This window comes from Diadema antillarum, unplaced genomic scaffold, assembly GCF_040938485.1.
Source record: "Diadema antillarum isolate AM-2024a unplaced genomic scaffold, OU_Dant_1.0 seq00001745_RagTag, whole genome shotgun sequence".
NCBI lineage: Eukaryota > Metazoa > Echinodermata > Echinoidea > Diadematoida > Diadematidae > Diadema > Diadema antillarum.
Window position 1 is genome coordinate 349,570 of NW_027272428.1, and position 122,567 is coordinate 472,136.

The 122,567-nt window shown below is 38.8% G+C and overlaps 2 protein-coding genes and 1 long non-coding RNA gene across 3 annotated transcripts; 1 reads left to right on the top strand and 2 right to left on the bottom strand.

The window, feature by feature from the left end:
* Positions 1-32,575: 32,575 nt before the first annotated feature.
* On the top strand, positions 32,576-65,156 carry LOC139711992 (DNA damage-regulated autophagy modulator protein 2-like). Its single transcript, XM_071623836.1, has 6 exons — positions 32,576-32,715; positions 54,672-54,739; positions 55,458-55,600; positions 59,851-60,028; positions 63,678-63,769; positions 64,773-65,156. Exons 1-6 carry the CDS (start codon positions 32,576-32,578, stop codon positions 65,154-65,156), a joined length of 1,005 nt encoding a protein of 334 aa, XP_071479937.1.
* Positions 65,157-72,724: 7,568 nt separating this feature from the next.
* On the bottom strand, positions 72,725-121,633 carry LOC139711993 (gamma-aminobutyric acid type B receptor subunit 2-like; the record flags this gene model as incomplete). Its single annotated transcript, XM_071623837.1, has 15 exons — positions 72,725-72,892; positions 73,195-73,387; positions 74,216-74,361; positions 78,578-78,703; positions 83,201-83,317; positions 84,918-85,050; positions 86,095-86,251; positions 89,156-89,242; positions 91,469-91,532; positions 92,389-92,622; positions 94,434-94,631; positions 97,646-97,711; positions 99,176-99,277; positions 117,228-117,398; positions 121,496-121,633. Coding segments are annotated over 15 exons (2,100 nt in total), but the record flags the coding sequence as incomplete, so codon positions are not given.
* Positions 110,940-114,009, bottom strand: LOC139711994 (uncharacterized). Its single transcript, XR_011709548.1, has 3 exons — positions 113,863-114,009; positions 111,439-111,536; positions 110,940-110,994 (listed from the first exon to the last, which is right to left on the bottom strand). It is a non-coding gene; the product is annotated as an uncharacterized lncRNA (long non-coding RNA).
* Positions 121,634-122,567: the final 934 nt, after the last annotated feature.

The following is a 122,567-nucleotide window of genomic DNA, read 5'->3' on the forward strand; positions in this document are numbered from 1 at the left end:
GGATACATACGTATGTAATATCTTCCATTATAAAGTGCCAAAATGCAGATAAGCTTGTATGTTTCTACTTCTGGCATGTCTGGAGTATAAAGTGGACTATAAAGTCCTTTACATTACATTGTCAAGTTGTTGTATACATTAAATGATTTAAATATTTTGTTATTTGTTTCGCAAAAGTTAAAGAACAAGAGAAGAAATGTGTTCAAGATTTCAACAACTGGCAGTAACATAGGAATGGATCATTATAAGTAGCATTCTTAACCATAAGGAAATACGTGGCTTTCTCATAACTTTACGTCTTTATGTTACATTGAGGTTGACCTCTACTTTGCTTAATGCTAATGAGGTAGGCCTTATGAGTGAAAACCAGGTTGAATGTATGATGTGTCTAGAGTCTATAACTCCCCCCCCAAAAAAAAAAAAAATAAAAAAATAAAAAAATAAAAAAATCTTTACGTGGCGCATTATTTCGTAATGCCATGTCGTAACAGTATGTCCGGGGGCGGCCCCTCCCGCACCATTTGACTTTAAGGGTGTCCAGAGTGACTTTGCTGTCTTGTCTCTTTATGCACACTTCATTGTATGTAATGTAAAGTTACCTCTGTGACATGCAGCTTTCCGTTTCTGATTGCCTCATAATGACATGCCATTCAGATCTTCCGGGGGAAAATATCATAACGCTGCAGATCGAAGAGCAGAAAACAGGAGACGGGGTTAACCTTCTGATCACCTGCCACGTTGAATCACGTGACCAGCCCAGACCTCCAATCGCCGAATATGAGATCTCCGTTGATGGTGAAACGATTTCGTCTTCAAGTATCCCCCCTGCGATTCTGCAATCTCGTCCTAACAAGTGCATCAACATCTTGTGTGAAGGAAGGAACAGACATGGCTCAACGAACTCTCGGGATTTATACTGTTTCAGAGGTAAAGTCTTGATGTCTTGTTCTTTTTTTGTCACATACTCCTAATACGACTCAAAAGTCAAAATTCATCAGTTCTATAGTATAGGATTCTGAAAAAAAGAGGTCTGAGCCTAAGAGTCTGTTATGAGAATTTCCCATTACAGGGGAAGTGTTTGTTCTAAAATATGACTTTATGCTATGTAGTCGGTCTTATCACGGAACACTAATGAACCTGGCTAATTGTCTCTGTGGGCTTTCGCCCTTGGTGTATGCATCAACAAATTTTTGGTTTCTCTCTCTCTTCTCTCTCTCTTCCACTTTTCCCTGTATGTTGTTTCTTTTTTTTTCACACTTTTGCTTTCTTTTTTCTCTATTCCCCGCTTCCCCAGTTTCCCGCACTCTTTGTAGTTGTAAGTTTTCACCCCATTTTCCCCCTTTCCCTCAGAGGTATCCACATGTTATAAGCTTAGTCTTTTGAGTGGGTACCTCCACTTTTTTTTTCTCCTCAGTGTGTATATATAGAGTGTATGTATCTTTATTTTACTGATCATGTAGACAAGAATATGTTGTTAATCCTGTCTGGTTATATATATTTACAACGAGTCGCATGTCAAGTTCATGATATTGTTTCTTATACATTCTGTTGAAGAAAGAAAGTGAAAATAAAGTTTGAATTTGAATTTGAACATAATATTCCATACAACCTGGAGGAATGGCACATAACACTAAATCGATATCTTGTTTGTGTCTTGTTTTCTTCACTTTCTGATTGTGTTATTATTTTTTTTTTTCATTTTCATTTTCAAATGACATACATGGTTATCCTCCAACGATGACCTATTCTGGTTTATAGATGACATAATCGATATTCAGTTCAGCGAGCGCGTGGGAGAGAACAACTGGAAAATCTACACAGTGGTCTGTCATATCGACGAGGAGTACCAGCCGACACCAGGTATCCAAACCTTCCTCATCACAGCCGATAACGTCACTCTCTCATCCTCCCGCTCGCCGTCGACTGCCTTCACCCCTCGGGCCGACGGGGACACCGAAGTCACCTGTACGGGATGGAACGATTTTGGCACCACCACTGCAACCAAGACCTTCTACCTGCCAGGTAACTTTGTTATAAAACTGAAAGCATGTTTAAGAATAGAATCAATCCCAGCTGACATTTGGACGTTTTCTGAACGTTCTTGAAACGTTCCAAATTTTTGGACGTTTTGTCAAAACATTTTCAGAACGTCTTTTTGTGGAAGGTTTTCGACGCATTTAACACGTTTCAAATGGACGTTATAAAAACGTTTTTTAAACCTTTAAAAACAATAAAAAAAAAAACCTCTTGGAATTTTTAAGGACTTGCAGAAAACTTTCCGGCCTTTAGAGACGTAAGTAAAACCTTTTAAGAATATTCCAAACGTTCTGTGGACGTTCTGCGGACGTCCAGAAAACCTTTGAAAACCGTCCAGAAAAAATATGTTTTAAGAATGTCTTAAAAGTCTTATGACCCGTTCCAGAACGTTTAGAGAACATTTTATATCTATCTAGAACGTCCAGAAAACCTTTTAAGAAAGTCTAATGTTTAATTTTATTGGGTATTTAAAAAATATATAGTTATGAGATTATACAAGCACAATCTGGGAGTAATGTACCCTAATCCTATTCCTATATAATCCTATCCCAACCTGTTCCAAACGTCCTACCACCTATACCTATACTACACTCTAATTGCCAATTATAGAATGGGTAGCGAGAATCCTGCGATCTGATTGGTCGAGAGCTATGTGTTCATTTTTACTGGCCGCATGAAATATATGCTGAGTCACAGTGGTAAACATGTTATCGCGCACTTAGCAAGAGTACGCGTACTTGTAACAAAGGTTCGCGCACTAAAGCAAGCGTTCGCGCACTAAAGCAAGCGTTCGCGCACTCAGCTTGGCCATGCATCCAGTAAAAACTTATGCATGGCTGGCCATGCATCCAGTAAAAACGGTAAGTACGGGTATGCATGCCCTTTACGGAAAGCCAAAAGGAAATGCATCCAGTAATTTTGTCATCGGGTAACACGATAGAAAACTGGGTTTTTGACAAGAAAATTACCCATTCTATAAATCAAATGACGCACATGTCTTTTCGTGCGTCAGTCGGAATATAGTGTGCATGCGGTAACTATGGAATTTAGCCTAAACCCACTCGGCTTCGCCTCGTGGGTTAAGCATTCCATAGTTACCTTATGCACACAATTCCGACTGACGCACTCAGACCTGTGCGTCATTTGTATATTGATAAATCTGTATCACATTATTTTATATACCAGCAAAATGTTGTAATGCATGAAGACATGGTTAGTAAAATTAGATCACACACACCTTTAGATAGGAATTTTAACATATGAAAATACCTCTTCATATCACAATTTGAAATTGTGAATAACTGAACAATAACGTAGGTAAGTTTATTTTTAAGACAGAAAGTTTGAACCCAGCATAAACCTTTAGATTTCAATGTCTTTATCTATTTCCACTAGTTTTCAAATCTTATATTTTCTTATTTGAATATTCATAAATAGGCATGAATATGCATGATAAAGAAACAAATGACGAGCACGTAGCGGACCAAATAAAAACGTATTTAACGTTCATTAAAGACAAAGTCGACGTAGCAGACCTGATGAAAACATTTTGTGGACGCTTATAAAGGGCAAAGACGTAGCAGACATAATAACAACGTTTTGTAACGTCCATTGACGTTTTTAAAACGTTCCATGAGTTCAGCATAACAGGTAAAAACAGCCCACTAGTGTCACATACAGGGGGCTCATGTGTCGGCCTTGTGGGCCTTGTTTGCTTAGTAGTCGAACTCACGGGGTGGATGACTCGTGGGCTGTAAAACTCGTGGACTGTATGACTCGTGAGCTGTATACCCGTGGGCTGTATGATTCGTGGGCATCGAATTCGTGACGTGCTCACAAAGCTTTTACAGATTTCCTTCCACCTTAAGCATAACCTGTTTACTTTGTGCTGTTACCTGTGATGTACCATTAACAGGAGACCTATGTCATACTCTTACTTTACTCTGCATGGAGAGCGGAATAATAATCGTCCGATGCATTACCCATCGAAGAATTGTTTTTGAGAGAATCTACCCCATAGAAACAATAGGTGTAGGCCCTTACTTTGTGCAATTACTGTAATTTTGATCACCTTTCTATTCTGTAAACTTCTCAAATCTTCACTTCCGTTTGGACCTTTTTGAATGGTTTCATCATCATTTTAACAGTCTCAATATGGATAAATTTAATTTGAAAGTATTTTCTATAAAGTAGATTCTTATCTTCACAGTTTAATAAAATGATGAATTTTACATTATACATTGTATATCAATAGGGGCCTACCTGAACCATACAGACCCTGCCATTGATACTCTGCAGTAACGCGCAGTAAAACACACGTAGAAAGCGATATGTGATGGTTTGAATAAGCTGTTTAATTCGATTTGATAACATCGTGTAATCATTCTATTTCGATTAAGAGCTTCCATTGGAAGGTGTAATAAACATCAAGTTTCACCATCAGTCGGATCCTGACGTCGAGCCTGGTCTTATCATTGAGTGTCACGTGACTCCTCACCACCAATCATCTCCACCCATCACAATGTATGAGATAACCGTTGATGGCGTCGAACTCTCCAGATCGTCTTCACCTCAAACTCGTATTTCTCCTCTTCCCCGCTGGTGTGTGGACGTGTCGTGTAAAGGAAGCAACGGACTCGGAAATACAACAACAGCGTCCATCTACTGTCCAAAACGTAAATCATTCTCATCTACTGTATGCTTTGATTGTGTGTGAGTGTATGTGTACGTGTGTTTATTTCAAGTGTTGTCTATGTTGAAGTTAAACTTCTGTGCATTTAGTGGTGTTTGTGTGTGCAGAAGAGAGCATTGTGTCCATGAAGTAAGATGACAGGAGTGATTGCTACAGTATGAATCTTGCATTTGAAAGGCCATTCCTCAATCTTCTCTGCTTTTAGGAATTCGTCAGGAAAGGTATGGAAATTAGTGGTGACGTTGATATACTTCTCATGTTCTAGTGCAGCTATTGGCTAAAGAATTTTGATGATACAAATATCTCATAAAACCCTCACTTGATTGATTTCCATGGATAGATGCACCTGCAGAAGACGCCCTGTCAATCAGACTTCAGGAACAACAGGACGCCAACCATTCAGAAGGAAACCTTTTGGTCACGTGTCAACTGAAACCACGTGATCAGCCTTATCCTCCTATCCACACATTCATCATAAAGGTAGACCAGGAGATAGTTTCGTCGTCAGAAGTCCCTTCCTTTATCATAGAACCTCGTCCAGACAAGTGTGCTCACGTGACTTGCCTCGGTCAAAATGGAGTGGGCTCTACAGCGGTTGAAAAGACCTACTGCCCCACGGTTGATGGTAAGCACCGAAAGAGTCTTGTGCAGGAAATCATTATCATTTGATGAAAATATGAAGGGATCTAACACTGGAACATCATTCTGTATCACCACTGCATCTGCTTTACTTCTCTGGCTTGGGGAATACGTTTGGGTATTATTATTATAATTATTATAGCAGACGGTTGCATCGAAACTAAAATGCAGTTTTAACGATTAAGCTAATGGATGCCGTGAAAAAAAACCATGAGTAAAGTAGGTGTGTAAAAACAGATGGGTAAAAAGTACATGTGAACTTGTGAACTTGAAATAATCTATGCCAACATCAACAACAAACGTTTTGGATTAACAATGAAAGAGTCTACGCAGGTTTTGATATTCTTGGTCTACGGAAAATGGCTCCATTAAACTTACTTTAAAATGAAACAAACAGAGAATTTAAAAAGGTGCTTTTTGATAATTACAATTCACGTACATCCACTGATATATTACTGAAATAATTTCTCATCACTATAATTTCCCCCATTTCAGTTCCGACAAGTCTACATGAAGTCATCTCCATCGTGACGCATGATCGAGAGAGTGAAAATAAACTGACGATCACGTGTCATACTGACCCGGAAGACATTTTCGACACGTTCGAAATCGTAATCGACGGTGAGGTGCTGTCTTCGTCATGGCATCCTACCGTCGTACTGACACCTCGTCCTCACAAGTGCGTAAATGTCATGTGTAACGGAAGCAACGTACACAGCTGGAGTACTTCACTTGATCTGATATGTCCAGAAGGTAACGGGATTTGGTTTAAGAATTTACCTTTAATGCAAAATGTAGCATATTAGCCATTATCCACGTAGTATGCTCTATATCACTAACAACATCAACTCTATATTGTTTGGAATGGAGATCTCCACAAATATGACTCTAATTTACCCAAATACTGTAACATGAATTCAAGTTCTATAGTATCGCCGCTACTAGGGAGAGGAAGGAAGAGAAGTCCTTGCAAGCTTTTTTTAAGCTTCGCAGGCTCTGAAGTGACTTTTAAGAGTTTTCTCTAGGCTTCATGTGTGTGTATCAAGTCTGATGCTATCCCCGTCGCATCGGCAGTGAACATCGGAATTTTCTTTGGTTAAAAAAAAAAAAGACCAAGAAATGCATTTCAAGTCATTTGAACCAATCGCATTTCAGTGACTTGTTTGGTTGTATTCCGTAATTTTATTTCATTACTATTTTCGTCTACTTTATTTCAATATTGATTTCATTTGTTTCGTTATATCTTTATTTCAGACAATGTAATTGACATTAAAGTTGCTGAACATTGGGGAGATGAAAATGACGTCGTGTTTGCAGTGTCATGTGACGTGCCTAGAGAATATCAACCACAGCCAGGCGTCCACTCATTCGCCATCACAGTGAATAATGTCACGTGGTCAACGCATGGCTCCACACCAATCTCTGTCAAGCAGTCACCCGATAGCTGCACCACTATCACATGTGAAGGAGTGAACGAGTATGGCTCGACTACGACCTGGAAGACGTTTTGCCCTACAGGTGAGATCGCCTGTAATGCCTGTAACGCACCTCCCGTTTATAACAGTATATGGCTGTTGCTTTGGCTTATATGTTTGGCTGTCGCTTTGGCTTGTTTGTGTCGCCCCGAATAAGTTTTCACTCCAGACATGCTGGGCTTCACTCTCAAGAGAGTATTCACTTGTCTCTGTCGTTTGTTCCTGTTTTGTTTTCTTGCTTCGTTTCTTTCTTTTTTCTTTGGTGTTTTAACGGTTTGGTAACAATACAAAAGTAAAATGAAATAATACGGATTAGAAGTACCCTTCCAGTCATATTTCACATCCCTGCACCGTTATAAATCATTGTGACCTGTCTTCATCTTGGTATCAGTGAGCCCAGCTAGAGATCTCGTAGTGGTCATGTCGCACAGACATAGATGAAGTGAGTGAGGCAGAGATATACACACGATTTGCTATATTCCACTGCTGTCGGAATCCAACAAAACCCTAAGATTCACGTTCATTTGAAGTTTCTGTACAATTGTGTCCAATCCAACAAATCTCTTAGACTCCTTTTGTGGATGGTAAACCTAAACCGGTAATTAATTTGTGATCGTATTTTGCATGTAGTGTTTTAAATAAGGTTTAGCCGGCATTTCAAATCAACACCAGCCTCTGCTATATCCCAACAGATAAGTTTTGTCCAGAGATGGAAACTGTAGAAGGAGTGTTACGCCAGGAATCCACCACTGCTGCACTGTTAACGATTGCCTTCATCTTGTCAGTGGCGGTGTGCGTTGCTGCAGTCATCAGGCGAAACAACTGTCTACTCCTACCGAGGTGAAGTATATATATATATATATATATATATATATTGAAAGAAATTAGACTAAAGGCGGAGGTTACTCTCGATCTTGTTCTCCATTTTAACAAGATCGAGAACAATATCGAGAGCAACGTCTGCCTCAAATCTAATTTCTTTCGATATATTCTACCCACAATGAGGCACCGCGTACGTTTGGGAAAGGAACAATCTCTCTCACGAAACATTTATGTGTGTGTACATATACATAATATATATAGTGCGAGTGATAGTTCCCTTCCCAAACGTACGCGGTGCCTCATTGTGGGTAGCATATACTGAAAGAAATTGGACTGAGGCGGGCGTTGCTCTCGATCTTGAGTCTCCCTTTTATTCAGTCGAGCTTTCGTCCTGTAATTAGGCCTTCATCAGGACCTGGGACGTGTATACTATGGCGTGATGTCCTGCATCACAGTACCGTGTGTTCATCTTCGTTGGGCTATGACATGTGTCCTGTGACAGGACACATAACCCATAAGGCACGATTGGAGATGTAATAGCAGCATTAGGAAACCTTGCTGATAATAAAAAAAAAAAAAGAAAAAAATGTCATTGATAACGCTAAGGTTATATCAAAGCATTTTATACGTCGTTTTTTTTTTAATCTCTGAAATCCGATCTGATTTATTACAAGTGATTGAAACATTGCTTCTGCATCGACGTAAAGAAGCACAGAATTAATTTGTATTTTAGCAGTTACGTAGCCTTGACAGAAATTCATCGGCATACATACTGGGACTGGATTCAAACCAGCAACCTCCTGATCACCGGACAGGCGTCTTGTCCACCAGACTACCGAGCTTTTGCTCGACAGCAAGTGTTGGTTCTAATCCTTATAGCATGCAGCAGGTACCGCGTGATTATTCAAATTCATGAAATTAATTCGATGCTTCCGTCAATGTGAGAACATTTTTCAATAAGTATGATCTAATTTACCTTTCTGTACTAAATCCCAACCAGGCTGAAGGTACCTGAAGATGTAACACAGCGAATGCAGCCCCCATCCACCTCAACGAACCCTGGAAACCCCTGATTATGGACAAGCACAGTGACAAGGATATATACCACACTTCATGGCCTAGACTAGCTATACACCTGTTTGGTTTGGGTGCTGTTTTTTATGCTGACGTTTACTTCAGCCATGACTGAGGAACTTCGGTATATCCTATCAATGATTGATTTATGCACTGATATAGGAACGCACCTGACTCATCGCATGGAAACCAGTTGACTAGTCTTTTCTTATTTTGGACCCCCCCCCCCCTCAGTTATCTTAGGCGACAGAAGTTACAGGGATTTAAAACCTCCCTATGGTCCATCAATGTCCGTAGAGCTAAGAGGGGCGCTTGAGAGTGTCGGAGTTGGAATTATGATAATACATGTAGTGCCAGTCAGGCTTCGGTGCGGACCAGCAAAGCATCCTCTACCGATTAAAACTACTCAGAGATTTTGATAGCACTCAATCACATCTAGCAGTATCGTCACAATTATCAGCAGGCGGGTACAGTGATTTGTAAATAAGTAAACTAGTAGTTCAGTATCTTGTCGGTATACAATAGCACCATCTTTTAGATTTGAAGTTGTAAAGGTATATCATTCAGTACTTACTGTTGCTGGAGAATTGCTGTCCGCTGAAATTTTCAGTCTTAAGGATTAGAATTAATGGAATGTACATCCACTGGATGCAAAGCGTCATGGAATGTTCATGACACGATGAATGATCTTAATCACTTGCACACAGCATCCTCGCAGAAAAAAAAAGTGATTACACATTATTTAGACAGATATGAAAAAAGAGACGAGACTAAATGTTAACGAGAAGACAATTTATGGAGATTTAAAGGAATCAAATGAAATATTTGTCTCAATAATTTAAGTAGTTACTCACAATTAAACTCATTGATAGCAATTTGAAATCGTTTCCGTGATCATTTAAACTCACATTCTACTTTTACTGTGCAATTCTGATTTATTTTGTGCCGTCGAAAAAAAGCCCCGCCATTTAAGGTGACTTCAGAAGCACAGTAAAATAATACACATATTTTCTGTTCGTTGTGCCGAAAATACCGAGTCAATTTATGTTTAAAGTGGTAAACTACATGCTATCCCACCATCTCATTCATTGTGCTAATAAAAATATTTTTTCTCTCACTATAAATACGCTTGAAAGTACTAATTTGTATATAAATTAGTTCAAAGCTCAGAAAATAACCTTTTAATAGATACAAGTAAGCAAACAATACCAGGATATTACCTCATTAAAGTTTTCGCAGTTTCATGTGTTATGTGCCTCATAAAGGAGTATCTGTTTTGTAGATGAGAGATAGGACAATAAAACATACAACACTAAAGGCAGTGTAACGTATATTTCACGTATGTGAATTATTTGGAAATATTAGGATTACATTTCAACATTCTAATGTTTGAATAATTTACACAAACGGCAAACTTGATGACTAGCTGGGAAACCACATGATGTGAGAGACATTCTGATACTGATTAACCCTTTCTATGCCAAAGAATCAAATGTGCACAAATTTCACACATAAACCTAAAATAAATGTGGCATACAGAGGGTTAAATTACATTTACTCCTTGGTGCGAGCGACATTGTGAATACCAAATTAATTTACATTTACTCTTTGGTTTCAGAGACATTCTGAATACCTATTCAATTCACATTTACTCTTTGGTTTCAGAGACATTCTGAATACCTATTCAATTCACATTTACTCCTTGATATGAGCATGGACCTAGGTCCATGATATGAGAGACATTCTGAATACCAATTTAGTTCACATTTTCTCTTTGGTTTCAGAGACATTTTGAATATCAATTTAATTCACATTTAGTCCTTGGTTTCAGAGACATTCTGAATACCAATTCAATTCACATTTACTCTTTGGTTTCAGTGACATTCTGAATACCAATTTAATTCACATTTACACCTTGATATGAGAGACATTCTGAATACCAATCTAATTCACATTTACTCTTTGGTTTCAGAGACATTCTGAATACCAATTCAATTCACATTTACTCTTTGGTTTCAGAGACATTCTGAATACCAATTCAATTCACATTTACACCTTGATATGAGAGACATTCTGGATACCAATCTAATTCACATTTACTCTTTGGTTTCAGAGACATTCTGAATACCAATTTAATTCACATCTATATACTCCTTGGTGTGAGAGACATTCTGAATACCAATATATTTCACATTTACTCTTTGGTGTGAGAGACCTACTAAATACAATCTAATTCACATTTACACCTTGGTGTGAGAGACATTCAGAGTACTAATTGAATTCTCATCTACTTTTTTATTTGCTGTTAGAAGCAAGTATTTTCGCCAGTTTTGATATTTATGCAGGTCTTCATAATGCCATGATCTTCTTTAACATTAAAACGTTACAGAGCCGCATGTCTTCCACAGGAAAATTACTAGCTATCCTTTGAATTGCGTGTGTGTGTGCGTGTTTGTGCGCGCGTGTGTGTGTGTGTATGTGTGTTGTATCATCGTTGGAAATAATTAGCCTGTTTTGTGACGCTCCTTCATCATTTCCAAACATATTATAACATACAATCGACACACAAATCAACCTATTTTGGGATTAGGTTGCTGGACAACTGGCAGGCAGCTGTTTTAAAAGGTTTGTTCATTGGGTCCAAAAGCAGAAATTGTTGACCACATCGTCATGATAGTAGACAACATAGTCTGTAGTAGAACACTAGGGAGGTGTTGGAGAAGGAGAAAAAAACAACAACAACAACAAATCTCCTTTGTACTCATGTTCCGTGCCGCGGAGAAGTTATGGGCTCTATCACCAGACTGATCACAGGTGTTGATAAATTGTCTTGACAAAAGCCAACGATTCTGTTTCAGTATGTACTAGGCATCACTCATCTATTACAGTATGGTCAGCGAGCGGCAGCTGTTCGCCGTCCCGTTCAACATTTCAGCAACAATTCTTGGTGTTCAGAGAATAGGACACACGAACAGAAATCAGTAGAAAGTGTACATCTTTACGTTTAAATGCTAAATGCCAAATGCGCATTAGACGATAACTTTATAATCCGAAAGGTTTAACATCGAAGTGCTAATCCTGGGAAACAAAATTATGGACGCAAATGGACATAATGGATGAATTTCCAAACATGTTAATGAGATTCTGATATTCTTTTTTTTCTTATTCCCGAGGTCGATAGTACAAGAAGAAGAAATGGAAGGATTTGTTCCGTACCATGATTACCACCAAGTTCCATAAAGGAGTTCAACATTTTCTCTAAAATACAGCTTAAAATGGTTAACATCAATCACGTCCTGTGGTCTCGATATGGTCTCTATGAAAGAACGGCTTGTAGCATGGAGCATCAAAGCCAGAGAAATGCTAAGCGTTTAATTGTCATTCTGAAGAGAATACACACAAATTTGCATAAATTTCGAAGAGATTCCGCTCTTTCTTTTAACACCTCCCTGGTAACAAGAAGGGGTTAAAGAAGCAGTAAAAACTAGAATCTTTCCTTTGTAGCCATGCTCCGTGCCACAGAAAAGTTATGCTGCCTATCAGAGGTGATGATAGCAATTAATCACTTTTGACAATAAAAGAGAGCACTTTTGTTGAAGTATGCGTCATTCATAAATCAGAACAAACCTAGCCAGCATCAGTTCGCTGTTCCTTTCAATATTTTCAGCTGCAGCAATTTAGTGTGCAAAGAATAGTACACGCAAATAGAAACTAGCAAAACAAAACAGAAAACCAAAACACACACACAAAGAGAAGATAGTCATACAATACAATGAGAAACTCTGAAAAAAACTTGACCCTGCAAATATCATGACATCAGCTAGGTTAGCATGAAACGTATTTTTGATTATACTCAGCCAATGAAGCTTCGAGATTTGCTACAGGCAACCGCCTTTCCACGCCTTTATTCCGACGTTTCTTCCCAAACGTACTATACACATTGGTCGACAACTACAACTGGCCAGCACCCCGTCAAAACTGCGCCATCTGTTGACGGGTGATGAGAGAATGATACGTCTAAAGGGCTCACACCCATAAATATTTCCCCATAGGGATGTGTGTTAACAATCAAATTTCAAACAATTCTGTAAAATAGCTGGGAGAAATGAGGTGTTTCAGCTTCACTTACCTGGATAAGGTAGATATACCCTTTCATCCATCAAATTCTCAGGGTGGATAATTCAGTTCAAATTCTGTCCAGGGGTCCGCAAAGCCAGACTACGAGTTCTTGTCACTCCAAAAATCACCCATTTTCCGTACACGTACCCAATGAAATATAGTCCCCTCAAATTCCACCAGAAAAGCTTTCATCTTCCAACCAAAATGCAATTTGTAGAGGAATTTATACTCAATATCTACAGCTATTCAGTTTTTTTGCCAAACTACATCATTGATTTTTAATCAATTTTTTTCTTAATTTATTTTGGTATCTTTGGTACGAATTTGTGAAGGGGTCTGGGACATTCCATTGTATTTACGGGTGTGAGCCCTAAATATGACTATGTCGCCTGAAAAAAAAAGGTAAATGAGATTACAAATCACAATCAACCTCCAAAATGTTTGCTTCCTCAGTCTTGAAAAGTACGTGCAATAGCAAAGAAAATTGTCATATACATTACAAGTGCACATGCATTATTCTTAATTTAAGATAGCTATTATCTTCTTTGTATGTATTTTTTTTTTAGATTCTTCAAGGCGCCGCCCTCCTTTTATACATTCAACCAAAAAAGTAAGTTTCCCCCTAGCAATTTTTGGATACATCTCAAAAAGTATTTTACCGATTTTCATAATTCCAACGGGAATGGATAGGGAATTTTATTACTGATAACATGAATGGCATATCATTGCCGGCAGATATCATTATTGGTGTGAATAAAGAGTGAGTTATTCCCCTTTATGGATAGTGTCCGATCGTGCTGCTGCTGCTACTACTGAAGAGGACGGGCAGACGGCCATTGCGAGGACAGCATCTCTCCGTTGGGGATGGGCAGTGAGTGGTCTACTGGGAAAGATTGTACCCGCAATCGAGACAGCAGTGGGCAAGTTTGGGTTTACGCTATGATGATTTTCACCTTTATGCAAAGTGATATCAGTATAGAGTAGCTAACTGTTGAAGCAACTGATATTTACCGAGTGGACTTTTTGGATTGATGGGTATCTGCAGGCAATTGAAACTGGAGTTGAACAATTTTAGAAAGTTGTCAAATGGTTAAAGGTTCAATCGATAGTAATGGTATAGCACTAACCATTAGATTTTACAGACCTTGCGCATGTTTTCGTGTGTGTGTTTTTTTTTGTCGAGACATGCTTCAATTTTATGGATTAGAAGTTGCTGAATGTGTATATGCTCAATATCTCCTGGATCTGTAATCTCCAGTACAGCAGTCTAAGCAGCACATTATAGTTAAAGCAATTTACATACCAGGCGTCATCTCAGAGTTGTGACACGATTTCGTTAATTGTAATGGAAACATTACGACGATCCGGTATGATGTAGTCAAGCGCATGTCTGAAATGTTTTTTTTTCTTGTATTAGGTGACTGGCGGTCGTCGACGCCACCATGCCCGAGGGCAGCTATCGAGATACCCGTCGCATCACGGAGTGTGCAGCCAAATAGACAACTACACGCAGATAAAGGAGTATAGCTAATCTGTATAAATAACCATATGGGAAGGCAATCTCGCTGCCCTACCAGAGGTCAACGAAAGTACTTTTAGCCGGGACCTTACACATCTAAAACACAGCATCAAATCAGATGCTGTCTTGGAATAAAAGCGATTTTTTTTTTTTTTTAAATAAAATGTGGCAGACTTAATATCACGAATGGAAGAAATTCAATTAAAGCAACTTTATTTGACAGTGATAGTGACTGGATAACAGAATATTTACATTTTTCTTGGTGTTTTCTCTTTTTTTTTACTTTTGGGAAATTTCTGCAAAGCACAGGAAGACGAAAAAAACTAAATGAAACCCTTTTAACGTTTTCATTTGTTTTCCATTAGCAGGTGACTGATAAAAAAAGAAGAGAATTAAACATAGTCAAAAATGAAACTATAAATCAAACATTTAAACATTTTGTCACTCCTCGGTCTATTTGAGTGTTAGCTTTAACACTTTTAATGTAAAATATAACACTGTAGGCGTTTTCTCATCAGCGCGATAAATATCCAAGCTCGAGATATTTTTCGAGATTGCGAATTAGCGCGCTATTTCATTTCTTATTCACATCAGCCCGAAGAGAATTAGCCCGACATTTTTTTCGAGCTTATTCGACAGCTGAGCAGGTCAAACAGCATCAGTTATGTGTGCAATTTCAAAAATTCCTCATGATTTGTGTGCAGTTTGCCTCGATCGATTGGGACACACACGCTAGGCATGATGGGATGCATCACGCTAATTTCTTTAAGGCCCCCTCACACCTGAGCGAGTTGCCTTAAATATTACTTGCTATGGCTGGCGAAAGGCATTTTTTTTTGAAAAATCGTTTTCAATGGTAATTGATAGTAAATCATAATTACCCTTCGTGTTTGGGTTCGTACACCTTCTGAACTAACAGTTGCGATTAATCAAATTCGCACGGGATTTTTTAACATGTTTAAAATTTCCCGACGAATTGAAAAATCGTCTGTCATTTGCTTGAATTTGTATCTCTTATTTAGTCTGCGGTAATCGTTCGTTTATCGTTCGTGTGCTATTGTCACGCATAGTCCCTCATCGCTCTTTTGCCAAGGTGGACCCATCTCGAAAGAACCCTAAACGAAGCAACACGATGACTAGATATGACTTGCGCATAAAAACGAAGATACTATGACAAACGTATTTTCGCTTGCCATCTTCTATGCGAAGGGAAACCAAGATTGACTTTTACTAAATTTGAATAGCGATGCATACACGAAGGCAAGTCTAAGAGATACTATGACAAACTATGAATTGCGAAGTGATACGAATACGAGCGAATGACCTGACGAAAAAATTGGCGAATGCTGAGCTGCTCTCTGTGACCAGCCACTCACCACGCCACTCGTATATAAACATTCCACCCGAAAGTTTCTAAGTTTCTTCAGAAAAATGGAAGATGCAGCCCGCCTCAGAGTCCAGTATTTACTGGCAATGGCTCAGAATGAAGTTATACATCAGCAGCTGAACCTACACCAGTTCATCAGAGGCCGCTTCAGATGGAGATGAGGCTTCAGACGACGTCTTATCTGGAGAAGGACGTGGCTGAACCCTGCCAGAAGAAGGGCTTTTGGAATCTACCACCAGCTGTTGGTTGAGCTCCGAAGAGAAGACCCTTCGACTTTCAAGAAATTTTTCTGCATGCCCCCTGAACTCTACAATGAAATCCTGGAGAGGGTCAGAGGAAGAATCAGGAGGCAGTACACCTGGTACAGGGAGCCGCTGGAAGAAGGTCTCAAGTTGGCAGCTACTCTTCGTCATCTTGTGTCTGGCACCAAGTACTCCGACATGCAGTATGGGTGGAGGGTGCCTGAAAACACCCTATCTGTAGTGGTCAGGGAAGTGTGTCAGGCTATATGTGACGAGTATGCAGATGAAGTCATTACAGCCCCTTCAACCCCTGATGAATAGAGACAACTTGCTGGTGGATTCTCCAAGCGGTGGAATTTTCCCCACTGTGTGGCAGCTATTGATGGCAAGCATGTGGCCATCAGAAAGCCTCCTCTGTCTGGCTCGCTATACTACAACTACAAGGGCTTTTTTAGTATAATCCTGTTGGCTATAGTGGACAGTGACTACAAATTTGTCTGGTGCGATGTTGGTGGTTGGTATCATACAATAGGGGAAAGGGGGTAGGTCGAGTCAATTTAGGGGTACGTCAGATTTGTTATCACCTCACCTCCATTGTTACTGTTTCAATATTTATTTTTTGCTAAAATGATAGCAATTGGGGCAATTCATCTCAGTTTTTGCTTGATACCCTTTTTCTTCTTCAAAAACGTGCTTTAAGAATAATTAATAATGTTGGATATTTATTTCACACAAATGATCTTTTGTGTAGAAGCAAAAATCTGAAATCGATTGATTTGTTTCATTACAATGTTGGTATTTTTTATGTATAAATTTTCAATTGATGAGCTTCCTGACATTTTTGCACATATGTTTATAAGAAATAACTCTCTTCCTACCCTACCAAACTCGTCATCGTGATGACTATCACCTTCCACGTACTCACAATTTTTGCGAAAAAAAAAACACATTAATGTTTACAGTGCCAAAATACTGGAATCTGTCGACTGTGGTTATGAGCATTCCGAGGTTGTGGATTTCTTCCCGGTTGATGCAGTCTTTCGTGCGTTCCCTCTGCCTTTGCCTCTTCCTTTCATGTTGCGTGGATGATTTCACTTGCCGCACTGAAATTTGGACGGACCTGGTCGCTTTTATACTCCCCGAGGAGCGCAAACACGTACGAGAACGCCTGATCTATTCTTTTGTCTTTGTTTCCAATCGCACGCCATATCAAGCCATCGCTCATTGTTCGTTCGTCTTATCGGGTCATATCAACCCTTCGCTCGTCTTCGGCCGCAATTTACTCAAAGAAGTGAACCGAAAAATCGTTATCCTTCGCATGTCATACTTATCTTTCGCTTACCATTCGTTAATCATATTTGACTTTAGTTTATAATCGGATGATTTGAAGGCAATCTTATTTGAAATCGTTGAATTCGCGCGCATTTCGTGCGTTTTTCCCATTCGTCCCCCTTCGTCTCCCTACATTCGCTCAGGTGTGAGGGGGCTTTTAGGCGTTTTCACATTATCAAATAGCGCGCTAGTTCGCGAATTATCCCGCTTTTTCAGAAATTTCCCGAGTTGTACTCGAGAAGTTTTCTCGATCAGAGCGATACAATTAGCGCGCTAATTTGTGTTCACATTATCAGATAGCGGGCTATTTCGTGATCGGGTCAATTTCCCAAGTTAGAAAATAGCGCGCTATTCGAAACATTGGGCTGATGTGAAAACGCCTATTGAATAAAGGTTCGTGGAGTCGGAATATTAAACATGTTGGATTTACTGTTTCATTATTAAGAACTTAGAGTTTACAGAACAACTGTAGAGCTGGGTGTGTGCGGGGGTTGAAAGTAGGTGTGCAGAGCCAGCATGAACCAACACTTTACACTTTTATCTCCTGGTGTCTCCTTGGATGTGTTGACATCTAACAAAATGAAATGGCATATACAACATTTTCAATGTCACTCCTAGAACCTTTAATGTTAAATTTAACATTTCGAGTGTTGAACTTAGCATTACTGTTTAACAGTTACATTACAACTTAACATTGACAGAGTGTGCCAGACCCAGCTAGGGGCGTGGTGTGACAAAGAGTGTGCCAGACCCAGCCAGGGGCGTGGTGTGACAAAAAGTGTGCCAAACCCAGCTAGGAGCGTGTTGTGACAAAGAGTGTGCCAGACCCAGGTAGGGGCGTGGTGTGACAAAAAGTGTGCCAGACCTAGCTAGGAGCGTGGTGTGACAAAGAGTGTGCCAGACCCAGGTAGGGGCGTGGTGTGACATAGAGTGTGCCAGACCCAGGTAGGAGCGTGGTGTGACAAAGAGTGTGCCAGAGCCAGCTAGGGGCGTGGTGTGACAAAGAGTGTGCCAGACCCAGCTAGGGGCGTGGTGTGACAAAGAGTGTGCCAGACCCAGCTAGGGGCGTGGTGTGACAAAGAGTGTGCCAGACCCAGCTAGGGGCGTGGTGTGACAAAGAGTGTGCCAGACCCAGCGAGGGGCGTGGTGTGACAAAAAGTGTGCCAAACCCAGCTAGGGGCGTGGTGCGACAAAGAGTGTGCCAGACCCAGCTAGGGGTGTGGTGTGACAAAAAGTGTGCCGGACCCAGCTAGGGGCGTGGTGTGACAAAGACTGTGCCAGACCCAGGTAGGGGCGTGGTGTGACAAAGAGTGTGCCAGACCCAGGTAGGGGCGTGGTGTGACAAAGAGTGTGCCAGACCAAGGTAGGAGCGTGGTGTGACAAAGAGTGTGCCAGACCCAGCTAGGGGCGTGGTGTGACAAAGAGTGTGCCAGACCCAGGTAGGGGCGTGGTGTGACAAAGAGTGTGCCAGACCCAGGTAGGGGCGTGGTGTGACAAAAAGTGTGCCAGACCCAGGTAAGGGCGTGGTGTGACAAAGAGTGTGCCGGACCCAGCTAGGGGCGTGGTGTGACAAAGAGTGTGCCAGATCCAGCAAGGGGCGTGGTGTGACAAAGAGTGTGCCAGACCCAGCTAGGGTCGTGGTGTGACAAAGAGTGTGCCAGACCAAGCCAGGGGCGTGGTGTGACAAAAAGTGTGCCAGAACCAGCAAGGGGCGTGGTGCGACAAAGAGTGTGCCAGACCCAGCTAGGGGCGTGGTGTGACAAAAAAGTGTGCAGGACCCAGCTAGGGGCGTGGTGTGACAAAGAGTGTGCCAGACCCAGCTAGGGGCGTGGTGTGACAAAGAGTGTGCCATACCCAGGTAGGGGCGTGGTGTGACAAAAAGTGTGCCAGACCCAGGTATAGTAGGAGCGTTGTGTGACAAAGAGTGTGCCAGACCCAGCTAGGGGCGTGGTGTGACAAAGAGTGTGCCAGACCCAGGTAGGGGCGTGGTGTGACAAAGAGTGTGCCAGACCCAGCTAGGGGCGTGGTGTGACAAAGAGTGTGCCAGACCCAGCTAGGGGCGTGGTGTGACAAAGAGTGTGCCAGACCCAGGTAGGGGCGTGGTGTGACAAAGAGTGTGCCAGACCCAGCCAGGGGCGTGGTGTAACAAAGATTGTGCCAGACCCAGCTAGGGGCGTGGAGTGACAAAGAGTGTGCCAGACCCAGCTAGGGGCGAGGTGTGAAAAAGAGTGTGCCAGACCCAGCCAGGGGCGTGGAGTGACAAAGAGTGTGCCAGAACGAGGTAGGAGCGTGGTGTGACAAAGAGTGTGCCAGACCCAGCTAGGGGCGTGGTATGACAGAGAGTGTGCCAGACCCAGCCAGGGGCGTGGTGTGACAAAAAGTGTGCCAGACCCAGCCAGGGGCGTGGTGTGACAAAGAGTGTGCCAGACCCAGCTAGGGGCGTGGTGTGACAAAGAGTGTGCCACACCCAGCTAGGGGAGAGGTGTGACAAAGAGTGTGCCAGACCCAGCTAGGGGCGTGATGTGACAAAGAGTGTGCCAGACACAGCTAGGGGCGTGGTGTGACAAAGAGTGTGCCAGACCCAGCTAGGGGCGTGGTGTGACAAAGAGTGTGCCAGACCCAGCTAGGGGCGTGGTGTGACAAAAAGTGTGCCAGACCCAGCTAGGTGCGTGGTGCGACAAAGAGTGTGCCAGACCCAGCTAGGGGCGTGGTGTGACAAAAAGTGTGCCAGACCCAGGTAGGGGCGTGGTGTGACAAAGAGTGTGCCAGACCCAGCTAGGGGCGAGGTGTGACAAAGAGTGTGCCAGACCCAGGTAGGAGCGTGGTGTGACAAAGAGTGTGCCAGACCCAGCTAGGGGCGTGGTGTGACAAAGAGTGTGCCAGACCCAGGTAGGGGCGTGGTGTGACAGAGAGTGTGCCAGACCCAGGTAGGGGCGTGGTGTGACAAAGTGTGCCAGACCCAGGTAGGGGCGTGGTGTGACAAAGAGTGTGCCACACCCAGTTAGGGGCGTGGTGTGACAAAGAGTGTGCCAGATCCAGCCAGGGGCGTGGTGTGACAAAGAGTGTGCCAGACCCAGCTAGGGGCGTGGTGTGACAAAGAGTGTGCCAGACCCAGCTAGGGGCGTGGTGTGACAAAGAGTGTGCCAGACCAAGCCAGGGGCGTGGTGTGACAAAAAGTGTGCCAGACCCAGCTAGGGGCGTGGTGTGACAAAGAGTGTGCCAGACCCAGCTAGGGGCGTGGTGTGACAAAGAGTGTGCCATACCCAGGTAGGGGCGTGGTGTGACAAAGAGTGTGCCAGACCCAGGTATAGTAGGAGCGTTGTATGACAAAGAGTGTGCCAGACCCAGCTAGGGGCGTGGTGTGACAAAGAGTGTGCCAGACCAAGACCCAGCTAGGGGCGTGGTGTGACAAAGAGTGTGCCAGACCCAGCTAGGGGCGTGATGTGACAAAGAGTGTGCCAGACCCAGCTAGGGGCGTGGTGTGACAAAGAGTGTGCCAGACCCAGCTAGGGGCGTGGTGCGACAAAGAGTGTGCCAGACCCAGGTAGGGGCGTGGTGTGACAAAGAATGTGCCAGACCCAGCTAGGGGCGTGGTGTGACAAAGAGTGTGCCAGACCCAGGGGGCACCATCCCCCAACTGTTGGACGATATCGAAGACCTGGGGGGGGGGGGCGTGGTGTGACCCCCAAATGTTACACGATATCGAAGACCCAGGGAGCGTGGTGTGACACCACCCCCACCCCAACTGTTGCACAATATCGAAACCCCTTAGGGTGTTGTGTAACACCCCCCCCCCCACTGTTGCACGATATCAAAGACCGTGGGGTTGTGGTGTGACACAACCCCCCAAATGTTGCACGATATCGAAGACCCAAGGGGTGCTGTGTGACCCCCCAACTGTTGCACGACATTGAAGACCCAGGGGGTGCGGTGTGACATCCCCCAACTGTTGCAGAATATCGAAGATCCAGGGGGTTTGGTGTGCTCCCCCCCCCCCGAACTATGGCACATGATCGAAGACCCAGGTGGTGTGGTGTCACCCCCTCCCCATCCACTATTGCGCATTATTCACCCCCCCCCCCCCCGTTCTTGGAAAATATCAAAGACCTAGGGGTTGAGTGTGACCACCCCCTCCCTCAGCTCTTGCAGAATATCGAAGACCCAGTGGGTATGTCTGACAGTGCTTACATCACACATTGCTTGTTTTCATTTGTACAAATTTTTGTTTATGTGTACGTGATTATTCATTTTGTTTGTTTTCAAATATATATCTGGATATGTGTGTATGTTGATCGGTCAGTCTGCGTCGTCATACATGGGTCTGTACGAGAGAGAGGGAGAGAGATAGAGAGAGAGAGAGGGAGAGGGAGAGGGGGGGGGAAGATTGTTGTGCGTTAACGGTTATCATGGAAGTGTCACATAAACAATATTTGTAAAGTAATTGCACGTAACATAGGCATAATGAATACATTGAAATATTATCTTCCTTCTTCGGCTTTGATTACGCTTTATTCAAGTTTGGTATTGCCGTACTTGAATTACGGAATTCTTGCTTGGGGGAATACATATTCGACATTGTTAGATAAACTTTTTCTTCTGCAAAGAAAGGCGCTCAGAATCGTTTTTAACCTTCATATCCGAGCACATACTGACAAGCTTTTCCTTGAGCACAAAATTCTGAAAATAAAAGAGTTGTATTTGTTTCAACTTGGTCAATTTATGTTTAATTACAACTGCAATCATCTACCCAAAATATTTTATTCTTTATTTCACCGTAACAGCCACGTACATAATTATCCCACGAGACAATCTAAAGAATTTCATCTTCCCTTAGTTAGAACTGTACACACTCAAAATACATTTGTTTATACCGGACCCAGATTTTGGAATAGCTTAGATAATGATCTAAAAGAATCTGTGAAGTTAATTACATTTAAGTATAAACTCAAAAAATATTTGTTTTCTAAATATACCAGTTAATTCTGTTCAATGAAAAAACCCGTCATGTTTCACTTTTCCTTGAGATTTTGAAGTGTGTCCACAGACCTTTTCCATCCCTCTCCTTTTCCTTCTCTATTCTTCCCTGCTCCTTTTTCCTCGTTCTTCGTTGTCCAGTATCTGTCTGAGTGCATTTCCTCAAATTCTGTTATTTCTGTGTATTGCGTTATTGTTGTTGTCGTCGTTATGTTTTTTTTTTTTTGTGGCCGATTGCATATCTTCCTTTCCGTTCAATTTTCCTGGCACACTTGGCCCCATAGTGTCTGTGCCACAAATGTGATATGTTATATTGTTTATACGTTTGCATCCTAAAATCCTAGTAAGTATTGTTCATTATAGTATCAACATCATTATATCAATGAGTAAAATGTACAATAGTATATAGAAGAATTTAAAATGAATATTTTTCATTGGTATAACAAATTGGTGCTGTTGTTGTTTTGTTCCAGTGTTCCACGTTTTACAAGCGTGGCTTTTTTAGTGGAACACTGTTTTCCATCATTGTGATTATTTACTATTTTTGTTGCCATGACAAAGTGTATTGTTTCTTTTTTACGACATCATTCGTGTATAATATACTTTATATCGTATTGAAAAAATCCTTTATCAGACGAGTGTAAGAGAAATGAAAAGAAAATGTATCACTTTGGATTATGTCAACTTTTTCTTTTCTTTTCTTTGTGATGATGGAAATAAATAAACTATTGAATTGAATTGAATTGAACGGTCGTTTGGGTTTGTGTATCAAAAGCCCTTTTTACACTTGTGTTTCTTAACCCCGTACTTTCTCTGACCCAGGACTATTGTTAGTCCCATACCAATTTTTTTCAGCTCTTTACACTCGCCAATTAGTCCCGTACTAAGCTCTTGTCCGGGGCTAAGGAGAAAATTGACCTTTTTACACTCGCATTTCTTAGTCCGGTACTTTCCAAACCACATGAATATTCATGATTACGCTGTGTACTGTACGTGTACACGCACGCACCGGCAGCACTTGATTACCTCGTTTCTGATTGGTCAGTGGGGGTGGGACTTCGTCTCTGTCGCTTAGCCCATGATTATTAATTTGTTTCGTTCTATTTACACTCGCTTGCTTGGCGCCGCAATTGCGGGGTTAGCACCGTAATTGTGGTGCTAATCCTGCTATTTTGCAGGGCCAGATAGTACGGGGCTATCGGTGGGGCTAGCCCACTTTGGCAAAAACAAGTGTAAACAGAAAGTGGGCTAAGAAAAGTCCGGTACCAACGGTGGGGCTAAGGGGGGGGGGGGGGACTAAGCGGGACTAAGCAAAAATTTGCAAGTGTAAAAAGCCCTATATTGATCCAGTCATTCCTCCCTCCTCTCCTATATATATACCCTCACTCTCTTTCCCCACCTCGCCCCACACCCCCCCCCCCCCCCCCCCCCATCCTCCCTTGTGTCTGTGTGTGTTCATCTACTGCTCTACGGTCCCGCAGTCCGGTCATGAGTAACCCGCCTCTTCCCCAAGTATTGCCGAGCCGTAATAGAGAAGATCTGATAGGTTATTAGAAGCTTCCTGTAGACGCGAGTCTGGGATATTTCTTTCAACGGTAGCAAGGTATACGTCACACTTTCAGGCGGTCGATTTAGTCGAGGGCTGCACTCTATTGCGCCCTCCGCGGAGTCTTTGCCTTTAACTCCTAAAGTATATAGAATAACACTGCAAGCCCGAGTGTCTACTTCATCTTGGGCCACGCACCGGTATTTCAAGCCTCGCAAAGCCGACAGCACATATCACGTACCCTTAAAGATGTTATACCCAACCAGTAGATTTACAGTGCGTCTAATTATCCCGTCAACGAGCTATGATCAGGGAGTCTCACCTCCCTGCTATGAGCGACAACATCGCATGCAATAACGGATAACATCGTGGGATGGACTACCACTTTGTGGATATATAAAGCTTTACTTGGACGACTATAAAACCACGACAAACGTGCAAAAGGAGTAACTATTCTGTTACCGCAAACTGCTCCCTGAAGTTTAAAAACTTTCATCAGATGTTTTCCTAGACTACACGCAACAAGGTAAGTAAACAAATGCTATGTTTAGTTACCTGTTCCTACATGATTATATGCGGATTATGTGGGATAGATTAGAGTGATATCGAAGGAACTTTGGAAACTCCTTTTTTTTTGCCATCATAAGTATTGTGATTTCATCATTGTCCATCAGGGTTTAATTATCCCTTTGCCAATCAACTTCGTCATCGCCTTTATCATTATCATCTTCATCATCGTCATCATCTTTTTTTTTTCTTTGTCTGTTGTATTTTTTCTTTTCTCCTACCTCCCAAGTGTAAGATGGATATATTTCTGTGAAGCGCCGTGATACATGTTCACTCATTGTAAGAGCGCTATATAAATACCAATATTGTATTGTATTGTATCACCATAGAACTTAAGTTATCACTGTTTCTGTACGTGATTCATTCTTATTCGTCTCGTCGTCACTTTCCTCCTGTCTTTTTTTGCTAGTCAGTACTCATCTAGAATAATCATCATTACATTCCTCCTTCATGCTGCCCTTTATTGGAATTCTACACAGAATATGATGTGTGAAACATAAATATGGAAGAATAAATTATGAAGATAACATGACATGTTGGAACTACAACTGCAGCTACTAACAAAACCGAGGATCATGATTACTTTGTGTTACTGTTGTATGACGATCATTATTCTCACTTTTGCTGCCATCATGTAATCACCATCGTCATCGTTACGGTCATGTTAATTAACTCTTTCAATTTGTCATCATCGTGTTTATTAGCAAGGAAATTGATATTTCAATCACAAAAATTACCAAGGCATGAGTTACCATGCGTTATTTCACCGTCAGACTTCGACAAATGAAAGAAACGTAAAAAGTGCTAGAATGAGTGGGAAGGGACGAAACTTTACTACGGGTTGCCTGCAACTTTGACGTACATATTTCTTAATTCCTTACTGGATATCATAACGTTGAAACAACTACCTTTCATCATTAGTATTGAGACGCATTGAGCAAAACAGTTCATTCTTCCTTTTGACATGATTGACAGACCCAAGTATGGACTTCGAAATCCATGGTTCTCTTGGTATTTTCTTGTAATTCCAATCTGGATCGTCTTGATGAAGGTATATAAACATTGCAATTAGTTATTAGATATTCATTAAAAAACATCTAAGGACAAATTTACATTCCTTTGATTATAAACGGAAGACCAATCAACTGGCCTCCATCCCTCCATAAAGCTATCAGTTTTTCGCTGTTGTTTCATATATGTTGGCAGTTTGACCTGAAAGTTTGACATTTATCCTATTCCATCACCAAAAAGATGTCATCGTCAAGGGATGAAGCTTTAGGGAAATGTTTGAGGCTGAAGAGGGCTCAATTCGCGGATTACCTCAATACCTGAGCTTCCTTGCCATGAATGCACAACTGCTGACATCATTCCACGCGTCCAAATACGCCGAGTTCGCTGGCAAAGAACAGAAGCAATATTCGGTGTTGAGCAAAGCTGATTATACCCGACTTTAAGGGTGATTAGCAATACCGGGTTGAATTTTCCAAGGGTTTTTTTTTTCTCTCTCTCTCTCTTGGGTTATCCACCTCAGATGAGGTGTGAAATCAAGAATGAGAGGTGAGATATTTGCCACGTGACTCACTGGAGGTTTCATCAGCTGAATCATGGATCATTTTTCAGACCATGCAGTGCGTTTCCTCGTCGATCCTGTCTTTTGTCATCGTTGTTATATTTGTAATAATAATGGTATAATTGATGATGATGATTTCGAGTTAATTATTAGAAATAATATAATGATAAAAGTGATATCGGTAAAAACAAAGTGACAGTGAGATACACGACTTCATTGAAGTTCTGTAACCTTTTAACATAGCTGAGACAAATCTTCATCAGGATAGGAATTTGAATTAGGATTAGGATTAGAATTATCATCAGGATTAGTACATTGGCATAGCGATAATCCTGTGTTCTGCCTGGACTAAGCATCTTTCACAATCCTTCAAGTCTCATGTTGTGTAAAACTTATACTCATAAAAACCAACAACAGCCGACCGTTAAAGTGTGAGTCAGCTTGATATATACCTGCACACTCTTTCCAGAGGTGTAACAAAGTGTAATACCAGCAAAGTTTTTCTCAAGGGATTCTTGCTACGTAGAAAAGCAGACTATGAAGGGAGCTGCCATTAAATTTTACGACCATTCAAGTAAGAATTTCATGAATTTGGTTTTGCTTCATAATTTATGCACAAAAGCACGAACAATAAACCTTCACTCTCAATTGAAGGGAAAAACGCCAGGTAAGAGCAGAAGACAGAAGATCATAACTGAACGCCAGTCTGAACGTCAAAGAAGACGGAGATAAAGATATAGATAGACAAATGTAAATAAAGATATATGTAACTATCGTATTCCTTCAGAATAATGCTAAGATAATGTTATCTTTAAGGGTAATGCTGTGCTTTAGAAGAAGAAAAAAAAAGTAACAAAAATGCTTTTGAAAGTTGAAGCGTTGAGGCAATATCCGACAAACGTTACTCAACAGACATTGTTCATGCTATTCCGACCATTAGACGTAAAGAAATCATATTTTTTAAGGTATCAGCATCTTACAACATGAGCTTTGACTCATTTTCTATCTGTTTTTGGCGTTTGTCGTTGGAGATAATGATATGGTAAGACTGAAAATAAAGAGTCTGGATGAATTGGCACGGTGACACCTTGCATCAAAATAATGCATCCACGCACTTTATGAATCCATGTAAGTTCTGCCCAACTGTATATGCAATTTTGCCTTTATTGGAATTGAACAAGAGCGCGAGGGTTATTTTTGATGAGATATTGACTTAAATCGGCAACTCACAAAATGCCTCATTTCATGGTGACACGTCTGGCTCTCGAAATAGCTGTCTTGTTCATAGGACAACTACGTCACTCTTGTACTGTTTACAGTGTCTTCTCCGACATCATATCATCATCCTGGACATCGACGGAGGTTCTTTTCCTGCCTTGTTGACATTTGGCCAAACAGATGGCAGAATTGTCCAATCTAAATTTTTTAATGTTCACATTCTTGAATTCAATCTGTTAGAAACCTATGAAATTCTACAGAAATTTCTATTTATGCTTCGCGTATTCTCCCGTCCAGTCTTCACGCCCAATTTATTTAGGATACTAGGATTTTGAAGAGCAATTCCATCAACGATCTTCCCCCTTTAAAGACAGAGCGTATCTTTTCATTCCATCTCTTCACATCCAGCCGTCAGTCATCCGATGAGCTGCCCCTGGGAAAAACGTAAGGCAACAGTTTGTCTGAATCAAAACTTGCCAAAAACTGTTTTAGCGACTCCCGTTGTAATGCGACAGACACCTTGTCAACTGGTCACAAGATTCCTTGTTCTTGATCGTCTTTCTATCGTCTTATCACTGATCAATAAACAGCGTCACTCTTGTCAATATAATGGATAGAATCCTTCGGACTCTATTTCCATTGTTTTATTTTTACAAAACGTTCAGAATCCCTGGTCATACAGGATGTGTTGGATGGTGATAGCTTTCACACGTGATAACCCGACTAGGTTAAAATTGCGTCAGCACACGGTCATGACGTATTGCAATTTCTTTTTGTACATATATTTGTCTGTGGTATTGACCTCACACACCTCATGACGCTGTTGTATCCTCGCTACCTAATCTTAAAGGATAACTTAGCTCAGACTATCCAAAAAAAAAAGTGTGAGCTTGATTGTACACCTCAGGTATTAGATTATTGGTGAGAACACAATCAAACAAACAACAGCGTTTTTTTCTTTTTCTTTCGATCTTCGTCGTATTAATTATCAAATCTCTCTATACGACGTAAAGCTGTTTTGTTCAAAAGATTATAAACAGTTCTTGTTACAGTGCTTTATGTCATCGGCACGAACGAAAAACATTTCTGTGACACAATTTTCTTGACGGTGGTAACGTCGTTCTTCATCTTTGATAATGTAGATGTCCGGAGCTGTATGGTCATGAAAATAAATACTTGATTTCCATAAAACTAGCTCCACTGAGCTCTCGTATTCTTGTACCTTGAGATAAACACTTCATTTATCTTTTTAGTTCACCAACGTCCAAAACCACAGCAGGTTATGTCCCATTTCGGCGTTTCCTCAATTGCGGCGTGTTTTCGTCACGCCTCCTACGTCAGAGTTAACAAAAACAATTACAGTTACAATGCTACCAGCAAATTGCATAATCTTCTCGTGTTTCAAGACATTACGCTGACTCTCGTCAATATTTCATCCATTGTGCAGTGCACAACGGTTATATTGCCTTGAAGCCGTATACCATCATCTTATGCGCCATAATCATACAATATCAGACTTGTGTAGATTCGTTCTAAGTTTGTCATTGATTATGTATTCTCATAAAGAGAAGTTGTGTTCAGCTCCAATACATACAATTTTACTCAAATTAGCAACAAAAATAAGATATATCAATGATTTGTTTTTAACATAGATCATTTGCCGATATGTGTCTGGAGTTGTGTTTATCAGCCGCTTTAATCACTGTATTCAAATTTGATAATAATTATGTACGTGCCAACAAATTTCTTCGTTTTCTCTTCATGTAATCATCATGATTTAATCATTAAGGTGATCTTTGCGACTAACTCGACTTACCATGGAGACAGTATCGACAGGTTACGACTGATGCATTTAAACTCAGGCTATGTCCACTCCACCTGGTGACCAAGTAAAGTTCGCAGCTGTACCTGCATCCCTGTACTGGAATGCTTGTCATTCTTTATCTGGACTTTACGACCTCCCAAGTTTTATATCTTTACGTTTGTTAGAACCCCCTTTTCTATCTTTAGTAACCTACCTATAATGGACAGTGGCGGATCCAAGCGGGGCGCACCTGGCGGATTCGCGCGCCTCCTTTAATCTTATGAAGGCGCCTTCCCTTTACGGAATTCCTGGATGCGCCACTGAGACGTATGTTATTTTTATTTCTCCTGTGGTATGTATAGCTGCAAAAGTGACTTGTGGTATGATTTATCACAACCCCGCACACTCTTTTTTTTTTCTAGTTTCACATTGTTTGTAATGTATAGAGACCAACGTATGCACAATACAGATGATATATAATCTTATATGAAACTGTGTTTAATTGTGCAGAAGGATTTACTCATCGCACTCTTGCTGTTCCAAAGTAGCAAGATCACAACACAGGAATAACACCTATAAATTGAGGTCTTGGATCACGTTCAATTTCAACCACGCAATACGATAATATTGCGTTCGGTGGTACCTATAACCGTCACGATAATGATATGACCAAATCATGCGTTTTGGCGGTCAACCCACCTAAAGTTGTCAGCCTTGTGCGTGAAAGGTTACACATGACATCATTCCCGGGTCAGTCATCTTACGTGATGAATTTTATGCAGTAGTAAGTGAAGTAAAGCAGTATAAAGACCTGATGAGTAAGACGACCTGGTTCCAAACGTCGGTTCCAGTATACCCAAGTTTAGAACCAATTGCAGAAGTGTTCAAGTCACGTAGGAAGCCTTGGAGGTCAAAAAATAATAAATGCAGGAGAATTGGCATTGGTTGCGACGTTGGATTTGAGTCATGTCACTTTATAACAAGTCAACAAAATTTAGAACGGAAAAAGATGCGTGTCCACATGGAAAATGATAACTGTTCATACTATCATAATACAATGCAGTAGTAGCTCCATGATATGATTAAGTCTGCACTGTGTCTCACATACACTACAATGTTTTCTCAATCAATTAATTTGTGTCTTTTCCGTATTATCCTTGTCTTCTTCGTCAAAAAGACCAACTCTTTTTCAAACTTTTGCTGTCTGTCTCATTGTCATAAAGACCTACGTGTAATTGGCAACTAAGGAGGCACTTAAGGGACTCATAAAAAAATGACGACGCCTGACGCTGGACAAACTGCATATTATTTTCTCAGTGAAATTGACAAACTGGAGCACTTCAAAGTCTCAATCAAAACTCACATTTTTCACCAGACATTCAATTGCTCACTTTTTTGGAGGAGTCTGCGCCTTTAAATGTTTCTATAACAGATATATTTCGCTATACAAATGCTTTGGATCATCATCATCATCACCATCGTCACCATCATCCCCATCATCATCATCATTATTATCATCATCAAGGACAATCCGTAGGACTATAGACAAGAAGAATGAGGTTCCTTATAAAGTGCCTCACAAGGGATTCGAACAAGCATGCCCAGGATCCTTACGACTGAGAGTCCGTGGTCCTATCCATTAGAGACACCGTAATACCTGGCTTTGTTGAGGGTGGGATGAGGGGGGGGGGGGGGTGGAACGCAATTTGACAAGTTCACTTATGATTACCAGGGACACGAACGTATTGTCCCAGGGACTTATCTTGCGGAGTGCCGTCCCCGTCTCAGAGGATTATGTTGCGATTCCAAGATGTTTTTGTTTTACAAAGGAGCTTCTCTGAATCTCCTTATAATTCGGGTTGAAAAGAAATCCAAACCAAATAGCACTTAACTAACATTTTCAAACAATCTTCCACTGCAATATAAGATTGAGGTCCTATTATTATGCAGTTAACGTTGTAAAGATGTATTGATAACTACTCTGTCCTATAGCCATTAAAGCATCAGATGTCAACGACCTTTAAAGTGGTAGTCCTGCTAGCGTCAATGGTTCTGTTTTTATGATTCACAGCAGTGATATGTAGATTAGTATAGTAACTGACAAAAACATTATATAATGATGACAATGATAGTGACAATCATAATGATAACAGTATTGCTAATAATAACACTTTTGAAATATCATTCCTCTTTGTACCATTTTATTGGACAAGCATTAATAACAAAAGAATAATACCATATCCTAAACATGAAATTGTGTCTTAGCCTCCCATTACAGTTCTCTGCACAGAAAAGGCAAAAAATGTGTGGAAAGATAGTCTGACCAGCATTTAATTCCCGTCGGACCGAAAGGAGGTCAGTTTTCGGCAATAACAGTGAATAAGGAAAACAATCGCCCAGTCTGGATTGAGTATACAAAGTGTCCTGTGAGAGAATGAGAAATGACAAAAACAAATCAGTCCCTCTTGAAATATAACGATTTCTCTTTTCTTTTTTTTTTCTTTTTTTAATTGAAAGGTCATTTCCATCTTCTTATTTGAAATTGTCCAGGCCTTTGACTCCTCTTGAGAATTTGTTTCGAGTGCATTTAGAGAAACATCTTTGTCAGTAGACTTTTTATGTTTGAAAGGAAGAAATACTTTCGTGTCACATGGTGGCGAGAGATGATTTTTGCTTGCGAGTATCTAAAGCAATACTGAGGGTATATCTTCTCAAGAAATCGACCTTTTTTTTTCTTTTTAGTTTATGTCAATGATGAATCACCAAGGTTAGTCATATGGCAACACTTAAAGATATTGATACACGTTTAACAACCTTGGAAAAGTTGATGGCATATTAGATATGTGATGACAACGGAGCAATGTAGGGCATGTGATTTTGTTTTTCTTCTCACTCTCTCGTCACAGATCTCGGTGATAAACTGGTACAGACACAGAATACGTACAGTTGTAGACACAAGATTTCTGAGTTAGATGGTACCTACTTCTTACAGTAAGACACTATTAGAATTTATGACAACTTTTTTGTTTTGTTATTCAACTATTGGCTTCCGCAAGCAGTTCCTCGGGTAACTATCTTAATTTGTCTGACTTCATCAGTTAGTCGATTTAAGTAATCTCTGCTACTGGGAATGCTTCAACACGTGATACACAATCCTATGATTTGCACAGCGTATAATATAAAATTGATATACATTATATATTATCATAACTGTATTAGTATACTGATATCGAAACCAGTTGATTCGTTTTGGCCTCATTCTGTTTGTGCTCGACCATTTTCCTTCCTGTTAACTTCAGGTCAGTACTAAGTCGGTGTTCCAGAAGGTCGGACTTACGTTGGTGGGACAAAACAAAAATCATAATACCCACATAGCTTCTCGCGCTCTCCACTCTCCACTTCCGCCCACTTTCCCGCGCTGGTCGGCAGGGCGCGCTGGTGGACATCGACTCCCGGCATTCGTGATTTCAACATCGTACAGCTGGCAGTTATATCTTGGGGCAACATCCTCGCACTGCTGGGCGGCCGTGTTCTTGCTGCAACATCAGCGTCGTCGCCATGCCGTGTGGCATCCACCGCTACAACTACCTGGGCATCTTGCCCATTGCCATGCTTGCCCTCTCGATCACCATGCTGGTCAGTGCCTACATCGTGGCCGTCACCCGGGGCGACGTCGCTTTCCTCTTCCCGTACATCAGGTCAGACAATGCTTTCCACAACAAAACGTTGTTAACAGACCCTATCATATGACTATATAGGCTTATGTGTTCCTACAGTGCTTAATTAGACCCCTTATTTGTTTGTTTACTGTACATCATTTTAGTCTTACCTTAAACATTACTTTCCCGTGCTCATTCTCAACACATATTTCTATCTATCTATCTATCTATCTATCTATCTATACATCTATCTATCCTAAGAAATCATGGCGGGATCGGTGGTTTTCACATACTGGACCTTACTTGAATCAATTGCCTCAAGCTATATTGACTGTTTTAAAAGTGCCCTCAAAACTCATTTGTTTAAAACTGCTTTCTGGTAGATCGATAATAGTTATGTACATTGTTATTGCTTATTTGTCATTATTCTTGTTCTATTCTTTTACTAGTTCGATGCACATGTGAAAATTGTAATGGTTTTTGTATTCATTCTTTCCCGCTGACCCTGGCGCACATTTTAGTCAAGTGGAATTGGCCAATTAAAAGTACTCTGTATAGTAATTATTGTTATTATCAATATTATTACCAAATGAATATAGAATAAATTTGTTTATAAACCTATCTATCTCTTATTGTATATAGGATGCCTATCTATCTACCTATCTGTCAATATTATCTATCAATCCATCTAACCTTCATATTCTTCTTTTATGTACACATGATACGTGTAAGATAAACATATTTCAACACTTCACAAGGTCATCAGTATGTACTTATAAATTATTATAATGCTTATGCCTGCAATGTAGCAACGTATGATCTTGAGTTGTAGAAGTGCATGTATGTGCTAAAGTGTGCCCATTGTTTGAATCGTCAAAGTTATCTCTGCTAACCTTTACAAAGACAAGGGCACATTACATTATCTCCTTCCTCCATGGATCTAGTCAGACGTCGCGAAAAGATTGTGAGCCGCCTTCGCAAAGCAACAGCATGCGTGTCATGTGTCCGTTTGACCAACTTTTCCCCTTCATGTTCACTTTCTCCTTCACTATTGTAGACCCACGAATAGTTGTTCTATGTAGACGTTTGCCGCGTTGCGTCACCACACTTTTCCTATCTGACCTTTTACTGTTTACAATAATGTGTTCTTATTACCCGCGACCGGTGTACGAATAAGTTCATAAGATGTCGCCGTCACACAGGATATGCAACGCTTTCCTCGGGTGAAGTGCCCGGTCAGGTCTTGGGTGTTTTATCAGCAGACACCGTTCTGGTAGACCAAGGCCGTGCTGCGATCATGTAACTGAAGTCTTGCGCGAGGAAGGTGCTCCAAAAAGCAAGCAAGAAACCAGAAATGACGCGATTAATGTCTATTAGTTGTTATCGCAATGATGATGATGATAATAATAATAATGGCAATAATACTAATAATAACAATGATACTAATAAGAATGACAATAATGGTAATGATTTCAATTTTCAATTTAAAATGAGATTTTATTTTCAAAAGCACATTTTTGTTGATACAAGTTCAAGGGGAAAATTATAATAATAAATTGCGACAATAAATTTATAATGCTAATGATAATTATGCTAATTATGATAATTATCACAATAGAATGATAACAATAAAATGATGACAATAACAATTACCGCTCATTATTGTTAGTACTTGCATTATCAATATTATATGAATGTGAATATACGTCACAATTCTACATAAAAATGGGATAATCGTTTGTAAATGCAAATACCAGAGCTGGTGAACTGCTGTTTTTTTTTTTTCTGGTAACGTCATATTTTCGCATATCCTATACCTGCAGTTCAGTTAATTGTGTAGGTGTGACTTTCACCTGTGTAATCAGTTTGATCACGTGTTCATGGCAACCAAGCAACGTAAATAGTAATGACTAGCAAAAACGTATGTTATAAATACAGTGCAAACATACACACATTTTGTCGAGAGACCTTCACCTGCTTATTCGCTTGTACTTCTGGGGGGCAGTTCATGAAGCATTTTGTCCGACAAATTTGTCGGACAAATTTGCTCTTAGCCAATTAGATGCAAGGATTTCAATAGCTTTGAACAGTTTGTCCGAAGCAATATCTGACAAAACGCTTCATGAAATGTCCCCCAGATAGGTTGTAGGTATCAACTACGTTGTAGGTATCAATCTTGTTGCCCCGTAATAAGGCGTTGGTCAAGTAGGCCTATATCAGTGAAGAAATTCAAAACGAAAATCGGCCTTTAATATCCTTCGGTACACGGTTATTGAACTTTACGTTTATCGTAGAAGACTTAGGCCTATAGTCAGTTGCCAGTCGCATTAAAATGATGAGAGGTAGAACATTGACCTCAGAGGATACAGGAAGATCTGGACAAGGACTTTGCGTTTTTCCCAGGTACGTCTTGCTGTATGTTTGTCCCCTGGAATGGAAATAGCCCAGACACAATGTCCGGCTTAAGACAGGAAAACAAATAATGCACATGCATAGTTTAGATTCTAACCAACGTATTTCAGGGAAGAACAAACGAACAAACGAACAAACAAACAAACAAACAAACAAACAAACAAACAAACAGACGCCCAACTAGATAAGATACGGCCACAAAGTTGCTTCCAGCTTCAAGCTGTTTTTCAGTTACGATGCCAAATCTTCAATTACTATGCATAATTATGCCTTGCTCCTATAGGCAATGATACTTAAAGGTACATATAGAAACTGTACTTCACAAATATACAGCCGCTGACTACAAGCATTTGTTGAGAGTTCGAAAAAATGATAAAACTAAATTACGCTATTGTCAAGATGTCGCGGTTAAGATTAATTCATAATATAATAATTAGTCAAATTATTTTGTAACACGTTTTTCTTTTGCTGCTCTTACTGTTATTTTATAAGCACTAAATTTGAATCAACTTATCTTTTGGGGTGAGAATTGGACAATCGAAAGATATACTTGCAGCAATCATTGGACGAAAGTGAACAACAACAATAACAGCAACAATAACAACAATAATAATAACAACAACAACAAGAGCAACAATAAGAGCAACAGCAAGTCAGAGACTATTTTCACGTCCTCATTCGTTAAAGTTTGTTTGAATAATGAGCGTCTTTTTTTTTCACCGCTACCCAATGCCACTGTGTTTATATACAGTAGGTTTGCAAGGAAACTGATAGTCTGCTGTGAATCAAAGACCATGAAGACTGTCATATCAAAATGACATAAAGAATCTTTCCTCATCTTTTTTTTTTTGCCAACGTTCTTGTATCACAATGATAATGATATTATCAGCAGTCTATCAATTGATGTCTTTTTTTAAACTACAAATTGTAATAATGATTAGATATGACAATGGCAGTTGAAGCGACAATGATTTTATTTCCCAAACATCCCCCTCTTAGACATGCAAGGAATTCACATGCAGTCGAGTGATTCATGAGGAAATTGTTTTATGAAACAGACTTAAAAAAGAACAGCAGAAAATCTTTACCAATCATCAAATACAGGTGAAGACAAGAACTGAACAGAAATATGCATGATGAAATATAAATCTATGAAATAAAAACAACATTCTCTCTGGAACTCATTTCCTTTGAAACTGAGAATGGAGACCTCATTCTTTCTGTTCAAGAGGGAACTCAAAACCTTTTTGTTTCAGTAACTGTGTACTTTTTTTCAATTGGGATCTTTTCCTTAATGAAGCAATGTGAGAGGAGGTCTTACCTTCCTGCGCCAGGAGTGCCACTGTGTGACAGACACGGCGCATTACAAGACTCCATTATTATCAATATCAGGAGTCCAAGCTACTGCATATCCAATACAATTAGAGAAATGTCAATGATATTGTGCAACAGTTACTATTTAGATTCCTATAGTAGGTATAGTCTTGGCAATACCTCCTTGGTCTTGACGTCTCATGGTTCATGCCACTGCTGCACTTTACACCAAAGACGCTTAACTAATAAGACACGAAAGTGCGCGCTAATCCTGTACAAAACAAATGGACAGCGCGCGGTCCTCATGCGTATTACGCACATCACCTGAGACGCGCTGTCTTGACACTTGATAAACAACAGCAGCGGCTTAATGGACAGCGCGTCTCAGGTGATGGGCGTCTTTGCCTGAGACGCGCTGTCTTTGAAGATGTTGTTGTTTATTAAGCGTCTTTGATTGTGAGATCATGTTGTTGCCAAATTTTTACCTCCACGAAATAATCCTTATCACTTTAAAATCCCGCTCTTCAAAATAATACCCTTAATCGAAAAAAAGCTACGACTATAATTTTTAAATCTTTTTAAGATAATGAAGATACCACTACCTTTGGAAATGAATGATGTTCCTAGGTGTACTGAGTTTGTACTTAGCTCTCTTTTGTATCGTCATGTAGGGTAGCCATTTTGTGTCCATTGTTATCGCGCGCCTTCGTATCTTGTTATCTCTACTATCTTTGCCTTACACCAAGGAGAAGCGCGTTTTTTAAATTACGCGCGAGGACGCATTGATCCGCTTTTCACCCCCGACCTCCATCTATTTCGAGTGATAACACAAAAGTTGCCGAAAAGCCTGGTTCTCTACTTAATTATTGATATAAGCACCATGGCCACATGGTCAATAAACTGGTTCATATCAGCCAAAACGAGACATATGAATCATATACTCTATGTTGTGAAACGAAAGAGAATAAGATAAGAATATACTTATATATAATATAATGCAATAATTATGTAGGCTAACATACGCGCATAGATCCACACCACGCAATGTAGGCCAGGATATGGAATCTGTGAATGAAATAGAAAGCGAGTGTGAGGAAGAGAGGGAGAGAGGGAGAGAGAGAAAAAAGAGAAGGGGAGAAAAAAAGAGAAAGAAAGGAAGAAAGAAAGAGAGGGAGAGGGGATTAGAGAGAGAAAGGAAGTTGTGATTATAATTATTTGCTTGAATTTACACGCATTTTAGCATCTCATATTCGAAGGCCTACTCTTGTTGATATCGGTAAATTGTCATTGTTTTCTCGTTCATGATTCAGGGCGGGCTCATTCTGCATAGTCATTTTCTTTTAAATCACATTTTCCTTCTTCCCTTCAACTTTTCCTGTTCGTTTTCATCTTTGTCTTTTTCTTCATCATCTCTCCTCCTCCTCCTCCTCCTTCTTCCTCCTCCGCCTCTTCATCATCATCATCATCATCTTCTTCTTCTTCTTCTTAAATCGTCTCCTGCCTTTACTCACTTTCACGATGAGCGGAAACCTAGCGAAGAGAGGAGCTGTGGAGGGAAAGAAAGAAGAATGGTACCACGGTCACGTATGACATATTTGATCTGCTGCACGCGCGCCTGTACAATCTGCAGCGAACATACTATGCCTCCACTCACAGGCTTTGACGTATCCCTGATGGCCAATTAGCGACAGAAATCATAAACAGATAAACGTGTGCATGAAACATCAACACTCCTGCACATTACAAGTAGGACTGTTGAGAAGGACATTTTGTAAAAATGCGAAGACGCTATAGCGCATGAGTCCTTTGTAGACGAACAGGCTCCTGTGCTCCGGAAAAGCTAAAATAATTGCAATATGTCGCACCTCCGGACAACTTTTAGAACATAACATCAAGTCTTCGTGGATATTATCTAAATCCTTTGCATTATATAGTTTGAAACAATATTGCAACGAACCCCAAAATAAAAACAAACGAACAAACAAACAAACAAACAAACAAATTAACAAACAAACAAGCAAACTATCTGGCTTCTGACTAGCTTCACTGGCTTGCAGACGGCTGAATACTATGCGGATCGTCATGTCAGAACAACTTGAAATGTGAGGTCGTTGATATGTTCTAATTAAGAAAAAAAAAAGTACACCGGTCCCTCCGTATTCAAACACATAGAACAAATTCAGCCGGTTTCCTCTCTGAAATATATATCCGTCAGCCTGTCAGTTTGTCTGCTGCCGAACTACCAGGTCTTACCTGTCTATCAGTAGTCCACTTCCTGGACTGTATTCGTATGCAAGTGTACCCGCGTACGTACGGACGTACGTTGATGGTGTCTGTATGTACACTGTATTACACAATTCTCCCCTCCTGATTTTTTTTCGGGAGTACCAATTGGTGGAGTGTCGCAGTCAGCGGTTGGGCGCATTGTGTGGGTGCATGCATGTGTATGCGTGTGTATAGTGTGGGGAATGCGGACGATTAAAATCGTCCAGTATCTGGACTAGTCTATCAGATGTGTCCTTCGATACCACGATACTTCTCGATCGATCATCCACCTCAATACTATGTCTTGCTGTGGTCCCTGTCTGAGTGCCTCCGCATGTCACCAAAGACATGAACATGATGAAGGTAAACCACTCAGTACTTGTCTCGAGTGAATGACGAACTGAGATTTTCGGCGAGTGCGTGATCGGGTTTCAAAGGAGACATTAAAACAATAAAAAAAAATGCTTTTGTATCTCTTTGTATGCAAGGGACATTTGACAGTGCGTCGCAAAGCTATGGTATACGCGGCTTTCTGTGCAAATCGGCACTCAAAGCACACATTCCCGCAACGAGTCACTGACAAATGTTAAGGTAGATATTACTCTTCCTTCTTTCTAACATGTCTGAAGGACTTAATTCGTTAGCTCTTTTATTATGCTAGGAGCAGGAAAATACTGGACATTTTCTCGGTTCTTTCCTTATTTCCTTCCCCTATACTGTGACATCACACATTTATGTAGCGTTCCTTATCCAGCAATGATGTACATGCTTTCAACTAGAACTTTCAATCTGAATCGAACATCCGATTGTCCTCAAACGTAATGATGTTTTCTATCATTATACAAAACTAATGATTCCTTTCTATTCACTGAACGCATAAAAAGTACTTGGGGTGAATTCCCCCTTTAAAGAATGATATTGGAATTATCCCAACTCAAAGTCAAACAACTTGTATAACATATCGACTGTCAGTTGTTGTAGTTAGGTAAGATTGATAATTGTACTATGAACCGTGACGTACAGTTCGAGCTGTGTAGAGTTATATGCACCAAGGTCATTGGATGAAACGATCAAGTGAGGTGAAAACTGACTAGAAGTATGGATTAGAAACTGTTGTGTGTTTATTCTTGAAGGTGGGGCCCGTTTTCTGTAAGGGTTTTTGCTGTCGATGATTCAGAAGCAGGAAAAACAGGCGTGTCCCACCAGAAGTCTCATCCTGCCGCGAAACGGTCAAATCTCGCTGTTTAATATAGGCGGACCTGGCTGCTGGGGAGTTCATCGACGACCGCCCCACCGGTCGTCAGTGTGTCTTCTGGGTCACCTGGTGATTGGTCGCCATGGTGACGGCACCTGGGATGATTTAAAGGGGGGGGGGAAGCCCCTCCCTATCATACATGGTCTAGAGTAGAATAAAAAGGTATATTAGAAACTATGGCAAATGTGAACAAATCAATTCCTGGCATCTAGAACTTCAAAACTCAGTCCCATGAACATAGCTTTCCATTTGTTATGTCACGTTATGGTGACCAAGGAAAATACCTGCAAAATTTGCCTGTTATTTTCCCTACCTACTTCTTATCAATATAATTATATGCATTTTTTTTTTCCTCTGAGGGAAGGGAAATTATAGAGAGATCTCATCCAGCTATATAAGGGATGCAGGTGTGACAGAATAAGGGAAAATTATTTCATCTTCTCTTTAATGCTTCCAAGACGACGAAAAGTACCTCTCACTTCGCTTCTTGATTACAGTGCGATAAGTGATCGCATTACGTCAATATTCCTATCGGTCCCTCGAAATCGTGGTAGTCATTCAAAGTGTTCTCCACTGACTCAGTTGTCTGTGGGGGACTGCATTCAGGGGTATTAAAGGACAAGTTAACCTTCATCGACATGTGGATTGAGTGAATGCAGCAATATTAGTAGAACACATCAGTGAAAGTTTTGGGAAAACCATACAATACGTTCAGAAGTTATGAATTTTTAAAGTATCTGCACAGTCACTGGTGGATGAGGAGACTACTACAGCTTGCGATGTCACATGTGTAGAACGATTAAATTAGAACATCAAGAAAATTCAACACATTTTCACTGTTCTGCATTGACTTGCCTATTTCCTAAGGCAGAGGAAATAATATTGCACTTGACATACGTCAGTGGCAAGTCGAGGAAATGTGCACTTTTTTCACCAAAAAAAGTTAAATTCTCTTGTTATTTTTCTTATATCATTCTGCGCATGTGACATCACGCACTGTAGTAGTCTCCTCATCCAGTTCACTGCGCAGATACTTTAAAAATTCTTAATGTCTGATTTTCCCCAAACTTTCACTTATATGTTCTATTAATATTGCTGCATTCACTCAATCCACATTTACATGAGGGTGGACTTGTCCTTTAAAGTAGATAAAACTGTTACTGTCACACATCGGTTCCAAGTTGCCAAATGCCTACGTCATTGGACGAGATGTATCCCATGATATCTCTCGAACTGGGTGTAAAAAAAAAAAAAAAAAAAAAATATGGATACCTGGTAATGCTGGGGTGATGAAAATGGCGGTCGCAGTTCATTTTTCGTAAGGTTCGTTCTTCTGAATGTTCCTTAATCCAAAAATGAAATAAGGTTCGTCATTCCGAAGGTTCGTTATTCCCAAGATTCGTTTCGACGCAGCGGCGCGCCGGTTCGTTAGTACTCGGTACGCACCTTCTTTTCATTTTCGGATTAACGAACCTTCGGAATAACAAAACTTTGGAATAACGACAAGAAATTAATGTTCGAATTGAGGAACCCTACTTCACTTTCAGATTAGGCAGAGGGAATGTGTGCGTTTTGGAATTCCAAAGTCTTCGGAATAAGGCACACCACCCAATAATGGCAGGACCCTCTGCAAGAGCAGTGATAACTGTGAAGAGGCTACTAATGGTGAATGAGACCATTATTGTTATCATTAAATGATATCAAATTTTGATACTATTACAGCATTATCATCTCGAGACAAACATGAATGCTGTCGTTATCATGTCCAGGCTTGCGGACGTAAAAGGAAACACTCGAGGAATACCTGCACTTCCAGTGCAGGACTGGTACAGCGCAGAATACATACACTTTATGACTAGAACTCATAATTGAGTCAGCCGTGATGAATAATTATTATACTGACCGCTTGTGTAACGAAGGCACGCGTGCAACTGCTTGTCCACGCGACAAGATGTGGGGCAGTTTCCCCCCTCTCCTCCCGCCTGGCCTCGTTCCGGTAGCCTGGCGTTTGTCCAGCAGATTCCATTAGCGGCATCTAACGACTTGATTGGCAACCTTGTATGGTATCCTCCTGTGGTCAACAAGTAATACAATGTAAGAACAGAGACGATTAGGACTTCTTGCCTGTATAACATATGTGTGTGTGTGTGTGTGTGCGTGTATGTGTGTGAGTGTGTGTGCCTTGAACATGCCGACAGGAAATTAATCCATTCTACCCTCATAAATGACGAGGGTTAACAATCACCCTGCCCAATTAGTGTTTACAGCAGTGACAAATTAGTCAAAACACGGAGCTACTCCATGGTCTAAATGAATGTGTTACGAGTTGTGACGTCAGTTTTGTTTTTCTGTAGCCTTTAGGGTACTCATGCAACAAACGGTCATTGAAGTTAGTGTAGAGGTAAAAGGTCGTTAAACGCTACACATGGTCAAAAGTCTTATGACCTTTTTTTTGCATTTCAGGAAGACAGTGTTCGATGTCAACCGTGGCTGTCTTGTGGTATATCATGAAAGTAATGCAGAGGACAACCGTACTTTTAGTCCCTACCCACTTGGGAAATGCATGTATTTGGTTTATATCAATACTTTTACTTGTTACTCTTTAAAAGGATCGTATAGTTTTGGTTGAGACCTAATTTCAGGTATCTCACATTTGTGGTGAGATAATGAGAAACCTCTCATGAAATATGAAAGAGCATGTAATTCCATGAGGAATTCATTACGATCGCTTTCTTATACTTTGTTTTTGAATGTTTCAGTCATTCCGAACCCGATTTTCATCAAATGAAATTGAATTCCTCTTAAAATGTTATGCTCTGTACTATTTAATAAGTGTTTTCTTGGTATCTCGCAAAAAGTTAAAAGCCCAATTCTCATCTCCACCAATACTGTACCGTCCCTTTAATGCACTTTGCTTCCTTTGAGTTTCTCTTCAGCGAAGGCCGGCGCAGTAAATGTAAAGATTTACAATTTTAACTTTAAGTACACTGTATCTCGAAATGCCATCACGTCACAAACAATCAAACCACTCCCTCAATTCTATATTCTTGCTGTATGTAGGTCATTCGGCATTTATTGTATGATACGTAGTCTTATCGTTTCTTCATTTTGATGCCCATACAGTGGCGATTTCTGCTTCTGTGTTTATCTGAGTCGTATATGTGACAACGTGTGAGAAAACGTGTTTATTGTGTGCGCATGTGCCAATCAATGTATGACGTTACCCAACTTAATGTATCTGCTTGATGTAGGCCTATGGGTATACTGTAGTCATCAGTTAGAAATGAATATCGATTAGTTGCCACAATATACGAAGATAAAGAAGGCAATTTGGTTGAATTCGACAAAACTGTCTGTCGAAACTTTCTCACCATTTCTTTGTATAGGCATATCAAAAAGGAGATTGAGCTCTTTTCCTTCATGCGTACTTTCGTGGTGCCTTGTTACCCTAGGCAATTATGTATGATCATACAACGTTTATGCTGTGTTTTGCTGGCGTACCGCTGTCAGCTCTTCTCGCTCAACGCTTCAACAAAAGGTGCTCGCCTTGACAACTCGTCAGTAGTGCGCGACGCTCTTGACCATGCTGTTGGCTATCAATGTCCCGCGTTGATTACCCCGACCCGACCCGAGCCATCCCAGCTGTTAACCGCTCAGGAGCAACACGAGGGTAGATGCCAAGTTCAATTTGGATGAGTGATACCGTTCGAGCACCCGAACAAGACATTCAATCCTAAATCAAAGTCATTAGCTGTCAAACACCATTGACGACTCACACAGCTTAGGTTTCACCGGCACTGACAGGGTTAATTTGCAAAGACTTGGAAAGCTGTGTGCCGTAGACATGGCCTGTGTTTAGATAGGATCATGCTCTTGTTCCGTCTCACGCCAGGGTAAGCACACAGTCGACGAGTTTAAATAGGATCGTATTTTCAATGTTTCTATTACGTGACATGATATGCACATACCTTACGTACAAGACACTATATAAGGCAGTCAAGTATATCAAATCCTCAGAGAGTTTCGTTATTCCAGCTCCATAATCATAGTTTCACTTTTTGTTCGAAGTTGCTTTCGACACCACAAATTCCCTTGACCTTTCTTCGTAAAGGAAGCAATTTGCAATTATGAATTCATCGACATGGATATCAGCCAAATTTTGCTTGGTGTGATTTTTGCGTTTACTATCAACTGTCTTCCCAACTAATTTATCTGATTTAGATCGACCGGCAACTGTTGTAACTTCCCATATTAAAGGGAACATGGACATGCAATTATTTAAAGGGATGGTTTAGTTTTGGTTGAGCTGGGAATTCAGGTTTTAACTTTTTTGTGAGAGAATTAGCAACCACTAATATTTTAGGCCCAACGAAGTCTTTATTATGATGATAACAAAGATTAGCCTGATTATTTCACGCTTAATGCATTGAGTGACCCACGCTTTATGAGCCATGCCTTTCAGTGACCTACACTCTTCCATCATTAGACATACTTTCTGCCAACCTTGCAAAGTATACATAACTCTTCTTGTTATGATTTACTTTATGATGCACATTGCATGATGTATTTCATACAAATTGATAAAACAATAACGAACTGTGTATCATACTGTTTGACTTTGTATCTTATTTCATCCTTTTGTTGGATGGAAATAAATGATAATTGAATTAGATTCAGTTGAATTACGTAAACTTGCATTCGGAGCGTGTACTTCTGTCCGGTTGGGGCCAACATCAATTGTAATCGAGTAGACAGATGGATATAGGTGCACAAAAAGTAATCAAGAGGAAATGTGTCACACTAAAAAGTACTTTTGATTGCAGCCACTTGTTTCCAAAAACAGCGGCCATTTGGCGGCTTTAACAAGTTATGCATGTGGACTCAGTGAATGCAGCAATATCTGAAGAAATACATCTGGGACAAATTGGACAATCCGATTAAAAGTTATTGATTTTAAAAATATCTGAGCAGTCACTGCTGGATGAGGAGACTACTGCGGTGTATGGTGTCACATATACGTAGAACGATATAAGGAAAGTATAAAGAGGATTTCACTTTTTTTTTTTAAGAAAAAAAAATGCACATTTCTTCGACTGGTCACTGTGACGTATGTTAAGGATAACTATTATTCCCCTTCCTTCTGAAAGAGGCAAGTCAAGAGTTTCTTTATTATGCGGGAAAAATGCAAAAATGTTGAATTTTCTGTTTATATTGTTCTTCATATCGTTCTACACATGTGACATCACAAGCTGTAGTAGTATTTGTATTCAGCAGTGACTATAGCAACTGAGACAATGCAAAACGTTTTAAAGGATTGTCAGATTCTTCTCGCACTCTCAATGGTTCTACCAATATTGCTGTGCACATTCACTTAATTCACATGTCTATATGAAGGTGAACTTTAATTGTCCTTTAAAGAGGCCGACAAATTTGGCGGAGATTTGCTGACAACTTTGTATGGTGGCTTGTTCCGGAAGGCGAGATCCATCCACGTGTTTGCTTAAGTTATTGTAGTCAACATTACGCAATATATTTTATAAGAATTTAAAAATTTGATGGGTCTGAACACACTGAAGAAGCGTATTCATAAACAAACATTTAGAAAATAATATAAAGAAAATACGGTATAATAATGCTTTTAATGGTAAGGTGTTTACTACTTGTATTATAGACATCATTACGTTTATGAAGGTATACATATGGAGGATTTATGGTTCTTCAAATGTGGAATTATGAAATGTGTCTGCAATGCCCCTTTAATCTGAGTGTTGTTCTTTTTATTTAATTTGTGGTGCATAATCATCATTTTTGTCGTGTAATGTATAAAGGATATTGTGAAAATTGTAATTATCTATTCATAAACTAAATGTATATTTTCTCCGTTGACAGGGGTTGGTGTAAAACAAAGATGAATAGATCATTAAATATTCTATGAATGCTGGTTACTCTTCTCCGAACACCGACAGTTGGTCTTTCGGCTGCCTTTGAAACGTTTATGATAATATGAATTAATCTGAATTGAATTTGAAATTGACTTAAATTGATATCTTGTTTGTCTGCATGGGACAATGTGATAATTGTGTGGTCAGACTCTCTATTGCCAAATTTGAGAGTTTCTTTTCTTTCTTAGATAGGGAAAAATATATATTTCATATTTTACAGTACTGCAGGACTATAAAGTGCCTTACACCTGTTCTGTGCGATCTTATAGAATGCTCCCATCAGGGACGATTAACCTTATGAGAAATTTTACAGAGATATATTTCATAATTTAATTTTCCCCCGATGTGATATCTGTCGATTAGTTTCGTCGAGAAATCTCACGGTCGTTTTGTTATTGTAGTTGTTGTTTTGTTTTGTATTGCCTTTTTACATGGTGCGGTGGAGTGACGGACTTTGATTGTCGGTGGACGAGGTTTCAGTTGACTGACCTCTGGCGAGGTCAAGAGGTCAGGCACCAAGCGAAACTCCACCTTCACTTAGCGTCACGTGCCTCCGGTTTCTCGGGTCGATGGATAGGGTATTCCCCGTGCGACCGCTGTATACTAAAGAGCACGTTGAGCAAGCGATAGATGCTTGAGGCGGATTGCAGCACACAGATCTGTATGATATTAGTGGGGCAGCAGCGCGCTGAACAACCCGATCTTACCCTGATTGGTGTAATCTTGTCGCTGCCATGGCTAACCAGACGGTGCGCAAAGAATTGCCGCTGAATGATTGGACTCTTAAAGTGAACCTTGCAATGTTTTTTTTTTTTTTTAATAATAATCCATGTACCCACAATGATCATATATCGAATTAGTCGTTTGTTTGTTTGCATGTGTGTGTTTTGTATGCTCTATTTCAACGTGTTTAACAATGCATTTCCCTATCCTTATAGGCCACAAAAGGAAAATTCTTTCATCACGATATCTCTTTCTCCTTTTTCGTGTTATCCCCCTTTCTGCCTGTTATTGCAGTTCTTCTTTTCCTCCTCCTCTATTATTTTCCCCCTAAGTGAGGAAATTGTACAATAGGATTAGATAGATTACTCCGTCCTGAAAAAAACCAAACAATGACAATGACCACATTGATTATAAAAGTTGTAGAAATAAGGATAACAATAACTACCTTATAAGGATGAGTTGATGATGATGACAACAATAGCAAGTGATGAAAATAGCAGTAATGGTAACCAACGATTGTGACAATTTTGATTGTCAGAACTATGATTTCTTAAGACACACGTATTGACAAAATTGATAATGGCGATGGCAACTACACTGAGATAAACGAGAAATTATTGTGAATGGCAGGCCTACGCATGATCGTACTTCAAGGGAATAGTAGTGAACAACAGTGACTAGAACTATTCTTATCCAGTATTCAACGGCGAGTTCGTTGCCTTTGGAAGATTATCGAGTCGGATTACCCACGTTCTCCGGGCGGTTTTTATTTATTTATTTATTTTCATGTTCTGGTTACCACAGCGAAGGCACAACAAGCATAGCTCAAGATTTTCACTCGCAGCGTGTTTCTTACTCATCAAACCGCCAGCAGCGTACGAGGGCCGAGACGGGGTATATTGTGTTGGAGCAAAATATGGTGTTTAGACCTTAACTGGAGGGTGTGTGTGTGTGTGCGTGTGGGTGTGGCCGTATGTGAGGGGGGGGGGGGAGGGAGGGGATGATTAGCAGGTCCATTGCTCTTGTAGTAGCAGCTTTCAATGGAAAGGTCATGCATATGGGGAAACGTACTTCTTGTCTCGGCAAATTGCCCTTCGATCTTATGTGACTCTCTCAAAATGTTAGTTTTACATTGTAGGCCTACTTGAGTGCTGCCAGACTGCAAAACTTCTGTCATCTTGTATTTTTCCCCCTTCCCATTGGCCTAATTCTGGTCGGGGCTTTCTGTCAGCATAAAAACAACAAGAAGAAGAACCTTTCCCAAAACCCTGCTGAAATGAACACAGTATCCCACATTATGAAACACAATGCAAAAATACAGTGTGAACACAGTGTGAAATCTCTTCACACTGCGTGGTAAATTCGAGCGTTTTAACATTGTGAATCACATTGTGAATCACCAATTCACAGTGTGAAACAGAACATTACTACGTGAACTCTCTGTGAAAAAAACCCCCACACACACTACAGTGTGAAATCATCTTCACACTGTTAAATTCGAGCGTTTTCACATAGTCGACAATGTAAACACACTGTGGGACACTGTGTTCTTTGCAGCAGGGAAAACCCACAACTTGATCAAACCCATACCCACAGTCCAATTCAGATTACCGATAGTTATAGCAAACATCAACAATCACAGCTGGCACCTCGCACCTTCCTTGAAACTTTCCTAAAGTAACATAGATACGTTTTCCAGCTTTATTCATTTGCAAGTGCTGTTTGACCTCTCATTAGAGCAAAACTGTTCGACATCACTCAAAAAAAAAATGAAATCAGTCATATCTTTATATCATTCCTGTCATTTCTCTGAAATGATAATAATAAAAAATACGAAACAAAGGGAACAAAAACAAAACCCGCAACATTTTAGTCTTGCACATGATATATTAGCATTTGACATGACTTACAGACAAACATGCTGAAATAGATCTTGCTACGCCTGTCGTCACTGTGGGAGAACTGATAAAAGCACCCGCAGAGTTTATCCAGAGAGTTCTAGAGTCCTGTAGCTTAGAGTGGCATCGCTTATCATCATTAGACCTGCGCGTTGCCATGGAGACGATGTCATCACCTCGTCTAAACTTTGGGTCACGTGGCAACAGATGTAGTTACCAAGGAGGAAATGAGATTATGGAATCATATTTATGTACTTACCTTTCCCCGCGAATTCCCCAACCCAGAAGACTGTGCACAAACTATTCTCCTTAGTTTTTTTTCTAATCTTTTCTGTTCTCCTTGTAGCCCCTTATCCTTCTTAAAGATTCTCTTGATTATAACAGCTAAGACGGTTTTAGCGGAGTTCCATTTAAATGATTTTAATTTACATGCCTGAAATCTACGCCATGAATTAAACCAGAATTGCGCGTTTATAATAACAACAATATTCAGCACTGAAATTAAGTTATTTATTCTGGTCTATTTTCTGAACATTATGAATATATCTTTTTGCCTTCAATGGAAAGGGAAAAGGTCGTTAAGGAGACAGCAAATTAAGCGAATCATTCCTAGAAATTTTTGAGATTGCGTGCTATGCACATAAGAGTGGCTTCATGATGATTATAACACAATTATCAAGCGGTAGTAACAAAAATGATATCCATAAGGTCCATGTATACATCAAATTGAGAAGTAAAATCCCGGATAGAATGGAATGAGGGCAAAATTAAGCTGTGTGTGTACTTTGTTTGCATATTCCTTCAGACATTTAAACATGAAATCATCACCGTAATGTAATTGTCAAGAACCTCTAAACACGTCCCGTTTTACGAAACAACATCTCGTGAAATAAAAAGGACAAGCACAAATTAAACCTCGAGTTGGTCTGTGTATACCGCGACATGAGTACCGACAAGCTATTCTGATATTCGTTAGAAAAAAAGAGACAAACAAGCAAAGGCATCTGAGCAAACTGACTAACTAACAGACAGACAGACACACACACACAGACCATCAAACCAAACTAAATAAATGCAAACCCATAAATTTGAGGATGCTGCTGGAAAGATAACTGTGGGCGGAAAATCTCATTAAAGAAAGGAACGGACCTTGCCTGGTCAGCCTTCCCAAATTTCCTTAGCATTTGAGTTTTGAGCGATGACAAATGACAGAGCTAAATTTCCTAAGTCAAATCGTGAAAGTACAGAGATAATGTAAACGTTCTTTTCGATGATTTCATTTCATTTTCGAAAAAAAATCCTCTTTTTTGTTTGACTTTATGTTGATGAAAAAGAAACTTTAAAAGAAAACATGCGGTTCGAGTTTCATTGAAATCAAAAGAAAAATATATGAAAGTCAGGAATTGTCAAATTTTAACATGCTTTTGTAAAACGACGATATTGGATAAATCACATAATATGCTTTTATTGGATGAGGGAATAATTTCATTGCCTGAAAGTTCTCCCGACGATCTGTACTTAAAGGACAAGTCCACCTTCATAGACATGTGGATTGAGTGAATGCAGCAATATTAGTAGAACACATCAGTGAACATCAATTTGTCCTTTAAGACTATAAGAAGATTATAGTATTACGTTATGTCAAATAAATCAGCAACAGTATCACCGCTCCCTTCAACTTACAAGCGAAAATCATGTTTGCAAAGTTGATGCAAATTTCTGTAAGTTCGCATGAAATATATAAAATATGTGTTAAAAAGGAAATTTAGTGCAAATTTGTCTATAGTAAGCAAATTGTGACTGCATGCTCAGGGAAAATGACGCGAAACTTGAAACTTTCATACCTCTCCGTGTTTTGTCCAATTCTGATGAATCTTTAATTTTTCTGTCTGATTGATATGGCTGTACCTATCATAGTCAACGTGACCTGAGACTTTCATTTGAATATTTAGACAGCCTTTTCCCTTTCATGATCATTATTTTAACTACTTGCATTCGACAAAACGCGCATGAACTTTGTTTGAAATCATAGATGCAGGGGAGGGAGATGGGGTCCTTTTTCATCACGAATCGGATGTTACGATGTTAGATTTAGTAATCCCGTCCCATTTTATCAACATGGATTAAATGGTGATTGTACCTTTATAATCGTGTGTTCGTCAAATTTCTCATATGGACTTCTGTGTAATAATATGGCGTCTTGATCACGTGTTGACCTATAGACATGTGCACGCACGATGAGTGCAAATTCATTATTGTATCGTGATTAGAAAGGTAAAGTGAACAAAAAAAGTTGCGCAATAACTTGATGATTTTTTTTTTCCCTGGCCGCCTCATCCAGAGTGTAATCGCCACAAATTTTCGTTTCGTGTTGCTATCTCATAGACTTGTCTCGTTATATTTGACATGGTGCAGACACGTAAGTGAAAATCATGTCCAGCGTCAGCATTTCGTTTCCACATGGCATCTTCTGGACGGGCAAGTCCACGTTTTAAAAATAGAGTCCCCAAGGCCACTCAAATTGGCATCCGTAAGGCAGGCAACAGTCGCCATTTAAAGCTGAAAATAGGAACAGTATCGACAACAACAAGAACAAAAGTATGTTGAACTTAGCGCCACCTGAACAGCATAAGGTAATCATTAATTCTCCTTTACTCTTTTTTTTTTTTGGGGGGGGGGGGGTTCGGGTATTTCGCTTTGGCAACGAGTCATGATCGACAATACTCTCCTGTAGCTCGGAAAGAGAGAAGGATCAGAAACTGGTTTCTTGAACTTTTCTTGACGGGTACTGGAAGTGTCAGAAGAGGGAATAGGAAAGAGAAGGATACAGATATAGTTTGATAGATAGATACATAAATAGATAAAGAGAAACCAAACAAGCATAAAACAGATGGATACATCTGGTGGGAGCAACAGGTAAGATAGAGAAATATATATATATATATATATATATATATATATATATATATATATATATATATATATAAGTAAACAATAGAATCAGACTTTGGAGTATAGAAAGTAGAAGACGTAGAGGAGTTTGTTGCCTAAGTGTACATGTATGTAAGGGTATGCATGCATATTTTGCATGTGCGTATAAATGAAGAGTTTGTTCCATTTTTGAATATTTTGAAGTATGGTCTCTGTCATAAAGTACAAAATAATACCTTTTAAATGATACATTGATCACTACATAAAGGTACATTTTTGAAGTTATCGTCAAAAGAAGCAAAATTTTCTTATTATTCTCTTTATTTTTCTTGACCTTTAATCACAAATATCTCCATTTGGCAAATATGAACTTATCGGACAAACTCTTCAAATATGCTTTAGTATAATTATGTTCGTATGTATGTAGGTGTATGCATGCTTGTTTGTGTGTACAGTATGTGTCTATGTATATTCATTTATCCATTGAATGACCAGTATTCTTACAATTTACACTTCACAAAGAATTTAGGATTAGTATTTACACTTATTCAAATTCATGAAATTCTTCCGTCGAGATGTTTTTTCATTGCAACTGCTTGACCCTACATCGACGTAAAAAAGCACTGAATTGATCAGTGTTTTAGTAGTAGCCACGATTAAAAAAATCATGGTTTATCATGGCTACTACTAAAACACTTATCAATCACGTCAATTCAGTGCTTATTTACGTCCATATTGGGCAATATGTCAATCACTTGCAATAGTATTTACACGTACAGATATAGAGTTAGTAAGGAAAATGAATACAGGAGGACAGAACGAGAGAGAGAGTGGGGGGGGGGGGATTTCACACTGAATTGATCTGACAAATGAATCTGGAGAGGGGGGTGAGGGGGTGGCGTCCCGCGGGGATCCAAACCATCACCCACATTTTATACAGGACTAAGTCCAAACAACTATCCCTCGACGCTCTGGATATGGACTTGAACCAGATCGAGATGAAATCTCACCGGACAGTGACACTATATCATCTGTTTTGTCGTCTGTTATATCAATGTATACAGCTGGAGGTAGTGTTGTTTAAATATTATGATCATAATCACTCACCCCTCCCGCCTTCCGGGTGATTGTAGATCTATTAAAGCGATTAGACCATGTAAACCTGTCAGTCTTAGTCATAGGATTGACAGGTATTATTGGTTGTGAGTAAGATACGATAATCCCGCCGCACACTCTACGACTGAATCGATTGCTCGACTGACTGTCGTTGGATCCGAAGTAAATCACAATAGCCTCGGAATAAAGGCGCGTCTTTACTTCAGATCCAAAGACGGTCAGTCGTGTGAGCGAAAGTCGTATAGGTGTAGTGTACAGTTGTCTTTCGTTCGGCAATGCCCCAACCGCCCTTCTGTACATTCATTGTATCCTTGACAGCAACAACACCAAACTTTACTCAATAAAGTCCTTCTTATCGAGTCTATGGTTGTACATGTAAAATGCACTTATGACCCTTTGAAGGGGGTGGGGTTTTTTGCTATATTTTTGTTTTTTTTTAATTAAATTGAAATCGTCATTCAGCTGTATCAGTTCTAATAAAAAAAAAAACTCTAGAAAACTCCAAAAGTCGAGAAAAAAAAAGAGAATAATCTTACAAAATCGACGCTGAAGAGAAATACTATCGATTGAAAGTCACATAAACAGAAGCTATTTCTCTTGAAGATGATCTAAATGTGTACTTTACAGTAACTGGAATATGGATGAATATCATAGTGTAAAAATATTATGTAAAAGTGGTAAGAAGGAGACGCTTTTTTATCTCCACTTTTTTGTGTTGTGTCCCGGTTGTCGATCGGATTTCGAAATTACTTTGAAATTAGAGTTAGAGATCAATCACTAGTTCGGCTAATAGGCATTTCTTTGGGAGGAAATGCGTTTCAGACATTTAAATGATATCAGACACAAAACAGGAAGAGAAATGGGCGTGGCGGGGAGAGAAGCCAGGAGAGTGGTTTCCTTTATCTGAGCTGCCCTGGATGTAGCTCAAATAGGAAGCCCCATTCACATGATGGTCAGAAACCTGGGATTGAATCCAGATTCACAAACTTATCCTAGCCTAAACGTCTTCACTCGCTAAAGATGCACTAGCTATGAATTATGCAGATATTTATTTTCTCCGCTCGTTTTATGTTCTTTCTTTTGTGGTTTATGTTCTTACGAAGCGATTGTCCTTTAGCTGTAGCATATCTATTTTCGTTTTATTCTTGTTTTTTATTGTGTGCACATGTAATGTAATGTATATCAACGCAGGGCTCCCTTCTAAAGCAGGCCTTTGTGGCACTGACTGGGATTACCCTGCTTTTAAAGAAGACTTAATAAATAGATAAAATAAGATGCAAACAACCTAAAGCAGAAACAAAGAAGTGACCGGTCCGACCAAAATACAAGGGGGGGGGGGGGGCAAATACATAATTAACACCAGAATATCTACATGATGGACACGCTTGCATAGATTCGCAACGGGAAATAAACGAATGCCCCTCGACAGCAATTCCCTCCCTCCCCACCTCATCCCCCCCCCTAAAAAGAAAGAAAGAAAGAAAGAAAGAAAGGACAGGAGGGGAAGAAGAAATATTTTTTTTACCCTTCACTTTTCCTGCAAGAACTGTCTCAGGAACGGTCTTTCACCCTAAACACCCGACGCCTCACCCTTTGCCCTCCCCCATTCCGTCAGCTTTGCTGATCTCTTCGCTTTTCCAGAAATGTCACTCTCTTTCCCGATCGTTTGGCATCCTGACAGTTTGCTGCCACCGTTATAATCCGTGTTCTTGGGGTCACTTCCGAAGACGTGGCTCCTTCTATCGCCGGCAGGGTATAGTGCTAATAGTCCGTCAATCAACATAACAGTGGAGGGTATATATTACTTTTTGAAAAGCCTTAAGGAAACTTAATTAAATTTAATTGGATGAGTCCGCGCGCACATGTGGATACACGTGCACACATTTTGTTTGTATAATTAACCAATTAGTAAAACAAGGGTGACAGATGAGTTAACGTTAGGAATATTGATTCATACTTTTCTTCACTTATTTGCTCCTGTCTATAGGAACGTTGATAATAGTATGGTATATTATTTTGGTATAATATGTTATATTTTGATTCAAGCTCTTTCACCAAAACGAGAAGAAAAGAGGTCCATGATTTCCCTTCTGACATCGATTTTGTCTCCCCCTTCCCCCTTTCTCTTCTATTCTGCAGTGACGCAGCCAGCACGGCTCCTCAGAGCTGTATCTTCGGCCAGCTTCTCAATATGACCGCGCTTATTGGTAAGTTTCGGAAATTCGCACTTGTCTTGGAAGCTGTTCCGCATTAAATCTGATTTGAATACGGGTTTGAGGCCGGACTATAATTATCAGTTTGAACGCGTTAAAAGATTGGGAGGTGGGGATGGGTGTATTTCTTTCTAACAAAACGAATACAGCTTAGAACACTTTGATAATAATAGCACTAATAATAATGGTAATAATATTAATAACAATAATAATGATGATGATGATGAAGATGATGATGATGATAATGATAATAATAATAATAATAACAATAATAATAATGATAATAACAATAATAGTAACAGCATCAATTGTAATGCACCATCGATCTATAGTGACATCTTCTGAGGCGCAGAGGGACAAAGAGAACGACATAGTCATAAGTAGCATTGTGTATTATGATTTTGAAGAACAAGGAAGACACAGATATATATTTACCCGGTATTAAAGCAATTCAACAAATATTCAACCAAAGCAAGATGCCAACATAACATGACTTCAGATGTTTTTTAAATGTTCCAAATGTTTTTGTTGATAAGTATCAAACTAGGAAGCAACTACTAACCAATAATTTAATACACATTCATTTTGTCCTTTCTTTTTGCGATTGTTACCAAAGTTAAAATTTAAGGGGGTGATGATGGCTTATGATGATGAGCAAGGCATATCGGTTCTTTTTCGATCTATTTGCGGCTTTCCCTGTCTTTCCCCGCAGTATTTGCCGGTGTTTTCGTACGCTTCCGACAACTGACCAGTCTTGTACCGCCATACTACGTCAAAATCAAGGGGATGAATATATGGGGGCTTGTCTTTGGCTGGATTTCGGCCTTTGGGATGACGCTTGTCGCCAACTTCCAGGTAAATCGTCTAACAGTTCCCATACGCTTGTACTCATACAGTTAGCCCTTTATACTACTCTGCTATAATCCAGGGAAATTATGACAACAATATCCCGTGATGAGTATTGCCATTGGAGCCATAAATGGCTATAGAGGTCAATATTCTTTTACATTACGTGCGCTTCATTTTAGGGGAAAAAAAGAAAGAAAAAAGATTTTGTTGTTGTTGTTGTTGTTGTTTTCCCGTTTCTGAGTAGATCCACAGGAGCATTTTTTGCTTTATTTTGTTTTTAAGTGATGAGATTGTAGTCTTCCCAGAAGGATCTCTCACCTAAGTGTGGTCCGGAAAAGTCTGGATCAATAAGACATCATCGTGCAGTGATGTTGGATACACAACGAAACGAAGCACAATTAATCCTTACTGCTTTAAACAAAGGAGATAAGGAAAGATCCATAATCCATATAGGAATGTGAGCGAAAGGTAACTATGACTCTCTACCTCCCTATATACCCTCCCAGGAAATACTTGCTAAACATGTTCTTCAGTTTTGTTCTTTGATCATCATCAGGACTGTTTGAGAACATCCTACTCTGTCATCTTATCAAAGTTCAGTCATAAGATATTATCATACCTTTTGTGTATAGATTGCAGAATATCGTAGGAGTGTTGGGTTCGTGGAAAAAGGTAGCAAAGCCAGGAGAAAAACGCAAGAAGAACATACGGAAAGGCTTTTATGGATTATTTCCGAATATTCACGGCAGTAAGATCAATGTGTCATCAAGGTCTCTGTGGAATTTGTACGCAGCAGACGAGAAAGTTGCTAAAACTGACAACATCATGTTTCCCTACAATCAATTCCTTCCCGATGACAGACACCCCCCTCTTTTTTTTTATTAGGCTTGATGTAGGCCTAACCATGATGTAACACGCAGTAGCTATGATATGTCATCAAGTGATTAACGTGTTTTGAGTTAGTCATGAAGTGGGGGAGGGAGTATTATTATTTTCTTTTTGACGGGTCGCTAATGAGGATGTAACCGGCTACTTCATATTTTGTTATCTAATTTGAATCTGGGTGGCTGTTTGTGAGAGCTGCATCAGACGTCTCGACTGATGAGGCGTATTTAAAGGGGCATCAAGACTTTTTCTATGATTTCACATCACGTACTACATAAATCGATAGTGTCATGGATCGATTTGTAGAATTTATTGCGGTCCTTGAGCAGATATACTAATCCCCTGACAAAAATCCAAAACATAAAACACTGAACAAGGACGATGACACCTATAAGAGGCCGACTCACATACTCTATATGTAGCAATTTCATTCCATTATAGATTACACTTGCTTAACAAAATCACCTGTGTATAATTTATGCACACTTTCTTCTTTAATTTGTTCTGCTTCCCTGAGCACCAAATCATGCATTCTTATGTAAAGCTGCTATATGTCATTGTCCTCGTTCATTGTGATTTGCTGTAAATTTTGAAAACAATCTTATTCCTCATCCCAGTCACTATGAATACTGAACCTCTGTACCCAGTGTAATCAATAATAGATATTCAGATGTAAAGGCTTAAAAAAAGTAATCTGGAGGTGTCCTTTAACCAAGGATGCTTGTCTAGTACCATCTTGATTTATCCAGACGCGAGATAACATCCTGTTTTCAGACCAAGGGAAGTGGCATGACCCTCGCTCCCCAAGCTCTTCCCGCGCGACTCTGCTTGAAGAATCACAGAGGCTTTCGAAGCGCGAGGAAAATGTCATCTCTTGTAGGAGGGGGCCACAGTTAAACCCAACATAACCTGCTGGGGAACATCATTTTACTACAGACATCATTTTCTTTCCCACCCCTTATACCTTATACTAACAAACAGAATTGATTGAAATTGTGATAAAAAGTAAACATCGCCAAGCTGAATATGGTTTCTGCATAAAATATGGCACTTCATGGATTAGTAGGTGGAACTTATGTTTTTGTTTTTGTTTGTTCTTCTCGTTTTCTCTCGTTCTCTCTCTATGTTTTCAAGACAAAATAAGTCAGAGAACTTTCGAGAAAACAGAAATATTAGAGAACTATGAGAGCACAACTACCAGATGAACCAACGACAGATAATTATATTTACCATCCACGTACACCCTCCAATAATGAAGAGAGCCACGGCTATCTTTGTCTTTGAGATACATTTATTCTCAGTAAGGTTAGATTTAGAACAATTTCTTTGATCATTGTTTGACGGCCAGATCTGGAAATGATTATCAGGATATCCTTACAAAGGTACGGTTTATAAAAGATGCATTTTGATTGATGATTTTATGGCGAAGTATGCCGTTTATCCTAAATTTAGCGTGTTTTTTTTTTGTTTTTTTTTTTTTGCACGAGATATCTTTGCACAATTGTAGTGTCAAAATAACATACCCACACGAAATTTGCTGTCAATTACGATGATGATTAAGGCAACTAGACAAGAGAAAGTTAAGGAGACTGAAGCTCTTGAAGATGGTTGAGGTGTATGGCTTCAAGGAGTTAAAGTATAAACGGCGTTCAAGTTTAAAGACACTAAATTTAGGTTTGAATTTAATGTTGTTGCTTATTTTTTTTCGCTCAACACAGCAGCTGGTAGGAATGATTGGATTATGTGTTTGACTTCGTCTCATCAAGGGAAGCTGTTTGATTATTAGTCAGGCACGTCAAACTGAATTAGATGAAGCACACAAATGATTTGTGCTTCTGAAGTGTGGAGGATGCTAGCGAGCCGACCCGTGTGAGGAAATGCAATGTCTGTTTATTATGGGACATTACTTCATTAGCCTTCACCGGACGTATCAATTAGCTTTTCAGGCGCATAATGTTGCGGGTCAGTTGCTTGTCGCTTGTCCCGCAGCTGTTTATGACGTAATAAAGGAGATGCGGTTTGGAACAATTACGCTAATGTGGTATGCCAGAGGATTTCCTATATTATAGGGCTGACATACGCTCACTGAAAATCCATAGCAATCCTTTCACGGAAATGTCTCAAAAATATTAACATCCTATGGGAGATATGGCGAATTTGGTGCTACGTGATTCCACTTAATATCTCCTGAAAAATGAACCCAGAGATGCGAGTTTGATTTCATTAGGTATCTACTCTTCCCTTCTTTTATTTATGTTGACGCAATTTTTTTTTTCTGTTTGCTTTTAGTTTATTTGCTCGTTTTTTATTTTGGCATTTTGACCTACGAAAGCGGCGATAAATTGTTGTCGTTTTACTCTTTGAGTTGGAGATAATGCTTTTCTTTTAAGAAAGATATGATGTTACGAATATCATGCACTCCTCCTCCATGATTGTTGTGAAAGCACGTCTTTTGTGTTTATTGTGTGTAAGTATGCATGTGTGCGTGCGCCCGTCCTTTCGTGCGTCGTGTTTTCGTGTGTGTCGTGTTTGTGTGTGTGTGTGTGTGTGTGTGTGTGTGTGTGTGTGTGTGTGTGTAGGCCCTATGTGCGCGCGCATGTGTATTAGTATAGCGTTACTTTCTTGGTATAATAGACCGTTTCTGTAATGTATTACAATTTATGGATGTTTGTTTTCCTACAGCTTAGTAACGAAGCATTGCATTCATCACAATCCATAGACAGGAATTCACTTCCATTAGTTGTTGCTACGTACGGCAAGCTTCTGGCAAGCTTTGTTGTTGTTAAAGGAGACCTCCGGATGATTTTCAGTCTTGCATTGAAGTAGATTTGAACAACTAGATCATACTGGGTACAGAGTTTCGCAATCTATGGTGATTGGATGAGAAATAAGAATGTTTTCAAAATTTATAACAAATCACAACGAACAAGGGTGATGACATGGCAGCTTCAAAGAATGCATGAGTTCGGGCTCAAGAAAGTAGAACAAAAGACTAAAGCATGCATAAATTCTATACAGGTGAACTTTATAAGCACGCGGTATTGTAATGAAATTACACTGCATGCCACATTTCTGAAATATGTGAGCCTCCATGCCATCATCCTTGTTGGGTGTAATTTGTTTAATTTTCTTCAGTGCAGTGGTTTCTCTGCTCAAGGACTACAAGAAATTCCAGAAATCTATACATGGAACTGTTGATCTATGTAGGTCTATACTACATGATGAGAAATTATGCAAATCGTCTGGACTTCTGAAAAAAAACTATAGAACCGATCTTTTGTAATGATCCAACAGGACTGATGATGCTTTCCTTGACACTTTTTTCCCCTTTTCGTTTCCCTATTTTCCTTGTTGTTGTCGAACTCAAGTAGGACTCCAACGTCCTTATCGTTCACCTGATCGGCGCTTTCCTACTCTTCGTCATGGGCACGGGCTACTGCCTTATCCACACGCTCATCTCGTACAAGCTCTACCCACAATACAACACGATGAGGCTGTGTAGACTTCGATTGGTCATCACCATGGTAACGGCTGTATCGATGTTTATCAGTATCCTTTGCAGCAGCCACATGATGAGGTACTTGTGAAAGACGATACAGGACCGGCGGAGCGTTTTCAAAAGTATGTGTGTGTATGGGGGGGGGGGGGGGGGACACTTCCGAGTTTAATGAGCTAACAAGCAAAAAAGCAAAAAAAAAAAAAAAAAAAAAAAAGGCCTTCAGTGCAACTTCTGGTGCCACTTCCGGGTTTCTTCAGCTGACAAGCAAAAAGGTCTTCAGCTCATCTTTCTCATTCCACTTCCGGGTTTCTTCAGCTGACAAGCAAAAAAAAAAAAAAAAAAGAAAAAATTCAGCGCAAAAAAATTACCACGCTCACACTTTAAGGTATTTATCTATTTCTTTTCCAGTGCCACTTACGCACTTCCGGGGTAAAACAAGTGGGGGGGGGGGGGGACCAAAGTGGTGACACTTTATGTATTCCTTTGTATGGTGCAAAAAAGTGCCCCCCCCCCCCCCCCCCCCCCCCCCCCCGGTTCCGCCAGCCATGCGATATTCTGTCAGTTGCCCCATAATGGATAAACCGTTTCTGTAATTTATTACACTTTTATGGATGTTTCTTTTTCAACAGTCTTTTTGCGAAGTATACGTTATTCACCTGTTCCCTCTCATTATGTTCAATAGGGAGAAATTCGCTTAGCTGTTGCTGAGTCGGGCAAGCCTTCGACATGCTTTGTGATTGTTAAGTGCAACTTCGGTTAACAAACAATTGGCCTATTGCCAGTTCCTAATAAGTAATTTGGTTCATGTGCACATTTGGATATGTCCATCTCCCCTCTCACTTATTTATGCACTCACTTTTTGTCAAAATGACACAATCCATAACCCTGCATAACAATTTATGGCATTCATGTTCCGATAAAGAATGAACCTGTATGGACCAGCTGACGGGAATGACCCGTCAAGTTAGTGGTAGAAGCACCATTTCACCGATTTTCATTGAATGCATTCATAAACTTTTTGTTTAATACTATTGGTAAATAATTCTATACTTTAAACTTATCGTTGGCAGATATAGATGTGATAGCTAACATCATGACAAGGATTACATGAAATGTCATTTCTTCACAGACGCTTATCTCAATGAATAAAATCGTTATGCCTACATGTTCTGGCAAATTACCCTTTATTCTGCTCATGCGCAAAGTACAGCTACGAACTTCCTTAATCCTGTCAGTCAACTTTGCCTATTGATGTTTCACAAGACAAATAAGGACATGGGTTGTTTTGTTTGTTGTTCTTGTGTGTTCTGTATGTTCGTTCGTGGATTTGCGCATGCATTATATCGTCATACCTCCTGACATACATTAACGTGGTTGTAATGGTAAATGGGGAGGGGGGGGGGGGGGGTGTGTTTGGAAAAAAATGGATCCTCAGAAGCCTTTGCTCCAGTGTATGTCCTAGTTACGACGATGACATATCAATTTGTGTGATATTAAGCTGCCTATAGATGATTATGATATTGGAAAGTTGCTTGCGAAGGATACTTTTTTTGTTGTTCTTCCTTGTGTTTAATTTCTGATCAAAACAGGAAATTGAATGCAGATCTTAATATGCGCAGGTCAACGAGGGAGAGTCTGACGTCATGACATTGTCACCTCCCCTAGTTTGCAGTATTGGTTGCAACATGTCATTGTTGCATGAAAACATGGCAAACCGCAAAAATTCCTTAACTTTCATGTAGATCTGATTTATCTGTTTATCACAGATCACAGCATACTTCAAATTGTCTTTATCATAGCACACTTCAAATTGTTTCAAACTGTCATATTTTTATTTTGAACTTAAATTAAATGATCTGATTAATCCGTTTATCATAGCACACCTCAAAATGTCATAAAAGACCAGCTCATGTTCTGATCTGATTCACGAAGATAAGGTATTATGTCCTGATAACAGGCATGCTTGAACGAGGCAAACTCGACAACGATTTATTTATGCAAGGCGCATTGCAAGTACTGCAATGCATTAAGAAAGTGTAGGTGAATAGAACAGCTTGCTTCTTGATCCACAAATATGACAGAGGAAATAACTATCTATACATTTAAAAACGCGATGATAAACAGTACTGAGAAGCTATTGGTCACATTCTTGTCACTGACTAGCAGTGCATTTGCTCATCAGAAGTTATTAAAAAAACCTGCCAACCGCGCGTGTATATACCAGCCAGCTTTCAACCTTACGAACTTCCCCGTAAAATGCTCCCGTTCATGGCACTGTCAAAGCATCTAAAGTAGGGAGGTTTATTGATGTATTCCAATTTTCGTGGTTTTTTTTTTCTGACGATCGAGTACCGAGCTATTGAATCGCATGTTCCTCCTATAAAGTTTCACTCATTGACTCCAACCTGTGTGCAAAACTATTCATTGTTGCGGAAGAGCGCGGGCCTCGAGCTATAAGCTTCTTCATTGTCCAGAACAGTGAAAGGTATACAACGATGAAAGTGAGTGAATTAAGTGTTGAATAATGTGCCAGTGACCGAGTCTTTAGTACAGCGATGAAATAGACCGGGGTTTCCAAGACGTTCAAATTTTATACATGTCTTTCTGACAAAGTGTTCTTCTTCTCATTTTCTTGACAACCTGAAAGCTTGCCGGGTTCACTGGGAAACATAGCAACGGATAAATATGTAAACTGGATTCCAAGCATTTAAAGGTGTTTCTTGAGATACAGATTAATAGAATAGCTTGTTACTATGTCAGGACGGAAGAACCATTACAAAAGTCCTCTGCACGAAACCGTTCGGAAACTAAAATTGTCTCGTCGTAGATGGAGCACTACCAGGCCAAACGCTAGGACTGATCTTGCTCGTTCCATGATTAATTTTTTTTTTTCCGCCATTGTTCACTTTCCTCGGCACAAAACTAGCAAAGTCTTGCCGTCGGATCAACACATAGTTTCTAAATTCTTGTTACATAATGTACTTATAACATGACAAACGTTGCTCTATGATTTATTATTAATAGTATTATCATTATTTTGATCTTTATGCTTGGCATAGAATATCGCTATATAAACAAGATTATCTGTAATGAATACAAAGCTGTATCTTTGTGCATGTGCACGAATTAAACTACCGAACACTTTTTTTCCCCTCTTCAGAAATAGCAGTTATATCAAATGTACACCTAACATCGCACAAAGTTTCTGCACAGTAACTGCTGGATAAGAAGACTACCACAGTGTATGATGTCACATGCTTGGAACGACATAATCAAAATATAAACAGAATTCCACAAAATTTCATTTGTTAAGAAAAAAAGAGTACACATTCCATCGACTCGCTACTGACATATGTTTTAAGGGTAATTTTATTCCCTCTGCCTTCTGAATGAGGCAAATCAAGTTCTCTATTATTATGCGAGAATGAAGTGAAAATATGTTGAATGTTCTTTATACTTCCCTTATATCGTTTTACGCAAGTGGCATTAGAAACTGTAGTAGTCTTCTCATCCAGCGATGGCGGCACTGAAACTTCATAATTTTTGAAATGATTGTTAAATTTTCCTCAAGCTTTCACTTATATGTTTTACTGATATTGCTACAGTCTCTCAATCCTTATGTAATATTTGAAGGTGGACTTGTCCTAATGGATATCACTTTTGTAGTATAACTTCCTTAACTGTTCTCCAAACAATAAGGCATTGCAACAGGTGTAGTTGCAGAGATGCTTTGGTACCAGACACACGGGGATCACTCGAGATCACAGGTGCACTGGTCGCCGGAAGATGGAGTAAGGATGAATTCATTTCAATTCAGATATTTTCATTATTATTTTTTTCCAACAAAAATAACACGGAATAAATCCAAAATTATATCAAAGTCATATTTTCGACTGTGTAAAGGGTAAATGATATTTAACAAAGAAAGATATAAATGCATACGGGCAAAATTAGACAAGTTATGGTTAGAGAAATAACGAATTGAGAGGTTAAAAAGCATGCTAGTATATATTGCGATGCTTGTATATTGCGATATGTATAAACATATTATAAAGATAAATTTCTTGCAATACGAATAACAATTCAGCCCTGTAAGAAGCCAGACAGTAGGGGGCGTGCATGCACAATGTGGGAGTCGCATCGATGAGCTATGCGTCCAGTCATATGTAATCACTTCAAGTTTATTTATTTGTTTTACATGAAATTAATACTGAGTGTGAAAAGCTGGGAATAAAAGAGAATAACTCAAGCTTTTGGAGAACTAACACTCTTATCATAATTTTTATGTAAAATAGATCAGAGAGGGTCTTTACTTTCAATCTACTCTGTATGTTCTCACTCATAATGGCTTTTTTTTTATAATACCTTATCTGTTCTAATTCTCTTTATGCAAACTGCAGTATGATAGACTCAGAACCTTGCTTTGTTGGTGAAGCAAAGCCAGAAGGAAAAGCGTTATCTGTTTTGTCTGTATCATTATTTTTGGTTTTTAGAATGTGCCAATGCTATCTGTGTCCATGTTGTTTAATAACTCAAAATTGTTTAAAAATAACGTGGTTTGTGTATTATACTGTGTAATATTCTCTTGATCTATGTCATAGTCTGATGGGCGGACTTCACAAGACCTAGCTTCATAATAACAAAACAAAACGACATCTAACTTGTACGCAACGAGATGTGTCATTAGCTCTTCGTCACCTGATCAGTAATGCTTTTATCTCTCTCCCTCTCTATCTCTCTCGCTCTGCCTTGTTTTGCTGCCCCTCATCCATCCTCCCATCCTCCCGTTGCCAGGGTTACGTCCCGCATCTCATTAGTGCCTTCTCAGAATGGGTAATGAGCATCTCCTTAATGGTCTTCTACCTCACCTACACCAAGGAGTTCTTTAACCTCCAGCTTCACGTCACCGTCTCGCAGTGCGACCTCCCCGACGCTCTCTGGATCACCTGCAGGGAGGTGCTGTCCCCGCCCATCCGCACCCCTTCGTCCCGCCCCGCCTGCTCGCGGGCGGTCGCAGAAGGGGAGGTGGCTGAAGAGGGCGTGGTCGGGAGACCGTGTTGCCATAGGGACAGCCGAGAGTCGTCCGGATCGCACCAGACGAACGGCCTCCAGCAATCGGAGAACTCGCCGCTGTGTGGAAGCACAAGCGTAACCAGTAAATCTGGGATGTTTGTGTAAATAAAGACGACTTTATGGACAAAGTAAGGAAGAGTGACACGTTGTGCCTTGGTACTTTTCTGACGCGCTTCCGAGCAATATGTGCACAGAGAAACAATACGCCGTTGCATCGTGTCCAAATCTCTTTGATTGCGGTTGAAAACTTTCTGGTGATAGAAGAAAGGTGGTTAAATATTCCCGTACTCGAAACGTCAGGTCGGGTTTTTGTCGATGTCGTTGTAAGTCCAGATGGTGAAGACTCTGACGTGTGTTCTTCTCATATTTTATTCCCTATATCTAGGTTCGAGAGTAACAGAGTCAGTCAAGTCAATGTGATAATGGGCCGAATGCATAAAACAAGGAATTGCCTGTAAGCAATTGCTTCAAGCAAAAGCACAAGCTCGTATAGCAAAAGCTCTAGCTCAAGCAATTGCTTATTCCATATGCATAACGTTTTGCTTGTGCTTATACGTTTTGCTTGTCCCGCACAAGCAATTGCTTGCGTTTTCAATTAAAGGGACGTCACACCTGTGCGAACACAAGAACAAAGGCGAGTGTGACAGCATGTATTTGAAAGGACATGTGTGTGCGGAAACATTTCCTGACATAGCAGAAGAGAAATGACACTCATAAATGCACACACACGCATCTATATATATATACACACACACACACACACACACACACACACACACGTATTACTGGGTGATTCCCATCACTGCATTACAGTAGCCCGGACCTGTCAGATCATGAATTGCTTGCGGGCAGCAAGCAATTGCTTGTGCGTGCTAGCAAAAGCTTCTGCTCGCAAGCAATTGCTTGTTTATGTGCATGCGAATTCGAGTAAAAGGCTATAGCACAAGCAATTGCTAGAGTTTATGCATCCGGGATATTGGCTTGTTTATCAAAGGACGGTCTACTTTAACCTTCTGTGTGCCATATTGATTTCTTGTGAATGTACGTAATGTGTGTGAAATTTGTTTACATTTGAATCACTGGGGTAGAAGGGTTAAATGATGGTGATTACATGTAGATATCAGGCACTGTGTAGGCAAGGTGAAGCGCATACCATTGTAACAACAGGAATAGTAAAGTTCACAGGCCTTAGATAAAAAAAAACATTATAGACGATAATGTTAACAATAATAATAATAATAATAATAATAATAATAATAATAATAATAATAATACTTATAATAATAACAATAATAATAATACTTATAAGAGTAATAGTAATAATAATTATTTATATACACACATACATAAATATATGAAGAGCTTGCTTCCAAAAGGCGCTAAGTCCGTCATTTTTCAATGTATTTAGCGCCCTCTGGAAGCAAGCTCTTCATATATATTATATAAATAAATAAACATAATAAAATAGCGTGTTGCACATTTTACAGCAAGAGGCAGTCACTCATTAAGGCTAGAGAGGACGTAGTCGTCATTTCTTGCGCTTGGAATAAAAAATGCATGTTTTACATTGGGCTCACAGCGTAAAAACACACAAACGACAAGAAACAATGCCCAACCTCCTCTTGAAGTGATCACAAGAGTGAGAATGCGTTTAACAAAATACAAAACAAAACCAAACATAATAACAGCAGAGGCATGAACATCCGATTTAGCATACCGAGTGTATTATCAAATTCCAATAACATTTTTTTTTCTTTCCTTCTGTCGAAGTTTGTTGAATTATACCAGAACAAACAAAGAAACAAAGAAACATACGACAATTTTCGATTCTAACCTGCTGCCTTAACAGCGAGAAAATTTAATTCCTGACATATGACGATACCGCCTTCCTTTCTCCCAGCACATAAATTTGATTTTGATTGAGTGTTGAAACCGATTGTTATAAAGGAAAATCACTACTAATTGATGACGCGAGTGCACAGAAAATACGCACAGTGCACAAAAAAGTGCACAGAAAATATGACGACACAAAGGAGTGCCTTTTATTTAATTTTCACCGTACCACCTGTAAAGATCGCCTTTGTCTGACTCAGATGCCTTCCACACCGTATAACCGAATCATGCACTTTTATTCAGGGAGACGATGTATTCGTGTAAGACAATTAAGATAGCAACCACACCCATCTTGAAATGTTGTGATTTTACTGAGCTCGCTTAGAACAAAACAGGCTAGAATAAACTATTATTCTCAAAAGCTGTGATGTTTTCTGTCATATCCACCTTATTTATTTCACACAGGAATCAGACAACCACAGAAGACCAAAGAGAAGGATAGTGAAGGATAGATAGATAGATAGATAGATAGATAGATAGATAGATAGACACAGAGATAGATTGGCAGAGAGAGATAAAAATATAGATTTAGATTAAAGATTCAGGCGATGTTAGGTCATTCTCATTCTTATGCAACTGTATTTTGCTCTAAGAAACATATTTTCGTATTCTCTCTTTAAACGCACGGTCAAAGTAGTAGTTGTTTAACATCATTTTTAACGATCATAATGACTGACAACAAGTCCTTGACGTCACATTCATACAACGACGGGTTGAATATATATATATATATATATATATATATATATATATATATATATATATAGCGAAAACTTTGAGCAAAGAAAATGGGTTTTCATCGGGATTTTCTTTGCTCAAAGTTTTCGCTATTTATTATTACAATTGTTTCTGGTCAGTTTTTTCCTTCCTTGTTTCAATATATATATATATATATATATATATATATATATATATATATATATATGTGTGTGTGTGTGTGTGTGTGTGTGTGTGTGGTGTGTTTTTATCGCATTCTGTTCGTGACGGAAGTAACAGTTGCTGATTTGCTTTGTATATCTTGTGCCTTTAAACAGCCTATTTATGTACTGGTTTTCAAGGTGAATGTTTATAGTGTATCATTTTTTAATGGCTTGTTGATGTCTATGCAACCTCGGGTAAAGTTCTGTAAATATGTACATTTTACTATACTCCCTTCAAATAAATCACATAAACGTGATTCTTGCTGTCGAGAATCCCTTAGCTTAGATTTTGTCGTCTACTGTAAATGAGTGAATGAGATTTAAAAACGTGGTAGAATGGAGATTCGTGCAATGAGAAGGCTGACCCTGACTCGGATCCCATAATTCGCGAATCCTCGCAACATATCGTGTGCTGCAGCTTTATCAGAGATTTCTATGTACATCCGAAAATCTTGACTAGAGTCTAAGAGCCGTAACCAATTACGTAGACTTCGAGGCACATATCATTCGCTGACGGGTAATTCTATTCTGGTAGACTGTGGTTTTCGAATGTACCCTGGTGAGCAATGAATGAATATTTAATTCCATCCCGCCGCTCTTCCCTCCACACACTTCCGGGTATTTAGAACACTACATAATATACAGTAAGTATTATATCACATTGAGAACAGCGATCGTCGCGCGTTCCATTTCGGTATTTCCCTTCGTAAGAGTGGGTGGAACATACATCAAACTGGCTGTCATTGATCGATCGAAAAGAGCCTTGCCTTGTGTATATATATATATATATATATATATATATATATATATATATATACAAACTGTATATATGCGAGTGTGTGTGGGTGTGTGTGTGAGTATATATATGAAGAGTTTGTTCGCAAAAACTGATAAGTCCATATTTGTCAAATGGAGATAATTGCGATTAAAGGTCAAGAAAAATAAAGAGAATAAGACAACTTTTTGCTTCTGTTGACCATAACTTCAAAAATGTACCTTTATAATTCAATGTAGTGACCAATATATCATTAAAAGGTATTATCTTGTACTTTATGACAGAAACCGTGCTTCAAAATCTTCAAAAATTGACTTATCGGTTTTTGCGAACAAACTCTTCATTATACATTGTATATAATATCATAATATATATACTTTTTTCGGCACCGTCCTTTCTGAAATTATCGATTACGCTCTACTATCTTAATACATCAATAGAACAACGCTACATGGGTCTGAATCGATCTCAAAGCTGATCATTATGCAGTATAGAAAATCAAACGATATTTTTAACATATACAAAGATTTTCACTTTTTCTCATTAGATATACATTGCACTTCCCATCACAATCATAACCGTTCTGCCACATGGAAATTAGATGGCTTGCTGTATAGTATTGCATCCACAGCGGAAACGGAATGCATCAGCAGTGCGCTCCCGTTATAACGCACACGGTTATGACGAAATTCTAGTTACAACAAAGTAAAATCCAAGTTGCAAACCTATTATCTGCATATCTTTATACTTGAATATACAAGACAAATTTTCGGTCGTAACGAAATTTCGATATAGCCGACGAAAACCTCCGGTCTCGAGGAGTTCGTTATAAACGGGAGTGCAGTGCATTCATCGCTGTACAGTCACCATAGAAAATTCATAGTAACTGCAGAGGAATATTAGGTATAAGACAGTGATTGAAGGATAAAAACCACTCCTGACTCGATTCATTTCAATGCCAAGCATTTTCTTTATTCAGGAGAGTGCAGCGAATTTTCACTACTCAAGTGAATTCGTTTCACTTTCGTCATTCAATTCAATTTATTTTCCAAGTGAGATGGACACACGGTTAAGGGAACAGATCACAGTTTCAAACAATCTAAACAAGGACAAAGATATTATTAAATAGAATATTTTGAACATTTTCAGGAAACACTGACGTATAATTTTGACCTATCACAATCTCATTCGCAAATTCTTTTAGGTTACAATGTCATAGTAAAATCCTCTTATAGTGACCTATTATGAATCATTTCTATTTGTACTAATTGACATAGCACCAGCATCTGGTCCCTTAACCTTAAAACGGTCGAGGGGGGGGGGGGGGAAGGTTGAATCACCCCCCCCCCCCCCGAAATTTTACCACGACCACAGCCGCGCGATCTCTTTTTTTTTTTTTTTAATCCCCGCTGCTCGCTGACTTTTTACTTTCAAGTCTCACGCATCTTGTGACACCACTTTGGCGAAAATCGGGCATACCGTTACGACGCTGTACTACCTTTTATACACTCATGGTTGTCAGACCGAAAATGGCTCAAAAACGTAATTTTGTGTACGAAGTCTTTAAAAAATAGAGTTTCCTCGCCTTATTCAAGAAGATATGATTATTTTCACTTTCAATGGCCGAAATCAAATAATTTTAGCATAATTATGCTTAAAATAGGTTCTGTAATAAATTTTTTGTGAATAAAGGAAAAAAAGGTCGAAAAACAGAGAAATATATAAGAAATTAAAGAACAATAGAAAACATATGAAATTAATTTTGTGTGCGTACTCGTTTTATGTTCTGTTTCCCGAGGATAATGTCAAATTGTCTCGTTGCATTATTACTATAATTTTCATGACTCACGAGGGGACTGCATTCTACAAGCTTGTCTTTTTAGCAGTCCCCTCCATTTCCGACCTTTTCTTTGTTATGATTCAGTCACATTTTGTCCATGTATTTCTTCAACTAGTATGTTTATTGATTCATGTAAACAAATGACGTGTATCTAAATTTCATTTGGACATGTAAAAGTTACATTGTACTTAATTTGTTTATATGAAATTGTCATATCATATGCTTTGGCCGGCAATGAAATAAAAATGAAATGAAATCAAATGAAATTTTCATACCAGATTTTTTTGAAGAAGATTGTTGGGATGCTACAAAAAATGATATCATCAGAAATAAGGATGCTATTAGCTTTATTTTGTGAATAAGAGCTTTATTTTGTGAATAAGAGCAAAATTTATGATTTCATGCATATTAATTATAAATAATAGAAAATCACACGTCAATCTCATCCGGTGTGTATGTGTGATACCGTCCACTCCATTGTTGGCCGGAAATCAGCGCAGCGTTAAAGATTTCGCGTTCTAAGTAATTTCCACCTCCCCGTTCTATTGAAATTTTAGCTCTCCTGATTGTAAGGTTTTTCTTTCATGTATGTCAAAGGGGCTTCCGAACCAGCCAACGCAGAGTTGCGTAGTGTAACGCGTATGCCGTAATATTAGGGCCGTACAGTGGACTCCCGTTATAACGAAGTCCTCGGGATCAGCAGTTTTCTTCAGTTATATCGAAATTTCGTTATAACCGAAAATTAAACAATAAAAAAAGCACTGGCCGGTAAATAACGTTGCAGCCCGAATTTTTACTTCGTTATAACCGTGTTCGTTATAACGGGAGTACACTGTAATAGGCCATGCACTTGCACAAAAATAAAATAAAATAAAATACATCAAATGAAGAAAGCAAGCCATCGATCGAAAGGAAAAGATGTTTGGGTGAATGATTACATCTGATTGCATCCAGTTTCAAAGGATATTTCGTCGGACTACCGTAAAGGCCCGGTCACACTGCCCAAAAGTCGCATAAACGCATGAATCACGTAAGAAATTCGAGCCTTACGCGATACATGCGCGATTTGCGCATTTCATGAGTTTGTCTGACGTGGAACCTTCGTAGTTGCCCGCCAATGTGCGCCGGATCGGCGCTTCACGCGATTCCAGGTTTTGAGCTGCTCAAAACTCGGCTTCGCGTAAAAGCTTACGCAGTATTGCGCTGTTTAACGTAATTTTTGCGTAGTTTGCGGGGTTCTTACGCGAACAATGCGCGAATATGCGTGGAATTTCAGTGATCGTTCGCGAAAATGTTGCCGAATCATGAGCGAGTCATACGCAGTTCATTAGTGGTAGTGGACAGATTATGCGTGGTTTTCCGTGGGCCTCAGTGATCGCGCACAACCACGAATTCGCCCTATTTGGGGCCTTTTCGTGCCCATGCGCTGAAAGTGCGTGGTTTGTTAGTGATTTTTGCTAGATCTTTCCGTAGTTCATCGGTGAGTTTCATCGCGTAAATCAGCAAAAATTCTAGACGGACAAGCACGCACAACCAAATTTCTTGCGTGATTCATTCGTTTACGTGACTTTTGGGCAGTGTGACCGGGCCTTAAGGAGCTTTCACAACGGACAGTCCTGCGTAGAGAGTGTTAACGTACCGTACCCACTATGTCGAATTAGGCTGCTTACTCGTGGAAACAAAAACTTAACGAAAGCAAGCGATCGCAAGAATGAAAGAAGAAGAAGAAGAAGAGGAAGAAGAAGAAGAAGAAGAAGAAGAAGAAGAAATGTTTGGGCAATCCTTACATTCAGCCTCAAAGGATCTTTCTTAGGACTCGCGTACCATTGCTTAAGCTCTGGCGTAGAGCTTGCTGTCTTCAATATCCGGGCATTCACACCTACCGAGTTTGCTTAATTTGAAACAATTTTGTCACCATGCAAACGCAAATCAATTTTCTAATTAAGTAGATTTGTGAATGGAAACTGGAATCACGGAGAGTGACTTGAATCTTATAGATGCGAACAAGTTTGTAATCAATTTCGTAATGAAGCAACTCGGTACATGTGAAAAGGCCCTATGCTTCCGTATATATTCATGAGTTACGGCCTACTTCGGTGTATTCTGAGCGCCACTCTACGCAACTCTATGCAGACCCGGTATGAGTCCGTGTAATAGGACAGTGCACAGTCGATACGCAACTCTAAACATTTGGTGGCGATCGCGCGAGGTTGTAAAACGGTGTTTCTGCCTCCAGAACTGTGATTCAGATCTTCTTGTTGATGGGGTTATGTTCGTCGAGCTGCGTAGGTTCTCGCACCTCCATCTTGCGGGACGCGCCTCTGGAGGGCCCGGCCAGAGAGGTCGATACGGTGTTGACGGCAATACGAGGAAGTTGGGCAACTTCATGGTTCTGACGATAGAGGGCGGAAATCTGCCGTGTGAAATACAGACGCAAACATCATTTTGCAAGCAACCACACAGATAATACAGTGTGATATTGTAAATTATGACACCCTTGGATATTTTTTTTCTTTCTTGCAGTGATAATAATCTTTAAATTGAATGTGCATGTGTATTTATGCATTCATTCTGTTCGTCATTCCCTAGATGAAAAAGCGAATAGAGATGACTTTAACTCATTATATTATCAAAGCGACAAAACTGTATTTTGATTACATGATCATAGAAAATGGTAAAAGGGGGGAGAGGGAGTGGTAAGAAAAGTTCGCTGACCTTTGGAAAGAATAACGTGCACAGGATGGAGGTGGAACAGAAGAGAATGAAGCCAGCCGTCACGGTATACGTCACGTTCAGCGAGTTCGCGTTAAATATGCAGAGCGGGACGGCGACGGCGCAGCACAGGCAGGCGTTGTAGATGGAGAGCCCCACATAGTAGCTGTCGTTAAGGCCCGGCAGACTAATGGTGCTGCAACGGGTACAGGAATCAATCGAACCAGTTACATCGTGATTTAAAGGGATGTTATAGTTTTGGTTTAGATGGGGGATTCAGATTCTAACTTCTTCTAATTAGAAACCACTTAAGAACTATAATAGAGCAAACTCTTAGAGGTATTCAAAGTCTATTTCATAATGAAAAGACAAAAATCAGTTTTTGAAACGGCTGAGAAATCTAAAAGCAAAGTAAAAAAAAAGTATAGTCCTAATAAAAGGTGGATCCTAACTTTTATAAGGGCGTCTTTGCTGTTTGGTATCTCAGCAATTTCAAAACCAGTTTTCATCAAATAAACTTTGAATTCCTTTTAGAATTGCATGTTCTTTCATATTCCATAAGAGGTTTCTCATTATCTCACAAGAATGTTGGAAGTCCCATCTCAACCAAAACTATACCCATTCCTTTAGATCAACCCATTGAAGTGGCAGTTGTAAAACTTACTGCTATCCAATATATAAGAAATATTTGATGGAAATGGTTACATTTACTAAATTTGCAAAAAGAAAAAAAATGTGAAAGACGGTTTCGAAATTTTACAACTTTCTGAGTGAAACAGGAACTCTAATCATTTGTTACTCTAGCAACGAAGAGGCCTTTCATCGTTGTGCAACCGAAACAAACAACATACCTGAAAGAAATCAAAGATTTCGTTTTCATACTTTACATCACGAAACAAAACGAATAATCATAACTTTAAAAAAAAATGATAACAAAATGTTGCGATGCACGCTTTCGATAAATGCTAATATTCATGCCAATGGTTGATAATTGCTCTTCTAACACCAATTCATGTGTACTCACCGTGTTTGCCAAGACAGGAAAGCACCAAAGAGCATTATGAAGGCCTTGTAGACCACAAGAATAACGGTCCATACTGTGTTGTGGGTCGTGGAGCAGCGGCGATACACGTGGATGTAGACCACAAACTGTGCGCGATCCTCTACGGTCTGTGAGGCACACGAGACAATACCAGTATGCACATTAGTTTATGCACTGGCAAATGTTAGGGAGCATTAGATTTTCGCGACGGGGACGTTCAGAGGGGAAAAATGTTCTGCGCATGTGCAAAACGCGCATCAAGTTATCTATTAAAAAGATTGCGTCGTCTGAGTTTTCACTACGAATGCTGGCCACGTCAGTTCAATTTACGACGCAGAGAGCTACTTTAATGCACCGATCATGTATTATGGGAACGCCATTTTATTTTTTTTATAGGTTACGTCTCCGTGCAATCTAAAGCTACTTTTCAGCACGACGCAGGGAAGAGGAGAATGTCCAGCTCAAGCGTCGTCTCAAATGTCCGCACAGAAAAGCAAAGCTCCCTAATAGTGACTGAGGACAGGCAGCATAGGAAACCTTGTAATATCTCTTCCCACCTCCCTGATATTTTACAGAGATTCCAACCCCAAGCACCTTCAGATCAGGGCCCTGTTGCATAAAACCCTTACCGCTGGACTTACCGCTCCTTTCTAGCGGTAAGTCTTCAAATTAGCGGTAAATTTTATAATCCTTGATGCTGATTGGCTGTGACGCCTAATTTTGACGGTAGTTACCATTGAAATTCAACGGTAAGTTTTATGCAACGGGCCCCTGGAGATTCAGTCAGACCGCAGGACGTATGCTAATGAGCCGATCCGGCAAGATTTATTCAGCACTCTCGTTGACGATCTTTGCGTTCGAAAGGTGTCTCGTATACGTGCGAGATTTTGCGAGAGTTTAACAGGGCTATGGTTTTCACAGTGTAGTGACTTGTACAAACATTCATCATGGCTACAAGCCACGATAAATTGTTCTCCAGACTTTGATCTTCATTTTGATACCAAATTTGCGTATAATATCGGTTCTTATCATGACGATATAATCAGTTGAATTTGTGTAAATTTTACCTGCTTTTCACGGAAGATTTTGTCGTCTAAGGTTCGTTTTTGGTTCCTGACCGGATTAAGAAACTGTTGTTTCGAATTTTGGCTTTTTCTTAGAGAGGAAACTTAGATGCTCATCATATATTTAAGTCAAGGAGACGCAAGCATGATTTATACTAGTTTTTCCGTTTTGAAATGTCTGTGAAATTCACTCTTAAGCCGGAAGTATGCTCCACACAAAGTGTACAGTGGCGCGAAAGAGCTCTCTCATTGGACAGTGCTTGCATTCAGTGCTTGAACTAGGCTTGAACTACAGGCGTGCCTGTATGCAAGCATGCGCTATGCACGCACGTGGCATGAAACCGTAGTAGCGTAATGACGTAATGCAAGCACTGAATGCAAGCGCTGTCCAATGAGAGAGCTTGCTCTTGAGATTGCACGGTTTCAAGCTGACCAGCACTGACATCGATGTATATTTTACTGGTTCCTGACCGGATTAAGTAACAAATTGTCAAGATATTTACATAGATACAAAGATTAAGAGATGGACTACCACATAATGCATTTTCATTGAGACGCAAGGTGAATTTGGTCTTTTGACGTCTTGAACGTCTACTGTACGAATTACTTTTTTATCATTTTTCAAGCTCAAATTACGCTATGATATTTTTCATTTAAGATAATTTGAGTAACATGTGACGATAGCGTACACATTTCCCTTGAATTTGATACCACATTTGTGAATATAAGGTGCATTTTTGTTGCCGAAAGCCCAAGGACAAAATCCCCTTACGCAGCTCATTACGTATGCAAGCCTCGAGCGGGCTTGCATACGAGTTGAATAAATACGAGCGAATTATCAGGTGCTGCCGTCTGACGGGATTCTCCTGCCTGAAACCCCTAGCAAACGGGAGACTCCAAACTGATTTGCGGTTCGCGCCCATCACGAGCGCGAAGCGCTGGGCCCGCTTTGGGGCTCTGGAAGCTTAAGGGTTCTAGATGCAGCTCTCTCGTGCAATCTCAGGCTTTTTTTTTCAACATACGATGACACTAAATGAGAAATCAATTCAAGACTAAGACACACGGCCAGGGCGGAAGAAATTAAGTCTCTAGCGGGAGAACGGGAGATTTTGCAAAATTAATGGACTTTCGGCGGAAGATCTCACGTCGGAAGCGGGAGAGTTGGAGTCTATGATTTTAGGGAGCTTTAGATTTTCACGACGGGGACGTTCAGAGTGAAAAAAACAAGTTCTGAGCATGCGCAGAATCGCGTATCAATCTATATTTGTACCTCGCGTCGTCTAAGTAATTTCATTACGCGTTCTGGGCATTTTTACGTCCGCTCAACTCACAGCGCAGAAAGTATTTGATGCACCGATCATATGAGGGCGCCATTTTGGTTTTTATAACAATTATGTTGCCTTTCCGCGTAATCTAAGCTGCTCTTCACACAACGCAGGGAGAAAGAACGCCCAACGCAATGTTCTCAAATCTAAAGCTCCTTAATTATCTAAAGTGGGAGGGGATGGGAACTCAAGGACGCCCCCTTCCCCCCGCACCAGAAGAATAATTTATTCAAAAAATACCCTGGCCTAATGAGGTGACAAATGTGGCAATTAAAAAGAAAAAAGTACGTACGAGTAGAATGTCTAATATTGTTGAATAACATGAAATGATCTAGCCCTATACTGGCACCCAATATCATAGTGTGCTAAACGATAATTAACACTAGATTTCTCAGTTGGTGCAGTCGTTAGAACCTATAAATGATAATTGCAATGGTTGCTTGATTTTACTGAATTTGACGAAGCCAACATTGGCTGGATCATATTTTAAAAGTGATTGTTGTTCATTGTATCCAGGCAATTACCCCCTGCTAACAAGTGGTAAGGTTTGGGTTAGGGTTAGGATTAGGATTAGGATTACAGCCTGGGGAAGGGTCTCGGGCAATTGCCCAGTGGTTAATGCCCTAGACCCGCTTTTCATGTACACTGCATGACGACTTTGTAGAGATTCTATTTTTTATGCCTCCGCCACAAATTGTCCCTGTATGTATTTTCTTGAAAATTAGTGTATTGCTCTGGAAAAAGTTTCGGGCCATGAGGTCAAAGGTCAAAAGTCAAGTGACACTATTAAAAATTTACCTCATTCTCCATGTCTCGGAAATGGTTTAAGGTATCTTAATTCGTGGAACTTAGTACATAATGCATGTACTACTTGATAGTGATTATCTTGGAAAATTTGATGTCATGGGTCAAAGGACAAGTTTCAAAGGTCAGCGTCAACTCCTCAAAATTTCAAAGTTTCCCTCATATCTATGCGAAGCCTTAAGGTAGAATAGCGTATGTATGTATTACCCAACAGATATTCTAGGGGAAAGTTTTGGGTAAAATGGTCATAGGTCAAAAGGTCAAAGGTCAAGAGAAAATTCTAAATTTCACTTCTTCCTCTGTAAGTGGCTCAATTCATGATCACGAAACTTTGTACATTTTTATGCATATACTACCTGACAATGATTCTCTTGGAAATTTTAGGGTCATAGGGTCAAAGGTTGAAGGCCAGGTTAAAATGCTGAAATTGCACTTTTTCTTTTTCCTTTTTGAAGTTACTCAATGTATAAACTTTTACAAGGGTCTAAGATTGAGTAAAAGTCTTCAAATCCCCAAATACTTGCTGTCTTATACAATAATCATAGCCATTGATTCAATTAAACCTAGTTCAAGGAATTTGACGACTCAACACATTTGTGACAAGCGCTTCATTTTAAAGGGTGTGTACAGTTCTGATCGCGGTGAGGATTATAGCATTTAACGTTTTGCGAGATATTCAGGACCCACTCTATGAGATGTCAAAGAGCATGCAATTCTAAGGGGTATCAAATGTTTATTTGATGAAAATCGGTTTTGAAGTGGCCGAGATATCCAAAAACGAGGTGAAACAAAGAGATCGTAATAAAGTTGTGGCCTGTAACCTTTAATTATTATCATCGGATATCTCAGCCATTTGAAAATCAATTTTCATCAAATAAACGTTGAATCCTTCTTAAAATTACATGCTCTTTCATATTTCATAAAAGATTTCTCATAATCTCACTTAGGAATGTAAAAAACATGAATACCCACCTCAACAAGTACTGTACAGTCCCTTTAAATATTTTGCCAGTTTTGTTAAATATAGTCGTCAAACATTGTCAACATGTACTATAGACCTATTTGGAGAACCCCTTGGGGGAGAACCATGCACGATGACGGAGGTATACCTGTCGCCATAGCGATATTTTTAGTTTCTTTTCTGATCTTACTCGTGGTTGCTCTATCATCTCGTCGATCACGCGGTAAGGGTCGATGATATGCTTCGTGATTAGGATGACGACATCGATGATGAGGAGAATGACAATGATCGCCACCAGATGGCGGTCTTTGATGACCTAGAGCATAGGACACAAGTTGATTAGGAAGAAGAGAGCTGGGATATCTTAAGAGAATCACAACAGTCATGGCACGAAAATAGTATCTTAAGCTCTCCTTACACTATACGACTCACGACTATACAACTGACAGACTTTGGATCGGCGGCGGGCTTTAACGGGGAAATCCAGTCGAAACATAAGTTAGTCTGATAAGAAAGAGTGAAATATTAGACAGTTATGACATTTGGGGCGGGGGCGGGGGGACAGTTCTTGAACAGTCAATGTGAATAATGATATGAAAATGGAGGTGAGCATGTCATTCCCTCACAACCTACCATAATAGTAGTTTGTACATAAAATGTTTAAATTTCCAGTTTTTCAGACAAACGCAATTATGCCCGAGGCTCAGTTCCTCGTATATCTAACTGAACACTATTCTGATGTTATTCAACATGGAATAACGTAATGTTTCAGACTTCACTGAGAGAAACATTGAATGTTCGTCATTTGTTTGTTTTTTCAATACACAATCAATGGAAAATTGTGAGGGTATGACATTGTTATCTCACTCATTTGCATATCCATACCCATTTCACAAGAACTGTTTTGAAGAAATTATCAAAACTTCAAAATTTCATAACGTTCCCATTTTTCATCCGATTTCAGCCATCTTTTTAGAGTTGAACATACAGATTTTACTTTTTTTTTATCAGAACTTATAATTGGACCCGATTTCCTCTCTAATATTCGTCCCGAGTACAACCCCTGCCATAAAACCAGCATTGCTAGGTAGCCATTTCCTGTTCTAACCTGGATAAATCGATCGAGGGACGCCTACACTGTATGGCACGCCATTTGTCCAATAATTCCGAAAAACTATGTTTACCGCCGATAAACACTGTTTATCGGCGATAAACAATGTTTTTTTTTGCCCAATAAACATAGATTTTTCCACAAAACTCTGTTTATCACTCGATAAACATAGTTTATAGCGAAAAACTATGTTAATCGAGTGATAAACACAGTTTTTTTCGGATAAACTATGTTTTTCGCTCGAAAAGATAAGTTTATCGGCCGATAAACATTGTTTTTTCTGAAAAACTATGTTTATCGAGTGATAAACAGAGTTCTGTTTTCTGGAAAACTATGTTCATTCGGCGAAAGACTTTGTTTATCGCCGATAAGCAGTGTTTATCGGCGATAAACATAGTATTTCGGATTGGCGTGTCATAGACGCCGCAGGTAAACAAATCTCGTCCAAGGACGCAAGCACTGTATATTCATTAAGACCCTATGTTTTCACATCATTTGAGTTTGTTTTAATAGCGTGTGTGCGTGTTAGCGGGCAGCGATGGCTTACCCAGGTTGATTTCACGTCGCGGTGCAGTTATCAAAATACTGAAAAAAAAAATTGTTGCCAAATTTATAAAGTAGACCTCCGGATGATTTTCAGATTTTTACATTAGAATAACTATGAATAAGTTATACCGAGGACAGAGTTTCAGAATTTGTGATAATTGGGATAAAGAATACGAATATTTTCAAAATTAAGAAAGAATTGCAATGAACAAGGATGATAACATGGCAGAGTCACCATAATAATGCATGAGTTGGGGCTCAAGGAAGCAGAACAAAAGAAGAAGGCATGCATAGATTATACACAGGTGAACTCGCAAGCAAGCGGAATTGTAATGGAATTACTCTGCTACATTTCTGAAATATGTGAACCTCCTATGTCATCATCCTTGTTCAGTGTAATTTGTTTAAGGTTTTTTTCAAAGTATTTTTCTCTGCTCAAGAACCACAATAAATTTCACAAATCCATACATGGAGCTGTTGATTTATGTACTACATGATGTGAAATTATGAAAATCGTCTGGAATGCACCTTTAACTTTCTATAACATTATGTGCTTTGCCCTTTGATTTTTTTTTTTGTTCAAGTTCGGCTTCTTCCAAAGATGCGTCACTTTATTTTGACCTTTCCCTACCTTATCCTTTTCGCTTACAAAACAAATGATTGTTCGGCATCCGAAGTCTCGGACATCGATGAGATTAAAAAATGACTGCCAAATTGTTGACTTTCAATAAAACTCTTGACATTACGTACTTTGCCCTCTATTTTTTTTTTTTGTTCAAGTTCGGCTGCTCCCAAAGATGCGTCACTTTATTTTTACTTTCCCCTACCTTATCCTTTTCGCTTACAAAACAAAAGATTGTTCTGCTTCCGAAGTCTCGGACATCGATGAGATGCAATAATGACTGCCAAATTGTTGACTTTTAATAAGACTCTTGACATTACGTACTTTGCCCTCTATTTTTTTTTTTGTTCAAGTTCGGCTTCTCCCAAAGATGCGTCACTTTATTTTGACTTTCCCCTACCTTATCCTTTTCGCTTACAAAACAAAAGATTGTTAGGCTTCCGAAGTCTCGAACATCGATGAGATGCAAAAATGACTGCCAAATTGTTGACTTTTAATATCAAAGACTCTTGATATTACGTACTTTGCCCTCTATTTTTTTTTTTTTTTTGGTTCAGGTTCGGCTTCTCCCAAAGATGCGTCACTTTATTTTGACCTTCCCCTACCTTATCCTTTTCGCTTACAAAACAAAAAATTGTTCGGCTTCAAAAGTCTCAGACATCGATGAGATTAAAAAAATGACTGCCAAATTGTTGACTTGCAATAAAACTCTTGACATTACGTACTTTGTCCTCTATTTTTTTTTTGTGTGTTGTTGTTCAAGTTCGGCTTTTCCCAAAGATGCGTCACTTTATTTTGACCATCCCCTACCTTATCCTTTTCGCTTACAAAACAAAAGATTGTTCGGATTCCGATGTCTCGGACATCGCTGAGATTCAAACGTTACACGGATAAAAGAAATGTAACCGTACTAGAAAACAATACCAACAAAATGAATACGGGATACGCTCGATTCTCGCGTAATGATACCTCTGATATTGGATATGTCTTCCTTTACTCTGTGATTGAATTTGTGAATCGTGCTCCTCGTTAAAAATAACTTGATTACTGCCCGCGTCAAGGATGCCTGGCTCCTCTTTATAACAGTTTCATGAGGAAATCGAACATCAGTCCTGAAAAAACATTCCTGAAAAATAGGGAAAGAAAGCAGGTCTCTGGAAAAGTACATTTTAGGAGAAGTGTTGTTCGTACTAGGTGTTTCAAAAACATTTCCCACTTTTGATTCTCAATAATTTATGAACTATTCATCAGATAACACTGTCATTGATATCAGTGATAGCTGAATAGTGTACAATTTTGTTGAAGGTAGTTTAAATATGAAAGCATAAATGAGTTTCATGAAATCAATGATTACTTTCACAGCTAGGTTCTAGATTTTGCTCTATTTTCAACCCTCAGTAGAAAACTTTCACTTTGCACAGGGGTCAATGGGTGTGTATAGGAGTGTGCGGTTAACACTATGGTCCTGAACAATGGCCAGGGTTTGAATGCTTCATTATTTATTCATGAGAAATTCAACTCTCACAAGTAGTCTTTATTCAGCCGCTAGCAGTATCTGTGTAAAGTCAAATGCCTGCCGACACTGTCGTTGAGTGGCGACAGTGCTCTCCCTACTTCTGAAAAACGAAATTCCAATGAATACCTTCTGTTCTGTCGTAAACAAGGTGACAGGAAGCAAAGAAAATCAATTAGAGTATACATTTATGTATACGGAGCCTTAAATAGATCTATTCACAACTATGAAACAAATGGCCCCAATGAACAATGCTGCTGAACTCTTTACCAAAAAAGATCTCTTTTTATCGAAAAGCAACAAATTTGTCAGACTATTAATAAAATATCAAAATGAAGAACTTTAGATCATTAATGCTTATTTATATCCCAGATTTAGTGACATGGAAAGCAAAATTTGAAAATAATTGCCAGCTGGCATGAAATGTGGTTTTTGCGAGCATATGCTTACTTTTTCCATGTGCATGCATTTTACCCTTTACCGTGCATGATTTTAGACAAGCAGAGCCCGGGGCAATCCACATGAATTATTGATTAAGCATTCATGTGCCTGGGAGCGCGAGACTGACGCCTCGTCAACAGGTGGTTCAGGCATGTCCATTGTTCAGGGCCATTGTCAGCACACACTCACATACAAATCATTGGTTCCTGTGCAAAGTTCGTATTTGTACAGAGGGTTAAAATTTGACCAAAATCTGAAACCTCACTTCAAAATCAATCTTAGATTTAATGAAACTGATTCATGCTTTCACATCCGAATCACCTTCAACAAAATTGAAACACCTAGTACTTATCCGTTGTCAAAGCATTGGTAATATAGACCTACCCTTTATGAAAATTAAATGCAAAATACGGCAGCAACATGATTATAATCAAATACATACGAAATCATCAAGGTTATATACAAGCAAAACTTCGGTTGTATGCTTGAACATTTATGATGACGTCATTACACACTCTCAAAGAGTGAATTCTAGATAGCAAAATAGAAAGTGAAGAAGAACCTGCATTTGATTACATACATTTTTTACCTTTCGCATGGTGCGTTTGTTGATGACGATATTGTAAACTCTCCACATCTTAGTAAACATTCCACCAAACGCCACGGTGAATGACAACGAAATCAGCCATATGCGGGACTGAGTGAGAAACACACACGAACACAACTTCTAAAAGACTTCATTATTCTTCATATGTGTTACTATAGAATCATGGAAAGAAAAATACTTTTTTTCAAAATATTTTAACTTCATTGTTTTCCTCTGTTAAGGGTAAGGATGTTTAGACAAAGAACGTGTGGTGATCGAAGAAGGGATGAAATTACCACTTCATGTAGATGGAGTTTGTCATTATCACTTTTATTCACGTTTTGGGAAATCTTATGAGATTCTATATCACAATTACCTAATGTATTAAGATTGCAACTATCATTCTTTGGCTGGTTTCACACTGTTCATGAGAGTCAACCTCGAACATGGAGTAGATTTCCACATAGTGGTAACTGAACTAGCTTGAGCCTCTGAATTATTGTTCACAACCTCTCTCAAGCTTTTTCTTTTGAAAATTCTTTATCATCGGACTTTTCTAAAGTGTAACAATACACTCGCCTACATGTACCCATTTATTAAAAGTGTATTCGCGTGCAATATGTTTGCAGGAGAAATGAATCTTAACGTGATTGTATTGTGAAAATATTTTAGAATACTTGCAATGTACGACGCATCTTAAAACCATATATAACATGATAAAACCATAAAATGTAAGAGAATTCAAAGAGTGAAAGCCTGTCTGGTAAACGGAAAATATAATCTTACGTAGACCTACATCTACATTATATGCTTTTCTTTTTCAAATTGAAACAATCAGAAAACATCAGTTATAAAAGTGTATTTTCACATCAGTACTTTGTTTTATAGCAATATGTTCTTAAGGGAGATCACTTTTTTCAATGATTGGGCTACCCTGATAGATTACTCTCTATTTCTCCATATAAATACCAAATGTGACCCTGCACCACAAAACAAACAAAAAGTCGCCAGACATGGATTTTTATTTGAGGGCAGATTCTTAAGGAGCAGACTCTAAGCGTTGAAATGATGTATAACTCATATCAAATGGACTCCCCTAACACATTTAAATACTAGAAAGAACACACACACTCTGGAAAAGAGTGAACTGAGAAAAGAGGCTCTGAAGTACAGGGTCTATTCAAGCGCTAAATCTTTACCAAGCCGTGCTAGCTGTGCAATGAAAGGGACAGAACACAAGATGGAAACCACCGGAACAACAACAATGAAGGGATTATCAGATTAGGCTGAAATTAAGCATGTTTAATAACCACATTCTGTTCATGATTACTGCCAACTTTCAAAGCAGTAGATTAATCCTTTAAAAAGTTATAGACTTCAAAGTGAAAAGCGTGTAAAGGATTTCAACAAATGAAAAGGGATACAGTAAGACACACCTGATCATTCTATTCTCCTCCAAAAAAGGGTTGTAGAAAAACTACCGAAAACACACTTTCCCATTCATGTCATGATCCCAAACTAAAGAATAATGTAGACGAAGGATAGCTCTTTCAGACAATATGACAAACTCGAGAATGACTCGGTTGACCCATTTCACCTTTTTTTTGAGTCCTCACATAAAATCAAGGGGTGCGGCTTTGTGTTCGTTTTGTGATGCACAGTCACAAGATGACAAAAGCAAAGCCAGGGAGACCTAAAGTACTACACTCACCACGCAGATGCGAGCCTGATTATTCTCGGAGATGTAGGGAAGATCTATCCCAAGCAGGACCACGCAGATATAAGCGAGGCAGATTCCACATATGATGAGGTTGTTGAGGTTCGGACTTGACATCTTGATGTGTCTTTCGAATTAATTGAAAAGAAAGTCAGTTGACACAAAGGAGGGGAAAATAGCACTTAACCCATAGGCAGTATTTAGTTAAGTTCTAGTGTATTTCAGCGTCATAGTATTTTATATCTGTTTATGTTTGAAGAATAAAAAGTTATATGAATTGAGTAATAAATGACTAGACAAGATTGTTGTGTCTTCTTAAAAAAGATGCTGGATTTAGTGATTTGTATACATATCGTATATATATATATATATATATATATATACATATTTCTTATTTAGATTACAACTGATATACAAATTGCCCTTTCTCGTGTTTATGCACGGAAATGTACACAGATTATTTATCGATTTGTGCAAAAATTATTTTTACAAAATCATCGGCACACATGCAATAATGACGTCTGAAATCACACTGCTGATATGTTTATATTGTCCCTATGTATCTTAAAGGTCCCGTTTACCTTTGGGAGCAGCGATTTAAAAAAAAAATGTTGAAGATATCACATTTGATGCATATGTGTAGTTTTGTTGTGTCACAAATATTCTACCATATAGATTTTTTTTTGATAAAGCCTAAAATGTAAAGAGTTATCATTATTTTTCTCATTAAACCATAATTGTAGATTAGTCTGGAAACATTCTTATTGTAAATATTGTTCACATTTTGTCTATTTAACAATACTTAACATCGATGACACGCACTCAAATTTTTACATTGGTTGTTTCTATCCCTAACTCACATTTAAGAACTATTTCAAAGCACAAACGCTGGGTTTTTGTTTCTTCTGCAAATGGTAAATTATGCCTCAGTAGAAACGTCGCTATTTCATTAAAAAGGAAGATTTGTGCATGTATGCAAATAATATTTGCAATATAACACACTTAAAATTCAACTGTGTATCAGTAGGACTAAACGTTACAGGGCAATATGCTGTAACATTATTCGAATTCAAGATTCTGATATGGCTAAGTACCGTCACGCCATTCGGAGGGACTATTGCATTATGATTGATTATTGACCTTTGAACTTTTGATTTTTAACTCGGATTACCGTTTCTTCCTGTTCTTAACGTTGAAACCGAGGAAGACCAGAGCAAGAGCGACGCCGAGAGCGGAGATGATACCCATGATGGTGACCACGACTTTCGAGATGGACTGGCGCACAAAAATCTCCTCCGTTCGATCATCATCGAACGGGGCACGCCCATCTGAAATTTTGTTTGGAAGTAATGAAAATGTTGAAACTGATAGAGAGAAGGAATACAGTTTGCCAATCCAAGGGCCGGTTTCATAGAGTTTGCTTTTAAGATTTATATTAGGTTTAATGCAATTAAAAAAACCCGCGAATCATATAATACCGAGTCATGCAGCCCACAATCATACGGCCTACGAGATAACCCATAATCTCCACATCATGAAATAGGCCCACACGTGACTGGATATACGGTTGATCAGCTAGCTAACCAAGGCCCACGAACTCGACATTAGGCAAAACGGCCCACGAGAACGACATTTCATCACGGGGCTTAATGGTCCTGTTTTACCTTTGGAAAGAGTGATTTTCAAAATGTTAGATATCACAGATATCAAAGATATCACATTTGATGCATATGTGTAGGTCTGATGTATCTCAAAACATCCTACCATAATTCATTATCGCAATAAAGCCTAAAGGCCGTGTCACACCAGCCTTGCGTGCGACTTGCAAAGAACAATTTTGACTACCCGGAGGTCCCCGTAGATATCCGCACATGACAGTACCTAGCATGTATCTCAAAAGTAGTCGCCCGGAGGTGCGCACGCATATGTTTTTACCCGCATTCGTGTTTAGGCCCTGTCACACCTTTCCGGGCAAGCTACTCGGGCTTGTTACGTGTAGGGATTTCCTAGCATACCGGACATTCCTGAGGGCGGAAAAGGATTTGTGCGAGTCAGCGCATGTGTCTTACTTGCTGGACGCGTTATACTTGCGAGTATACTGTGCGACCTTTGTACCAGTCGCGTGGGGGCTGACAACTTAGTGAAGGAAAGCCCGAGTAGCTTGCCCGGAAAGGTGTGACAGGGTAAAAAAAAAAAAAAAAAAATGTGCGTGCGCACCTCCGGGCGACTACTTTTGAGATACATGCTAGGTACTGTCATGTGCGTATATCTTCGGGGACCTCCGGGTAGTCAAAATTGTTCTTTGCAAGTCGCACACAAGTCTGGTGTGACACGTCCTTTACATATGCGGAGATATCCGTATTTTTCTCATTAAACCGTAAGCGTAAGCGGTTTAGTCTGGCAACATTTTCATTATAACTATTGTTCCCATTTTGTGTACTTTACAATACTTTAACATTGATTACACGGATTCAACTTTTTACAGTAGCTGTTTTAAAGCGCTAATGTTGGGTTTTTGTTTCATCTGCAAATGGTAGATTATGCCTGTAATGCACAAAATGTTTGCTATGTCGGTCTATGGGCTTTGTTTTGTTTGTTTTTTTCTGGTGTAGAGTTTTTGGGTTTTATTTGCCTAGTCTCAGTCTCGTGGGCCTTATTTTCCTAGTATCTAGCTCAAGGGCCTTCTTTTTCTAGAGGTGGTCTTTTCATTCTTTATTCATTAAATTATTAATCTATCTATTTGCCTGGTATCGAGTTTGTAGACTGTGTGACTTTTGGATGTGTGTCTACATGTAGTTAGCTGTATGACTCATGGATGACTGTCCATGGCTGTATAAGTACCGGGTGTAGAGGTCGTGGGGAGATCCCCTTGAAATCAAGCTTATGCAAGGTATCTTTCCGAAACGGTGTAAAAATCAATGTTCAGTTCAGTTCAGTTCAGTACAGTTTTTATTTCTGCATTTCAAAATCAATACAAATCTTACAATACAAATACTTACATAGTCATTTACACAGCTAATATTCGTAACGTTTGGATCTTACATACATTTTCTTTTTTTTTTCAAGAACGAATATCATATATGAAAGAAAGCAATAGGAAATGATAAAAATGAAATGCAGGGGACCATCATCATGTTAATCTAAAGCTCGATACATCGAGCGTAAGATCAATCACAGCTCATTTACAATTATCACTGTCATAACAAGTATGAAGTATACAATGCTTAGTCGTCTTCAGTAGTGAAGTGCTTCTCACCCCAACGGTACGAGCGAAAATGGAATTAAAAATGACAAAAAAGCATATATTCATATATAGCCAAGACAAAATGAAATGTACTAAACATACATATTATTATGTATCTGTCTAGTACCTAACAGCTATTGTAGTACATCATATCTCTATTGAAACATATCAAACAACAAATAAAAACATTGGAAGACTTAACAGCACTATACAAATAACAATTATTACAGCATTAGTCACTGGTCAATATAAAACGTGTATTGAACATGCAGGACAAAATGAAATTCTAATTAGAATACTCACATTAAAGGAGAGGTATAGTTTAGATTGAGATGGGGCTTCATTTTTTATCTTTTGTTATTTTTTCTAAGGTAATGAGAAACTACTTATGAAATATGAACAAGCCCACAATTTATAAGGTTTGACCCACATTGTTTTATCAGTACCATTTTGTATTTGGATATCTCAGCCGTTTCAAAATCGATTTTCATCAAACTTCCGAAATAATGCATTCTGCTCAGAAAAAAGGCATTGTTTGTTCTTTCATATTTCACAAATGGTTTCTCATCATCTTCCCAAAAATATCAAGAACCTGACGCCTCATCTCAACCATAACTGTACCATCTATCATTTTAATGAAATTAATACGTGCTATAAAATGATTGCATTGCATTTGGATATTTGCTCATAATATGTAAGGAAGACGAATAATATTCTGAAATTTTATCACAAGATAGTTGATCAAAGTATTTGCTAAATTGTTCATGAGTAAACGATAAAAATGACCTTGATGAATTTGAAGTATATATATATATATATATATATATATATATATATCATATACATTGTATATATATATACGTAAATAATATGCATACTGTTTGCATAATGTACACACAAATAGATATTTGTACAAGTGTAAATGTTCATGTGCATTGACATCAACGTGATCAATAGCTGCATTAGATGTCGCATACGCGCTACTTACTGTTCCTTTCCCATATGACATCTGTGGGTAAAACCCAGCTAATGGACTCTCCCTGCTGCAACGTTCCGATAAGTATTCTGGATTCGTCTGAAAAATAAACAAAAATATCTCCGATATATGGAGTATATAATATATATTCGCAACTCTCTGTCTCGAAAAGGAATATGCGCATAAAGACTTGAAAGGTGGTCCGTTGGGTAATCGAGCTTGAGTCTCCCTGAACCACTATGGCGCCTCCGTGGCCGAGCGGTTTAACCCTATTCTATCTGGGCTATTTAACCCGTTCCATACGGGAACCTGGTGACCTGTGTACTAAGTCTATAGGGATTACAGAATTCAGTATTGAATGGGTTAAGACCAAGTTTTTACTGAGGGGGATCTATTTGACCCCCCCCCCCCCCCGCCCTTCAGATCTCGGCCGCCGTTCGCGTGATCGCCGCAAAATTTTGCCTGAAGATAGAGCCAGATGTCAACTACAAGATTACATTGTCATACAATAGAAAAAATATTGGTTTTCTATTTTTAGTAAACTAATTATGCAAATTTACGCCGGTGGTCCGTTGGGTAATCGAGCTTGAGTCTCCCTGAACCACTATGACGCCTCCGTGGCCGAGCGGTTTAACCCTATTCTATCTGGGCTATTTAAGACCAAGTTTTTACTGAGGGGGGTCTATTTGACCCCCCCCCCCCCCCTTCAGATCTCGGCCGCCGTTCGCGTGATCACCGCAAAATTTTGCCTGAAGATAGAGCTAGATGTCAACTACAAGATTACATTGTCATACAATAGAAAAAAATATTGGTTTTCTATTTTTAGTAAACTAATTATGCAAATTTACGCCTGAAGTCATATTTTCACCTAACTCCACTAAAAAGACTGAAGGATTGCTAAATTTTTGTGTCAGAGTTCCTCAAGACACATCAAACAAATTTCTTGTAAAAAAATAGCACAATCAAAATCAATTTCTTTTGTTTTTTATTGTTTTGTTAATTTCTTATGTATTTTATTGTTTTGTCGACCTTTTGTTTCTTATTGTTATTTGCCAAAATTTGTTGCAGGCACTTTTTCAAGCTTATCTACATTAGAACTGATTTATTTCAATGGTTAAGAGTTGAAATAATCTATTTCATATCAATTTAACAGAAAAACACAATTTGCATTGGATTTGCACACGATATCAAGAAATTGAGCTAATTTTCAGTTGACATGCATATGCAAGACATTACGTAACTTCAGAACGGTGTGGCCGGACGTCAAAAATTTGGTCTCAAAATATGCGGGAGATGTCAATGAAAAAAACTAATGTAACGACGCGGCAAAATGTCGAGCCCCCCCCCCCCCCCCCCCCCCCCCCCCCCCCCCCAGTTGGAATAGGGTTAAGGCGTTGCAAAGACTCTGGTTCGAGTCCCGGCGAAGACCAAATTTTCACCTATGCGCTTTTCCGTAAAGGAGGAACAGTAAGAGTAATAACGATGTCAAAGCTACGCATCGTTTTCTCCTTCCTTTCTCATCTCTCTCTCTCTCTCTCTCTCTCTCTCTCTCTCACACACACACACACACACACACACACAAGAAAGACCAATGTAAACAGTGGTGAAAGACAAGTTTGTAGGAATTTGGGCTGCTTGTAGGTCCTGTTTACCTTTGAGAGCAGCGATTTAAAAAAAAATGTTCAAGATATCACTTTTGATACACATGCGTAGGTTAATGTATCGCAAAACATCCTTCTACATAAAATTTTCGTAATAAACCCTATAATATAAGGAGATATCTCTATGTTTCTCATTAAACCGTAACTGCAGACTGTTTATTCTGGAACCATTTTTATTATAACCATTGTTCACATTTTGTATATTTAACAATACTTATCAGTAATTATACCGGTTGAAATTTTTGCATTTGTTGTTTCTATCCCTAACTCACATTTTAGAACTATTTTGAAGCACGAATGCTGAGTTTTTTCTTCATCTGCAAATGGTAAATTATGCCTTTAATAGATCGAACTTACAACAGATGTCCATCTTACATGTCCATGTCCATGCGCCTTTGAATGTTTCTATAACAGATATATGGCGCCATACAAATGCTGTGGATCATCATCATCATCATCATCTTACAACAAATGTAAAACAGATGTCCTATATCCAAGGGAAAATGTGTTGTCTCTTTACTGAAGGGGAATAGTATGAATACACACATCTCTCAATTAGACTTGGGAATCGAATTCAGTTTCTGTGGATTTACTAGCAGACGCACTACCGACCAACCCAAATCCCTGTCTGCAACTGTGCATATAAGTATCGAAGTGTTCTTACCTCTAATTTGCTGAATGATAAAGGCACCGATCCGATCTCCATCTGGTTTGAAGCTCACCGGACCCTAACAAATGACATGAGCAAAACTTTGATTAAGTCCGACATTCACACGCACCTAGATTGCTTAATTTCAAACACGATTGTAATTAAGCAAACTAGAATCATGTTTCCAATGAAGCACAACTTGCCGTGTGAATGGAAACGGACATCGCTGACGGTGATTGGAAACTTAATTCCAATCGTGTTTCCAATCCTGACGATTTGCCTATGGTGACTCGAGCAAAACAAACAGAGAGCAAAAAAAAAAAAAAAAAATGAAATCCCTCCTTCCATTGCGATGTGGTTGGTAGTATAAGACACCCTCAAGGAGCTTATACCAAAAAACAAAGGACATGGAGGTGCTTCAGGGTTTCAAGATTTTAAAGTTTATTCCATTTTTTGGACAAAACGTATTATATTTCACTTCCTTTGATAACTGAAAGTAAGGCGAGATAAACACAGTACAGTGAAAAGACTATACGATAATTGAGCAACCTTATACTAATAATACATACGATGGATTCCCGTTATAACGAAGTTCTTGGGACCGGCATGCAGTCTTCTTTCGTTGTATCGAAATTTTGCTATAACCGAATAAAATGATAGACAATAGCACTACATGCAGCCGATAATGTTGCGGCCTAAATTTCGTTATAACGAGAGTGCACTGTATAGTAGTAAAAAAAAAACAAGAAACAGAAGAAATCGTAATAAAGCACATGTATAACCTTGCGTAAACAGGGAAAAATCGACCGAATCACTAAAAAGGGCTTTTAGAATGTGGGCCCCTCTGGAAGAAAACATCAATGGAACGATAAATTGAAGCATCCTACAGAAAAAAGAAGAAGAAGAAGAAGAAGAAGAAGACATCTAACCCTTACCGACACACCGTAGAACTCTGCATCAAGGATGTTCCTGTACAGAGTGTTCACCATGACGGGGCTCTCGTACGTGAAGTATTCAAGCGATCGATTCCCCAGGTGACCAACTGACGAGTTGAGTCCAAGCGAGAGAGCCCAAATGGCGTCGTGCGCGTTGGCCGCCACGTCCTGGTTGTTGAGCAGGATGTGGGAGCCCAGGATCTCGGCCATCTGAAGCCGGAACGAGGATGCGGTCTGCCGAAGGCGACCGTATGGCAAGCCTTTTTACCATTTAAACTTAATTTCTGTTATCTCGAATTCCATTTTGTGATATCAAAAAAAAAAATCAAATTTCTGATATCACTAATTCAATTTGTGATATCAAGAATGAAATTTGTGATACCACAAATTCCCGTAAGTGTAGCACATGAACTTAATTTGTGATATCACGAAATCCATTCTTGACTTCACAAATTCAATTCATGATATCACAAATTCGAATTCGTGATATCTAAAATTCAATTTGTGATATCGCTGAATGAATCTGTGATATCAGAATTTCGAATTCTTGATATAAAAAATAGGCTTCACGTGAAAAACTGATGGTAATTCGTAGTATCACAAAATGAATTTTGATATCACAAATTCGAATTTTGGACATCCAAACGTGACACGTAACGACAACGATTGGCTGTGCGTGGCGATGTCTTGGAAAAGCAATGCATCTATCATGTCTTTTTATCCATCTACTCATTTTCTGTTTGTCCTGATACTACCTGTCTTTCCATCTACCTACCTATTGTCTGTCTGCATATATATCAACAATCTTGATCTCTTCCTAATATTTATGAACGTATATGAATTCATACCCACTCTCATCATTGTAAGATCCATGTATATGATTTTCGAAGCGAAATTCTTCTTCTTCTTCTTCTCCAATTCTTTCTTATTCTTCTTTTCTTCCTCTTCTCCTTTTAAGTACAGACGTCATGTTTGACAATAAACACACTGTTTTTGTGTAAGTAGGTGGTATTAAGGGATGGATACTTCACCGGGTTAGCACTCTGCTCTTTGCTATGAATGAATGAAGGGGGATCTTTTACTTCCATGAGCTGTGACTATCTCACATATGGGACCTTCATTTGATATACAAATAATTGTATATGTCCTATCTGAGGGACAGAAAGTTTTTGCCTCTTACAAGAGGGGACGTAAGTACACACAACATTGCTAAGTAAGACTCGGGAATCGAACCTGGTTTGCATAGCTAAATTACCACTGATCGCTGCAATACCCTATTATTACAATTTTTTTTCAATACTGAAATACATCCTACTCCCCCCCCCCCCCCCCAAAAAAAAAAGAAAGAAAAGAAAACAGAAGAAAAAAAAGAAACACCACAAAACAAAACAAAAATAAATCAACATCTAAGGTCAGGTCGGACATACCAGGTTTCTCGATGTATAATTTTGCGAATAATCGGACGTGTTTAAAATTTCCGTTGTCACCCTCTTTCCCCGTAACACATATACGCACACACACACACACACACTCACTCATAAGAATACCTTATTCGGAGAGTTACGGAGAGTGCATAAATGAGCCAAGTGAATAATGCCTTTGATTTTTTTTTTGTAAGATTGTAGTGTGTGTTCTTGTGCATTTGGTTTGTTTTGTCTTGTCTTTGGTAATATTTATTGTTTCCATTAAAGGCTATTTTTCCCCTCGTTTTCTGTGTATACGATTCTAGAGTTATTGGCGTTAACGTGTGTTAGAGAGTATAGTCCAAAAAAGGATCAGACGCCTGGTAATTTTACTATAATTGAATGCTATCAAGATGTTTGTTTTGTGATGTCAAAAATGTATATGTCATATGAGTTATGAAAAAGGACAATGTTTTTATTCTGATCAATAAAATCCAGAAATTAAAAAAAACAAACCAATAGATTTTGATATGTCGTAGATTTAATTAAATGCCTGTTTGCCGCCCTCTTTGTCAATTCTTCTCGAGTCAAAAAATTTGCCATCATGCAAAATCATAATATGGCTGCTGCTTTTATACTCACTCTTTGTGAAAACGTAACGCGTTTACGCCGCGCGTTCATGCTGAAGAAGACGGTCATGACGCTCTGGAGAGCGGCTTCCATGTTGTCGTCGTTGCAAGGTAGATTTTCGTCCTTATCGGAAGTACGCCACCACTCGTTGTCGGAAAAGCCGCGAAATATGAATACTCGCTTCGGTCCGTAAAGTTCTTTCTGAAATACCTATATTTGGCGACAACAAAAGAACAAAAAGAAGAGTAGAAGAAGAAAATGATTCACTGATAAAAAATGTCCCCAACGTATCACAACAATCATGATACGTACGCTAGGGAATCTTTGCAAACTTTTTTTCCCCTCTAGCTTTGAAAGTGATTGAAATACGCAGATGCCTTGAACGAAAAAAAAAAATGAGGATAAAGCGAAAAGAAAATGAGGTTGGAAATTTTGCACGTTACGACTTTAAATATATGCTTCTATAAGATGATAATCTTCTTCTTCAACTTCAAGCCTTTCTTTGCCGGGAATGACTTTCGCCAGTGAGTTTTTGAGCCAATCAGCATCCGAAGCATTAAAAAGGTTTATCGAAACAATGAGTATAGGAACTCAAGGAATGAGAACAGCATAGAAGCACACAAACAAACAAACAAACAAACAAAAATATTTTAGGCAGTTCTTTAGATTATATATTGTTTTCCTTTGGTTTGCTTCCATGCACACGTTTATATGCATTTGTATTATGTGTTGTTTGAATGTTTGAATAGTGATTTGTAAATTAGGAAGGCAGGCTTTCGATATTACAATGTGTAGTCCTTGAAGGGACATTATTTTGTTTGGAGAAAGAAGACCCGAGTAGAGGAAAAAGGGGCCACATATGGAGTGTTTAAAGAAGGCCAATAGTGACAGTCTGAGGTTAGCGGTACATGAACTGGAAGTTAACCCTGAAGGCTGGGCTATTTAACCCTCCAGATCTTCAGTCAACAGCGCGATCGCGACTAATATTAGCATACACATTGCCTGCGACGTAATCTACAAAACTTTCAAGTTGATATTTCAAAAGATATCATTATGCTTGCTCATGCTAATTTATGCACAATGTATGCGTGAAATCAGGTTATCTGCTACAAATCATTAAGTGTACGACGCAAAAAAAAAATACTTTGGGTGGAAATATTTTTTCTAGTGTCCTTTATAGCAAAATGCAAATGAACATTTAATTGTGATAATAAAAAAAAAATATGTAGTATTGCACTGTTTTTTTTTTATTTCTTAAGTACATCTTATTTTTCGACTTTTTGGTCTTTGTTGGATTTCCAATGGAATACGTCTCTATATTGATTTTAATCAATGACAGAAAAATAATCATGCTTTTATGAAATTTAACTGAAAGTGTAATTTGCTTTGAAATTGTTTTGTTTTGTTTTGTTTTGTTTCTGGCAGTTTTTGTTCTGACATGCATGTAGGGCCTACATAGTTATGCGTAACCGGGGGTCTCCAATTTGGTGTCAAAAGATGAGGAAGACGTTCTTCTACAGTGGATATGAATAAGCAAAAATGAGGACCTAACCATGTCATAACCTCACAACTTTTCATTAATCGCGTACAAAAAAAGTCTGAAACATGATGTTATTCCCTGTTGAATATTAATTTCAAATTGCGATCAGTTAGATATACGAGGATTTGAGCCTCGGGCATAATTGCGTTTGAATGAAAAACGGGAAATTTCGAAATGTCATGTACAAACAATAATGGTAAGTTGTGAGGGAATGACATGCTGACTTTGGAATTTGCATATTCATATTGACTGTTCAAGAACTGTTTCCTGAAGAAAAAAAAAACGAAACTTCAAAATGTCATAACTTTCTTATCTTTTCATTCGATTTCGATTAGAATTATACCGTTGAACTCGAAATATTTTACTCTTTCTTATCAGACTACCTCATATATGGACTGGATTTACCCTTTAAGGGTGCACTAAGGGGTAGGGGAGGAGAGGACACTGGAACAATTACTGTATAAGGAAGAATAGAGTGAGGATGAAGTTGAGGGTTCGGAAGTCGGTGGGGCCACTACGAACCAAAGTGGATTGGGTAAGAGACCGAGAAGTAATGGAGATATAGATAATTATTTTCAAATGATTTTTTTTTTAAGGATATCAAACGAGAGATCGCAATCGATCAATGATAGCGAAGGCGGAAACGGAACGTGAATTTGCAAATTACAATAAGAGTAAAAATGAGACAGAAAGACATAAAAAAGAAGAACTGTGCACGGGATATAAAGCAGTGATTCAAACGAGTGAACGTGAAAATGATTTTTTTTTTGTTTGTGGAAAAGGGACTGTTATGATAATATGACACAGAAATGGAAAGGTTAATCATCGTGAAACCCGTCTTTAAACAATCAGGACAGCTTGTTAATATGCATAAGCAAAGCGAATTTACCACAATTGTCAAAATATAGAGCACATGACGTACTGGAGAAGACATACATGTAGAAATGCATACACACAATGCTATTACAAAAGAATCAGGACTTCGCAATAAAACATGTGGCTTCTTCTCATCAGGAAACCATTCAGTCATTGCCGGCGCTATGTTTTCAAAAGTGGGGGGTGGGGGGGGGGGGGGGCACTTTAAATGTCAGACTTCTGGTGCCACTTCCGGGTTTCATCAGCTAACAAGCAAAAAAAAAAAAAAAAAAAAAGGTCTTTAGCACAACTTCTATAGTTCTTTGGAGTGCCACTTCCGGGTTTCTTTAGCTGATAAGCACAACAACAACAACAACAACAAAACACACCTCCAAAAAAATGCATATTCAAACCTCTTCTACCTCTCAAGAGGCAACCATGCACCTCACCAATGGAATCCACAGAAGTCCTTTTGAGGACGACCACTCCCTCCTTTTTTCATTTTTTTCCCATAGCTTTCTAATACAGTGTTGCGCATAAACATAATTCTATAGGTACAGTCAAAACTGTCTTTAGTCACGTTAGTGGCCAAACAAGGGGACGAAAAATGTGGCAACTATGGACAGGTGGACGCTAGAGAAGGTCTGACTGGATTGTAGTACATTATAATAATCATGTATATTATACATTATGCCGTATATGTATTCATTGTTATTATAGATATAACAATATCAGATATAAACATTCTTTTCATATAAATCTATTTCTTATGGGCGATATCATAAAAGTATGAATTAGGTCACTTCAAAGGGAAAAATATGTTTCTTACCTGACACATGACACGCCTTGCGGTCTCCTCCGTGAAACTAGCGATGATGATTCGAGCGTCTCGACTCTAAACGAGTACAGCGTGACATTCAGTAAAAATTTTATAATCCCTTTTTTGTCAATTTCTCTGTAGATCAGGGCAAATCGGACAATCAAAAAAAAAATACCTTCACTATCATAATTGTAAAAATACCGTTTAATTTCGAAAATGAATTTACCTTTATTATACGGACTTATAATACTTAACAAAACAATCAACATTATATACATATATATATATGTATATATATATATATATATATATACATCAAGGTACACAGTACAAGGCTAAATGTATGAAAAGTTTCAAAATGTTTGAAACTCGTTTCCTTGAAAACAGAATAAAAAAAGGAGCAATGAAAACAATCTATAAAGATCAATTCAAAGCGGGGAAAAAATACGTAGATAACAGCTAATCGGCATTTATGATTCTTTATGCAATGCGAAAAAAAGAAAAAAAAGGACAAAAAATATGTATGTAATCCAACTCTCTACTTAATACCCCATTCCACAGATATTTTGCCTCATCGGTCACTCCTCGGAAGCTAAGTTTGATGTTTTCGGCCACCACCCGAAACATATATCTGATCGCAGTGTGATGAATCCGACTCAGTTTGTCATGTCTAACAGTGACCCGATGGTCAACCAACACAAGTCGGATTCATGAAACTATGCTGTCCGAGATACACTTTGGTTGGTGGCCGGAAGCGATAAATTTTGCTTCCGATAAGTGACCGATGAGAGAAAATCTTAGTGTTCAGTGTGTAGGCATTCTCTCTTTTCCTTCCTTCCTTCCATTTCTTTTCTATCCATTCTGTCAAGTTGCGTCATGTTCTTGTAGTGTGTCTCCTGTTTTGTTCCGTCTTATCTTGAATTATATTTGCGCTAAGTATAAATTGTCACTGGGGCGACAAGACCTCGTGTCTACAAAATGCCAAATGTTCAGGAGAGCCAAAAAACATGGCGGCCAAAGCATATAGCGGATGGGAGAGCCTTTCATTTGACATGCCGTGGTGGCTTCATTTTTGGAGTAGGACAGTTGGGATTTGGACAGGACATCACTTAACACATTATTTGACTATTAATCCCAAAAAAGTAATTTTCACCAAAATTGCAGATACAAGGTCTTGTCACCCCAGCGACGAAATATGTAAAGAAGTATTACTTTAGATTTTCCTTTGAGTGGTTCACAATTTACAGGCTTGCTTTTTCGTGAACCTCTCAATGTCTTTTTTTTTTTCTCAAATGAAACAAAACCTTGTATTTTTTGCAAATATGCACACATAATTAGCTTTATTTGTATCATTTGATATCCTTTGCGAAGTTGAATGTATACGTTTTTGATATAATTCCTGATTTATTCTGTGTTGTGTTCTGTTTGAAAAAAAGAGAAAAATGAAAAAAAAAAAATGAATGAATTGAATTGAATATGTACAAATCAAGCGAGAATGATCTTTGTCTCAGCACCATCGGTGCAGCGGACACCACTAACCTTCAGCCGGGACACTGCCCCGGACGGGTCGTAGTAGAAAGACTGCCGGGAGTGAAGCGTTATGTTCTCCGTTTCCAGTAACTCGTGAAAGTCCGACATGACCTGTCATAGACACCAAACAACCACGTCTGTTGCGACACGGATTGTCGCCCCCTGCTCGGGGCGACAATCCGTGACGGGCGTTGGCGACACGGATTGTCGCCCCCGTCACGGATTGTCGTCTGGCGACAATCCGTGACGAGGGCTGGCGGCACGGATTGTCGCCCGCCCTCGAAGCACATTTTGCTGGGTAATATCGTTCTGGACATAGTCATTGAAATACTAAAAACATAACTTACATGGCTACATCCCTGCAAACATGCCATGTAAAAAGTCATGGTGAGGTTTCAAGGAAATGTGTATGTGCGCGTGCACATGATAATTTAGTGTCCGTTTGTGTGTGCGTCTGTGTGTGTGTGTGTGTGTGTGTGTGTGTGTGTGTGTGTGTGTGTATGATGGAAGAATATGTTTATTATGTCAGCTTTTTGCGTATCAGTGTTTTTTAGCTGCGCGTGGGTAGGGATACCTAGTAAGCTGTTGCTGGCATAAACGTTGATATTGATTTTATCAGCAGCTTTGGCTTTGATGAGTTTGTTTGGCGGATTTGTTTATGAATTCGGAGCGGTGCTTGAGTGCGGGCGGATGCTGCTTTTCTGCATACGGTCCATTATGTCTTGTTTATGCCCCAGTCACACAGTGCTTTACGATGGATTACGTCCGCCGCGGATAGATACGAATGAGTGGACGCAGGGGGACGCAGCGTGGACGCAGGCATCCGCAGGGACGTATGTAGACGTAACTGTCCGTAACTCATCCGTAAAGAAACGCAAAATGACGTCGCCGAACCTGCGAAATTTTGAAATGTTCAAAATTTCGCAGAGGGACGCCACGGACGCAAACTTACGCAAGTAACCGTAACCAAACGTAACTATCCGTAAGTGAACGTAACTACCCGTGGCTTGGACGCAGACCATCCGCAAAAATATTTACCTACCGTCCGTTTGCGTTCGCTTACGTCCCCCGTAAGTATCCGAAATTAACCGCAAGTTAACGTATCACAACAGTTTCCTCCGCTTACGGATATTTACGGACAGCTACAGATGTTGCGGACAATTACGTCCTTCGACGTTTTCCGTTTTCCACTCGCATGGGAACACAGAGACTCGTGGGAAGGCACACTACTCCTGTTGCCAAGCTGCAGCGCCTTTACCTGAAGGAATACTACAACACAGTCGGAGCGGTGGAGAGGCAGAACTGCATGGTCAAATCATGAAATTTCTCCCACATACTGGTCATTTTAAGTGGCACCCATATACCATGTATACTCATGGCATCGGTTGACTCTTGGTGCTAAACTTTTTTTCTTGTACTCTTCGAATGTATATTTTTCGAAAAAAAGCAATATTTTGGGTAGGGGATGAGGGTGATAGCATTTTATTCACTTTTCTGGCCGGGGAAGGTGTGGGACAGGGGCAACTATATAAAATGAGAACGAATTTAGTATTTCTCTATAGTCTTACCCATGCACTTTACGCTCCATCGAATGTGTATTACATTTTTTTTTTGTGATAATAATAATAATAATAATGATAATAATAATAATAATAATAATAATAATAATAATAATAAAGGACATTTATATTGCGCAGCTACTATAATAATATACTTTACTGCGCATTACAAAATGACATGCATACAAGAAATTCAAACAGAAAATACATTACTTCAAGAGATGACTTGATATTGTATTTGGGTGTGGGAGGGGTGTTTGAAAGTTTTGATGTCTTTTTTTTCTGCAAATTTAATAAGCATTGCTATATCATGAATATCTCCTTAACATAATCCAGTAAGTCATGGATATCGCTGAACAATGACAGCGTAACCACAGTTTGTCTATTCCATGACTGCAAGTAATATTTTCTTACTCTAATGTTTAACTTTTCGATCTATATTGTATTCTATTTGTGGTATAGTGGTGTTATATGTGACCCTGCACCACAAAACACACAAAAAGTCGCCACACATGAAATTTAAGTTGAGAGCATATTCTGAAAGAGCAGACTTTAAGCTTTAAAATGATGCATTACTCAAATCAAATGGACTCTCCTAACCTATCTAAATAGTGGAAAGAATGCACACACTCAGAAAAAGTGGTAGACTGAGAAAAGAGGCTCTGAAGTACAGTGTCTATTCAAGCGCTTAATCTTTACCAAGCCGTGCTGGTTGTGCGATGAATGGGACAAAAAAACAGGAAGGAAACCACCGGAGTAACAACAATGAGGGGATTATCAGATTAAACTGAAATTAATGATAATAATAATAATAATAATAATGATAATAATAATAATACTAATGATAATAATAATGATAATGATAATAGTAATAGTAATAATAATAATAATGATGATAATGATAAAGCCTTATTTACCCAGGGTAGCCAAGTCAAGATCGGCTCGGTTGACCCATTTCACCTATTTTCAATCCTCAAACAAAATCAGTGTGTGCGACTTTTTGTTCGTTTTGTGATGCACGGTCACAATATATTCTTTACATTTATGACGTTTATTCATATTTGAGTTGTACAAACAAATTCAAACTTCAAGTTCAAAATTTCATATATCTTTTATTATTGTAAAGCAAATTAAAGGATTACGATTTTTTTCACAACTTGTACGTTAAACAATTTCAGTTTTTCCCAGTATACAATGTAAGGCAGTCCAAAATGATTATTGTAGTCCGGTTTGGGCAAATGCCTCCAAATCTTACCTTTCGCAATTACAAATACTACAAAATAGATCACTTCGTATTGTTATGAATGTTGATTATATGCATCCTTCTGATAATTTATATGATACATTGAAATTAGATCGGCTACATGTAAGATGGGCTAAACAACTAGCATGTACAATGTACCGTTCATTACATGAATTATACCCTCCCTATTTGAATCAAATGTTTTGTTTTCGACAGACTGCTTATAGCACAAGGTCCGGCCCATCCAAATTGAAACTCATTCAACTGAAGACCAACTATGGTAAACGGTCCCTATCTTATCGAGGGGCCAAACTTTGGAATGAGCTTAATTATCCCTCTTCAACAATTGTATCAATTGAAGCATTCAAACGTTACGTAAATCACAGCCCCGACATACCCATTTTCGCAGGATAATGAGTCAACGCAATTAGTAGATTATTTGAGATTGTACGAGAACGATTTTTCTCCCCCACCCCCACCCCATTCCCCGATTTTTGATCTTGATTATATCATATTGTTTCTAATTCTTAGTATGTAGGTTTTTTTTTTTCCCCTTAGTTAAATTGTATAGCTCATGCCATTCTGGCTCTTTATGTAATTTTAGTTGTATATGATTGATTGATTTGTTGTTTGTACTGATGGCATGTTTTGTATTTTGGTTGGACCCCTGTGAAAACTAGCTTTTAGCTGACCAGGGCAATCCATCCCATGAGTGGAGAATGAATAAATAAAATAAATAAATAAATAAAATGAAATGTGTTAACCTTGCTGTCATAATACACTGACTTAGCAGGAATCATAAGAGAACACCAAATTGTCCATGATTATTAATAACAATCTGTAACTATCCGTAACTATCCGAGAATATCCGCAACTCTCCGCAAGTGTTCAGAACTATTATGTGCCAATTCGTAAGAATATCCGCAAGTGGACGCAAGTATTCGCATCTGGTCGTATCTGTCCGTATCGCCCGCATTTTTTGCCCGCATGTTTTGTACAAATTTCTGATCCTTTGCCGTCCCCAGAAAATTGTTCAAAACATACGGGGAAAAATGCGGGCGATACGGACAAATATGACCAGATGCGAGTACTTGCGTCCACTTGCGGATATTCTTGCGAATTAGCACATAATAGTTCTGAACACTTGCGGAGAGTTGCGGATATTTTCGGATAGTTACAGATAGTTACAGATTGTTATAAATAATTATGGACAGTTTGGTTTTCTTTGACGATCCCTGCTAAATTAGTGTATTATGACAACAAGGTTATCACATATTGGACTCTCTTACATTGTACACTGGGGAAAACTGAAATTGAATTACACACAAGTTCGTAATCCTTTAATTTCCTTTACAGTAATACAAGTTATATGAAATTTTGAACTTGAGGTTTAAATTTCATTTGTGCAACTCAAATATGAATAAACTTTATAAATGTAAAGAATACATAACCCAATTATACCACAAGTATAATACAATATAGATCGATAAGTTAAACATTTGAGTAAGAAAATTATTAATTCCATTCATGGAATAGACATGTGGTTACGCTGTCGTTGTGCAGCGATATTCATGACTTATTGGGTTATGTTGAAAGCAATGTTTATTACATTTCGAGAAAAAAAAAAGACATCAAGACTTTCAAACACTTCAAAAACTTATATTAGGACCTTTACTTTTCATCATTTACATTAATGATCTTTGCAGATCATCCGACATGATATATTGCTTTCTTTTATACTTCTTGCCGATTATTCAAATTTTTTTTTTTCTCCCACCAAAATCCATTTACCTTTGTCCATACTGTCAATTCTGAATTAAAAAAAAATGACTCAATGGATAAGAGCCAATAACTTATCACTAAATCTTCCGAAAACCAAGTATATGTTATTTAGTAAGTGTATAGAAGTTTTAAGCTCAGATATTATTTTTGATGACGTTCATTTAGAACGTGTATCTCACATAAATTTCTCGGTATTACGGTGGACGATAAACTTTCGTGGAAGCCTCATACTATTAATATCAGTAAAATAATTTCGCGTAATATTGGTATTATTAATATACTTAAATCTCATATCCCGTTGTCCTCTTCGTTGACGTTGTATTTTTTATTAATGTTACCTTATCTTAATTATGGAATTTTAGCATGGATTAGTGCCCATCAAACTTTATTAGATAAACTATTGTTATTACAAAAAAAGACACTTCGTAATATTTTTGGTGTTTCACCACGTTCCCATGCAGATCCATTATTCGTGAAAAATACGATTTTAAAGATTAAAGATTTGTTTTTCTTTCAGCTGGGTCAGTTTATGTTTAATTATAACACGAATGCACTTTCCAGTATTTTCAATTGAATGTTTCCAGGAAATCATTTTTCTTTTTTTATATATAATTATCCCACCTGGCGATCTAATGAGTTTCATTTACCCCTTTTGAGAACCTTATTGGCACAAAATACACTTATTTACACTGGCCCTAGATTCTGGAATTCTTTAAGCTGTGATATAAGAAACTCTTTATCTTTGAATTCGTTTAAGCGTAAGTTGAAACTTTTCTTGTTGAATTCAAACTAAGATAATATACTATTCATTACTTAGCTGGTCTCTACAACCTAAGGTTTCATCGTCAATCATTTAATTCGTCAATCATTTCATTCATCATTGTGTATTTTTTTTTTACATTATCTTATCTGTACAAACTTTGCTGAGCTGCTCGAGCTCTGAAGCACCTCATTTCCCTCTTTCGATCCCGATGTTCAGCGTGTTGGCTGTTCCTTTCATGTTTCCTTTTCTTTCTTTCCTTTCTTTCCTTTATTACTTTCAATGGTATACCCTTCTGTCAAGTCATGTAATGTCGTGTCTCCTGTCTTGTTCTGTTCGGTTTTGTTCTATCCTGTCTTTATACACAAATATGTTCACATGAAGAATCCTTTGAGTGGTCCACAATTTACAAGCATGCTTTTCACTGAACCTCTCAATTCTTTATTTTTTCTTCTCCAGACATAACTTTGTATATTGCCGGTATGCATGTATAATTTTTTATTTGTTAACTATCATCTACCATGTAAAGTCGAATACATGCCTATGTTATACCTTCTGATTCATTTCGTGTTATGTTTGCCGAAAAGAAAGAAAGAATGAAATAAATGAAATGAAATGAAGCACCCCTCCCACACCCAAGTACAATATATATATATATATATATATATATATATATATATATATATATAATGTAATAAACATTTCATGGAGCGTAAAGTGGGTAAGACAATGGAGAAATACTAGATTCGTTGTCATTTTATAATAGTTATCGTTGTTCCATACTTTTCCCGGCCAGAAAAATGAATGTAAGTTTAAAGGGGATGGCTAGTAACTGATCAGTGGGAATCAGTGGGAATGCTGGAGGATGATTGTTCCAATCCTTGTGGGATTCATTTAAGAGTACATTATATATCTATTCTTGTGTGAAAATTATTTGCTTCAGAATGGTCTCATATTCAAGTAATGTGCAGTTTAATGTTTCCAGGTAAGCGTCCCTGGTCAGTGACGGGGCATTAATCTGCACATTACTTGAATATGAGACCGTTCTGAAGCAAATAATTTTCACACAACAGTAGATATATAATGTACTCTTAAATGAATCCCACAAGGATTGGAACAATCATCCCTCAGCATTCCCACTGATTTCCACTGATCGGTTACTCGCCATCCCCTTTAAATGCTGTCACCCCATCCCCTACCCAAAATATTGCCTTTTCGAAAAATATACATTCATTGAGTGCAAGAAAAAAATTTCAGTACCAAGGGTCAACCAATGTCATGAGTATATTGGTGCTACCTAAAATGACCATTTGTGGGAGAAATTTCATAATTTGACCACGCGGTTCTGCCTCTCCACTGCTCCGACTGTGTTGTTGCATTCCTTCAGGTAAATGCACTGCAGCTTGGCAACACGAGTTGTGTGGCTTCCAACGAGTCTCTGTGTTCCCATGCGAGTGGAAAATGGAAAACTTCGAAGGACGTAATCGTCCGCAGCATCCGTAACTGTCCGCAAATATCCGTAAGTGGACGAAAGTGTTGAGATACGTTAACTTGCGGTTACTTTCGGATACTTACGGTGGACGTAAACGAACGCAAACGGACGGGAGGTAAAATATTTTGCGGATAGTCAGCGTCCAGGCTACGGATAGTTACGTTCAGTTACAGATAATTACGTTTGAGTACGGTTACTTGCGTAAGTCTTCATCCGTAGAGTCCCTCTGCGAAATTTTGAGCATTTCAAAATTTCGCAGGCTTGGCGCCATCATTTTGCGTTTATTTACGGATGAGTTGCGGCAGTTACGTCTACATACGTCTCTGCGGATGCCTGCGTCCACGCTGCGTCCCCCTGCGTTCACTCATCCGTATCTATCCGCGGCCGACGTAACCCATCGTAAAGCACTGTGTGACAGGGGCATTAAAACCAATGAATATATGACTAATGGGTCTGCATCTCACAACGGAATGAAATCTGCGTTAAGCTGAGTATTTCGTCCAGTCAGCATTGCTTTTGCCAAGCACAAGAGAGCACACGCCCCCCCCCCACACACACGCGCCCGCGCACACAAACAAACACACATTCATGACACACACACACACACGCATATATACATAAATTATCATTGATTATCATTTTCAATGGATTTAGCGCCTTTTGGAAGCAAGCTGTGCATGCATTAATTCATCTATTAATTAATTGAATAATCAATTATTTATTAATCTATAAATTAATTTATTTGGTTATCTACTTATTTATTTATTTATTCATTCATTCATTCATTCATTCATTCATTTATTCATTCAATCATTCATTTACGTATAAAAGTACAAAAAGTTGCAAAATTAACTCAGTGACTGGCTGGAGAAATAGAAATAGAATCATGTACGCCAAATCTACTCATACTGTACATGAAGTCCCATAAACATTTGCATGGTTTCGTGCTGTGTTTGTTACTCGAAATTTCAAACGTAATGTAGATCACATTTCTCCTGATTTATCTTGGTCTGGAGTACACCATTATCATCATTTTTGGTTACAGAATTATTGAGAAATTTCGAATCTTATGACTGACATAGTATAATATCTATACTTGTACCAGGAGAATGTGGTTGTATTTTTTTTTACGTCTCGAGTGAGCGAATGTTCATTTTTCTGCATAATATGAGGATAGTATAATTAATTTACCTTGTTTCATCTACTTGATCTCTAATACAGGATATATCAGAGCTTACAGTCTCACGAGCAAGGTGAAAAAATCTCTGAAATGATGAATTAAACAAAATGCATCATTTCGTAGTTTAAAAAAATATAAAGAAATTAAATCACGCCTCCTTGAAGGTTAATGAATGCGCTCAGGTTGATGTAATCAGCAGCCATCGGAGAATCTCTACGTTACCATAGTAACTGTGTGTTGCTCATTATCTTCCTATATTTCGTCGGCGTTTTCACGAACCGACGCTATTTCGTTTTTGAGCGAAAATGCAATTCTGAGAAAATCGCGTTTAAAGATCTCACAAGTTTTAGACAACGTTTTCAATGACTTTTCCTGTCTTGTGTGTGAAAATTTTGACAGGGTGATGAGAGTGGAAGTTGTTCTTCCTATCCATAGTGTAATTTTAGTGTGAATTCAAAAAATTTACGATATTTCTGTCTTCAAACTCACTGCGTCGGTTCGTAAATCCATCGTTTCTTGCGCGCACCATAGGTTATGTACTTAAGCGCGGGTCTCACGAACCGACGTAAGTTGTATTACGCCGGTTCGTGAGACCCGCGCTGTAGGGCCTGCACAATAGGTAACGTGCAATACGCGTGTATTTACGAACCGTCGCTATTTCATTTTCGTATGTGTTTACATACAAATACTATTAGGGCTATACCTGCTTATCAACAATAACCTTATTAATTGAAATTAATTGTCATGTAATGATTGTTGTGATGATTACAATACATTTAGTGATAATTAAGATGATAATACAAGTCAGTTTCTCTTAATTGTTCAAAAAAGCGTGTTGTCATTGTTTTCATCTTCATTTAGTATTGTTATTAGAGCTGTCGTTGATCGTTCCAAAGATTTCTTTGCCCCCTTTTTTGTGGATATATTATTTAACACTTTTGCATGTGGACATCTATCATTTGGTAATACATGTACTCGGTATACTGTGTTTCATATTTGTTACTTTTTACTGTGTTTTTTTTTTATACTTTTTTAACTTACTTTTTTATTTTTTCACATTATTTTTAATTCAAATTCAGTTCACTTCTTTCATAATAATCATGAATGTTTGTTCTAAGATGAAGGATACCGCTAAAAATTGAGAAAAAGACGTGCCAGTCAGTAACAATTACTTGCATTTACTCATCTTTCATACTCATGCACTCTGTTATTTGTTACTTTTACTTTGTCACAATTTTTATCGGTGTCATTATTGTCATTTGGCTCGCATGCGAATTCACTCATAATTCCTCATTTTCCATCTTTCTCTATCCTGCTCAACAGATTCTATGATAGCTGCACTTGATATGAAAACATAAAACTCATCCTGCATGCACTCTTCGAAACTGATAAACTCCTAAAAATACAAAAATACCAACACTATGAGAATTTCAAGCTTCATTTTAAATATATAATAATTGTCATGTTTTATTATGCCTTTTGCAGCAATATATTGAAGAGGTACATTATGTAATCGAAGAAACATAGGTCCTCAATAAAATATCAAATTTGAATTATTCAGAGATGAGTAATGACAATGGGAAGGATAACAATTGTGGAAGAGCTCCATAAATCAATAAATATCTAATGGCAAATGGAGATGGAATCAAGATTCAAGAATATGTGTAATTCAAGTTCATTATTATATCAGTTCTTGTGTGTTCACAAAAAGAGGAACACAGTTCGAACATGCACACCAAATCTTACATCGTACATTTACATCTATAGAGCGCGGACGGAACATATACAAGAGAAAGAATAACATTCTCAAATTAACATATCAAGCATAACTATGTATATGAACACACAAAGATGTTGCTGCATATGCATGAAGCTTGAGATTGCTGCAACACCCATATGCTCAGATGAAAAACTTGATGTATATCATACAAAAGAGAAGATGTACTGCATGTACATGTAGTTACACTATTCACAGGACAGTAGAGAAAAAGCGAGAGAAGGAAATGGGTGTCTAAAATAGGTCGATGTAAGGAGTGCCAAGCCAATTAAGTCTCTAATAGAAGTCATACATATATAAGGAAACGAATTAATCACAACATAAATGATCGTGCTCCTGTTAACCAATAATTAGCATCTAAAAATGTGTGTAGAAAGCCCATAATATCAGCCTTTCGCCCCGTAGGCTTGTTACATATGAGAAAAGAGGAATTTTGGCCGCCCCCCCCCCCCCTGTGAATCCTTAATCCACCAGTACTATAAACACATTCTGAGAATGTGTCTTAGTACATGTACTAGCAAATTCACAAGAGGGGTGGGGAAATTCGGCCAAAATGTGTGTGGCTAAAATAATTAAAAAGAAAGGTCATCAGCAAAACTACGGGGTGGATGCAGACGAATTTTCATGTGATGACTAAAACAAAAATGCAGCTAAAGGAAAAAAAAAAGGACGGTGGAGAGTGGCCAAGGCTAATTTGACTCCCCTCCCCCCTCCCACCAAAAACAAACAAGCAAACAAACACCACTGTTTTACAGCACCTTTAAAGGACTCTTAATTTTTTGTTTTTTAAAAACAAGTAAAGTAAAGAATTCCATATTGTAGGCGAAATGTAGACCGATACAGTGTATAAAGTGTCCATCCCAAGCTATTAAAGAAAAAAAAAAAACAGATTATGAATATCAAAGCAAGAATTTCAGTGTTTTTAATCATCTTTAGTTGAGTTGCAAATGACATGTACATATTTAATAAGAGCAGTAAGCTTCGAAACGCTCCCAAGCCCTTCTACATTTAATTATTCATGTGTAAAGGTAGTGCCAGGGCACTCCGGTGGTCTAGTGGTTATGACGCTGGTCTAGTAATCCAGAGGTCGTGGGTTCGAATCCCGCTTGGGCTGCCTGTGATTTTTTTTTTTTTTTTCACAGCAGCCTACAAACTGCACACTGCAGTTGCGTGCGTTACTACGGATGGAGACAAATTAATAATCTATTATTTTAATATACAATGTTTGACATCCTTTTTGCAATCACTTTCTTTAATTGTAAATTTAGAGACATAATGAATTATTATTAAAAGAAATCATATTTCTGTTCTTTGTTGTGAGTTTGCATGGGAACATACACGTATCATAATTTACAGTTTTAGTTAAATAAAGAACATCTTATAACAGAACTGTCTAGTGATGGTTGAATAATTATGTCAATTTGTTATAAGTCCTATCAGTTACATGGAGTGCATGTTCCCATGTTTATAAGAATCATACGTGACACATTCAGAGTGGGTTGAAGACAACAAAATAATGAATAAAAGAATAAAGGAGAATAGAACTTAATCTGATTACAGCATCATCTAATATTGCCAATGTGCACTTAGAAATCTATCAAGATTTATCACAAGGTTATGATTACCACACAAAACCTTCAAGATTTATTATCATGAAATACATACCAATGAACACTTTAAAAAATCTAACATTCCATATCCACATGAAGCTTTCCTTGATATAAATGTCTCTCTGTAGTGTTATTAAAGTGTAGCAAAATTGTAATTACGACATCACAGAATGGAATGCATTGTTTTCACCTTCAATCTTAGAATCTCCTTTCATGTTTCCACTTTACAATCACATTTCACTATAGATATACCGTCCTTATGTTGTCGCCCTTCATCCCAATTTCTCCCTTCTATCCTATCTGTAGATTGTCCTCTTTCCTATTAAAGCCATTGTATTCACATTCCTTGATGATCAGCACGATGCTGTACTTTTTTTTCTTCTCTGAAACAGTCCAGCTCTTCGCTACTGCATGGCATCAGTCATCTGAAAGAAAAGACAGAAATTAAGAACTTTTGATTAAAATCAAACATCATGATACAAGATACAACTTTCATTTTGAGAAAAAGAAATCAGCCAACTAAACTGTAGTTGTAATTATTTTGCTCTACTTATATTAAACATAAAACAAAATGGTATACAGGATCAAAGAATGTCAAAAAAATACTGCTGTTCGTCTTTGATGCATATTCAAATTGTCTTGCCTTTTACACATTTTAATGATGCAAGATCTTATGTCTAGCACTTAGTAAGTCTCATGTAGAAATTAAATTATTATTCACATGAATAAATCTTCATGTCCGTGTAAACAAGGCATTGCTTTGAAAAAGCTGAATATTACTAACTGCATTTGGGAAACAGTCTACGACAATCAAACTTGGTTATTATCAGAGACTTTAACATCTTAATTAGACCTAGACTCTACATTACCATTGTATTCACATCCGTTGATGATGTACACGACCTTGTACTTTTCCTTTTCTTTTCTGAGACAGTCCAGTTCTTCGCTACTACATGGCACCAGTCATCTGAAAGAAAAGAAGGAAATTAAGAACTTTTGATTAAAATCAAACATCATGGTACAAGATACAACTTTAATTTTGAGAAGAAAAAAAAATCAGCCAACAAAACTGAAGGTGAAATTATTTTGCTCTATTTATATTAATCATAAAACAAAATGGTAGGCCTATGCAGGATCAAAGAATGTCAAAAAAATGCTGCTGTTCGTCTTTGATGCATATTCAAATTGTCTCGTCATTTACACATTTTACTGATGCAAGATATTATGTTTAGCACTTAGTAAGTCTCATGTAGAAATTGAATTATCATTCACATGAATATAAATCTACATGTACTTGTAAACAAGGCATTGCATTGAAATAGCTGAATATTACTACATGTACCTGCATTTGGGAAACAGTCTATGACAATCAAACCTGTTTCTTATCAGAGACTGTAACATCTTAATTAGACCTAGACTCTACATTATCATTCAGCTTTTAAAGGTATTAACCATTCACCTATAAAACACTGGCATTGTCATGTGCATCATATTTCTTTGATACTGCACATATTTTCATGAAGTCTGTGCAAGAATGCAAATGAAACACGTCTGCTGTTTGGTATTTATGAAAAAAAAAATCACTAACCCGGAAGTACTTGGCCTTAGGAATAACACGTGGCGAGTTAGTAGGAATTGACGTTAAAATAGAATAAGAATAGATCTACTAAATAGGCCTCTGCCTCATGAATGTCTGGTCTAATTATAGACTAAGTGAAGTCTAGACCTTTCACTTTTAAGTTACACAGAATTTATATTACTTAGATCTAGACTACATCTAGATCTAGACATCTAATACTATTAGATCTTGGCAACTTTTGTCTTTGTGACACGAAATTAACACGTCACGGATGATATTGCAGCGATATCCAACAGGATGACAGTACCACTATTACTGAATCAGTAAGTTGACATAGATAACTAACATCAACTTGTTAACGTACATTAGAGATGGCACCATATACAATAACCGGTGACACTGACACTGACAGATCTAACGACTACGTTTAGACTAACGTTAAAGAGTTAGACTCGCCATCTCGGTAAGTCGGCCAAAGACAAAGTCAATACAGGGCTAAGTCAGTGTTACTGTTATGTTAGGCCTAACAAACGTTAACGGTTACTCGGTTAGGTTAGGTTTACCAGGACTCAAGAGTCCTGGTTAAATCAGTCGAGGGACATTTCTTAGAAGTCCTTCGATTCCAAGAATAAAAAGGGTGAAAGAACAAAGGGAAAAAAAGGAAAGAAGAAAGGACAAAAGATTATGTATGGCTGCTGTCGAAATCGACAGCGCTACTGTATCACTATCAATCACGCGTAAATATGTAAACGCCATTTGGTTGGGCCGCATTCACAAGTTTTAGGGAAAAAAAAAACCACCGCTGTGCTTCAAAGGTACTCCACTCGAACTAACGTTAGACATACTGTCACATATCTACACACAGTACGGTACTAGGGCTGAATTCACAAGTATACTATAACACTGCACTGTACAGGAAAGCCACCTAACCTGTAGAGTACTCGTAGTGTTTAGGTAGTATCACTAGACCACATACTGTCATAGATGACATCTACACCAACGCTGCACACTGGCACTGGTCCGACGGTCCCTGACCAGGAAAAATCACTGTTGGACACTGACCAGTAACTTTTTCAGGAATGGACCAGTAAAAATTGGGGGGGGGGGGGAAATGGGTGGACTCTACCTACTATTACCACTAGTCTAGATGTAGATCTAGAGCTAGACTATAGACTCTGTGTTAATTTGACTTGGTCTTAGACTTCAGCTGATCTTAGTTTTAGTAACTGGTAGGCCTATTACAAGTAAAGTCTTAACTTAGACTTAATAGTTAGACTTGAAAGTTAAAGTCTAACATGTCTACCTTTATTCTTTACTCTTCCTTTGAGTTTTACTTAAAGACGTTTTACTCTTCTTTTTTTTTTTTAGTTTAGTAGGCCTAGGCCTATTTTAATTGTCAATCTCATGATTTCATTTTCAACTCAAGTCAAGGCTTAGCCATGAGTGTCTTCGAGACTTTAACATCTTGCATGTCTTGCACACAGACGTTACGACTACAGTACTCAGCAGTCTCAGAAGTGACGACATAAGTTGAAAAGAAACTATAAATAATATGATTTGGGATCTAATTTGAAATTGGATGGCGTTTACAGACTAGGCTTCATAAGCATCACGCGATTGAATACATGGGACTACACTCTACCGCAATTAATGGTTATGGTAGTCCAGCTAAAACTGTTATTTTGAGCATGATTTTAATAGGATTATAGCTTACCATTCACTTCACTCGTGGACAGTGGGCTGGCTTAGGCCGTCATTCATCTTTCAGAAGGTTTGGTTCTCACTCTGAGATCTGGATTAGGGCCAAAACCTAATTCTAGGCCAGTAAGTTGAACAAAGCTCAAAATAATGCAACTGCGACGGTTCGTAAAACCCGCATTGCTCTTCACCCTAGCAATTCGGGTTTCACGAACCGGCGTACCTTTCCTGCGTCGGTTCGTGAAACCCCTTTTTCTCAATTTCTCGATATTTCGAGTACCGTCGTTTTTTTCTTTCTTTGATAAAATTAAGAATAATTAATTTTGTGATCTAAAATTTGGGGATTTGGTAGAGTTTTGAAAGCACTTTCATTTGGTACCAATATCTCGATTTTGAAAATTTTGACCAAAATCGAAATAGCGTCGGTTCGTGAAAACGCCGACGATTTCATTAAACACTGTCCTTCCTTTTACCCCCAGGGAGGCAGAGTGCCTCGGACTGAGACAAAAAAGTTAAAAAAAGGGGAAAAATGAGAACAATATCTTGGCCTTTCCTCGAAAGAATATTATTTGATTTGTTAGCATTTCACAGATTTGGGGGGGGGGATGGAGGAGGGGATGTCAAAGACTTTGCAAGTTTTCAATGTTTTGTTGCTGTTTTTTTTTTTTTTGTCCATAGTGAGTGAAAATAAAGTCTTGTCATTGACGTCATGTTCACGTGACCAAGCTCTTATTGCCATCATAAAACTTTAAAAACTCACGTCTGCAAGAGTCCTCGCCTTGTTTAATGAAGATTCACAGAGAACAAAAAAAAACCAAAAACTCAACAAACAAACAAACAAGAAAAGTTATCATGATAACAGTAATGATCATGGTATGACAAATGAGGAAATACACACAGACGCCTCCAGCACAGTGAGCTAATGATGATAACGGCAGTGCATAGTGGCAAACCTGTGTGATATTCTTACGCTATTAAAGCCACAGGACAAAATGACCGATAATCACTCTCTTGACAGGTGAGAGGGAATCCAATCAACAGTCCAGCCGGCCCTGGATCATTGCACGCTGCTGGACTGTTGATTGGATTCCCTCTCACCTGTCAAGAGAATGATTATCGGTCATTTTGTCCTGTGGCTTTTATAGCGTAAGAATATCATACAGGTTTGCCACTATGCACTGCCGTTATCATCATTAGCTCACTGTGCTGGAGGCGTCTGTGTGTATTTCCTCATTTGTCATACCATGATCATTACTGTTATCATGATAACTTTTCTTGTTTGTTTGTTTGTTGAGTTTGTTTGTTTTTTTTGTTCTCTGTGGATCTTCATTAAACAAGGCGAAACCGGCCTTCCCCCTTTTTTTTGATAATACATAGGATATAATCACTCCCCCCCCCCCCGCCCCATTTTTTTTATTATTTTATTTTATTTTTTCACCCTGGAAGTAAGTTTTTTATGAGTTGTACCACGGGGCCTAGAAGTGCGTGGTTTTTTTTTTTTTTGTTTTTGTTTTTTTTTTTTCGTTAGCTGAACAAACCCGGAAGTGGCAGGAGAAAGTTGCCCTGAGGGCCTTTTTTTCGGCTTGTTAGTGGATGAAAACCGGAGGTGTAACCAGAAATATATACTCCCCTCTGTTTAAAAAAAAAAAAAAAAACGTGCCTCCGGCTGCGTGACCCATTGAGTTGACACAAAGGAAAATGCCATTCGATTCATTGGCCTCTTCCATTCAATTCTCTGGATCAATTCGCCTGTCAGATTTTATACCTGTTACGATAACATTTGGTTCTGGTTCGGATGGTGTTAACATAATAATGTAACAGCATACGAAGACGTAACAAAACAAGTTTTGTCTGACAGGGTTTTTTTTTAGAAACAAAATAGTATAAAACAATGATATATTGGACATCATCCATGCCTTAATGAAGAATACTGATCTGACTCTCCTGTAGCCTGATAAAGATTCGGAAGGAAATTGAGTAGCACCAACGGGCATGCCCTGCGGTATGGTACTATTGAAGAAATAATAAAGTATTGTTGAAGAAATAATAAAGTATTGTTGAAGATGAGGATTGGGGTCTTAATTTTGGGGGAGATACCAAGAAACCACTTCTGGAATAGTTCAGAGCATACCATTCTAAGAGGAATTCAAAGTTTATTTGATGAAAATCGGTTTTTTAAATGGCTGAGACATCCAAACACAAAGTGTGTTCCATCTTCTATGAGGATCGCTCTGTTTTGGCAGGGACCTCCCTGGTTTTGGATATCTCAGCAATGTCAAAACAAATTGTCCCCAAATAAACGTTGAATAATCTTTGGAATCACGAGCTCTTTCATATTGCATGGGAGGTTTAGAAACCTGAAATTAGCTCTCAACCAAAACCATAAGATCCCTTTAATGAGAAGAATACAATCAGAGATTGTTGGATTTTTAATACAGACTGAACTACTACAAGAATGTTATGATATCATTGGTTTCTCCCGTTTTCGCAAGATATTGGTTTAAAAGGGTAAACAACATAATATATGTCGTTTCCTCACAAGTTTTCGATTAATGCTTCTGTAAATGAAAAAGTTTCCATTATCATAACAACTAGCATAACATCAATGATTCGTATGACATTGCCTTGGTCTTGTAATAACCTAAAATGATAAACTTTATCATTGTGTATATAGTAATGTATAATTGGAAGATACCTAAGAGCAGAGATATTAAAAGTATTAAAGAAATACAATGAAAAAAAAATATATGTATAAGAGTAACCCGCTAAACTTCAGAAAGAAAAATTGATGTTATACAAGAGAGCTCTAAATTGAGAAGAATTTTTCCGTCATCGGTGTTTATGCAGGCATAGTCAAACTCAGTGAAATTGTCTCGGTTGTTTCGAAGAGGTTGACCTCCAAAATAAAGAGGGCTTTATATACAGGCGCGCATGAACCTCCGGACATTACTAACGGTATGAAACTTTCGCATATTGCCACATGCAGGCATTCAGTGCATTATATAGCCAATCATGCTCGCGCACATTAAGTAATTTACTTTCGCGAATCTTGGCTCCTATTATACCGAAATTCGAGAAAGATTTCATGGTCAGCGTCACGTTTTCAAAAGTGGGGGGGGGGGGGGCACCGGGTTTCAGGAGCTAGAAAACACCAAAAAAAAAAAGAAAGAAAAGAAAAAGACCTTCAGCGCAACATCTGGTGCCACTTCTGATGACAAGCAAAAACAAAAATGTATATAGTATGTGATCACACCTTATGTATTCCTATATAAGAGTGAAAGAAAAAAAGGAGGGGGGGGGGCGGCCCCCCCCCCCCCCCCCCCGTACCGCCGTCCCTGGATTTATGCACACATAAAATTGCTGCTTTTACAGTATACTCACCCCAATGTGCGGCTCAACGGACTCTGTGATCGTGGACACTCGGGTCCACCCGAAACGCTGGCAAATCTGAACTTTGACCTTGTTCAGGTCCGCCGAGCTGCCCATGGTTCGGACGAAGTAGGGATACCGCGCATGGTCAGAGAGGCCAATGGCTGAATTAGCAAAGCCGACCTGGAAAGATATGGCAGAAAGGTAAATGAAAGTGTTCTTATTGATAGGATTTCAAAAGATTATTCTATATAGATATTTATACACAGACTCGACAATGACTTTTTTTCTTTCGGTTTCGTGGCCCGACATCTATACTTCTGGTTGCCCGGCCGGGCCACCGTGTCACGTGTCTAGCATGTATATATACAGAGCGTATAAAGAAAAGTAATCCAACTTTGGAGGGCTACCATTTCATAATTGTCAGCTATGGAGAGTGCAGTTTTAGTTGTGAGGAAAGAAGAACTCTTCTTCTTTCTCTTTCCTATGATAACAAAAAATGATGACCAATGTCACACATGACTGAGCACATGAACTTTAAAGAGAACTATTACAAATTGCACTTTTTCCAAGTTTGAGTGTTGCATGAAGGAACAATGGGTGTCTCACTGAAGGGATGGGATCTTTCAATGAAAGCGGTCAAGTTAATAGGCCCAATTGCACAATGCAGGTTTGTGTTTAGGGCTTCTTGTAACATTTATTAGTCCATAACTTTCAACATGGTCACCGTTGTCGATAACTTGGTCACTCCCACAAAGTCTAACTCATTATCCAATTTTCTCTCTTCATATTCGAGACATTGTTTGTAGCTGCGAGCTATGTGTTAAATACGAGCAGAGAAAATGGACTGTGTGGGTTGGCCTATAGTTAGAGTGACCACGTTATCGGACAGGTGGCCATTTTGAAGGTTTTGAACCATAAACTGTAAGAAGAAACACTAAACACAGACCTGCTTTCGTGCGGGCTGGCCTGTTTATTTGGCCACGTACATTGACAGATCCCATTGATTCAGTAAGACTAAGATACTCATCGTTCCTTCATGTGACACGCAAACTTGGAAAAAGAGCAATTTGTCATTGTTGTCTTTAATGTTCATGTGCTCAGTCATGCATGACATTTGTCATCATAATTAGGTATCAAAGGAAAGAAGAAGAGGTTCTCTTTCCTCACAACCAAGACTGCGCTCTCCATTGGTGATGATTATAAAATCGTAGTCTTCCAAAGTTGGATTACTCTTTTTGTGGGGATACGCTGGTGTATAAAGTATTTACCAATAGGTCCTATTAGATACATAAACACAATCGTGAGAAATAAAGGGCCTATCACCATACATGTAATTATGTACATACACATCTAACTATTACAGAGTTCAATGTGATACGTTCAATGTAATGAATGCAATACATTATATTATGGATATCATACAAGTGTTACATTATTGAATATAGTTCGTGTTTTCAACACAAAATAGGGGGTGCAGGAAATAGTATTACGGCTAACATGGAAAAAATGGAGGAAAAACATTCAGAGCGTATCACATGTAACTTTCAATAACTTGCATGACATTACTGACAGATTCCCCAGGTGATACATTCACATCGTCAACGAAGAAATGAAAAACGTAAGATAAATTAATATTCAAGCCTTAGGTCGGTTCTGTTCCCGGGACAAAGTACTTGCTGCTATTGGAAAAGCAATTTTGAATTTCATATCTATCATGCAGAAAATGACGTCATCTACTTCATAATCATTATTCTTTTCATTGATTTAGTGAAATAAATCATTCTAGAGGATCTCGTGCTATGAAAGATGTTTCACAGATCACGTATAGTACATCCACAAAATAATCGTTTGCGTTTTACACGTAAAAACTATCTCCTTTTTGAAACTCTTTGGGAGTTGTTGGATAGTTCAATGGATCAGTTTTCAATCGCGACATCCTAGTTCAAGTCCCACAACATTGTTGAGTTGAATGGAGTTCGACAGAATATACGCGGGTTGAAAGCCTGCTTTCAGCTGGATGGCTGTTTTTCAGCAAGGCCGTATCTTACGTCGAGTATCATTATCACATACATTGTACAGTCAACAGTGGACTCCCGGCCGTTATAACGAAGTCCTCGTGACCGGCAGCTTTCTTTCGTTATATCGAAATTTCGTTATAACGTTTACCAATAAAAAAACAAAGAGAGAATAATGTTGCGGCCTGAATTTTTATTTCGTTGTAACCGGAATTTTGTTATAAGCGTGTTCATTATAACGGGAGTGCACTGTAATCCACAGTGAAATTGCAAACATAGAATAATAGGGGGCCTACAATTTACACCCAATACACGACATCGACCGAACAAGTAACCGCATTAAACAACTAGAAAAGCACTCTGAGAGCGCAGACCTCCACCAAGCATGCAAATCATTTTCACCACTGATCTTGTTCTTCCATAGAGATACCAGTGCATTGTGTGCTGAAAGTCGCCCGATTTCCCAATATAGAAGCCTTTGTTACGTCATAAACCCTCAGCTGCACGGAGCGCCTCGCCCTAGCAGAAACTAGAGCACGCACTTTAGTGCGCGCATGCAAACCTCAATACGCGCAGCCTGAACTCCCAAGATCGTTGACCCGGTACCTGCCAAAATATCAAAAATCCTTCATACATTCCCCCAAAATTCTCGGATCACCACCAAAAGTTAATCGTTTGTTACTTGTGTAATTCTCAACCTTTCCTGCAAGTTTCATTTCAATCCGTTAGATACTTTTTGAAATATTTTGCACACGGACAAACTAATTAACCAACGAACGAACACACAAACCAACGGTAACGAAAGCATAACCTCCTCCCTTGGCGGAGGTAAATATCATTTCTAAGAAGGTGTTGATATTAATTTCACAAACAAGAAGAGAGAATGTATGTACTTCTATAGACTCATGAAAAGGTTTCCGCTAACCTCGTGATCTCTTTCTTCACCAGGCGTTGAATGACATTCAACTAATTTCATGATCTCTTTCCTCAAGCGTTGAATGACATTCAACTAACTTCATGATCTCTTTCCTCAAGCGTTGAATGACATTCGACTAACTTCATGATCTCTATCTTCAAGCGTTAAATGACATTCAACTAACTTCATGATCTCTTTCCTAAATGGCACAAAGAGTTATAAAAAAAGGTTAATATTGAAAGTGATAGATGCAAGATAAAATGGACTGTTTCCAATAAAAATGATCAGAACGTTGCGTCGCAAGGTAAAATATAGGACAATATATTTATCCTTATTGCCTATTAAGACAGTCTTTCAGGGGGATTCAAACCAGTCGCTCCCGTATTTGTCTTATTATACATATTCAATGCTAATCAAACCAGGGCCATGTCGCATAAGTCGCATCAAGCATAAGTCAGAAAACGGAACATAAGTCTATAAATGCCAATTTTGATTGGCTTAAACCTGAATTTTTATAATAGGCCTATGCCAAAAATTGCTTTTATTAAAGGTTCCGTCATACTTCTCGTTGTGCAATCCGATTTCGATTTCGACCACTTATCATTTATTATGTTATGTATGTATTATTTTGGTTGTTTATTATCAACAAGGTACAAAAATTTGTGCTTTTATTCTTGATGTTATACTGATATATTATGAGAAGTATGAAATAAATTGAAAGTATGAAATATATTGAAAAGATAAACTTTTGGAGCTCTACTGTAGAACCGTCAAATTAAAGTGTACAATCTAGCCATGATGAATACTCTTATTTACTATGTTTGCGCGCTTATCCAAAAGCGTGTCTTGATCGCATCATACATCACATTACCACAAGGGTAAAGCAATTCAAGTATAATCAGTGCTCATGATCATGAAATGTGACAAAATCACTTTCACCATTATCTTAATTACGGTATGCAGCTTCTATGTTTAACGCGAATGTCCTGTAAGCATATGATCAAGAAATAAGAGTTAGCTATAAGTGGATGTCTGCTATACTGACACGTAAATTCACAGTCTAACACAACATTATTATGAAACGGGGTTCACCCTCAAGGTTTTTTCAATTTTCTTTAGTTTGAGTTCAACTTTATTCATGTGTGATAATGATTTGAGGATGGACCCAACTTTATTCATGAGTGATAATGATTTGAGGATGGACGCAAAGTTTGCGTTAATCAGTCATCGCAATGCACTCCAAAACGGAGTTACAACGGAAGCCCCCCCCCCCCCCCCCCCCCCCCCGGTGATAGGGCCTACGGCATCAGCTGGAGGACAGGGGGAAAGTCAGCAAGGACTGGTACCTGGATGACGCCCCATTGGCCGGTGACTTCTGCCAGGATCTTGGTGGTTTCGGCCTCAATGGTTCCCGCAAAGGCGATGATTTGGCGTCTGCCGAGGAGCAAATCGTAAAGCTGATCCAGGGCCCTTCCAGACGAGCCCTAGCGATATAGACGAAAGATAAAACAACCCTTGAAAACACAAATATGATAACAGCTGAAGTGCTTGTGAGTGATGCGCAAGTACTTTCATAGTTGTTTTTTTTTTCCAAATTTGCAAACAACCAAGTTAGGCCTTCTTGTTTACCGGGAGGTATGACGCAACTCCCTATTATCTGATATGTTATCCACTTCATTGTACAAGAAAAAAAAATAATAACCTATATTCTTTCAAATATGTCGTCTCCGCCCTTTCTTCCGCCCTCTCCCCTCCCCGGGCTTTCTCCAATCCCGGGAAAAGAAATTTCAAACAATACTCTCATGAGGACTTACAGATCAGATGATATTGTGACAATCAAAATAATTACAGTACTGACTGATGATTATGATATCAATTATAATGACATGGTGTTTTTTATCCAGCAAGTGTCCGGGGTAGCCTCTTTAGAGTTGCCACTGCTCTACCAGACGGCCTTGCCACTGTTATTTGCCAGGTACCCACTTATGATACACCTGGGCCGAGAGGAAGATAGTGGGTTAAAACCTTTTTATCCATGCAAAGACGTAAGCACTTGGCTCGATTTTAAAGGGATGGTACAGTATTGGTGGAGATGAGAATTTGACTTTTAACTTTTTGCGAGACACTAAAACGCTTATAAAATAGTACAGAGCGTACCATTTTAAGAGGAATTCAAAGTTTATTTAATGTAAATCGGGTTTGGAAAGACTGAAACATCCAAAAAGAAAGTAAAACAAAGCGATCGTAATAAATGTGGGTCCCACACTTTATTGGAATCACTCTGTTTTGGATATCTCAGCCATTTTTAAACCAATTCTCAGCAAATAAAAGTTGAATTCATCATGGAATTCCATGCTCTTTCATATTTCATAGGTGATTTCTCATTACCTCACCGAAAAATGTTAGAAACCTGAAATT

Coding starts and splice junctions, on each gene's coding strand:
- LOC139711992 (XM_071623836.1), top strand. CDS start 32,576: ATGCCGTGTGGCATCCACCGCTACAACTACCTGGGCATCTTGCCCATT. Junction 32,716..54,671: donor TTCCTCTTCCCGTACATCAG/GTCAGACAATGC, acceptor TCTATTCTGCAG/TGACGCAGCCAGCACGGCTC. Junction 54,740..55,457: donor CAATATGACCGCGCTTATTG/GTAAGTTTCGGA, acceptor CTTTCCCCGCAG/TATTTGCCGGTGTTTTCGTA.